We start from the raw sequence: 121,896 nt of genomic DNA on the forward strand, positions 1-121,896 counted from the left end.
GGCAGCCGCGGGCGGGACGCCCTAATGCAGCCCCAGCCGGCCTGCCAGGCCACAGTGAAGGTCGCGCAGCGAGGACAGCAAAGGCGCGGTCCTCCAGCCCAACCGTGTTTCGGCGGGCAGTGGGCAGGGATGCCCAGAGTTCCCTCACCTGGAGCACAGCGGAACCGACAACAGCGGATGCAAGAACCGACCGCAGAGAAACCCACGGCGACCGGAAGTGAGAGGCGGGGACCGGAACCGGCTAACGAACCGGAAGTTAGGGTTTGAAACGGAAGCGCGCCAGAGACGGGACAATCTCTTCCTTTGTTTCTCTTCGGGTAGTGATACTACATAGTCGCCGCCAAGAACTGCCTCACCGCGACGAAGGAAGCAGGCCTTTCGGAGAATATGACCGCTGTACACACGCCTGCGACGCCTGGCTGGCTGCGGGCCCTCGCCAGTTCTGCGCATGCGTTCCGCTGGCGGGCTCTTGAGTTAGGCGGGAGTCGCGGGAGTCGCGGGAGTATGACGTCTGTGGTATTATTTCGACGAAGTCGAAGCTGGTTCGGAGGCAGTGCGCTGGCTTACTCAGGTGAACGGAGATCCTCGTGGGAGACGGGCCGGGGACTCGTGTGGCTTTGTCATGTTCCGAATGAGGCCTGAAAGGTGATGTTTGAGGACTGAGGACTTGAGAACTCGACCTGTCACCAGGGGCCACCAACACTAGTAATTTCAGGAGTTTAGAATTCTACCCGTTCTACCCAATCCCGGAAGAAACAGGATCGTCAGGAAAGGGGCAAGCCCAAGTCTCAGAGAACCATGCAAGCAGATCTCATTATAAGAGCTGCCATCGAGATTACTGTGGTCTTGTATCGAATTATGTCTACCTGCCCATTGCCACCTCCATTACGTTTTCCCTCATAATGCTAAGAAAGCCAATTACAAACCCTAACAAAAGAATTACAGACTTTAATGAAAATTTGGAGCAACCGCTGTCTGGTACAGCGAATTCCCAACGTGCGTCCTTTTAAGTAGGAAAATAATAATAATTGCTCACTAGATTGTTGTCTGTGGCGGCAAATGTATTAGGCTTGGAAGAGGTGAAAATAATATTGGCCCCTAAGTATGCACTAGTCGGGGCTTCCCTTGTGGCTCAGCTGATAAAAGAATCTGCCCGCAATGTGGCAGACCTGGGTTGGGAAGATTGCCTGGAGAAGGGAAAGGTTACTCACGCCAGTATTCTGGCCTGGAGAATCCCATGGACTATACAGTCGCAAAGAGTCGGACAGGACTGAGCGACTTTCACTCACATGCACTAGTCGAATTACTTGTATTTTTCTTTCTTCTTCATAGCGTTTAACTGATCCGTGTTTCCCTTTTGGCTGTTGGAAAGGGAACAAAGAGCCAGGTTTCGTGTCTTAACAGTTTTTAGTGAAGATACACAAACTCTGTTTTCCTCCCCTTTTTTGGTAATTCTTATAGCATTAGGAATGATATCTGTTAATTTTTTTTAAATGAAGCATATTTGCAATAAGAAGTATTCCCTCTAATTTTCAAAAAATAGGAAAGGGAAAACTCAAAAGAACTTGTACAAAAGTCACTTATTAGCAGTCTAGCTAAAGAGATGGTCAAAAGACAAAAGGACTAGGCAATGAATTACAGTTTCTTTCACTCCAATATATTTTGCTTTATTCACGTTCTAAACAGCTCCTTAGGCTATAGTTTTTGCAGTAGTCATGTGTGGTTGTGAGAGTTGAACTGTGAAGAAAGCTGAGCGCGGAAGAATTGATGCTTTTGAACTGTGGTATTGGAGAAGACTCTTGAGAGTCCCTTGGACTACAAGGAGATCAGTCTTGGGTGTTCTTTGGAAGGAATGATACTAAAGCTGAAACTCCAGTACTTTGGCCACCTCATGCGAAGAGTTGACTCATTGGAATAGACTCTGATGCTGGGAGGGATTGAAGGCAGGAGGAAAAGGGGACGACAGAGGATGGCATCACCGACTGGATAGACTGAGTTTGAGTGAATTCCGGGAGTTGGTGATGGACAGGGAGGCCTGGCATGCTGTGATTCATGGGGTTGCAAAGAGTCGGACACGACTAAGTGACTGAAATGAACTGAACTGAAACAGCTTCTTGGCAACTTTATATTTTTGCCATTGCAGTTAGAGAAGATTGTTTCTGTTAACATCAGTTAAAAACATTTTTAACTTTTACTATTTCTAAGCAACAAAATTCGCATGAAGGTTCTTTTTAATCACAGAATAGCCATTGTACAAAGGGTCTGATAAGTCTCTTATTACTAAATGTAAATAATTTAATAATTACAAATTATCTAACCAAGTGTTGAACAATAGTATTTCTCAGAGAATAATGGTTGTGGAGTATTTTACAAGTGGTTCCTGTAACAGATGATTTTTAATTATGCCCATACCTCAGTCCCTCCAAGTCTGTTTATATTTAGCTAAACATTCATTAAATCAAAAATATTGTTGAGAAAACACTTGAGGTCAATTGAAAGATATCATTTGAGTAAAAGAACTGGACTCATTAACTAGGAAAGAATATAATAAAATGGATCTTAAAAAGGACTCAAGCAACTCACAATTGCCAATAAGAAGAGAAAAATTAAATGTCAGCCTGCTCTTGCTCACTAGAGTCGCTCTTCTAATACGTGGAGGATGATATACTTGTGCCTCATTCATCCTTCCCTGCAGCCACTGAAGGTGCCTGGGAATTACCCCGTAGGGTTTGATAGATTATCAGGTCTAAGAGACTAAACAGAAATGTGTAACAGTTTCACAGAATCTGATATCACAGTGAAGATTTTACAGTGAAGATAAACTGATATCACAGTGACCATGCTGGGATTGGAGGACAAAAGTACATTCCTGACCCCCAGCTGGAAAGCGGTCACCCTGTTTGCATCTCCATCTTTCTCTTTACTTCCCCTTCTCAGGCCATTTTCTTCCTCTCTTTCCAATTGAAAAACATCCTCTAATTTAAAAAATATATATATATATATAGTACACTGTAGCACTTCGTTTCTCTCTTTGAATGTTTGTACACTTATTTTTTCCCTGACTTCAGTCAGTGTGCTGAAAACGGTTAGAATCTGCCTCATAGAACCGACTCTGCAGGCCCTCAACTCACCCTGGCAAGGGTACTACTTTGTATCTCTACTCATCTTGCTTTCCCAAATGACTACTTAAAATCTCAATCTCTTCCAACCTCAGATCTTCTGATTTATATCCTTACTTTTGGTAGATGACATTGTCTTGTATTTTGCTAAGGAAATAAGCAGTCTCAAAGAGGAATTGCCTGAACTTCAGACCTCTAAATCTACAAACTAAATTATAGCTGCACTTGTCCTCACTTCCTATGCTTGTTTCAATGTGGCATTTTCCTTTTACCTGAAACCAACTCATATTTGTGCTGTGGCTCCTTCTATTTCAGGAAGCTTTCATAGAAAATCAGTTAGCCCTCTCTCTTGCTGTTGTATTTTTAACCTCTTTTCTCTCTGCAGGCTTATTTCTACTAATGATAAACATGCCATGATATCTTGCCATAACTACTGTCCTCTCTTTTCACAGTTGGGCATTTCAAAGCATTGTTTGCATTTGTCTAAACTTGACATTATAATTGTGTATTTCTTTCAGTTTGTTTAGTGACAGTTTTTACTATCCTGTAAACTTTCTGAGGAAATGGATGTCTGCTCTATTCATTACTATATTCTCAGAGCCTCGCATGATGGTGGCTAAAGAAGGTACTCAAATAAAATACTTGGAAATGAATAACTAATAAATGAAAAGAATGTCAAGTAATGATATATATAATATATATTAATACATATATAGTATACATATTATACATATAATAGTACAGATTGGTGATTATAATTTGTAAATGACTTTGGATGCACAGGAAAGTTCTGAAATACACACCAAATGTTAACCATTCATGGCACCATAGGATGCACTCACTGTTTGTTAAGTGAATGAAAGAAATCACATGATGGCATCATAGAGCAAGTGAGTTTCACCTTATTTGTATTTTTCTGTATTTGAATGTTTTATAATAATTTTACATTCTTTTTCTCTCTTATTAAAAACAGTACAGGGACTTCCCTGGCAGTCCAGTCATTAAAGCTATGCACTTCTACTGCACGCGCACAGGTTCAATCCCTATTTTAGGGGAACTAAGATCCTACATGCCTTGTAGCATGTCCCAAAACAAAACAACAGCAAAAATAATACAGACATGTCTTTACCACTATTTTTATGCCTATCTTTGAAAATCTTTTCTGTGCTTTAGGTAAGGGTATACAGTGTATACATGACACTTTAAAATAATTATAGATTTATAGGAGGTTTCAAAAAGAGATCATGTGTACCCTTTACCCAGTTTTTTTCTAATGATCACATCTTAGGTAATTAAAGTATAATATCAAAACCAGGACATTGACATTGCTACAATATGTGTGCATGTAATTCTATGCCATTTTATCATATAGATTCACATAGCCACTACTGCAATCGATACAGAACTCTTCCATCACCACAAAGATACCCCATGTGCTGCATCTTCATACTCACAGAAACCACCATTTCTTTCACCATTTCTAGCCATCGATCACTAATGTTTTTCTAATTTTCTAATCATTAACTGATGATTTTCTCATTTCCAGATGTTATGTAAATAGAGTTATGCAAGTATATGCCTTTTGAGATTGGCCTCTTTCACTCAGAATAAGGCCTGTAAGATCTTCTCAAGCAGTTGTGTTTATCTGTAGTCCATTTCCTTTTATGATTGAGGATTTCCTGGTATGGATTTAACACAGTTTGTCTAATCATTCACCTATTGGACACTGTGGTCCTTTCCACCGTTTGGCTTTTACAAATAAAATAGACCACTTGTATGTAATACAATTATTGATATTTTGAAGCTTCAGTCTGCCACTTCATTGTTTTCTGATTTGGGTGGTTTTTCTACATTGTCTGTCTTTCTGTTGGTTACTCGAGCATGATTTAAGAACTCCATTTTGATTTGTCTGTATTATTTTAAAGTGTATCTCTTTATATAAATTTTATAGTGATTGCTCTAAGTATTACATATACATAACTTATCAGTCTATCCAGTTCAGTTCAGTCACTCAGTTGTGTCCGACTCTTTGCGACCCCATGGACTGCAGCACGCCAGGCTTCCGTGTCCATCACCAACTCCCAGACCTTGCTCAAACTCATGTCCATTAACTCAGTGATGCTATCCAACTATCTGATCCTCTTTCATCCCCTTTTCCTCCTGCCTTCAATCTTTCCAAGCATCAGGACCTTTTCCAAGGGAGTCAGTCCTTTGCATCATGTGGCCAAAGTATTGGAGTTTCAGCTTCAGCGTCAGTCCTTCCAATGAATATTCAGGACTGATCTCCTTTGGAATGGACTGATTGGATTTCCTTGCAGTCCAAGGGACTCTCAAGAGTCTTCTCCAACACCACAGTTCAAAAGCATCAATTCTTTAGCACTCAGCTTTCTTTATGGTCCAACTCTCACATCCACACATGACTACTGTAAAAACCATAGCTTTGACTAGATGGACCCTTGTTGGCAAAGTAGTGTCTCTGCTTTTTAATATGCTGTCTAGGTTGGTCGTAACTTTTCTTTCAAGAAGGAAGTGTCTTAATTTCATGGTTGCAGTCACAATCTGCAGTGACTTTGGAGCCCAAAAAAATAAAGTCTCTCACTGTTTCCATTATTTCCCCGTCTATTTGCCATGAAGTGATGGGACTGGATGCCATGATCTCCATTTTTTTAATGTTAAGCTTAAAACCAGCTTTTTCACTTTTATATACATAACATCTTTATAAGTTTATAAGTATGCTGCTGCTGCTGCTGCTGCTAAGACGCTTCAGTCGTGTCTGACTCTGTGCGACCCCAGAGACAGCAGCCCATCAGGCTTCCCCGTCCCTGGGATTCTCCAGGCAAAAACACTGAAGTGGGTTGCCATTTCCTCCTCCAATGAATGAAAGTGAAAAGTGAAAGTGAAGTCGTGTCCGATTCTTCGCGACCCCCTGGACTGCAGCCTACCAGGCTCCTCTGTCCATGGGAGTTTCCAGGCAAGAGTATTGTAGTGGGGTGCCATTGAAGTTATGTATTAGTTTATATATATAACTTATATACATTGACTTATCTCTCCTCTTTCACTTTATAAGAGGCTTTTTAGTTCCTCTCCACTTTCTGTCTTAAGGGTGGTGTCATCTGCATATCTGAGGTTATTGATATTTCTCCTGGCAGTCTTGGTCTTGTGCTTCATCCAGACTAGCACTTTGCATGATATACTCTGGATTTAAGTTAAATAAACAGGGTGACAATATACAGCCTTGACTTACTCCTTTCCCAGTTTGGAAACAGTTGTTATTCTATGTCCCGTTCTAAATGTTGCTTCTTGACCTGCCTTACAAATTTCTTAGGAGGCAGGTAGAGTGGTCTAATATTCCCATCTCTTGAAGAAATTTCCATAGTTTGTTGTGATCTACACAGTCAAAGGCTTTGGCGTAGTCAATGAAGCAGAAGTAGATGTTTTTCTGGAACTCTCTTGCTTTTTCTATGATCCAGTAGATGTTGACAATTTGATATCTGTTTCCTCTGGCTCTTCTAAATTCAGCTTGAACATCTGGAAGTTCACGGTTCACATACTGTTGAAGCCTGGCTTGGAGAATTTTGAGCGTTACTTTGCTAGCATGTGAGATGAGTAGAATTGTGTGGTAGTTTGAACATTCTTTGGCTTTGCCTTTCTTTGGGGTTTAAATGAAAACTGATGTTTTCCAGTCCTGTGGCCACTGCTGAGTTTTCCAAATTTGCTGTCATATTGAGTGCAGCACTTTCACAGCACCTCTTTTAGGATTTGAAATATCTCAACTGGAATTCCTTCCCTTCCTCTACCTTTGTTCAAAGCAATGCTTTCTAAGGCCCACTTGACTTTGCATTCCAGGATGTCTGGCTCTAGGTGAGTGATCACACCATCGTGGTTATCTGGGTCATAAAGATCTTTTTTGTATAGTTCTTCTGTGTATATCCATGCCACCTCTTCTTAATATCAGTCATTTGGTGATAGTATTTTACTAGTTCCAGTGAAGTATAAAATCTTAACCTTTACTCTTTCTAGTTCATATGTGTTTTAATTATTTCCTCTATTTACATTGAGAGCCATATCAAACAATGTTATAATTTCTGTTTCAGTCATCAAACATAACTCAGAAATTTCAAGCAGAAGGAAAGTCTGTTGTCATTACCCATGTTTTTATTCTTTCCATTGTTCTTCCTTCCTGGTGTTCCAAGATTCCTTTTTGTTTAAAGAACTTGTTCTAAGTTGTTCTCTTAGGATAAGTCTTCTGGGAACAGATTCTTTTAGGCTTCCTTCATTTGAGAATGTTTTGACTTATCCTTTATTACTAAAGCGTATTTTCACTGGTTATAGAATCTGGATTGACAGTTCTCTTCCTTGGGCACTTGAAAAATGTGCTATTTTCCTCTGCCCGCCATAGTTTCAGAGGAGAAATCTGTCATTTGAATTGTTTTTCCTGCTGTTTATAAGCTGTTGTTTCTTGATGACTATGCTGTGTCTTGGTGGAGACCAATTTAGGTTTATTCTGTTTGAAATTCACTCAGCCTTTTTATTCTATAGGTCTATGTTTTTTTTCAAGTTTGGAAAATTTTCAGACCTTATTTCCTCAAATACTTTCCCTGGTTGTGGTAGGAGTCCAGGTTCCTCCTTATGCTCCTTTGACACCCCAGGTAGGCAGGAAAGGGTACCTCATTACTCTTGTACAGGAATGAGGGTGAGGGTTCTTTACCAGCCTCTACCGATACCACTTGAGTTGGGAGGCAGAAGGGTGCTTCATCGTTACTCCACGCAGCCGCCGCTGGAAGAAAGTCAAAGTTCTGGCTTCCTGCTCAGTCTTCTCTTACACCATCCTGGAAGAGGCTTGGAGTACCTCTTTATAACCTGGCATGGGTGAAGGCCTAGACTTCCTACTGGGCTATTGCTGACTCTCAAGAGTCTCTCAAGAGGTGATAGAACCACCACTTTCCCTGTGATGTTTGGCTGGAGTGTGTTGATTTGCCAGCAGTCTCCAAAAACACTGCTTTGTTGAGTGATTCACCTGAGGACTCACAGACTCAATTTGTTGTATTCACAGTTGAGATTTACAGCAGCAGGTTACAAGGCAAAATCAGCAAAGGGAAAACCTTCATGGAATGAAGTTCAGAAGAAATCAGGCACAACATTCTAAGAGTTCTGTCTCAGTGGAATGGCCCAGGCTGTGCACAGTTTTTCAATCATGAATTGTTTCAACACGATGATGTGTTTTTTCCCCTGGAAACTCTAAAAACTCAGTACCCAAGGTTTTTTGAAGGGCTGGTCATGTAGGTACTCACTTCCTAATACTAATTCCAGACTCCCAGAAGGAACACAAGGGAGCATAATAAACCACATGGTTTTCATGAACAATGTAGGCACAATGAGACATTCTTCTCATTTAGGGAAGGTTTAATATCAGTGTAGGGAACTATCGGTGCAGTTCCCAAATGTCAGCCAAGGGCCAACCTTGCAAATAGGTCTTTCTGCAGACAACAGGCTCAGGCTTTCAGTGTTTACTCTTCTGCACAGGTGGTTATTAACTAAATGTTTTCTCCCTTGCTGGGCTGTGGCTTTCCTGGTTCTTTGTCTACAGAATACAGGCTTCTTTGTCTGAGCCCACTGGCATTTCTGGGTTGACTGTATCTCTAGCACCCCATCTGAGAAATATAAAGTAGAAAGAAAACTCATAGAACTCACTGCCTTGTCTTTCCAGGTAACTAGCCAATCTGCCTTCTCTCTACCTTTCAGTTTTCTTATATTTGTTTTATAATGTCCAGGGTTTTTAGCTGTACTTGGTAGAAGGAATGGGGAGAAATGTAACTACTCTGTCTCATCTTGAAGCAGTAAGTCTCCATTACGTCTATAATTAAGAAAAAGTGATTTAAATTTTTTTTCACTTTGAAAACAAGTTATATATGTATACAAACAAAACACATGTATGTATCAGTTCAATTCAGTTGCTCAGTCATGTCCGACTCTTTGCGACCCCATGAATCGCAGCACGCCAGGCCTCCCTGTCCATCACCATCTCCCGGAGTTCACTGAAACTCAAGTCCATCGAGTCGGTGGTGCCATCCAGCCATCTCATACTCTGTCATCCCCTTTTCCTCCTCCCCCCAATCCCTCCCAGCATCAGAGTCTTTTCCAATGAGTCAACTCTTCTCATGAGGTGGCCAAAGTACTGGAGTTTCAGCGTTAGCATTATTCCTTCCAAAGAAGTCCCAGGGTTGATCTCCTTCAGAATGGACTGGTTGGATCTCCTTGCAGTCCAAGGGACTCTCAAGAGTCTTCTCCAACACCACAGTTCAAAAGCATCAATTCTTCGGCACTCAGCTTTCTTCACAGTCCAACTCTCACATCCATACATGACCACAGGAAAAACCATAGCCTTGACTAGACGGACCATTGTTGGCAAAGTAATGCCTCTGCTTTTCAATATGCTATCTAGGTTGGTCATAACTTTCCTTCCAAGAAGTAAGCGTCTTTTAATTTCATGGCTGCAGTCACCATCTGCAGTGATTTTGGAGCCCAAAAAGATAAAGTCTGACACTGTTTCCACTGTTTCCCCATCTATTTCCCATGAAGTGATGGGACCAGATGCCATGATCTTTGTTTTCTGAATGTTGAGCTTTAAGCCAACTTTTTCACTCTCCACTTTCACATTCATCAGGAGGCTTTTTGGTTTCTCTTCACTTTCTGCCATAAGGGTGGTATAATCTGCATATCTGAGGCTACTGATATTTCCCCGAATATCAATCTTGATTCCAGCTTCTGCTTCTTCCAGCCCAGCGTTTCTCATGATGTACTCTGCATAGAAGTTAAATAAGCAGGGTGACAATATACAGCCTTGACATACTCCTTTTCCTATTGGGAACCAGTCTGTTGTTCCATGTCCAGTTCTAACTGTTGCTTCCTGACCTGCATACAGGTTTCTCAAGAAGCAGGTCAGGTGGTCTGGTATTCCCATCTCTTTCAGAATTTTCCACAGTTTATTGTGATCCACACAGTCAAAGGCTTTGGCACAGTCAATAAAGCAGAAATAGATGTTTTTCTGGAACTCTCTTGCTTTTTCCATGATCCAGCAGATGTTGGCAATTTGATCTCTGGTTCCTCTGCCTTTTCTAAAACCAGCTTGAACATTAGGGAGTTCACGGTTCACGTATTGCTGAAGCCTGGCTTGGAGAATTTTGAGCATTACTTTACTAGCGTGTGAGATGAGTACAATTGTGCAGTAGTTTGAGCATTCTTTTGCATTGCCTTTCTTTGGGATTGGAATGAAAACTGACCTTTTCCAGTCCTGAGGCCACTGCTGAGTTTCCCAAATTTGCTGGCATATTGAGTGCAGCACTTTCACAGCATCATCTTTCAGGATTTGAAAGAGCTCCACTGGAATTCCATCACCTCCACTAGCTTTGTTCATAGTGATGCTTTCTAAGGCCCACTTGACTTCACATTCCAGGATGTCTGGCTCTAGGTGAGTGATCACACCATTGTGATTATCTTGGTCCTGAAGATCTTTTTTGTATAGTTCTTCTGTGTATTCTTGCCATGTCTTCTTAATATCTTCTGCTTCTGTTAGGTCCAGACCATTTCTGTCCTTTATCAAGCCCATCTTTGCATGAAATGTTCCCTTAGTATCTCTAATTTTCTTGAAGAGATCTCTAGTCTTTCCCATCCTGTTCTTTTCCTCTATTTCTTTGTACTGATCACTGAAGAAGGCTTTCTTATCTCTTCTTGCTATTCTTTGGAAGTCTGCATTCAGATGCTTATATCTTTCCTTTTCTCCTTTGCTTTTCACCTCTCTTCTTTTCACAGCTATTTGTAAGGCCTCCCCACACAGCCATTTTGCTTTTTTGCATTTCTTTTCCATGGGGATGGTCTGGATCCCTGTCTCCTGTACAATGTCACAAACCTCTGTCCATAGTTCATCAGACACTCTATCTATCAGATCTAGTCCCTTAAATCTGTATCTCACTTCCACTGTATAATCATAAGGGATTTGATTTAGTTCATACCTGAATGGTCTAGCTGTTTTCCCTACTTTCTTCAATTTAAGTCTGAATTTGGCAATAAGGAGCTCATGATCCGAGCCACAGTCAGCTCCCAGTCTTGTTTTTGCTGACGGTATAGAGCTTCTCCATCTTTGGCTGCAAAGAATATAATCAATCTGATTTTGGTGTTGACCATCTGGTGATGTCCATGTGTAGAGTCTTCTCTTGTGTTGTTGAAAGATGGTGTTTGCTATGACCCGTGAGTTCTCTTGGCAAAATTCTATTAACCTTTGCCCTGCTTCATTCCGTATTCCAAGGCCAAATTTCCCTGTTACTCCTGGTGTTTCTTGACTTCCTACTTTTGCATTCCAGTCCCCTATAATGAAAAGGACATCTTTTTTGGGTGTTAGTTCTGAAAGGTCTTGTAGGTCTTTATAGAACCATTCAACTTCAGCTTCTTCAGCATTACTGGTTGGGGCATAGACTTGGATTACTGTGTTATTGAATGGTTTGCCTTGGAAACAAACAGAGATCATTCTGTTGTTTTTGAGATTGCATCCAAGTACTGCATTTCAGACTCTTTTGTTGACCATGATGGCTACTCCATTTCTTCTAAGGTATTCCTGCCCGCAGTAGTAGATGTAATGGTCATCTGAGTTAAATTCACCCATTCCAGTCCATTTTAGTTCACTGATTCCTAGAATGTCAACGTTCACTCTTGCCATCTCCTGTTTGACCGCTTTCAATTTGCCTTGATTTATGGACCTAACATTCCAGGTTCCTATGCAATATTGCTCTTTACAGCATTGGACCTTGCTTCTATCACCAGTCACATCCACAGCTGGGTGTTGTTTTTGCTTTGGCTCCATCCCTTCATTCTTTCTGGAGTTATTTCTCCACTGATCTCCAGTAGCATATTGGGCACCTACTGACCTGGAGAGTTCCTCTTTCAGTATCCTATCATTTTGCCTTTTCATACTGTTCATGGGGTTCTCAAGGCAAGAATACTGAAGTGGTTTGCCATTCCTTTCTCCAGTGGACCACATTCTGTCAGACCTCTCCACCATGACCTGCCCACATTGGGTGGCCCTACAGGGCATGGCTTAGTTTCATTGAGTTAGACAAGGTTGTGGTCCTAGTGTGATTAGATTGACTAGTTTTCTGTGATTATGGTTTCAGTGTGTCTGCCCTCTGATGCCCTCTTGCAACACCTACCATCTAACTTGGGTTTCTCTTACCGTGGACGTGGGGTATCTCTTCACGGTGCTCCAGCAAAGCGCAGCCACTGCTCCTTACCTTGGATGAGGGGTATCTCCTCACCACAACCTCTCCTGACCTTGAACATGGAGACATGTATGTATATATATCTCCACATTCATGTACATATGTATACATGTATGTATACATATATATATTAAAAATAGGTTTAATTTTTAAGTTGAATTAAGAACACTTAACATGAGATGTATCCTCTTAGAAAAATTCTAGGTTCACAGTACAGTATCCTTGCAGGCAGTTACCCATGCAGAGTGTTAACTGTAAAACCTTTGCTTCTGGTTTACAACCAAAGTAATATGTATAGGAGACCATATCGTCTCAGTCACAGGAGGAATAATTATAAATGTCCCTAACGAACAAATTCTAGACTAATGAACTATTTCTGAGATGGAAAATTTTGTAAGATATACTGCTGTTGCTGCTGCTACTGCTGCTAAGTCGCTTCAGTCATGTCTGACTCTGTGCGACCCCATATAGCAGCCCACTAGACCCCCATGTCCCTGGGATTCTCCTGGCAAGAACACTGGAGTGGGTTGCCATTTCCTTCTCCAATACATGAAAGTGAAGTCGCTCAATCGTGTCCAACTCTTAGCGACCCCATGGACTGCAGCCCACCAGGCTCCTCCCTCCATGGGATTTTCCAGGCAAGAGTGCTGGAGTGGGTTGCCAACTGCTACCTAATAAACATTCAATTTGAAGTCTTAAACAAGAACATCAAATTGTTATTCTGTTGCACTATTTCAAATTATGAGGGCAGTTTGATTTGTTTTTTTATATCCACAGTGACTCATAAGTAGATAAATTAATATTTCTCAAACTTGCAATAGATGTTAATGAAATGTCTAGGCTGTTACAATCTAAACATTTATAAGCAAGCTTTGATTACCAGTAAGTTGTAATGAATAGGTTACCATTGTTTTAATCATTACACTTCTAATTGTCAGGAAACATTTCTTTAACAATATATTTGTGCCCAAAGAGCATTAGTCAGGGGGATTCTGGAAGCAGGCTTTAAATTATCCTCCTGACTTTGAGGTAATCAATTTCTACTACTTCAATCCCTGTTTATAAAAATGAGCTAACTGAATAACCAAAATATGCTTTTAAATTCTGTATTTTAAATCTTTAGGTTTTAATTCAGTAGTTCTCAAACAGCCACCCATGGACCTAACATGTGTCATGATTTCCATCAATCTTTCACTTTCAAAATTAGAATTATAAGGATCACCTACTGCATTATCATAAAGCTAAATGGAAAAATCATGTTCTTTTTTATTAATAGCTTTTGTTACTTCTCTCATGTCTATGTTTATCTTTCCTGAAATTTCCAGAACTTTATTATTCATATTGAAGTAAATGTCATAGAGTATTTACATTTAGTATTTAAAATTTCATTGATGACATGAAGTTGGTACTTTTTTCCTTAATGCTGTATAAATATTACCTCAAGTGATTTGTTTTGAAATATTATTTATTGTTTTACCTAATAGAAGCCTAATCAGGCTAGCGTGTGCTAAAAAAGTGGGGACTGGTGTGGGGAAGAAGCAAAATATTGCAAGGGCATAGTACCTGACAGAGGGTATTAATTGAATGTTGCTGAACCAAGTACCAAGGCAAGTTTAAGATCTTTTGCAATAAATTCATGGACCTTTATCCTTAGAGTGCTACTATTTATATAATTTTCGGTCTCTAATATCACTTAGCTTCAAATTCCAAAATTCTGGGTTCAGATCTTAATGGCATAACTTAGGTCATATGTCTATCTCTGGATCAGTCAACTCCTTCACGGGCATCAGTTTCTGCCTAAGGCTGCCCCTGGCTACTGGGGAGGGTTCTTAAGGAAGATAGCCTCCCTGTAGGTCAAACAGCCACTCCTGAAGTATCTTCTACACTGATTGGTAAGGGTATCAATTCTCTTTCCGACAGGTCTCAGTATTATTCTTTTTCTCTTCTTCACATTCTGGTTAATTCAGTATTCATTTATCTACTCTATTCTTCATTGATAGTTACATTTTATCAGTAAGCAAATCATTCATTTTCATCCTCTCTATCAGCTCTTTGGATACACACTAATTTTATTTTATTTTATTTGAATGAGTATTTACATTTTTTTAACACCATAAAGTTCACCATTTTAAATTATACAATTAAGTGGATTTTGGTATATTCACAACCATCACCACTATCTAATCTGAAAATTTTCCATCACCCTGAGAAGTTCTGGGGTTGGGTTGTTCTGTTTCCCCCTACCTCTAGCCCTTGGCAGCCACTAATTTGGTTTCTGTCTCAATGGGTTTGCCTATGATGGACATTTAGTATAAATGGAATTATGCACTGTATGGGCATTTATGTCCGGCTTCTTTCACTTAACAGTGTTTTAAAGGTTTATCCGTATACTCATGTGTATTAGTATTTTGTTCCTTTTTATGATTCCATTGTGTGGCTAGGCCACTTTTTGTTTATTTATTCATCAATTGATGGACATTTCTGTTGTTTCCATGTGTTGACCATTTAGATAATGCTGCTATAGACATTTGTGTACAAGTCGTTGTGTGGACATACTTATTTTCAATTCATTTGGGTAGATGCCCAGAAGTGGAATTTTCTGGGTCATATGGTAACTCTATGTTTAACTTTTTGAGGACCTGCCAAACAGGATTTACACAAATTTTAAATTCTACCACCTGCAAATATATTTTATGCTATCACTGTTACTAACATAGAAAGAAATATTAAACAGTTCCAAGTTAGTTCACAGCTCTCAAATATGGATATATTTTAAATTAACATAAATCTCTCGATTATTTTTTTTCTTAAAATTGCCCCTCAGAATTTGATTTCATGTGAATAGCTCCAGTTTTGAAGTGAGTCACATTACTATTCTCTTTTTGATGTAGTGAATCTATAACTCTTCTTTCTCTTCATTACTTTCCCATAATAATATTCCTAATTAGCAATAATGGTGATAACAGCTATTATTTATTCATGTAAGCACCTTAGGTATATTATTTCATTTAATTCTCATAACCTTATGGTTGTCAGATTGGGTTTGGTTTGGTTTGTTTGTTTGTTTGTCCCAAAACAACAAAGAGCAGAATGTATATTCTGTAGTTTGCTCATTGTTTGAGAAAATCACTGGCAGCAGTCTGTTTAAAACCACAATTCATTACTTGATGTTCTGCATTTAACCACAGTTTAACTCAGTTTTTGCCTCCTCAACAAGGCTGGAGAATGAAACCTTAGGACTCCAATAAACAGTCTCAGATGTATTATTAGCATTGCTTTTCAGTCATATTGATTTTTATTTCTAATCAATGGTCAGCACATCTGACATCTGGTACTATTCCTTCCAGATGTCTTCTGTATCCACTAACTTGAACATGATGCTTTCATGACCATGAGAAATGAATCTTCAAATATTGCTTAGAACTGCTCTTTGGTTTTGTTTGTGTGCTTTAATAAGCTGCTCCAATGATCCTTCCATTTCTCAGTTATATCCCATTTCCGAGTCTGTTCTCTGAAGTGCTCACTCTTTGATCATTCTGCTGTTTCCCTTAATATTAAGTTACTCATCACTGACACATGCCCATATCAATATGTCTAAGAAATGCCTTTCCCAGGTTAAGTATTATCATTACCCCTGTGGTGCAGATAAGGAAACCAAGACATAATAATGACACACCAAGGGATTAGTGGAAGATTTGCACACAAGCAGTTTGACTCCAGAGCAGCATTATCCAATAGAAACATACATATTTTGAGCCATATATGTATAATTTTTAATTTTCCAGTAATCACATAGAACCAGTAAAAATAGGAAATATCCATTTTAATAGTATTTTTATTCAAACCAGGGTATCCAAAATATTATCATTTCAAATGTAATTAATATCAAAAATTAATGAGATATTTCTTTTCTTCCTACGAAATCTTCATACCATACATGCTTTCCTTCATACCAAGTCTTTGAAATTCATTGTATCTTTTATACTCAGGGCACATCTCAGTTCACATTAACCATATTCAAGTGCACAGTAGCCACATGTAGCTCGTGGCTACTGAACTGGACAGCAAAGCTTTGGAGTATGCCTTTTTAACCTTTTATTCTGCCTCCCCCAGTATTCTTCTATGCTGTTATATATCTTCATTATGAATTTTTAAACTTTCTTTGTATTTTCTTGTATTTTATCATATTGGAATTGAAATAATCCATAACTTGGGCATGGAAATTTTTTTAATCACACCATTCAGAAGGAAAATTTTAAGTACCCCTTCCAAACACTTAGAATGCTATTATTGCATTTATAATTCATTTATGGGGGAAAATGTAGTTTTTGGTATGTTTTAGTCTTTAAAACATCATAAAAAATTAATTAGTATCTATGGGTTCAAATTTAGTATCTGTGGCTTCCCTGCTGGCTCAGTGGTAAAGAATCCACCTGCAGTGCAGGAGCCACAGGAGATGTAGTTTCCATCCTTGGGTCAGGAAGATTCCCTGGAGGAGGAAATGGCAACCCACTCCAGTAATCTTGCCTGTAAAATCCCATGGACAGAGCAGTTTGGCAAGCCATAGTCCATGGGGTCACAAAGGGTTGGACACGACTGAAGCAACTGAGCATGCATGGGTTCAAACTGGAGTTTAACTCACTCAACATCTGTTGGACACCTGCAGTGACACAAACTACCAGTTGGCAGAAGGAAGACAAGATTCCTTTGAAGGAGGGAATGCATATGGGAGAGATAGAACCTGAGTGTAAGCACATCTGTTGCCTGCTTCTCCCAAGTCTCCTGCAGAGGGAAATTCCAATCTTAATTGTCAGTGTGCATGGTAAGTCTTTGAAGTACGTAGCAGGCAGACATTTTCCCTTCACTTTAAAGGTATATTGTGTCTTTAATCAGAAGGTAAAAGAAAACCCAAATCCCCAAGAATCTATATAGCATAATTGACATAAGAAAATTAAGAATGTAGCTGTTTCCTAGATTACCTCTTCTAAGTCATACAGAAGAGGAAATTATTTTAACACAGCTTGTTTTTAGCCAGAATTTGTTTTGATAAGTGTATTAGTCTTTCACTAGAGTAAATTCAGCCACTGGTATAGAAAACCAGACTTTGAATTTCAAATGTCTTTCAACTGAGTTTTACATATGCAATTACAACTACAGTTCATGTTATCAGGGACTTTAAAGTAAACATGTACAATGGAAATGTCTTCATGCTGTCTAGAGACAGGAAAAAATGGCATTCACTTTTACATAAATTTATACACACTAATTTTAAAATTATAGTTCTGTTGAACTTTCATTTGAGCAATTGTGTAATCATATAACTATAACAGAAAAACTAAAGAAAACACTGAAGAATACTTCAGAGGACAAAATTATTGTGTTTTCCAGTATCAATAGAAGAGACTTGTTAAACAGCAACATCAAAAAATAGCATACTTTATGTAGAAATTGAAAAACAAAAGGAAGCAATTTACTAATAAAACTCCTATTCATATAATATATATTTCTAAAACATTCTGAGAATTATATCATACTTCCACATGAGCACTTCTATATCTCTTAACTAATAGCAATGAAACTAAAAGAGAAAATAGTCAAATTATTAATATACTAGATAGAGAGCAAATCACTGTAAACACAAAAACCAGTGGCCGATGATAAACGCATGGAAATATCCAGCTCTTTACTTGAGGCTAAAAGAGATATTCTGAGGAGAGATATAAGCATTAGGAACAAGTTTGACATTACAAGAGAGACTTGATCTTTGAAAAAATGCACCAGAACATACTCAGTTGCAAGTAGCTGCAATCAAAACAGCCTTAAAATATACATTGGCTAGTGTATAATTCAAGGTGGCAATAAAAGATGGTTTGGATCAAAGCACCTATCCTTAGGAAAGCATACCATACTTCCATGGGAAGCTAAAGAATGAAAAGAAAGAAAAAATGAACTTAATAAACAGGAAAGGTTAGAGAAGATGAGAGAATGGGCTGCTGATATAGAAAAAGAAAACATGGACAGGCTATCGGGACTGAATATAATGAATGCTTCAGACAATGAGATTTCATAGTATATTGACAATTTTTTTTATTGAGGTGAAGTTCGAATAACAAAATTCATTTTAAATATAATTCAGTGTCTTTTACTAATTCACAGCATGGCCCAGCCCATCCTTTACTGCAGCAATAAATATCTCTTAGACAAGTTCTGGATTTTGGTTTTTGTCGACACAACTTGAAAACAGAAGTGATGATCCACCTTCTAATGAGTCTATTTTTGAAGGTCAGAATCATAGAAAAAAATGCATCTTTGCTTTCTCCTAAAGTAATTTGGGTATTTTCTCTTTTAGTATCATTCATATTAAGCAGTCATTCTAAGACTCAAATGGAAGATAGACTTATAATAATAATTATACTAATTCTTAAGGTATTGTTTTATAACTGTAGACTATTTAAATATGAGAATGAAGTGTTTACTTTCTAAATTTTACAAACTAAAATTTGTAATTTATAAGTTAAAAGTTGACTGATTCCATTTCATTCCTTTTGTAGGTAGGGTAATTACAGTATTTTTGTTGTTGGCAAGTTCATGAAAACAATCCAGAAACATATAATTTTGCCTTCTAAAATATTGCTATTAATAAAGAAGATTGAAAGCCTCCAAATTCTATCTGAATGAGACTAAGCTTGTAAAAGTACTGATCTTTCTTTTAGGGGTACCAAAATTCCAATGATCAGTCCTTTGTTTTTAGTTGCATGAAGTTGTATTTTTAATTATTAAAAAATCTATGACTGCAGTTACTGTTGTATCTCACAGCGATTGATGGGGATCCGTGCTCCGGCATGAGAAGCATTGTTGCAGTTAATTTTGTTCTTCAGCAAGCCACTAGGCACCCTTACCTCAGGTAGGCTTTTATGAATTCACTTAACTCAGGTCCTTGATTATATATTCCGGAGAAGCACAGTCCTTTCCTTCAGAGACACTGTAGTTTGTAATCACCTGCCTGTTTCTACCCAGAGGTAGCCATCATGCTGAATTTTGTGTTAAGAACCCGTGCTTTTCTTTAGAACTCACCGTATTTGTGTGTACTTCTGATACAGAGGTAAGCAGTAAAGGACAGGGAAGGGATCTAAGCACTAAACGTTCTCAACATCCTTTAAATATTGAGATTCCTAGGATTCTGCCCTTGGTCCTCTTTCTATCTCATGTTTCTGGGTGACTTTAGTGGATGATTTCACCCATCTTCATGACTTTCAACTTCCACTTTAGTAGTGATGATTCACAAATTTATGTCTTTCCTAAACTCCAGACCCACACATATAGCTACTGATTAGACATTTCCACTTGTTGGTTCCATAAGGCTTCAGACTCTAAAGCATAACCACCAAGCAAACTCCTTCTCACAGTATACTTTTCCTGTATTTTATTCAGTTGTTCATGGCCAATATTCAGAAATCACCCAACACTATTCCTTTCTTCTGATTCCTTTCCTGATTATAATCAGTCACCCGAAATCCTGGCAATGCTACCTCATTTACATCTCTCAAAGATGCACTCTAAAAATTTATTAAGCATATATTGAAAGTATTAAAGATACGTGGGTTGAATTGTGTCCTCTTAAATTTGTATGTTGGTTTTCACATCTGTTATCTAAATGTCACCTTATTAGGAAATAGGGTCATTATAGACGAGGCCGTACTGGAGTAGGGTGGTGGCCTAGTGCAATATGACTTGTGACCTTATAAAAAGGGGAAATTTGGACATGAACAGGCATGCAGGGAGAGGGCCATGTGGAGATTAATGCCAAGATTGGGGTGACGGAGCAGAAGCCAAGGAACACCAAAGATTGCCAACAAACAAGCAGAAGCTAGGAGAGGCATGGAGCAGATTCTACCCGTGGTCCCCAGAAGAAATCAAGCCAGCCAACACCTTCATCTTGGACTTCAGGCCTCCAGAACCGTGAGACAGTACATTTCTCTTGTTTAAACCATTCATGTTGTGATACTTTGTTTCAGCAACCCTAGAAAATGAATGCAGTATGTGCACCTCTGACCAGAATTTTCACACCTGGTAGTTGATCATATGCAAATTACTGCACAAGTGAACAAAGGAAAACAATAATGTTTATAATTGGGTAACAAGGGAAACTGGAGAAGGAACTGGCAACCCACTCCAATATTCTTGCCTGGAGAGTTCCATGGACAGAGGAGCCTGGTAGGCTACAGTGCATGGGGTCACAGAGTCGGACACGACTGAGCGACTTCACTTTCTTTCTATAGTTTTGCTTGGAGAAGGAAATGGCAACCCACTCCCATGTTCTTGCCTGGAGAATCCCATGGACGGAGGGGCCTGTTGGGCTGTGGTCTATGGGGTTCAAAGAGTCGGACACGACTAAGCAACTAACACACACACACACAAGGGAAACAACCCAAGTGTCTTATAATGGAAACAACGTTCACTAATTATAGCATATTCAAACAGTGGAATACCATGTAGCTCCTAAAATTACTGATGTGCATATAAAGCCTAAGAGAGAAAGACATTCATAATATAGTTAAGGTGCTTGAATGTTGAGGGGCTCCAAAACCATATATGTAATTTTACAAGGTCATTTTTTGTCATTTATATGTTGTGTGTTATAAATAGGGAAAAGTCTGAAGGTATATCAACATGTTTACAGGAGTGGAATTTCAGGTAATTTACGTCTTTCTCTTTTTGCTTATTCATATTTTCTTGAGATGTGGTTAAGAAAGTATTTTTATTTGTTAATATGTGTTTATTTGGCTGTACTGGGTCTTTGGCCCTCAGGGTCTTTGTGGCCACATGTGGTATCTTTAGTTGTGCCACATGAACCCTAATGCAGCTTTTGTGAGCTAGTTCCCTGAACAGAGAGCAAACCCAAGTCTCCTGCAATGGCAGCGCAGAGTCTTAGCCACTGGACCACCAGGGAGGTTCCAAGAATTAACCTTTAGTTTCCTATTTCCCGACTACCCTCTCATAAAGAGGTTGCTCTCTTTGCCTGCGTAGATTCACAGTCCTTCTCTACCTTGGGAGGGAGGAAGAAAGAAAAGAGAGGAGGAGATAAAGAAGGAAAGGGAAGTTAAACAGATCTATTAAAGAACTAAGTTAGAAAGATTAGGAAATTTAGAAAGCAAAATATCACTGCAAACTGTAGGAAAAAAGTTTTGGGTAGGTAGAGGTGTAAATGAGAGGATCCAAAGTACTATGGGGTGTGAAGAGAACGTAGAACAGAGAAGAAGGCAGAAGAAGAATGTTCCTGAGGGTTAGAAATGGATCCTCTGTGAAGGTTTTTGAGCAATGCAACTTAAAGCTCAGAATTTTATTTGCATTCTTTTTAGCTGTTTGCATTCAGTTCAGTTCAGTCGCTCAGTCGTGTCCGACTCTTTGTAACCCCATGAATCGCAGCACGCCAGGCCTCCATGTCTATCACCAACTCCCGGAGTTTACTCAGACTCACGTCCATCGAGTCAGCGATGCCATCCAGCCATCTCATCCTCTGCCATCCCCTTCTCCTCCTGCCCCCAATCCCTCCCAGCATCAGAGTCTTTTCCAATGAGTCAACTCTTCGCATGAGGTGGCCAAAGTATTGGAGTTTCAGCTTTAGCATCATTCCTTCCAAAGTAATCCCAGGGCTGATCTCCTTCAGAATGAACTGGATCTCCTTGCAGTCCAAGGGACCCTCAAGAGTCTTCTCCAACACCACAGTTCAAAAGCATCAATTCTTCGGCGCTCAGCCTTCTTCATAGTCCAACTCTCACATCCATACATGACCACAGGAAAAACCATAGCCTTGACTAGACGGATCTTAGTCAACAAAGTAATAATGTCTCTGCTTTTCAATATGCTATCTAGGTTGGTCATAACTTTTCTTCCAAGAAGTAAGCGTCTTTTAATTTCAAGGCTGCAGTCACCATCTGCAGTGATTTTGGAGCCCAAAAAGATAAAGTCTGACACTGTTTCCACTGTTTCCCCATCTATTTCCAATGAAGTGATGGGACCACATGCCATGATCTTCGTTTTGTGAATGTTGAGCTTTAAGCCAACTTTTTCACTCTCCTCTTTCACTTTCATCAAGAGGCTTTTTAGTTCCTCTTCACTTTCTGCCATAAGGGTGGTGTCATCTGCGTATCTGAGATGATTGATATTTCTCCCGGCAATCTTGATTCCAGCTTGTGCTTCTTCCAGCCCAGCGTTTCTCATGATGTACTCTGCATAGAAGTTAAATAAGCAGGGTGACAATATACAGCCTTGACGTACTCCTTTTCCTATTTGAAACCAGTCTGTTGTTCCATGTCCAGTTCTAACTGTTGCTTCCTGACCTGCATACAGATTTCTCAAGAGGTAGGTCAGGTGGTCTGGTATTCCCATCTCTTTCAGAATTTTCCACAGTTTATTGTGATCCACACAGTCAAAGGCTTTGGCATAGTCAATAAGCAGAAATAGATGTTTTTTTGGAACTCTCTTGCTTTTTCCATGATCCAGCGGATGTTGGCAATTTGATCTCTGGTTCCTCTGCCTTTTCTAAAACCAGCTTGAACATCTGGAAGTTCACGGTTCACATATTGCTGAAGCCTGGCTTGGAGAATTTTGAGCATTACTTTACTAGCATGTAAGATGACTGCAGTTGTGCGGTAGTTTGAGCATTCTTTTGCATTGCCTTTCTTTGGGATTGGAATGCAAACTGACCTTCTCCAGTCCTGAGACCACTGCTGAGTTTTCCAAATTTGCTGGCATATTGAGTGCAGCACTTTCACAGCATCATCTTTCAGGATTTGAAAGAGCTCCACTGGAATTCCATCACCTCCACTAGCTTTGTTCATAGTGATGCTTTCTAAGGCCCACTTGACTTCACATTCCAGGATGTCTGGCTCTAGATGAGTGATCACACCTTCATGATTATCTGGGTCGTGAAGATCTTTTTTGTATAGTTCTTCCTTCTTTAAATGAAATATATAGAGAAAAGCCTCCGTGACTCTCAGATTTATGAAGTTTATGTTGTTATTTTTCTATATAATAAACATACAGACTCCATCTTACAGAGCGAAGTATGTAAGAAATGTGACTTTGTTTTTCTATGCTGCTGCTGCTGCTGCTGCTAAGTCACTTCAGTCGTGTCCGACTCTGTGCGACCCCATAGACGGCAGCCCACCAGGCTCCCCCGTCCCTGAGATTCTCCAGGCAAGAACACTGGAGTAGGTTGCCATTGCCTTCTCCAATGCATGAAAGTGAAAAGGGAAAGTGAAGTTGTTCAGTCATGTCCAACTCTTCACGACCCCATTGACTGCAGCCTACCAGGCTCCTCTGTCCATGGGATTTTCCAGGCAAGAGTACTGGAGTGGGGTGCCATTGACTTCTCCGTTGTTTTTCTATACCTGGAACTTAATTTTAGTTTTTGTTATTATTCTACCTGGTGACAAAAGCTTAAATAATGTGAGTTTTTCTGAGATTTAAGTGGAGGCAAGGGTCGAGGGCACAGTCTTAAGTAACGTTGAGTCACATGTGAGGCACGTCCGGGCCTCACCCCTTGGAATAATGGTGTCTTTGAAATGTGCCTCATCCCACCTGGTCTTTGGTCATTATCCAAGACCCTGTCTTTACTGGTCTAGTGAGTCTCTTCGCTGGGCACATGCTGTTTTTAAGTCAAGGGGGACTCTCACTGGGTTCTTGAACCACACTGGGCCATGTCTACTTTACTCTCTTACACACTGGGCTGAGGGTAAACTCTGAGATCTTGTCACCTCCCTAGCTCAGTATGGGACTTGGGTAGCAAAACCACAGATCCACTTAAACCATGCTATGAGAGTCTGTAATTCCCAAGTCCTTCTGGGGTTTTGCTGTTGAATTCTAACAGTCTAGCCATCTCATCCCCCAACACAGATATGAGTTTGACTTCTTTCCTCAAGGACACTTGCTAATATTTAACTCTTTGGAATTACCTCAAATTCTCTTTCTCCCCTTGGTCCTGGAAAGTCTTGCCACAATTTTGTTCCATCCAGATTCTTCTTAGGCCTCTGAGTATCCCTTTACCATCTCTTTCTTGAACTGTTATTCCATCTTTTGCCTACGAAATATTCAGCTTCCCAGTGTTCCATCTTTGGCCCACTATCTTTCTCAGTTTTACCAGGTTACCTCTTTCACTCCCAAAGATTTGACTACCTTCTCTAAGCTAATGACTCCCAAATCTTCAGTTCCAGCCCAAAATCAATGTCCAGTTGCTATATATCTCCTCTTGATCTCTCACAAGCTAATAACAACTTAAAGAAAGAAAATGAAGTCACTCAGTCGTGTCCAACTCTACGACCCCATGGACTGTAGCCTACCACGATCCACCGTCCATGGGATTTTCCAGGCAAGAGTATTGGAGTGAGTTGCCATTTCCTTCTCCAGAGAATCTTCCCAACCCAGGGATCGAACCTGGGTCTCCCACATTTTAGGCAGACGCTTTACCATCTGAGCCACCAGGGAAATGGTAATAACAACTTAACTAGTCCCAAACTCTGTATATATCTTCTGGAAGCCTTTCTCCTGCATTTTTGTTTCTCTGTCCGTCTCTCATTCATTTGGTAGACATGATTATAAACTGCTTAAGTTATCAAGGAAAAGTGCTTAATGCTCTGAGAATGTTTATTGGATGGGATGGGAGTGAAGGTATAACAAAAGATCCTCTCATTGATCTATTTTTGCCACCAGCATCTGGTATCTGCACAGATCAGGAAGCTAACTATGTCTCTTCCTGGCCCCAGATTTTCAGGAAAAACATGCAGAATGCATTCAGTGAGGGTGCCCACCTTGAAAGAGGAGAGTGTTTTGTTACTGTTTAGAATTGTTGCCAATTTAGTCATTATTGCTTTCAAATACCCCATGGAAAGTACACTCCCTTTTTGCCTGCCCCTGGGGCAAAACACTCCAGTTGCCCTCTCCTTACTATACCATTGAACATTTGGAGGTCTCCAACTTCCTCGCTTTATTCCCATCTATAATACCTTTCAGGTAAGAATCTAAAGCTGAGTTAGGGGCTACCTTGGTGGTCCAGTGGTTAAGACTGTGCACTCCCAGTGCTGGGGACACAGGTTCCATCCCTGATGGAGAGTCCCTGCTTGGTGCAGCTAAATAAAAAATAAAGCTGAATCACTGTGCCACTTCTCACCTCTGTGTCTTTTGTCATGCTCTCCCTTCTGCCTGAAATTCCCTCACTCCGTGCTCACTTCATCTGGTTTCCCGCTATCCACTAAGCTTCAGATTAATATCATTCCCCCAGTAGGTGCCTCTGTTCCTCCAATACTGAGTTGTGTGCCCTCCTTGAATTTCCATAGCATCTTCAAAATACTACTGAATTCCTGCATTGTCCAGTTTGTCCGCTAATCTGTTTTTGACTTTATCTGCCCCAACTGGTCTTCCCCCGTGGCTCAGAGGTAAAGAATCCACCTTCATTGCAAGAGACACCATAGACATGGGTATCTCTGGGTTGAGTAGATTCCCTGGAAGAGGAAATGGTAACCACCTTCAGGATTCTTGCCAGAGGAGCCTGGAAAGCTATAGTTTATGAAGTTGCAAAGAGTTGGACATGACTGAGCACACACGCTACCCCAATGACTCTGCCCAAATTATTCATTTGATCTCCAGAATCTAGGGAACTACTTGTCACATAGAATGCCTTCAACAAAGGTTTGCTGAAAGAGTGAAAAACAATGAAATCATTATTTTATTCATTTTTTTTCCAGTTCTTTTGAGATATAGTTGACCCACAGTACTGTGTAAGTTTAAGGTGTACAGCAAGATGATTTGGCTTAAATAATCATGAAATGATGACCACAACAAGTTCAGTGAGCATCCATCATCTCACATAGATGCAAAAGAAATGAAGAAAAATTCCTTGTGATGAACACTCTTAGAATTTCTCTTAGTAACTTTAATGTGACGAGCGGTGCTCATCAAATTAATCACCTTGTGCATTATATCCCTAGTACTTAGCTTATAACAGGAAGTTTGTATCTTTTGACCACTTTCATCCAGTTTCCTTTTTCTCCCTGCCTCAAACTTGATCTCTTTTTCTGTGAGTTTATGTTTAAAGTATACTTGATCTACCACTCTATGTTAGTTTCTGATGTACAACATAGTAATTCAACATTTCTGTACCTTACAAAATGATAACCCTGATAAGTCTAGTTATCACCTGTCACCATACAAAGATAATACATGATTATTGACTATATTCCCCATGCTGTACATTTCATCCCAATGACTCATTTATTTTATAACTGGAAATTTGTGTCTCTTAATTTCACTCACCTATTTCACTAAGCCCCCTTTACACGCGTCTCCTCTGGCTACTACCTGTATGTTCTCTGTATCTATGACTCTGTTTCTGTTTTGTTATGTTTGTTCATTCGTTTTGTAGATTCCACATGGAAGTGAAATACTATATTTGTATTTTTCTGTCTTATTTTGCTCAGGATAATACCCTATGAGAGTCATCCATGTTTTTCCGAATGGCATAGTTTTGTTCTCTTTTATAGCTAAGTAATATGTATATACATATATATATATACATATATATATATATATATATATAAAATAGATAACGGAGATGTGATATATATCCATTCATCTATTGGTGGATACTTAGTTTACTTTCATATCTTGGCTGTTGTGAATAATGGTGCAATGAACACAGGGAGGCATATATTTTAAAATTAGCATTTTTGTTTTCTTTGGATAAATACCCAGCAGTGGAATTGCTGGATTGTATGGTGGTTCCATTTTTAATTTTTTGAGGAGACTCCAAGTGTTTTCTATATTGGCTGAGTCAACTTGCATCCCACCACCAGTGTACGAGGATTCCCTTTTCTCCTCATCCTAGCCAACACTTGTTTGTTGTCTTTTTGATAATAGCCATTCTGACAGATATGAGGTGATATTTCATCATTGTTTTGATTTGCATTTTTCTGATGATAAGTGATGTTGAGCATTTGATGGTCACCTGTGTGTCTTCTTTGGAAAAAATGCCCATTCAGGTCCTCTGCCCATTTTTTAATTGAGCTGTTTGGGTTTTTTAGTATGTTGTATGAGTTATTTATACATTAATCCCTTATCAGATATATCATTTGCAAATATCTACTCCCATAGAGTAGGCTGGCTTTTCAGTTTTTTCTTTTTTTTTTGCTTGTTTATTTTTTTAATATTTATTTTTATTTATTTGTTTGGCTGCAATGGGTCTTAATTGTGGCATGCAGGACCTTCAGTCTTCATTGCAGCCTGTGAGATTTTTCAGTTGCAGCATGCAACTTTAGTTGTGACATGTGGGATCTAGTTCCCTAACCAGGAGTTGAACCAGGGTCTCCTGCATTTAGAGTGTGAATCTTAGCCAGTGGATGCTCAGGGAAGTCCCTCACTTTTCTTTTTGTGGATAGCTTCCCTCACAGTGTAAAATCTTTTTAATTTGCTGCAGTCTCTTATGTTTATTTTTGTTTTTTTTCACCCTTGTCTGAGGAGACATATCTAAAAAAAATATAGCTGAGGCTGCTGTCAAAGAATGTATTGCCTATATTTTCTTTTAGTTTTATGGCTTCAGGTTTTACATCTAAGTCTTCAATCCATTTTCAGTTTGTTTTTTAATTTTTTATATATTTATGCTTTTATGTAATTACCTTTTTAATATTGATTAAGTATTAAAAGACATTTAATACTTCTAAATGCTAACTGTATGAGCTTATAATAAAGGGTATTCAGTATTATTCTTGGGACATAAGTTTTCAATCCTACAGACTACTTATTTTCATGTAGAAAAAATATTTGGAGCAGTCCCTCAGTATCTCCTTCTACTTTCTTTCCTGATGCCCTTTAGAAACCCTTCTGGGAACTTACCACACGTCTATTGAAAGCCAGGGTTGGTCTCCACCCAGGCTACCTTGATTCTGCAACGTTCACAAAGCAGAAGATGTGTTTTAGTTTTAAAGATCTGTCCTTCAGATCTCTGCAGAGCTTTTGTTTTGGCAAGACAGTTACACTCAGTGACTGAGAGTTTGGGATTCAGTGATAATTCCATTTATTTAATTCCACTAATAAATAGTGATAGAATTCAGAGCTACAGTAATGTGGAATTTTAAAAACATACTTGAAATCCTTGACAGCTGAAGCAGGAACATTTAAAATACATATGACAGGGAACCAAACTGTGAGATGTTCTCTCTGTTATCTTCACCAAAGAGATGTGCTCCGGAGATGATTCCTTATTCTAGCAGAAAAAATACAATCTGCTCCTCTCTTCCCATTGCTGCCATTTATAAACTGTCAGGTCCTACAGAGTTTTTTCTTCTGTCTCTCTCATAAGTGTCTGTTTCATTTTAACTATAGCAGCCTAGTGAATGTTCCGTAACTTCATACCATATAATTTGCAGCGATTCTTTAAATAGTGTTCTAGAGTTGAAATGTCAAAAAGGCCCAGTACTCTGGTAAATATATCACAACCAACTCTCTGGAGAAAGAAGCTTTCTTTATAGCACTTACCAGTTTTCATGGTTTAAATACTCCTATCAAGGCAGATTTCAGACCATTAACTTGGTGTCACTGAATGATGAATTAGGGAGAGGTGCACACAATCAGCTTTTATGTGCCTGAGCATGGTGCTGCAGGTTAGCTCCAGCTCGCTGCTGGCTGGAAGACTGATTTTGCTCGAGCACCATTTAAATCAAGCTGCTCTCAGATTTAGGAATCTACCTGAGCCTCTGCTGCTTACCATGGAAACAGCAAGTATGATCTGACCACAAATATTATGCTAGGACACTTGATTGAAGACTGGATTAGCCATTTAAATGATCTCCCTGCTTCTGTTGCAGGAAGAGGGACCCCTTCCAGGGCCCGAAACTGGGCTCTTGTCTAACACGCGGAAATGAGTTGTGAGGAGACACATGTGCTGACAAAGCAAGAGATTTTATTGGGAAAGGGCACCCGGCTGGAGAGCAGTAGGGTAAGGGAACCCAGGAGAACTGCTCTGCTGCTTGGCTCACACTCTCAGGTTTTATGGTGATGAGATTAGTCTCCGGGTGGTCTTTGGCCAATCATTCTAATTCAGAGTCTTTCCCAGTGGCGCACGCATCGCTCAGCCAAGATGGATGCTAGTGAGAGGGATTCCGGGAAGTGAACGGACATGCAGTGTCTCCTTTAGACCTTTCCGGAACTCTTATGGTTGGTGGTGGCTTATTAGTTCCGTATTCCTTATCAGGATCTCCTGTCATAAAACAGCTCATGCAAATGGTTACTATGGTGCCTGGCCAGGGTGGGCGGTTTCAATCAGTTGTGCTTCCCCCAACATTTCCACTCTGGCTATAATTCTTCTCCATGCAGCACCCAGAATCTTCTTTTAAAAATCTGCTTTGGGGACTTCCCAGATGGTCCAGTGGCTAGGGCTTCTCATTCCCAATGCAAGGGGCTCCGGTTCAATCCCTGATCAGGGAACTAGATCCTGCATGACCTGCCACAGCCAAATAAATATATATTTTTTAAAATCCTTAATTTGATTGTGTCACCTGCAGGGAGGCAATGTTATGCCACACTAGGCACTTTGTCAGCAGTGTCTCATGGAGCAATGCAGTGTCCATACTCAGGACCTACGATCTCTCTTTAAAATCCTCAGTGGTTTCCTGTAACACTTAAGAACTTGTGTCATATTTGTATTTGTATAATAGATGACACAGTATGACCTCAGGGGGGTTGTATGATCAGACCCAAGCTTCCTCTCCATCCAACCCTATCGTGTGCTACTCTCCCTTTGATTCCTTTTGTTCCAGGTATACACTGGACTCCTTCAGTTCCTGTGAGCTCTTTCCAGGATCCTACCTGGAACTCTTCTCTTCTCTCCCTTGTACTTCCCTTGGTAATGCCTTTTTCTGTCTTAGAAAAGCTTCCTTAAACCCCTAATCAAAATTAAGTCCCTTCAGTTAGTCCCTTTCATGGCATCATATTCTTTGCCTTCAAGGTACCATAGTGGGTACTGTCAATATGAGTTTTTGGTGGCAGTTTTTATGTCTGGAAAAGTTTAGCAATGATTAGTTTGGTTTTAAAATTTAATACTCTGCCAAATATTATAATATCAAGAATCTATTCATTCTTAAGTCTGTTGGCTTAAGAAAAATGCACAACCTAAAAGCTGAGAGTTACGTTTTATTTGGAGACCTACCTGAGAACTACAGGCTGGGTTGACAGCCTCTCAGGTAATTCTGAGGAATAATTCAGAAGACATAAGGGAGGAGCCAAGGTATATAGGAATTTTGACTGGAAAAAATGAAATAGTTGTCAAACATCAAAAAATTGCTGCTAATCTTAAAAAAACTTCCAGACATTCAAAAAGTTAGTGATATATGGGAAGATGCAAGAGTCTGAGCTCAGTGAAATCATTCCTTAGCTACTTAGATATGCATCTTAACTATCTTGGGCTGGTATCCTGTTTATCTCCATTCTGAATTCCCCTCAGGGCGTATCAGAGGCAACTACAGTGACTGATGGCTTGACAGTGACAGCATTTGTAGTTTACTGGAATGGCAGACAATATTTTTTATCCACAAGTCTCTGAATCCAAAATAAAAATTACGTTGTTCTCTTTATAAGTAGATAACACATTTCACTTTTAAGGAGACCTTCATTAATGCATGAAGCTATTTACAAACTTAATTTTAGTTTCTTAAACATTTAAAATTGCACTTATAAATCTAATGTAATTGTCTTTAAGTCATTTAATTGTCTAACAAAAATAATTTAAGTAACTGTAATATATTAAACACATAAATATGGTGAATATTAGATTCTCTTAAATATGTCAATACTATCTTTAACTTCAGTAAAATATTCTTATTAATTGGACTTAAAATCACAAATCAAGTGATTGTTCAATTTATAGTATAAATTGAAATCACAAGGCAATTCTGTTTGATTCTCCAAAACAAGCACTCCAAACAACAACCTGCTGCTGCTGCTGCTGCTGCTAAGTCGCTTCAGTCGTGTCCGACTCTGTGCGACCCCAGAGACAGCAACAAGCATACCTCTATTATTCCTCTACTTAAAGATCCCCTGGAGAAGGAAATGGCGACCCACTCCAATATTCTTGCCTGGAAAATCCCGTGGACAGGGGAGCCTGGCAGGCTACCAGTCCATGGGGTCGCAAGAGTAGGACATGACTTAGTGACTAACCCACCACCACAGATATATCAATATTATAAGTTTGAATTAGTTATCATCATTTACTCCATTATCTGTAATCTCAATTGTACATCTTCTGGGAGTTAAAATGGACAGATGAAGCAGACAGTGATATTAAACCAAACAACTTGGGGTTATCTTTCAGGCAGATGGCAATGAGGATACACATTGACATGTGATTTGGCTGAAGCTTAGTATTTTGTGTTCTCTCAACACACTAAGGCCTGTTTGTTCATTATAACAGGAATTCCATAGCCAGAAAGGGTCCCATATTTACTGCCCTGCTGCTGCTGCTGCTGCTAAATCACTTCAGTCATCTCCGACTCTGTGTGACCCCATAGAAAGCAGCCCACTAATTTTAGTCAAATTCACATCTATAATCCATCACCTAGGTTGTTTAACTTTATAACTGGATTTATTTAATCTCTTAAATTATCTTCTAAGTTAAATTATCTCTAAGTTAGCTTATTCTTCCAATACGTGAATTTTCACGTATCTCTTATAGTTTCTATAGCCCTGTTTAATGACAGAGATGGATCTGAAGCTACAAACTCAGTTCTGCAAAAACTGTTACTTTTAAAACATATAACTCATCTTAATTAATAATTTGCACCTCCATTCAACCAGAAATTAAAAACAATATTAGAATTGGTACTCACTCTCATTTTCTTCCTGGGGTCCCAGGATACTTAGTGCCATGACATTAGGGGAGAGGGAGTATGGTTCTTGATTGCCATTCATTCAAGCTGATGTCTGCTGTGAAGTCCCTTGTCCCCTCAGTTTCCTAGTGACAGCCTACACTGGCCTCTTCTGTCATCTTCTGACTCTCATCTGTAGGACCCTCCAGGTACAGGTCTGCCTCCTGCTTCCATTTATCTCTTAGGCCGGGGGCAATCCATACTGCTGAGCTTTGGACAACTCTATATGTTTTATAATACAAAATATATATATTTGGTTTTTGTTCCTGGTTCCTGGCACAGAATCCCTAAAACCCTGGGAACTTACGATAGGAATGTCTTTATAAAAAACCCAAAACATTATTTATTTGTACTTCTGGCTGCCCTTGGTCTTGGTTGCTGCTCTCCGGCTTTCTCTAATTGCGTCTGGGGGAAGGAGGGGGTGCTATTCTTTATTGCAGTGTGAGAACTTCTCATTGTGGTGGCTTCTCTTGTGGAGAATGAACTGTAAAGCATGGGCTTCAGTAATTGTGGAACACCAGCTTCTTGTCTCACAGCATATGGGATCCTCCCAGGTTCGAACTGTGTCCCCAGCATTGGCAGGCAGACTCCCAATCACTGGACCACCAGGGGAGTCTAATAATGTCTTTTGTTATTCATAACAAACCCCTTTCATTTAAACCTGAATTTATGCTAATGAGGTGATTCTTCAGTTCTCAGATAGCTTCAGGGTGGGGGCTGGTCACTAGAGGTACCAACCAGAATTGCTTGTCTCCCACATTGCAGTCAGACTCTTTACTGACTGAGCTGTGAGGGAAGCCCAACAACATGATTAGAAGGTTGGAACTTCCAGCCACACCTCCACCTTGGGGAGGGGAAAGGGGCTGTAGATTGAGTTCAGTCACCAATGGCCAGTGATTTTACCAATCATGGCTATGTAATAAAGCTTTAATAAAATCTTCAGAACAGTGAAGTTTCGGGCTCTTCCACATTGGTGAACAAAAATATCAATCTGTTAGGAGGATGGTGTACCCACAGAGGATATGGAAACTATCTACGCGCCCTACCCACTTGCCTTGTGTATCTCTTTAATTTGCCTATTTCAGAGTTGTAGCTTCATAATAAAACTGTAATGCTAGATATAGCACTTTCCTGAGTTCCATGAGTTGTTCTAGTGAATTATTGAACCTAAGGGAGGGGGAATTGTGGGAACTCCCAAATGTGTAGTCAGCTAGGCAGATGCGAGCAGCTTGGGGATCCTGCTTATGACTGACATGCAAAGTAGAGGCATTTTTGTGGGACTGAGCCACAGACTCTCTTAACTTGTGTGCTGGCACTACTTCCATGTAATAGGATCAAAATTGGTTGAATTGTTGAACACCCTTGTTGGTATCAGAGAATTAGAGAATTGGTTGTTGCTGGAAAATGATAGACTTCCTATCAGCAAAACAATACCAAGCTTTTTTGGAATTTTACTCCTCTGTGCCCTTGGATCACTTTACACTTTCTTTACCAGAGAGAAGCACTGGTGACTCTGTGGGGCTTCAAAGGTCAAGTGCCTAGACCTATCACAAATCCATTTTTACTACGAGGCTGGTCGGCTTGCTGGGCTACATGTGAGAAGCGAGCTCCATTCTCTGCTTTCATGCACCACAGGCCTACCTTGGATGTCTGTCATTCACTGGAGCGTGGCCTGGCAGTGAAAGAGGATAGAGGCTCTCAGAGATCCAGCAGCACCTAAGCTCTAATTACCTCCCTTCTGATGCTCCTCTTCTCCAACCTGGAAATGTGCTAGTCTCTGGGCCAGGAAGATTTGCTCTGACTCATCGGGTACTTTCCAAAAGTTCTCTTCATGCCAGAGTTACATTCTGTACCTCCTGAAGTCTGGGATTTTAAAGTCAAGAGCTGGGGCAAGATTCCTATTAGTTATTTATTGGGTTCTGCTGTGTTGTACTTTTCTGAGTCATTACATACAGAATACTAAGATGAGTGAATGAGTAAGGGCCAGAGGGGGACAGCAAATGCTGGAAGCAGAAACCACATTAATTCATGTTACGAGAATATTAACCCAGTATACCCTTTGGTTGGAGAAGGAAATGGCAACCCACTCCAGTATTCTTGCCTGGAGAATCCCATGGACAAAGGAGCCTGGTGGGATACAGTCCATGGGATTGCAAAGAGTCGGACATGACTGAGTGACTAACACACACACACTTTGGTAGTTTGCTTGGCAATTGCAGATGTTTATGGAATGTTATTATTTAATGTCCTTCTTCCACTAAATTGTAAATACCAGGGAAGCAGAGAGTATATCTCTCTTGCTCATATTGTATGAAAAGCACCTAGATTGTACTTAGCACCCAGTAAAAACTTGATAAATATCTGTTGAAGGTATAAATGGATTTAAACTTCTTAAGTTGACATTCAATATTTTTAACCAAATAATGATGACTCCCTGCTCTGATAAACTAATTTTACTCTGGTATTGACCAAGTTTCCACATCACCTGAATTAGTATAGTTACTGGCCTCTGTCCCTTATTCAAGACTGGATCATCTTGTTGAATATATTCTTTGCTAAGTGTCTTTTCTCCTCTCTAATAATTTATCATCTCTACTTTCAGACTGTGTCTTAAAACTGACCTCCGAACAGCCTTCCATGATTGACTTTACTTGTGTGTTCACTCATTTTCATTCATTCATCTATTAAAAATATATACAGAACAATTGTTATGTATTGGATACTCTAGGCATTGAGGAAATAACTGTAATTAAGACAGAAGTCTCTGCTCAAATAAATGAGTACATAAATAAGGTATTTTCAAACAGTGACAAATGCTATTAAAACACAAACATAGGGCAGTGTGATAGAAAGCCTGTTGGGGAACAACATTAAGTAAGGGTTCAGAAAAGGAATCTGAGTTGAGACCTGCATAATAAGAAGATGTGAGGGTGGAGCATTTATGACAGCATTTCCAGCTTGAAGACAAATAGGTACAAAGGACGGTACAGGCACAAGGTTAGGGTATCCTGGGAAAAGCAGAAGTGAGGTCATCTCCAGAGCTATGGGAGCAAAAAAGAGAGTGGTAGGAGTGAAGGCAGAGAGGTGAACAGAGCCAGATCAAGCAGGGACTTGTAGGCTAAGAACAAGAGTATGCATTTTATTCTAAATGTAAGCAGGGACTTTGAAGGATTTGAAACTGGGTGTGTCTTTCTGATTTATGTTTCAAAAAACTCATTTAGCTGCTGGGTTACAGATAAACTACAAAAGAGAAAGCAGAAAGACCAGGTGGAAGGTAATTGCGGTAACTTGAGAGATGATGATAACTCAGTGTGAACTAGGATGGTAGTGAAAATGGAGAGAAATGGTCAGATTGGGGACTTATTGATTTATTAATTGGCTCACTGATGGATTTGTTGGGGGTGGGAATAGAGGCAATGATGGATGAAAAAAAAGAGCAGAATCAAATTTGATTTCTACACATTTTAGTTTGAGCAACTGGGTGTTGGTGGTACCGTATACAATACTAAGGTGTGGAAACAGGGAAGGAAAGGTTAAAGTGGTAGTTTAAGTTTAAGGGGTATTCTGTTTAGTTCACGTCCAGAAGTTTATCGACATCTAGTTGCAGATATGAAATATGTAGTTGAATATGTGATCCAGGAGTCCAGTGAAAAACCAGAGTATAGAGTGGTCAAGAGAGTAGATTTTGGATCCAGTTTGCTGCTGCTGCTGCTAAGTTGCTTCAGTTGTGTCTGACTCTGTGTGACCCCACAGACGACAGCCCACCAGGCTCCACTGTCCCTAGGATTCTCCAGGCAAGAACACTGGAGTGGGTTGCCTTTTCCTTCTCCAATGCATGACAGTGAAAAGTGAAAGTACAGTCGCTCAGTAATTAAGTTGGACTCAGTTTACCCAGTTTCAAATCCTGGCTCCACTTCACTATGAGGGCTTGAACAATTTACTTAACTTCTTTGTGCTTCAGTTTGTTCATCTGTGAATTAGGGATAAAAACAGTGCTCAGCCTGTAAGCTTGTTATAAGAATTAAATGAGTTAATACATACAAAGCACTCTCTACGTGGCCTGGCACATGGTAAGTATTCAATGAGTGTTAGTTACCATTATCAGTGTGTGGCTAGGATTTGGGTGTAGGTGAGGACTGGAGCATAAATTTTGGGAGTCATCAGTGAAATTTCTAAATCATGATACTATTAGATGGTTTTCTCTCAGGAGATAGTGGGTTTAGAGAAGGCCTGAGGACCCTGAGCCAAACCTTGGGTGGCTGCAACATTTAGAGGGAAGGCAGGGAAAACAAAGTAGCTACCAAAGAAGAGAGAGAAGGAGCCAGCCAGGAAGCAGGAAGAAAGCCATGAGCCATCACAGCCATGGCAGCAATGAGCCATCACAGAAACTGTACTGTGTTGAAACTACCTGGAATCTCAGGATGTGATTATATTTGGAAATAAGGTTTTTGCACATATAATTCCTTAAATTCAGATGACATCATTACTGGGTTATGGTGTACCCTGGGTCTAAAGACTGATATTCTGTATGGATGCCCTGTGATGATGGATGAATCATCTATAAACCAGGGGACACCAAGGATTTCTGGGAACTGCCAGAAGCTAGAAAGAAGCAGCCTGTGAGTCTTCCCTAGAGCCTTCAGAGGGAGCATAGCCCTCTTAGTACCTTGATATTAGACTCGTAGCCTCCTAAACTTAGAAATAAATTTTTGTAGTTTCAGTTCAGTTCAGTCGGTCAGTCGAGTCCAACTCTTTGCGTCCCCATGAACCGCAGCACGCCAGGCCTCCCTGTCCATCACCAACTTCCGGAGTCCACCCAAACCCATGTCCACTGAGTTGGTGATGCCATCCAACCATCTCGTCCTCTGTCATCCCCTTCTCCTCCTGCCCTCAGTCTTTCCCAGCAGCAAGGTCTTTTCCAATGAGTCAGCTCCTCACATAAGGTGGCCAAAGTATTGGAGTTTCAGCTTCAACATCAGTCCTTCCAATGAACACCCAGGACTGATCTCCTTTAGGATGGGCTGGTTGGATCTCCTTGCAGTCCAAGGGACTCTCAAGAGTTTTCTCCAACACCACAGCTCAAAAGCATCAATTCTTCAGGACTCAGCTTTCTTTATAGTCCAACTCTCACATCCATACATGACCACAGGGAAAACCATAGCCTTGACTAGACAGACCTTTGTTGACAAAGTAATATCTCTTTTTAATAAGCTGTCTAGGTTGGTCATAACTTTCCTTCCAATTTCATGGCTTCTTTTAATTTCATGGCTGCAATCACCATCTACAGTGATTTTGGAGCCCCCCAAAATAAAGTCAGCCACTGTTTTCAGTGTTCCGCATCTATTTCCCATGAAGTGATGGGACCAGATGCCAGGATCTTCGTTTTCTGAATGTTGAGCTTTAAGCCAGCTTTTTCACTCTCCTTTTTCACTTTCAGCAAGAGACTCTAGTTCTTCTTCACTTTCTGCCAAAAGGGTGGTGTCATCTGCATATCTGAGGTTATTGATGTTTCTCCCGGCAATCTTGATTCCAGCTTCTGTTTCTTCTAGTCCAGCGTTTCTCATGATGTACTCTGCATAGAAGTTAAATAAGCAGAGTGACTATATACAGCCTTGACGTACTCCTTTTCCTATTTGAAACCAGTCTGTTGTTCCATGTCCAGTTCTAACTGTTGCTTCCTGACCTGCATATAGGTTTCTCAAGAGGCAGGTCAGGTGGTCTGGTATTCCCATCTCTTGAAGAATTATCCACAGATTATTGTGATCCACACAGTCAAAGGCTTTGGCATAGTCAATAAAGCAGAAATAGATGTTTTTTCTGGAACTCTCTTGCTTTTTTGATGATCCAGTGGATGTTGGCAATTTGATCTCTGGTTCCTCTGCCTTTTCTAAAACCAGCTTGAACATCTGGAAGTTCACAGTTCCATATTGCTGAAGCCTGGCTTGGAGAATTTTGAGCATTACTTTACTAGCGTGTGAGATGAGTGCAATTGTGCGGTAGTTTGAGCATTTTTTGGCATTGCCTTTGGGACTGGAATGAAAACTGACCTTTTCCAGTCCTGTGGCCACTGCTGAGTTTTCCAAATTTGCTGGCATATTGAGTGCAGCACTTTCACAGCATCATCATTTAGGATTTGAAGTAGCTCAACTTGAATTCCATCACTTCCACTAGCTTTGTTCGTAGTGATGCTTTCTAAGGCCCACTTGACTTCACATTCCAGGTTGTTTAAGCCACCCAATTTGTGGTAATTTGTTACAGCAGGCCTAGGAATTCAATACAGAAAACAAGAAATGGAAGTGTTGTATGAAGGAGGTTTAATGGACCCATGGTATGCTGGCTGAGAAGGAGACTAGGGTGAGGACTGGCAAGACTTTGATGACCTTTCTGGGAACAGTTTCAGCTGAATATTCGGGATAGAATTCTTATTAGAGTGAATCAGGGCCGGGGGGAGGGAGAATGGGGAGGAAGGAAGTTGAGGCAGTGGCTATAGACAACTTTTCACAACATGTTCAGAGTGTGGAGGATGGTTGTGGGGTAGAAAGTGAGGGAAAGATTTTTTTTTTAATGATTACCATCCTAAATATGTTTATATGCTAGTGGCAGTCATCTAGTAGGGAGAAAAGTTGATGGTACAAAGGAGAAGGGGAATTACTGCAGATTCAGGTCTTTGAGAAAGCCAGAGAGGCTGAAATTCAGATCACCCAGTGGAGGATCTGGTCTTTGATAGAAGAAGGGAACTTTCTCCTACTGTACAAGAAGGAAGCCCCAGAATATCATTCTAAATACTGTTAGATTCCTGGTGGATGGATGAAGAATTTGACAGACTGCTTCTATTTTCTCAGCTACTCACTCACCTAAAAGTGAGTGGAGGAGAGAGGATGGGTGGTATTGGAGGCTGGAGTAGAAAGTAGAGTAAACCACTCTTGGGAATGGAGAACAAACTCATCAGGACAATGCAATGGGTTTGTGGAGCAGTGCTGAGGCCTAAGCTCTGAGATCTGTGATCAGTTGTGTGGTCTATCCAGCCATATCAGCCTTGCAGTTTCAGGGCAGATAGAGGGGAAAGAAGTTAAGGACATTTACAAGCAAGACATTTAAATGGTAGACTATAGAATCTGTGGGCTTCCCAGGTGGCTCAGTGGTAAAGAATCTGCCTGGCAAGCAGGAGACATGGGTTTGGTCAATGAGTCAGGAAGATTCACTAGAAAATGAAATGGCAACCCATTCTAGTATTCTTGGCTGGGAAATCCCATGGACAGAGAAGCCTGGAAGGCTATAGTCCATGGGATTGCAAAGGAGTTGTACATGACTTAGAGACTACGCAACAACAACAATAGAATCTATGGTGGGTAAAGAGAGATGTAAAGACCTAAGAGGGATATGTAAAGAATTGGTAGGTTCAGTGAATTGGAAGCTTGGTACTGAGAAGAACATGAGTGTGGGCACTATAAAAAACAGAATCAGTATATTTGTAGGAGAGACCAGAGAGAAAGATGCTCAAAATAAAAATTTTAGAAGTTGATGTTAAAAGACAGTTTGAGAGGTAACTATGGACATAGGTGGGTTGGAGGAAAAGATCGTTTAAGTGAGAGGGTTGAACTAGGAGATTGGGGAGAGAAGAATGGGAAACAATTGGTGAATCTGTACAGGATTTCCTTTGGGGTGATGAAAACGTTCTGGAACTAGGGAGAGATTAGTTGTACAACGTGGTGAATGTACTACATGTCACTGAATTTTTTACTTTAAAATAATTGATTTTATTATATATAAATTTCACCTTAATAATAATAAACAAAGAATAAAAAACACATGGATTTTCTACGTGGTTGCTGAAGTCACCAAGAATGAGGACACAAGCAGAGATAGAGAACTCAGTGAGCCAGGTAGAAGGTTATTAGTGACCTGGGGAGGGTGACTAAGCATGAAGTCATACCACGCCTAGTGTTGCAACAGTGTGTCATCCTGTAAATTTGTTTCTGGCTTGCTCCATGTTCACCCAACCAGATTTTAAAAGACTTAACTGGAGAGGGTGGGATGATTTGGGAGAATGGCATTCTAACATGTATACTATCATGTAAGAATTAAATCACCAGTCTATGTCTGACGCAGGGTGCAGCATGCTTGGGGCTGCTGCATGGGGATGACCCAGAGAGATGTTGTGGGGAGGGAGGTGGGAGAGGGGTTCATGTTTGGGAATGCATGTAAGAATTAAAGATTTTAAAATTTTAAAAATAAAAAACTAAAAAAAAAATAAAAGACTTAACTGTATACAGTATGCTAAACAGAAGGGAATGAAGGTGAGAGGGTAAAAGAAAAATAAACATTGACTCATACCATGAAAACATTTATAATTAAGCAAAGGAGAAGGTACACACAAAGCAGCTTTAAAACAAGGCAGTATAAGTAGTCCATCCATCGACCATCAGTAAGAGGTTTGAAGGCAGGAATTACCTGTTTCATTTATATCATACTTAACATCTTCAGAAACTATGTGTTCTGATTCACTTAGCATCTAACATTTATCTAGCATCTAACAAATGCTAAGAATGTGCTTTATAAATATTGACTGACATTTAGTCTCTTTAGTATCCTCGAATAGTGAAGTTATAAGCATGGTAAGCCAAAGTAAAAACAGCAATAATAACAATAGGTAATGTTGCTTTTCTTGTGCCCAGAATTGTTGAAAGCAATATCTATATCTATATCTATATCTATATCTATATCTATATAGAGAGAGAGTGTGTGTGTGTAAAACGCAATCTGTGAGTAAGGTGTTATTCATGGGAAATTAGGCACAGGAAGGTTGAGAAACCTGCTCAAACCCACACAGCTAGGAAGTAGCAGGACCAGAGTGTGAACCCAGACAGAGTAACTCTTGGCTCCACTCTTTTAGCTACCATCTCTCTCTTCTATTTAAGAAAAGGAAATTTCCATGCTATGCTCTGAAGTCTGTGCCCCAAGGCAAACTTTCTCATTTTGTGCAGTCTTGTACAGACATCAAAGAGTGCTCACAGGAAATGTTTCTGAAGAATTACTCTCCTTCTTGTTTGTAGAGGTAGTTCAGGGAAAAATAATGATAATGTATTCATTACCAAAGGGAGACCAGTGGAGTTTGAGTTCTAGACTCTGAGAGGTGGCTCTTTGTACAAACTCATTACCTGTCTGGAATGGTCAGTCTGACAGAGGGCAGGGTACAGGAGTCAGGGACGCAACACACCAACCCAGATGTGTCTGCATTTAATCTGAGCTCTGCTCTTGACTAGTTAATTGTGTGACTTCCGGTAAGTTACTTAACCTCTCTCTACCTCAGTTTCCTCATTTTAAAGACGGAGACAATTATTCTACCTACTTCCTAGGGTTTTTTGCGAGATTAAATGTGATGATTCACGTAAACCACCTCGTACAGAACCTAGAGCAGAGTGAAGGCCCAATACAAACTACTCTCCTGCGCACACTCTTCAGTGCTGCTCCGTTTCTTGTTAAAGTCTGAACTCCTTAGCATGGCCTGGAAGGTCTTTCCTTAACTCCTGAACCGACTCCAGCTTACCTCATCACTATCCACTTTCCCTCTGTAAATCTGTGTGTGAGTCGCTCAGTCACATCCAATTTTTTGCGACCCCATGGACTGTAGCTGCTCATGCTCCTCTGGAGTGGGTTGCCATTCCTTTCTCCAGAGGACTGTAAAGCTGAGATCCTATCATAATTGTATGCTTGTCATTCTTGCATGTGCTTCATACTCTGGGGCTACCTAGCAATATCCCTAATGTAGTCAAAACACAATCCAATTCTGTCACCCACTAGCCCTTTGCATTTTTATTCAGAACAGGTAATTTTGCCCTGCCCTCCAATGTAAACATGGGCAGATTCCAGGACTTCTTAATTAGTGTGGAGTGCTACTCATTTTATAAGTCACAAATAACAGTCTTGATTTGTAGTAAGAATGTTTCTAGGTAAGGAATTAGTTGAACGCCTTCATCTCTGTTCAAAAAGGGAGTGTTCTCTCCATGTGTGAAGGCCTGTGGTCACCTTCTGTTCCCTCCTCACTCACTTCCTCCCTGTGCAATAGCAGCTGCATCAGACTCCACCTGGGTGGAAGCCACCTGAAGCAGGACAGGTCAGGGAGAGGCTGTTCTTACTTCTCAATATGTCTTCAGTTTCTCTGGATCTGGCAGATGGCTAAACTTGAATCTTTCTTTTCTAGTGCCTCATGCACATCCTTTTTTTAAATTATAATATATTCTTTGCTTTTTAGATAGCAGCTTATTGAAAAGGATATTTACAGGGGTCCTCAACCTCAGGGATCTAATGACTGATGATCTGAGGTGAAGCTGATGTAAAAATAATAGAAATAGAGTGCACAATAAATGTAATGCTCTTGAATTGTTCCAAAACCATTCCTCTACCCCAAGTCCATGGAAAAATTGTCTTCCACAAATTTTTCTGTCTTCCACAACCAAAAAGGTAGGTGACCACTGGATATATAGCAGAAAGTGATATAATTGATAGAAGAGGACCCACAATATCCAATTACTCTAATTGCTCTGAAAACTACTTCATACAATGACTAGAATAGGGCCCTTCTTGCAGAGTGCACAAGCTCCTTCCACACTGTTTGCTAGTTGTTTTGTGGAATCTGAACAATCAGCACCCTATTTCAAGTAGTGGAAGCTAGCTGGCTTTTTTGTTTTGTTTTTTAATTGAAGTATAGTTGATATATAATGTGTTAATTTCAGGTGAACTATGCCAAGTCGCTCAGTCATGTCCAAATCTTTGCAACCCCATGGACTGTAGCCCACCAGGCTCCTCTGTCCATGGGAGTCTCCAGGCAAGAATACTAGAGTGGGTTGCCATTTCCTACTCCAGAGGATCTTCCCAACCCAGGGAATGAACCCAGGTCTCCCACATTGCAGGCAGATTCTTTACCAACTGACCCACCAGGGAAGCCAAATAATACAGCAAAGTGATTCAATTATACAAATATATATATATATATATATATATATATATATATATATATATATTCAGATTCTTTTCACTCAGCAGTGGCCAAAGGACTGGAAAAGGTCAGTTTTCATTCTGATCCCAAAGAAAGGCAATGCCAAAGAATGTTCAAACTACTGCACAGTTGCACTTGTCTCATACGCTAGCAAAGCAATGCTCAAAATTCTCCAAGCCAGGCTTCAACAGTACATGAACTATGAACTGCCAGATGTTCAAGCTAGATATAGAAAAACCAGAGGAACCAGAGATCAGATTGCTAATATCTGTTGGATCATAGAAAAAACAAGAGAATTCCAGAAATACATATGCTTCTGCCTTATTGATTATGTCAAACCTTTGACTGTGTGGATCACAATAAACTGTGGAAAATTCTTCAAGAGATGGGAGCACCAGACCCCCGGACCTGCCTCCTGAGAAAGCTGTGTGCAGGTCAGGAGGCAGCAGTTAGAACCGGACATGGAACAGCAGACTGGCTCCAAATAGGAAAAAGAGTACGTCAAGGCTGTATCTTGTCACCGTGCTTATTCAACTTACATGCAGAGTACATCATGCGAAATGCAGAGCTGAATGAAGCACAAGCTGGAATCAATATTGCCAGGAGAAATATCAATACCCTCAGATATGCAGATGACACCACTCTTATGGCAGAAAGTGAAGAGGAACTGAAGAGCTCTTGATGAAAGTGAAAGAGGAGAGTGAAAAAGCTGGCTTAAAACTCAACATTCAGAAAACTCAACATTCAGAAAGATCATGGCATCCGGTTCCATTACTTCATGGCAAATAGATGGGGAAACAATGGAAACAGTGACAGACTTTATTTTCTTGGGCTCCAAAATGACTGCAGATGGTGACTTCGGCCCTGAAATTAAAACGTGCTTGCTCCTTGGAGGAAAAGCTATGACCAACCTAGACAGCAAAAGCAGAGATATAACTTTGCTGAGAAAGGTCCATCTAGTCAAAGCTATGGTTTTTCCAGGAGTCATGTATGGATGTGAGAGTTGGACTATAAAGAAAACTGAGTGTGGAAGAACTGATGCTTTTGAACTGTGGTGTTGGAGAAGATTCTTGAGAGTCCCTTGGACTGCAAGGAGATCGAATCAATCCATTCTAAAGGAGATCAGTCCTGTATATTCATTGGGAGGACTGATGTTGAAGCTGAAACTCCAATAATTTGGCCACCTGCTGTGAAGAACTGACTTCTTGGAAAAGACCCTGATGTTGGGAAAGATTGAAGACAAGGGGAGAAGGGGATGACAGAGGATGAGATGGTTGGATGACATCACTGACTCGATGGACATGAATTTGAGCAAGCTCTGAAAGTTGGTGATGGACAGGGAGGCCTGGCATGCTGCAGTCCATGGGGTTGCAGAGTCAGACACGACTGAGCGACTGAACTGAATTGAGTGTGGATATGTTCTAGTTTATCCCTCTCCTCCCCTTCCCCTTTGGTAACCATAAGTTTTCTATGTCTGTGGGTCTATTTCCATAAAAAGCTAGCTGACTTTTTATTACTGGTCAACTATGGTAAAAACCTGGTGGACCTCCATGTGTTGTTTGAGAATTTTTAATTCTAGTATGAATGACCTGGGTGGGTACATCTCTGTTCTAGGTGATCACATGTGACCCTATGAATAGGATTTTTACCTCCAGCTTCTTACTATTGGGTCCTTCTTTCCTTGTGTTTAGTTCTATGGTATAGGACCCTGGACAAGTAGAAACAGCCCTGTTTCCCATGTGGCATGCATCAGATCCCTGGGAAATACACACTGGCAAACTCTAGCAATGCTCATGCATCCCAAAGCAGCCACTTCTCTGTAGCCATGGGTAGCTTTCACTTTCACAGGGGGGCACCAGGCACCAGCCATATGCAGGGAATACATTTTAACCTCTGTGAATGGTCCCTTGAAAGATCACATCATCCCTAGACTAGAGCAGGAAGTATTATCTCCCCCTCCCCCGCCAGAAGACTGCTTTCCTCAGAAGTACTGACAGCAACAGCTCCCTCCAAAGAAACCTTTCCAAAATTCTATCCCCGCTCACCCTTTTACACCATCTGATAACCTTATCTAGCTAAAGGAGCCCAGAAATCTTGGAACTAGTTTGCTCACATTCCTTTTATAAATTATGGCCACTGGGGAGCTTGCCTCATACTTATACAGGTCTTTGAATCAGATTTTTTGGCACTTCATTTGACACTAAGATTCCATCTTATCATCTGAAATGTGTGTGTCACGTGTGTGCTCTCCTCCCCTCTATTTGCTTGCTCCTGACTCACCTAGCTGACCCTTGTCTATTTTCAACACTTAGGATGTCTCTCCCTTCCTCCCACCACATAACCCCACAAAATGGGTTGATCTCTTCTGTTTGTATTTCCATGGTAACCTTTGCCCACCTTTATCATAACCAGTCCAGTTCATTCTGTATTAAAACCATTTCTATGTTTGTCCATAACCTCATGAGACTGGGAGTTCTGGAAGACAAGCGATTCATGAAATTTACTGTTATATCCTCAAAGGCTAACAAAATACAATTTAAATTCCCATTAGCAATAACATAAAACTCCTCAAATATCTTAGGAATTTATGTAATAAAAAAGATATGCAAGACTTCTGTGTCAAAAACTAAAAATCTCAGTGGAGTCTTGGAAAACTCAACAAGCCAAAATTCCAAATCTGATTCCATACTCGATAAGAAAATGTGAAAAACCAGGATCCTCTTGAAGAAAACAAAACAAAAGAGAGAAAACCAGGAGGGGAGACTTACTCTACCATATATTAAGACTTCTTATTTAGTCAGAGTAACTGAAATTGTTGTTATTGATACAAGTAAAGACAAACACATCAGTGCTTTGGAATAGAAAGTTCAGGAACAGATCTCCTCAGGCACATTGATTTATGTCAGCGAAGGCACCACAGAGCAGTAGGAAAAACAGGCTGAAAACAACCATTAAACATAAAAATATGAAATTTAAATTATGAAATTATGTTCATCAAAAAAACACTAGAGAATGAAAAGGGAAGCTGTAGAAACAAAAGATTTTTGCAGTGTATATAATTTAAAAGGGGTTTGCATTCTGAATATATTGGATTGGCCAAAAAGGTCATTCAGGTTTTTGGGAAATAGGTGTTATGAAAAAAACTGGATGACCTTTTTTGGCCAGCCCCAAACTAAGGATTACAAAACAAAAAGCAAAAGGTAAATAAGACAGGAGAAAATTGGGTAACAGACTAGAGCGATTCACAAAGAGGAAGTACAAAAGGCCACCAAACATGAAAACGTACTTGACCTTGTCAGCAATTAGGGAAATGCCAAGTTAAAAACTCCACTAGAATGGCTAAAATTAAAAGGACTGACAATCTTAATTGCAGGCCAGAATATAGAGCAGTAAGAACTCTGATGGATTGCTAACGGGAGTGTAAATTGGTGTTAACATCTTGGAAGACATTTTGGAGTTATCTGAGAAAGTTGAATACAGGCAAACCCTTAGGCCAGCAGTTCTCTTCAAGAGAAATACGTGCACATATACCCCAGAAGACAAGTGCAGAAGTGGTGATATTAGCATTCATAGTAGCCTCAAACTGGAATTTGGTTTGAACCAAAATTGGAAACAAAACTGGAATTTGTTCATGAACCCAAAGGTTCATAAATAGAAGATTGAATAAATAATATTCATAAGATTGAAATCTAGACTGCAGTGAAAATGAACTGCAGTTTCACACAAGAATATAATTGAATCTCAAACACAATATTAAGCAGAAAAAGCTCATCTCAAAAGGATAGTTACCATATGATTTCATTTATATAAAATTATATAAAATTCAACAACAGGCAAAAGAAAATACAGTATTCAGGGATTCATACTTAGGTGGTCAAACAAACAAAAAAAAACAAGTCACTATATTAAATCAGAAAAATGGTTACCACTGTGGTTAGTGAGACAGTTGTGAATAGGTAAGAGTATGTGGGAGACTTCTGAGAGTATTATCAAACTTTTATTTCTGGATAGTAGTTAAATCAGAGGTCCCTAACCTCTAGGATATAATGCCTAATTATCTGAGGTAGAGCTAATATAATAATAATAGAAATAAATGCAATGTGCTTGAATCATTGCAAAAGCATCTCCCCACCCTGCCTGCCCTGATCCATGGAAAAATTGTCTTCCCCAAAACTTGTCCCTGGTGCCAAAAAGGGTGGGGACTGCTGAGTTAAATGGTTGTGTTTTATAATAACTTGTTCAGTTGAACAGTTGTGTTTCTTTGTGCTTATCATCATAATTTTTTTTGTAATTACTTCCTCATCTTCATAACAGCATATTTTACTGACTAGCAAATTGAAAGGATTGAAGGCCTTGGGACTCTTTTAACTGCAGATAACAGAAAATGCAACCCAAACTGGCTTAAGCAAAAAAGGTAATTTTATTGGCTAATATAATTAAAGATAGAGTATGGACATGCTGGCTTCAGATGAGGCTTAGGTTGGGGCTCATACATGGTGACCAGGTCCTGGTTTCTTTTTATATCCCAGGTTCTTTTACTTCCTTTGGCAAATTTTCAAATTGGCTCTTCCCTTTTGGATCTAGGATGGCCTCCTGTAGTCCATGAAATTACAGGAAATAATTAATATATATGACAATCAACAGCCATTTGTTGGGATGGCCAAAAAGTTTGTTTGAGTTTTTCTGTAAGATGGTATGGAATAGCTCAAACGAACTTTTTTTTTTTGGCCAATCCAGTATTTAGTTAGATATCATCATGCTTGAAAAGCAACACAGTTTTATTTTACTAACCATCTCAGATTTACTTAGAATCAAGACAAAGAAAGTGACTGGGCAGGACAGAGGGACACCAGTGGAGCTTAAATCTGAAGACAACAACAAAACATTTTTTTCCTTTGCTGATGTGAGAGATTCAGAATAGTCACAGGCACTCAGACTAATTAAAAACAAAGCTGGCTTGTAAGACATAACAATAACATCATGGGTGAAACTTGATTGGATCTTGGTTAGAAAAAAAGTTGTCTGTAAAAGATATTTTAAGGAGAATTGGGGAAAATGGAGTATTGGCTGGACGGTAAAAAGATTTAGGGAATTACACTTTGTTTTCTTCAGTGTAGTAATAGCATTTGGTAATACTGGAAAAAGCTCTTATTTTTAGAAGAGGCAGGCTAGAGCATTTAGGGGTGCAACATGTTGATGTCTGCAACTTACTCTCAAATAGCTCAACAAAAGACACACACAGATAAAGCAAACATTCAAAACTTTAACAAATGTTGAATGTTGAATGAATCAAGATGGTGAGTATATGAGCGATGATTCTAATATTCTTTTAATTCCTGTATATATTTGAAGCTCTTCAAAATAAAAAGTTGGTGAAATAAAAAATGTTTGGGGGGGAAAGCTAAAAAAATGCTGACCAAACAAAAAGCTGACATATTTCTATGCTTTTTCTTCCTGAAGCCTAGGCATTACTTGCACAAGAGGCAGAAAAAGATAAATTTATTTTGGTATTCAAGCAATATACAAGATCTATTGCTTTTCCAATTATCCACGAAAATATTTATTTAACACCAACTAGGTGTATGCATCTCATTGTTAATAGGGAGTTATAATTTTATCTCTGTCTGACTTTATTACAGATTAACTGTTGCCAACCAAATACCAAAGATGGGAGGAAGGAAACTAATAGAAATGGCAACCCACTCCAGTACTCTTGCCTAGAAAATCCCATGGACGGAGAAGCTTGATGCAGGCTACTGTCCATGGGGTCGCAAAGAGTCGGGCACAACTGAGCAACTTCACTTTACTTTGAAACATAAACATTAGCCTACATCGTTTATTTATTTTGTGTTATAATCCTGTGAAGTAAATACTGTTTACAGATGGTAGATGGAGTCATTTGTATACTTGGAACAGACAGGATCCTGCATCTAACAAGTGGGGGACATCTGAACCTAAGAGTAAATCTCTAATCATACATTGCTAGTTGGAATATAAAATGGAACAGTCACTTTGGAAAACAGTCTGGCAGTTTCTCAAAAAATTAAATATTGAGTTACCATGTACATGCACGCTAAGTCACTTCAGTTGTATCCCATAGATCCTATGAACTGTAGCCTTCCAGGCCCCTCTGTCCATGGGATTTTCTAGGCAAGAATACTGGAGTGGGTTGCCATGCTCTCCTCCAGGGGATCTTCCCGACTCAGGGATCAAACCTGCATCTCCTGTGGCTCCTGCATTGCAAGTGGATTCTTTACTGCTGAGCCACTGGAAAAGCCTTTGAGTTACTGTATAACCCAGCAATTTAATTCTAAGTTTATACCCAAGAGAAATGAAAATATTTTCACACAAAAGCTCATAGTACATAAATGTTCATAGAGTAAAAAAGTGAAAACAACCCAAATATCCATCAGCTGATGAATGGATAGACAAAATGTAATATATTCTTACAATAGAATTCTATTTGGCAATTTAAAGAAATGAAGTACTAATACATGCTACAACATTTATGAAACTTGGAAACACTATGCTCAGTGAAATAAGCCAGACATGAAAGATTGCATCTTATATTACTTCATTTATATGAAACATCTAGAATAGGCAAATGTGTAGAGACAGAAGTGGTTGCCTAAGGCTAGAGGAAGGGAAAGTGCTAATGGATACAGGAATTTTTATCTTTAAAAGGGAGATGATGATAAAAATGTTCTAAAATTGATGGTAGTGATGGTTGTACAATTCTGTAAATATACTAAAACCCACTGAATTTTATAATTTAAAATAGGTATAATGTATGGTATGTGAATTATATCTCAATTATATTTCAAAAAGAGTGACTCTACTAAACCATGTTGCCTAAGAAAACTATAGATTTTTCTCTTAGAACTGGCTTTCAAAATCAAACCACGGAGGTAGCCAGGGTGAATGACATTTTATATCTCATTAAGGTTCTTCTGTTCTAGAGAGTTAACTCTTTTTTGAATTGGACAAAGAAAACCTTCAAAGTGCCCAGAAAATACTAGGAATGAATGAATAGATGAGTGAATAAATAAATTCATAAAAATTCTCCTTTCCCTATATTTCCAATGTTGGCTATCCAGTTTCTTTGGATTTTGGCCCCATTATGGGGCCCTCCCAGCATTAGAGTCTTTTCCAATGAGTTAACTCTTCTCATGAGGTGGCCAAAGTACTGGAGTTTCAGCATTAGCATCATTCCTTCCAAAGAAATCCCAGGACTGATCTCCTTTAGAATGGACTGGTTGGATCTCCTTGCAGTCCAAGGGACTCTCAAGAGTCTTCTCCAACACCACAGTTCAAAAGCATCAGTGCTTCGGCTCTCAACTTTCTTTATAGTCCAACTCTCACATCCATACATGACTATTGGAAAAACCATAACTTTAACTAGACGGACCTTTGTTGGCAAAGTAATGTCTCTGCTTTTCAATATGCTGTCTAGGTTTGACAAAACTTTTCTTCCAAGGAGTAAGCGTCTTTTAATTTCAAGGCTGCAGTCACCATCTGCGGTGATTTTGAAGCCCCCCCAAATAGTCTGCCACTGTTTTCACTGTTTCACCATCTATTTGCCATGAAATGATGGGACCGGATGCCATGATCTTAGTTTTGTGAATGTTGAGCTTTAAGCCAACTTTTTTACTCTCCTCTTTCACTTTCATCAAGAGGTTTTTAGTTCCTCTTTACTTTCTGCCATAAGGGTGGTGTCATCTGCATATCTGAGGTTATTGATATTTCTCCAAATATCAATCTAACTGTTGCTTCCTGACTTGCATACAGATTTCTCAAGACTCAGGTCAGGTGGTCTGATATTCCCATCTCTTGAAGAATTTTCCACAGTTTATTGTGATCCACACAGTCAAAGGCTTTGGCACAGTCAATAAAACAGAAATAGATGTTTTTCTGGAACTCTGTTGCTTTTTCCATGATCCAGCAGAAGTTGGCAATTTGATCTCTGGTTCCTCTGCCTTTTCTAAAACCAGCTTGAACATCTGGAAGTTCACGGTTCACATATTGCTGAAGCCTTGCTTGGAGAATTTTGAGCATTACTTTACTAGTGTGTGAGATGAGTGCAATTGTGTGGTAGTTTGAGCACTCTTTGGCATTTCCTTTCTTTGGGATTGGAATGAAAACTGACCTTTTCCAGTCCTGCCGCCACTGCTGAGTTTTCCAAATTTGCTGGCATATTGAGTGCAGCACTTTCACAGCATCATCTTTTAGGATCATTAGCAAGAGTTAATTCTATAAGGAACTCAGAAACTAGCCTTTTGGAATGGCTGGAACTGTAACAAACATACACTCTTGCAAACTCTGAGCTGACTTCTTCCTCAATGTTGAATACGGCTAGTGGACAGTAAGATAACCTTAGGGCTTCCCTGATGGCTCAGTAGATAAAGAATCTTCTTGAAATGCAGGAGTCTGCCTGCAAGGCAGGAGACCCAGATTTGATCTCTGGGTGGGGAACATCCCCTGGAGAAGGAAATGACAACACACTTGAGGATTCTTGCTTGGGAAATCCCTTGGACAGAGGAGCCTGGTGGGTTACAATCCATGCAGTCCCAAAAGAGTCAGACAGGACTGAGTGAGTAAACTGCTACCAAGATAACCTTTAGAATCCTGAACTGCCTGCCATTCCACAAATGTAAACACTCCACTTATCTCCTTCTAGCACATTAAGTTAATTCCTTTTATGACCAAGATATGGCAGTTGGGTATATCCTTAAGCTTGGTTCCAGGTACTCACCATGTTTTTCTCCTTACCTTTCCCAGTTTGTGTGCTTTTGGGTGTTTCTAGAAAGTACTTGCTCTCTTTTATTTGAGATTGTAAAAACAGGAAAAAAAGTCACATGAGATTGCCTCATTTATTTGAGCAGTCCTCTCTAGTACCCCACCCCCCCACCCCCTGCTCTTTATCCCACTGCTTTTCTCTTTAGTGTGATTTGGTTACCTGTTTCTGGCTCTTTAGAGCTTTTTCAAAACTGGATTAGCAGCAGTGTAATAGCAGTAACCCTTTAATTACTGGAGTAATTTTCTTTGCTTGTTTTGAACCCCAGCATTTATAGGCAGCTGCTATAAAAACCAAGTGTGACTTTTTTCCTGCTTTTACAAGTTCAGGGAACTTACAGTAAAGGTTATAGGACTTTGAACCCAATTTTTCCCTTAAAAAAAGGAAAGGTCAGAGCTGAGGTAGACTTTGCTTCCATTTAAACAAACACAGAAACCAGTATCAGTGCTAAAGGAATACTTTCAAGATTCTGTCATTCACCTGGGAAGAATAAATAAATCCTGTTTATGTAGTTTTGATTTCATGGTAATCTTGTTTTTGGCCTTACATTTTCTTGACTGAGTCAGTAGTAAAATTGTGAAAACAGGAGGAAATCAAAGGAAAGACCTTGCTGTCTTGGGCAGTTTCCTATTCCAGTCATTAGTCATGTGTCCTCTGTAATTCTGTGTGTGTGTGTAATTTCTCATTTACCAGGCTATATTGAGAGACTCATAAAACTGCCTCTTTGCCATGTAGCAGGCTTAATGATTATTCTTAAGTAGTCTAAGGCACAAGGATGAAAGGTGGCCAATCCCCAGAAATTTTAAAAACTTAAATTTCTTAAGGGATATTTCTTTAGGGAAATTACTCTGAATTTGATTGTTTGATGCCTCCAGAAATTACATTTTCTAAATGTAGAGCTTGTGTTTACAGTTTTAGCTAGATAGAGAGGTGGTCTTCCCAAGTGGCACTAGTGGTAAAGAACTCACCTGCCAATGCAGGAGACATGAGAGATGAGACTTCAATCCTTGGGTCAGGAAGATCCCCTGGAGGAGGGCATGGCAACCCACTCCAGTATTTTTGCCTGGAGAATTCCATGGACAGAGGAGGCTGGTAGGCTACAGTCCACAGGGTCGCAAAAGAGTCAGAGGGGACTGAAGTGACTTAGCATGCAAAGATGTCTCAGAATTGGGGGTTTACCTTTAAGCTTACCAATGCCAAAGGCTTGAATTTCCAAGGAGGGCCTCCAACACAGATCTAGGTGGAAGGACCTTAATTTCTTTTGTAACAGGCAGAAGTTGAGACTTAACAATTTCAAGATGATTCAATCTAGTGGCAACATTTTATCCACTACTGAGTGTGTGATCTTCTGTGCCTATAGGCACTGCCAACCTCAAAGTGATTGTCTAGGAACTAACCAAAGAGGAAGGAACGATGTAGGGCTTTTTTTTTTTTTTTTTTTTTGGAAGGGGCTGAGGGCGAGGGAATTTGTTGAGAGTCATTGAGGCTAGGAAGTAGATAAAGCCCAGAAGACCAGAAACATTCTTGATTCATTCTTGGTACAAACAATGTGTTTCAGGCTTTTTTCTGTGGGTAAATTGAGAACAGTTCCTGCCCCACAAGGTATGTTAACATTTGTCAGTTCTAGTGATTTTGACAGAACAAATGGATTTCCTAATCTTGGGAAGTGTGATGGTACGTTAATTTGTTTTTAACCTTAGACTAAAAGACAGGACATACACGTACCATTTAATTACATACAACAGTAAAATTCTTTGAACAAGTTCTTTAAACCAGAGTTGGAATTCTTAAAGATACTCAATGCATGGTTCCAATTCACTTATTCATATATCCACTCACTTATTCAATAGAAGTTTTATTGGGCGCCTGTTCTGCGCTAGGCAGTGCTGAGCCATCACAGATACGGTCTCTGACGCCAAGGAGTTGACAGTCTAGACCAGTCAGTAGGGAGTTAAAAAAAAAAATCTGGCCTCTTTGCTACTGCGGTTGCATCGGGTTAAGGATCTGCCTCTCCAATTCTCCCACGTGGTCCTGGCAGGTAAGTGTGGGTGTGAGCGCGTGTGGCTCCTGGTGTTTTGGGAGTGTGAGAGCGCACGTGTGTCAGAATGGTGCGTGTCACAGTGCGCGTGCAGATGTCGGCATGGCACGCGTCTCCATAGCGGCGGGAGCCTGGCTGTGTAGGCTGCGGGAGGCGTGTGTCTCCCACCCGTGTTCCGGAGGCGGCGCGGGTACCACCCGGCGGCGCGATTGTGAGTGAGCGCGAGGGCGCGCACACGCGCGCCCGTACGGGGGAGGGGCGCGCCGCGCTGGCAGCGCCACGCGCAGGCGCAGAGCACTGAAGCCTGGCTGCTGCCGCCGCAGAGCGCCGGGGGCGGGAGGAGTGAACGAAGAAGGCCATGGCTGCCGCTGGCTGCTAAGGAGCTCGGCCCGCGAGCGCCTGCCGCCGCGGACGATGGTGACCACACGGGTCGGGCTGCTGCCGCCTCCGCTGCCGCCGCCTCCCAAGACGCAGCATCCAAGGCCCGGCGCGGAGAAGCCGCCGCTGTGAGCCGCGCCGTCCCGGCCCCTGCTGCCGCCGCCCGAGAAGAGCGGGAGGGCAGGCGAGCGAGAGAGCCGGGGAGTTGCGGAGCCCTTCTGTCCGCCGGCGGCGCCTCCCCGTGGGGAGGGAGGCCGCAGCCTGAGGTGAACGAGCCGTCCGCCCGGGTCGGCCCCTTCTTCTCCCGGCGCCCTCGCCCGCATCCTGCATCCTCTCTTCTCCCCCTCCCCCGTCCCTCTTCACTCCCTTCCTCCATCCCGTCGTCCGCTCCGTCCTCTTCTCCCCTTTCGCCCCTTTCCCCGTTCGCCTCGTTCCTCTTCTCCCATCCTCGTCCCCACTTCACCCGCAGCACCCCCTCCTTCCCAGCCGCCAGCCCCTCCCTCGGCCCTCCTGGCCCCCGCTTCGGCTCTTCTCCGGCTCTGTCCTCCCCTCCCGGGTCCCCGCTCAGAGCCCCCTTTCCCAGCTCCCGGGCCTTGCCCGGCCCCTCTCCAACCCCACCCTCCCGGAGAGAGCCCTCGTCTCCCCAGCATTCCTAAGATGCCCTTGCTCTGAGCGCTGCCCCGTCGCCTCCCAGGACCCCATTTAGGGCCTTTTCCGAGCCCCTTCTGAGCTGCCGTTTTCCAGCTGCTCCTTTCTAGCTCCTTTCCAGCTCCTTTCCTCCAGTTCCCACTTTCCAACTTTCAGTCTTTTGCGTCTTTGTCCACTTGGCTCAAGAGGTTCCCTCCCTTGCTTATTTCACCCTCCTCTTCTTTGCTTTACGCAGCCCCAAACTCAGCTTCCCCCCTTTCATTCGGTTTGAGGTGGTTTTGGGGTGCAGAAAGGCCTGCCAAGTCATTCTTCAAATAGGGACCCATTTGCACTATATCATGTCTGTCAGCCCCCCCTTTTTTTTTTACTGTATGAGCGGTCCTCATCCTTTCCTTTTTGTTCCCATCGCTGCTACTCTCGTTTGACAGGCCTTCTGCATCCCTCTCCACTTTTGCTTTTCACAACCAAGGATCCCAAGACCCTTGCCCGCCCTTTGGGAATAGATCCCCTTTCTGTTCGGGGATGAAGAACTTCGCCTGCGTCTTCCTTCAGAATCTTTTTGGTGCGTGGCGCGGCGGAGCCAGCATCCTTGGCCAGAGGGGAGGGGAGCTCCCTGGCACGGGCCTCTTTCCTGGCAGAGTTTTTGTGGACGTAATCCCCTAGCCCCGCGGCGGCATTGGCCTCGCTGCTGCTGCTGCGCTGCTTGCTTTGCAGCGAGCTGGGCTGGGGTTACTATAGTTCAAACGCGGCTGAGATCAGCAGGCGTGGGGGGCGGGGGAGGCGGTTCGGGGAGAGAGGAAGGGGGCTCTGCTGTGAGAAGGCATCAAACATTAATGGATGGCTTTGCATCCCAGTCTGCAGTAAACAGGAAACTAGTTTGAAAGGAAAGGAGAGGGACTTTTAAAATACGGACTGTGCAGTTCTGGTGAATCTTGAATCCTGCCCAAAGGATGAGCTGTCGGTGCTGCAGTCGTGACCCAGGCTGAGCGCCCAATGGCAGAGATAGCAGTTTTCTGTTTCCTCTGTCTGGCTGCTTAAGTTGAAAGATGGCCCTTGTATTCAGAGTGGATTCCCAGAGTGGATGTTTGCCGATTTGGAGATGACCAGAAACCTCAGAATCGCTAGTAGTTATTTGTACATACACAAAGTTCGCTAGCAATGAGTGGGAGTGGGAAGGATCAGCTATATTTAAAACGTGTGCCAATGCTTATGTAAGAAGTGCGTTCTTCTCCGCGGTATCTGAGTTTTTGGCTGAGTTTACTTAAGATTTTAGGCTTTAGCTCTGCCCTCAACGTTTTCAGGGCTTACCATCCTAACATCCGGACAGCCAGAAAATGTCTTTCATATTAAGATTGGCTTTAGCTGATGGTAGAATTTTTTTTCCCCCCAAATTGGATTGAACAGAGAAAGGAGACTCATGATGAATGATAGTTTTTTGTTTTTCTCCTTATGCCGAGGAGGAAAGGTGTAAAAACTTTTGGAGTTATCTAATATTGTACTGAATAATTTTAAATCAGGTTATAAGGCGTTCTTATTTTTGTTTTTTCTAGGAGATGTGAATTCTCTTCCCTTTTTGGGTAAGAACATTTTCATTTCTTATTTTTTAGCATAATTCTTCAGCTGATGAGAAGAGCTCTGACGTTAAAAACTTATATTTTTCATATTGTTGATGATTTGTTTGATTTCTTCATATTCAAAACTAAAATCTAGTATTTTCTGAAAAATGTAGAGTGAGGTCCCCAGTGTATCCTAAACCACAAAAGTGAATGATGAATTGTGCAGCTTTATGCTGGTACAGGACATTCTTGTGTTCCTAGGTAGCAATTTGCTGCTTCCAAGCCTAGCAATGTCATTTAATGAAATCCTGTGGTCCTGTTTTTGGTTAGCTTTTGTTAAGCCTTTCTTTTTCTGTTACTGGAAAGGGATGGATTTTTTTTTATAAAGCTGTTTCACTGTAAATCATCTTTGAGTCACATTTAGTTTTCATTGCTTTCAGAGACAATTTGTTGGAATGTTACTTTCTCAGTTCTGTCCACATTTCAAGGAGGAAATTTAAAAATCTTGCACAGAAGGCAAAATGTACATAACTGAACAAGGCAGGGAGTATCTTATATATTTGGCTTTAGAGTGTTAAGCCTTTGAATTTTCTTTGCCTTCAGCTCTTCTGTTTATTTTTGAGGATTAGTTGATATTGTTTGGTTTTGGGGAGAATTTTGAGCTTATTCTGACTTAGAATATGCTCCCTAGCTCTGTTTAACAAATCTTAGAAAAAGATAAATTAGGATTGAACCAAACATCTTAGAGGTATAGCAGTCTCTTCACCCCAGGAGAGAAGGCTCCATTTTTATTTATTTCATGTTTTTAATTTAGTCTTTTAGCAGATGTGAGTGATTTGGCACACGTGAGTAATTTCAGGTTTCAGCAAATAAAATATATTTCAACATTTTGTTTAGCTGTTAGTTTAGTGTGTGGAGCTCGAGTGTAGTGTATGGTATTTATTTGTAATGGTCACACCCTATCATGTGGCATTTCTGTGAAGAATGATCCACAATGGTTCCCACCCACCCCCCCCCCCCCCGCCTTTTTCTTTCCATAGCTCTTGTTGGTAGCATTTTAGATTCAGCTTTCTGTATATTAAATTTGTTTCCTCCACGTCCCTATACATGGCCAGCTTGCCAAAGACTTACTGAAATGTCACTCACATACAGAAATAATTGAAACATTTAGTAAGCAATATATTTGTTGTTAAAGGGGATATTTCATTCCATCCAGGCAGTAGAGTTTAGGTGTCTGTCTTGGATGTTCTTCTGTTATCAGTAGGTTTAGGGACCCGATTTTCTTTTTATTTTTGTTCCGTTTGTGTTCTGTTCTTGTCCCATTTGTGTTCTGTTCTTGTCTGTTTGTGAAATAGTGGTAATTTAAGGGGAAGCATATACCATTCTGCTAATGGCCTTCTTTTGCAATAGAGATATGGTCCTTTGGAAGAATTAGGGAGTTTTTTTCCATTAGCATTTCGGATCTTGATTTCTGACGTAGGATTGGTTATTTTGTGTAGTGTTTTTTCTTTAGCTCTTCAAGAGCTACAATAAATAGTGAAACTGGGCACATTTAAAAACAAGAAAACATTAAAAACATACGAAGGCTCTAAGTCAGATGAATATGGACCGCAAATATTAACTCAGTAATTGTCCCCTTTTTTGTTACTTACAAAAGCAATATTGATTCATATTGGAATATAGAATATGGAAAGATAGTTACTCTTCCATTACTGAATAAAGTCTGTCAGTGATATTTTTGTCTTGGTACAGACCATGGTAATTTTCACACGTGACTGGTGGTTTGTGAGAAAAAAAAAAAAATCTATCATTTGTGTACTTTGAAATGAACTCCCAAGAGTGCACTGAGTTACCAGGTTGACCACCACAGTAAATAGTTACTTCCTGTGTATTTCCTGAAGTTATCTAGATAGCCTAGGCACATTATATTACACTTTTCCTAGTAATATATGAGTATACTGAAACATTTGTCAAACAGAAAAAGATAGAGGGGAATAAAAATCACCCCAGGGCCACTGTTGAAAGGATGTTAATGTGAATATTTCCTAGAATTTTTTTTTTCTTAATAATATCACAAGCTTTGAGAAATGTAGGTTCCTAAATGGTATAATTTGTAATAAATGTTGATTCAAGATTTTATTTTTCAGTGCTTTGTTTCCCCTCCCTTAGGACACAGCTATTTGGTTATGATTCTCCGACAATACTCTGTTTAAAAATTTTTTTTTCTTGAAGTAGAGTTGATTTATAATGTGTTAGTTTCAGGTGTACGGCACTGTGAATCAGTTATATGTAAATTCTTTTTTTTTTTTTAGATTTTTTTTTCCCCATATAGGCTGTTAGAGAATATTGAGAATCTAGAGTTCTCTGCGCTGTGCAGTAAGTCCATATTAGTTACCTGTTTTATAAGTGGCAGTGTGTCAGTCCCAATCTCCCAGTTTATCCCTCCCCTCCGTTTCTTATGTATGAAAATTCTTAAAGTAGTCTTGTTCATTTAAAGTAATCAGAATTACAGTATTTATTTATAAAAAAAGTTAATTTTGCATTATTGGTAGGACATACATAACATTTGAGTAGTGGGAATGATATATAATAAATCAGTTTAGTGATGGAAAAACTTGTGTTAATGGTGTGCCAAACTGAGCAGCACTTCCCCCCCAACTATCTGAGCTGGGAAGCTATGAAAATTAGAGGGTGAAATGGAAATACTGACAAATATTTAACCATAGCATAGCAATCTGTCACTATAATTTTCTTTGGAAATAAATGTTTTCATTTGTCCTGTAATGTCTGAAATTACTGCCAAAGCTAGAAGTGTATTTTGCTTTCTCAGCAAAGTTCTTAAAAGGATATTGTCAGAGCCAACAATCTAGAATTATCCTTACTCCTAAAATTATCCTTTACCACTTTACTTCTGTCTTTTTTTCTGTAATTCCTTGGATTAATTTGCAGCTCTATCATATAAAGCAGTATTACACTAAGTTGTCCTTTATATAGTAGATTGTCTGGCAGATGCTTCATTTCCTTCCTTCCTTTTTTTTTTTTTTAAAGCCCCCCATTCACCACTGCTAATCAACAGCTAAGCAAAGACAGAGGCTGCAGACTCACAGTGCCTGACTTCTTCCATGTGCCAGTATGTCTGTGTGTCACAGGGAAGAATTTGATGAGCTTTTTCCTACCTTGAAAGTAGATGGTGGGAATTTCAGACTAAGAGGGGTTTTTTTTTTTTCCTTCAAGAGTTATTTATTTATTTATTGGGCTCTGTTGGATCTTTGTTGCTATGTGCATGATTTCTCTAGTTGCAGTGCATAGGTTCTCATTGTGACAGCTTCTGTTGTTGCAGAGCTCAGGCTTAGTTGCCCCATGGCATGTGGGATCTTCCTGGACCAGGGATCGAACTGGTGTCCCCTGCATTGCAAGGTGGACTCTTAACCACTGGACCACCAAGGAAGCCCTAAAAGTTAATGATATGATAAAAGTTAATTTTAATGATACAAGGAAACAGTATTGCAAATCATGTTGCCTTTACCTGTATCTTGAGTTCTCTGCATTGTATCTGTATCATGTAAATTGAGTACTTCAGTTCTGATTTTAAGTAGTAAAAAACATGAGAGGCTGTGAGATGCTGTATACTCAATGTGCAGTCATTATATTTTTATTAAATAACTTAGGCTTTTTCATGTAATAACTTTAAAATTGGCTCTTTTTAAAAAAGGCTGCATAACTCTCAAGGAATTTTATAGGAATGAATTTTCCTTCTCAAGATAATTGGACAAAGGCTACCGTATCCTTATAGGCTGTTTTGTTAAGTGCCTAGATTTGGAATTAGAAGCTTTTTAAAAAACAAATTTTGAGGCCCGAACATTTCCTCAGAGCCTTAAAGTTGAGCAGACCCAAGAGAGTCCATGTGAAAACATGGAAAGCTTTTTCCGTAAATATCTGGAAGTAGTAGATGCGTCTAAGGAGCTTTTTACATTATAACAGTTTTTGTAGTGTGTGCTCCATTAGATAAAAGGATATCTAAAACCTATTTGAGGTGACTTACTCCTTTATATTGTATCTCCTGAATTTTAGGTCTGCTCCAAGAAAAACCATGGCTGCAAAGGAGAAACTGGAGGCAGTGTTAAATGTGGCCCTGCGGGTGCCAAGCATCATGCTGTTGGATGTCCTGTACAGATGGGATGTCAGCTCCTTCTTCCAGCAGATCCAAAGAAGTAGCCTCAATAACAACCCTCTTTTCCAGTACAAGTATTTGGCTCTCAATATGCATTATGTAGGTACGTGTCTACATCCTGTTTCCTAAGCTTTTAGTGAGTATTCTGATTTATGTCTTTGTGTACTCTTTAATTTGGGTAAAATCATGTCCTTTTACATTGAAGTGACAGTGATACAGTTGTTGATGAATGTCTGTGCATCATGTTTATAGTCTTATTTGTCTCACAATTGCATGTGAATTATTAGAGGTAGAGGAAAATAGAGTTGGATTTATTTTGCTGAGAAATAAACTTTGAACCCTGGAAAGCAGAAGAAAACATTTGTTTTTATTTATTTTTTGCTTCTGGTTTATTAGATGTAATTGATATGTACAAAAGAAAACATGTATTAGAGTTTAATACAGTAGACTTAAACAATGGGAAATAACCTTTCCAGACATTTGCTGTGCTGTGCTTATTCATGTCCGACTCATTTAGTGACCCCATGGACTGTAGCCTGCCACGCTTCTCTGTCCATGGAATTTTCCAGGCAGAAATACTGGGCTGGGTTGCCATTTCCTACTCCAGGGGATCTTCCTGACCCAGGGATCAAACCTGTGTCTCTTGCGTCTCCTGCACTGGCAGTGGATTCTTTACCACTGCGGCACCTGGGAAGCTCTTTCCAGACATTTGGCCTGTTAAACTTGTCATTAATTTGGGTTTTGGTAGTAAGTCAGAATGTAAGGTTTTTTTAGATTATTTACTTATTTTTGGTCACGCTTGGTCTTTGCTGCTGCATTCAGACTTTCTCTAGTTGCACTGAGCAGTGGCTTCTCTGCTTGGGGCCACAGGCTCTAGGTGCAGGGGCTTCAGTCATTGTGGCTTGTAGGCCTTAGAGCTTGGGCTCAGTAGTCGTGGCTCATGAGCTTAATTGCTCCTAAGTATGTGGAATCTTCCTAGACCAGGGATCGAACCTGTGTCTCCTGCTTTGGCAGGCAGATTCTTATCTATTGTAGTACCAGGGAAGTCCAGAAAGTGAGCAACATTCTTTATTCTTCCAAAACATTAATATCATTTGAAGGTATAGTATTCGTTTCAGTTAAATGAAATGTGGAAGATTATATCATAATGTTTATTTAAAAATGCTTGAAATATATAATATAATTTTTTTTGAATCAGTGGTAGAAATAATGTGAAGAGATTTAAGAAATTAAAGTCAAAATATACAGGCAGGGGACTTCCCTGGAGGTCCAGTTGTTAAAATATTGTAGTTTCACTGCAGAGGGCATGGGTTTGATCCCTGGTCTGGGAAGATCCCATATGCTGTGGAGTACAGCCAGAAATTAAAAAATTAGGAAGCAGATAAAGTCCATCTAGAATAAAAGTCATGATTCTTAATTTTTAGGTTAATTTTTGTTTTATATGTAGTAATAGCGATAGTATAATTTCATTTAACATCAGTAACTCAAGATGTGGCTTAAATGATGTGCTGCAGTGGTTTTATTAACGTTTTTGTTATTAGAATTGCTTATCAACAAATATATCTTTTTAAAAAAATTTTGAAGTTTGTCTTTTATGAAATTGTTAAGGGTTGCCCTGTCTCTGAGATTTATTTATTTATTTATTTTTTGAGATTTATTTTTTATCTATAAAAGAACTTTCTAGGTTTCAAAGCTTAGCCCTGAGAACCCCTTATAGCTCTGAGAGATTACCAAGTAAGCCATTGTGGGAAGGAGTATGGTACAGTAGAAAAGACTGCACTAGAGACAGAACATCTGAGTACAGTAGACTTCTCTCTCTCAGTTGGCACTACCTTGGAAAGCCTCTGAAATGAGAAGGTTCTTTCATGCTGCAAAATACTAATTCTCAGCCCTTTGTTAAAGGTTTGTATGTTAGTCAGTTTATGGAAAATAATTCCAGTCTGTTGTGGAAGAACAATTGGGTACTTGGTTTAGATATTTCGCTTAATCCAGCAAAAGTAGTTTGTTCTGTGGTCTTAAAAATGTATTTACCACATATATTATTTCTGAATATATTGAAGTATGTATTATAAAAACAGCTACCTAATAACAGGGCAACCCACTCCAGTACTCTTGCCTAGAAAATACCATGGACGGAGGAGCCTGGTGCGCGGCAGTCCATGGGGTCGCTAAGAGTTGGACGTGACTGAGCGACTCCACTTTCACTTTTTACTTTCATGCATTGGAGAAGGAAATGGCAACCCACTCCAGTGTTCTTGCCTGGAGAATCCCAGGGATGGGGGAGCCTGGTGGGCTGCCGTCTATGGGGTCGCACAGAGTCAGATACGACTGAAGCGACTTAGCAGCAGCAGCAGCAATAACAAAAACATTCATTTTAGAAGTAGTATGGGTTCTGGTACAGTTGCAGTTTGTACTCTTTGGCTTTGGGAACTCAGTTGAGCCTTCTTAAATACACTTATTATATGCTATGGTAGAGTAAGCTCAGTGATTGCACAAGTAGATATTTTCAGCTTGAACAGATTTTTGGTTACAGTAACCTCTCTGTCAGAGCATTATGTAGTGTTCATGTAATGTTCCAATTTACAGAATTTCACCCTTAAATGGATTTTAGAAATTGTAATTTATGTTCAAAAACCAAAAAGCATAAAAAGTATACAGTGAAAAGTGCCTTCCTCTTGTCTCTGTTCCTCATCTACTGAGTTCTCACTTTGAGTCTCAACAAGTAGCTGTTTTTATTTTCTTGTGCATAATTCTGGAGATATTTTATGTATGTATAAGTAAATATAAAGATATATTGATATATAAATGATAAAAATATAAATATCTTTCCTCTTTTTTAGTACAGATGATAACATAGTACATTACTCTTTTGAACCTTTTGTTTATTTTAACTTAATGATGTATCATAGAGCCATGTTATTTTTAGATATTCACTGTTTTTTCATGCTGACACATTCTGATCTGCCAGATCTTAAGATTCTGATGAACTGTTGAGGCCTCACTTTCTTCCCCAGCCCTCCAGTTCTGTTTCATGGGGGCATAGTACTCTTGTATGTCTACCATACAAGACATGAATTTATTTATGTCTTGAATTTATTGCATGAATTACTTCAGTGGAGGACATTTTAGATAGCTTCTGCCTTCTACTGTTTCATTCAGTGTTGTACTAAATAATTTTGTATAGCTGTCATTTCAACAGGTACAAAGATAGCCATGGATGAGTTATTAGAAGTGATTCTGATGGGTTAAAGAATATATATCCATTGGGACTATTGATTGATACTGCTCTCTACAGACTATTTTGTTCCTACATAAGCAGTTGTTGACGCTTCCTGAAATCCTGCATTTCCTCATCAAAACAGTGTTATCCAGCTTTAATATTTGGCTGCTCAGTGGGTTTCTCTGATGGTTCGGCAGGTAAAGAGTCCGCCTGCAATGCAGGAGACACAGGAGACGTGGGTTTCAACCCTGGGTTGGGAAGAGATCCCCTGGATGAGGAAAATGGCAACCCACTCCAGTATTCTTGCCTGAAAAGTCCCATGGACAAAGGAGCCTGGTGGGCTACAGTCCAAAGGGTTGCAGAGTCGGACATGACTGAACTAGTAAACATGACATGGCATGTAGGTGAAAAATGGTTATTTTTAAATGTAGTTTTAGTTTGTGTTTCTCTTATGAATGAGATTGAATTTATTCATGTGTTTAAAAAATTTATAATTTCCTCCTTTGAGAGTTGTCAGTACTTGTCCCTTGCTCACTTTTCTATGGGACTGTTAGCTTTTTCTTACTAGTTGGTGGGGTTTGATATATGTTAGGGAAATAAGCCCTGTGTGATGAGTTGGAATTTCTTCCAATTTCAGTTCTCTTGATTTTGCTAAAGATATTTTTGACACTCAAAATTTGTTTTTAATGTGATTGAATTTATCACTTTTTCTTTCATGTATCCTTAGGACTTTTAATCAATTGAAAAAGCCTTCTCTGTTCTTAAGTTTATAAAGATGTATATCATGTTTTATTGCATTCTTTTTGTTGTTGCATTTTTGCATTTAAATCTTTGCTGCATTTAGAATTTGCATTTACAGGGTGTCTTATTCCATTTCTGAACTTTATTTCTATTCATTTCTTATTATTGAGGATTTAGATTTTATTTTACTGTCTGATAGAGTTAGTCTCTTTTTCTTTATTTCCCTCTCTGAGTTTTTTTTGGTTGTTGTTGTTAGTTTTCTACGTGAACTTCCCAGTTATTTAATCTTCCAAACACAGCCCTGTTGACCTGTTTGCTGAGATTGCTCATTATTAAAAGTTAAGTTAGCATAAAGAGAGAGCTTAAGGGTGCTAACTCTTTAGGAATGTTTTAAAATTTTCTTTATATAGCCCTTAGACTTTATTTTTCAGTTCATTCCTAATTTTTTTTTTTTTTTACTGTTGTGAGTTTTTTTCCCCTTTATATCCTCTAATTGTTATTAAGAGCTTAAAAATCAAGGTGGAGAGTGTTAATAATTGTGTTAATGGAGTATAATTGTACCTTTGAAATCAGAAGCTTTCCAGTGCGGGTCCTGTCTGAGGACAGCAGAGAGTAACTATCCAGATGTTAATTATAGAACTGTTTGCAGGGTGTAGGATATATAAAGGAGAAAAGAGATAATATTGAAAAGGGGAATAGGGCCATTTGTGAAAAGCCTGAATGCAAATGTTAGATATTGTGCTTAACTTGATAGATGGTGGTGGGTCAGTAAGGGATTTAGAGCAGGTGAGCTGCATCTTGGTTAGTCAGTGTTGAATAGGCTAGGATAGTGGATTGGGGAGGGGAGAAACTGGAAGATAGAAGACCATTTAGGACTTTTGGCGGCAGGTCATGAGATCCAGAGCTAGCATGGGCTTGTAGCAGTTGCAAAGAAAAGAGTGCATATGAGAATAGTTCTGTTGTAGCTAGGATCACTAAAATCATTAGTGACCTAAAAGGTAAAACTCAAACTTCATTTATATCCCTGTTTTGTACACCTTTCCATGTTTGTGAAACTGTTAACCACAATCTCCTTCTGAAAAATCTTTCTAAATTCTTCTAGATTATTAATCATTCATTCTGTGTCTTTTGCTGTATCTTTGGATTCCTTCTTTAGCGTTGATATTCCTAGGATTTGTGTTTAATTTTCATATTTTGTTGTTGGGGTGGTTTCACATAGTTTTGGCTACAAATCTCTATCTCCGCTTTTCACTGCTTTTGACCACTTCAGTCTCCATTATGGGTCCTCCTCTTTGATGGCATGGTATCCAGTTCATACCTCCACCATGGTACTTACTGTACTACATTCTAAGGGTCCATAAGCCTAGCTGTCTTCCCAACTAGATAGTTAGCTCCCTTAAGGTAGGAATTATCTGAGTATTATCAGTACCTAACTAGTGCCTGGTGATGAATAAATGATTTCTAACTATCATTAGCTATCTCAACCTAAATATTTTATAAGCACCTCAACTTATCACTTATCTCATCACCTTTACTTAACCTCAGGCCTCTACCCCCTTATGTATTTCCTGTCTTCGTAGCAAAGCCACCCTTTCAGTTACCCATGCTGGAGACATCAGAACCATCTTCACTTCCCAGTAGATTACCATTAAGACCTATTTAAGTATCAGTTCAGTTCAGTTCAGTCGCTCAGTCGTGTCTGACTCTTTGCGACCCCATAAATGGCCCTGCCAACTTCACATCCAAAGCAACTATTTTATTCCATGTCCTCATTTTTTTTTCTCTCCACTACTAAAATAACCCTTTAAATAGCAGAAATTCTTGTATTTCGTTAGGAAGGTTCACCAATGTTATTTTAAGCAGATCATTATTTCTAAATGCTGGTAGTCTTGCTTTTTAAAATTACTGTTGAGTTAGCTTTATCATAGGGAGGGCAGAGGATGAGATGGTTGGATGGCGTCACTGACTCAGTGGACACGAGTTTGAGCAAACTCCTAGAGATAGTGAAGGACAGGGAAGCCTGGCATGGTGCAGTTCATGAGATTGCAGAGTCAGACACGACTTAGCAAATGAACAACAAAGCTTCCTCATTACCAATTTAGTTTGGTTTGGTTCAGTTAATCCTATAGTCTGAATAATGATGCATATTTGCATCAGCAGTTTTGTATTTTTCAACTAATTAGATGATGTTTACAGTTGACCCTTGAACTCTGTAGATTTAGAAGGCTGACTGTAAAGTTACACTCAGGTTTTATACCATGAGGAGGGCTTCGTGCTCCTGATCCCTGCATTGTTTGAGGATCAGCTGTTTATTGTAGTTCAGATGATTTTAGTCATACAGCTCTTAATACATCAGCATAAGTATTCATAATCTCTCAAAAATCTTCTTGTGCAATGTATTTTATCACACTTATTTTTTCACTGGAATGTGAAAATGGGCATATAGGTGAACTGTAGGGTTTTTGTTACCATTTTGTTTTTCTTTTTCTTTTTCTTACCTCACCTATGTGGTATTTAAAGGATCTGAGAACATAAGCCCAGGCTAAACTTAATTATTGTTCTTCAGTCACCCAGTCATGTCCGACTCTTTGCAACCCCATGGACTGCAGCACACCAGGCCTCCCTATCCCTCACCATCTCCTGGAGTTTACCCAAGTTCATGTTCATTGCATCGTGATGCCGTCCAGCCATCTCATCCTAAGTTAGTTAGAGTTAGTCACTCAGTCATGTCCGACTCTTTGTGACCCCATGGGGTGTAGCCTGCAAGATTCCTCTATCCATGGTATTCTATAGGCAAGAATACTGGAGTGGGTAGTCATGCCCTTCTCCAGGGAAATCTTCCCGACCCAGAAACCAAACCCAGGTCTCCTGCACTGCAGGTGGTTTCTTTACTGTCTGAGCCACCAGCTCTGTCAGCAGCATCTCCCAGTACCCTCCTAATCCTCTTTCTACTTACACCACAATCTGGTCTGGTCTACAGTTTCCTGTCTCCTGAAAATTTCCTTTCTACTTCTGTGGCTTTCAGACCTGCTGTTGCTGTTCTCTTAGAATGTTTCTCCTTTCTCTTAGCCTGGTAAAGATCCATTTACCCTTTGAGTTCCAGGTCAAACAATCACCTAACCATAGCTCTTTTAATTTTTGTTTATGAAACTACCAAGGATGTATCACACTTTGTCCTTGTTTGTTTTTTCATGAGACTGATTTCTTTATTTTTTCTTCTTGGATTTTCCATGGCCACCAGTGCATCTGGATCATACTTTACACATACTAATGTTGATTGACTGAATGACTGAATAATTGAAAGAATGAAATGAATATGTTCAGTCTAGGGAATTTGGCAGCTGATTTTATGAGATACACAGGAGAAGGGAAAGATAAGGATATCTGGAAAGGAAAATGATAGTTTATTAAACATCAGATAATCTAAGGAAACGTTTCATGCAATAAGTAGACTGATTAGAAAATCCTTCAGCCACAAACAGTGAAAATGCTTGCTAAATATAATAAACATCCTTTTAAATACTTCTTAAGTCCTATGAGAAAGAGATTAACAAAATTAATTGGAGGAAATTATTTTACAAAATGAAAAGCAAATAGAAATATATATCTCTGGCTTCCCGTGGATGATTCTTAAAGTTAGGATGTGTGGAAAATATGTAGTGCCTAGCACAGCTCCTGTTTCTTAAACTTAGGCATGATCGATTCAGCATGAGGGACACATTAGGTGCTAAGAAGGGATGTCTGTGCCCTAATGAAGACTCATTCATGAGAGGACAGTAAGCCAGGGCCAGATTTTTGCAAGATGTTTAACATAACACTGAGAGGTTAAAGTGTTAGTTGCTCAGTTGTGTCTAACTGTTTGTGATGCTATGGACTTAGCTCGTCAGGCTCCTCTGTCCTTGGAATTCTCCAGGTAAGAATACTGGAGTGGGTAGCTTATTCCCTTTTCCAGGGGACCTTCCCAACCCAGGGATCGAACCTGGTCTCCTGCATTGCAGGCAGATTCTTTAAAACTTATGAAAGTTTTAGAGCGGGAGTTGTCTAAATGAAAGTGATGGTTTTGAGAATATTACCCTGGTAACAAAGCACAGGATGGATGAGGAGAGGAAGAGACTGAAAGATAAATAGCAGTCAGCATATATTATTGTATTACAAAAAGGGTTAGGTAGGGGCATAGGGACTGGAAAGGAGGGGTAACAGATGAGAGACTCAGTGGGACTGGGTAATCACAGGTGACCCAGGTTTGAGTCAGAGTGAATGGAGGGGGAGGTGAGCCAGCCTGTTGAGGGAGGAGGACCGGAGCTCAGTTTATACTCCTGTATGGGAGTATTTAAGTGGACTCTATCTCAGACATCATGAGCTATAATTGTCTACTTAGAATAGGAAATGATTTTTATGCTTATGTAGTAGGTTCTCAAAACTACTGTTATATCATCTAGAATGGTATATTTGAAGCAGGAAAATAGACTCTCTGAGTTAGATACTTACATAAAGAGTAAAAGTTATTCAGAAACTAGATTTCCTATGTTCCCTTGAGAAGGGTGAAAAGAAAATAGAGGGGAGAATTTATTTAGAGGGTAAATGGAAGTCCATGACACAGAGCCAAAGAGTAATAGATTTGAGGGTAGTTGTTGCTTCAGGTGCTGGGGCAAGGATTTAAATAGGAGTCTTAGATTTGACTTAAATTTGAGTCTTAGATTTGACTCCTATTTAGTAGGTAATTGTTAACTTCCAAGTTTCTTTAGAGAAAGCAAACAAGTGTTTGTAGAGGATCTAAGATTGTAAAGGGTAAAGAGGGAATAATAGAAATTAGAGGCTTTGGTACAGATAGTTTATAACATTTGTCACTGGAATGAAAGAAAGGTAATAGGAAAAGGAGAAATGGGTGTGGTGATGAGTTTTTCTTTACGACTGGGGAGAAGAGTCCTGCACGTTCTTTGAGGGATGAGGATGGTGTCAGAGGAATGATTGAAGGCATAGAACATAGAGAGTCTTTTGGAGTTGGAGAAATAAGACCTGAGTCACACCGCAGATGCGGTGGTAGAGGGACAGTAAGACCCCCTGTTCCTCCTCTGGGGCTAAACACTGAGGCAGCTGGTGGAGAAGAAACAAGGAGACAAGGAAAGGGAGTTGATGAGGAGAATCCTGTTGTACTTTTGTGTGATATATTCAATTTTAAAGTAGAGAAACCTTACAAAGGAAGTGAAAAATGCTTTATATTTTCCATAGAAAAATCCAAGTGGTTTTACTATGCTAAGCTTGCTTTGGTAGTGAAGTAAAAAACATCAAAGTTGTTGAAACCTAATTGGAAAGCAATTTACTTCAAGCTCCTTTTATTAGTGTAATTAACTAGAAGACTAAATTAGAATCGAATTTTATTTATATCTCTCTTCACTTCTACTACAGGTTATATCTTGAGTGTTGTGCTACTAACCTTGCCCAGGCAGCATCTGGTTCAGCTTTATCTATATTTTTTGACGGCCCTGCTCCTCTATGCTGGACATCAAATCTCCAGGTAAGAAGGTGACCCATTTTTGAAATCTATGACTAAATTTAAAGTTTTCCTTTACCAGTAACATACTTTTCATGAACACTGTTAGGAAGGTGAGGCTTTGATGAAGTGAAAGTGAAAGTGAAGTTGCTCAGTCGTGTCCGACTCTTTGCGACCCCGTGGACTGTAGCCCGCCAGGCTCCTCTGTCCATGGGATTCTCCAGGCAAGAATACTGGAGTGGGTTGCCATTTCCTTCTCCAGGGGATCTTCCCGACCCAGGGATCAAACCCAGGTCTCCTGCATTGCAGGCAGACGCTTTATCCTCTGAGCCACCAGGGAAGCCACCGGTATCCCAAACATTTTTTTTTAACTGATACTTGTTTTCTAAATAAATATCATACAGGATTAGTAGCTGGGGTTGTGTCTCAGATTTTATTTCTGCTTTTACAAATGGTCTTACTGTGAAATGGACCATAAGGGTCCATTTTACAAAAATACCCATGAGCTTTTCTATATAACCTGAGAAAAGAAATTTCCAAAGACAGGCTGCAGGAACTATAGCAATTATGGATTTCATTGCTTTCATTATTTTAGGAAGTTACTTTATGATGCCTGAGAATCAGTGTAAGGTGCGACCTTGTATATAATCGATGATTGATTTAAATTATTTCATGAGGTTAATTTTATAGGTCAGAACGTCTATTTGTCTTGGTCTGCTCGTCCTAAATTTGAAGACTAGTCTGCCGAAAGAATATGAGCTTCCAATCTTGAAACAATAATAATAAATTACAAGTATACCATAAATGTAATGGGGTATACTAAATTTTGTGGGTATAATATTTCTTTTGTTTTGATTAAAATGTATAACTGTAACAAAGTGTTCTCCCAGTTATAAGAAGAGTGGCAATTACTTTACATATATAACAGGATGTAATTTTCTAGAGGTTTGAAACACAGATTTTGGTGTAGGCTTGAAATTTAATCTTAGAAATAGCATTTTTATATTACTGAAACTGATTGGTTGACTTTTTAAAAACCTTTTTCCCCCCATGATTATAAAATTACACTCATTGCTGTAGGCAGTTAATACAGAAAATTTAAAGGCAGTAGCAATCACCTGAAATTATATCACCATGTGACAAACCTGTTAGAATTCTGTTATTTTCTTCCAGTTTTTTAATAACCTCCAGTTTTCACCACTTCAGCGGATACAAAAGAGTGAAAATTACTAACAGTCACCAACTCTTGGTCCCTTTTGTTGAAGCAAGACCTCCATCTTCCTTATTTCATCTAGTTATGTCTTGAAGGCCCCAGAAACTCAGTCTTCTCACCTCCTTCTCCTGTTCCTATCTGGTTGATTCCCTGGTCAGAATGGTACTTGGAGGTGGGGAGGTCTGCTGCTATCCTTGCCCAGGCAATATCCTTGAATGTCAGAATTTCAAAATACAGAGCTGCAAGAGTGGTGCTGCACTTCTGTAATTGTCTCTGTTTCAGATCCAGCTCTTCACTCTAAAGTGGAGACCCTGACTTTTCTGGTTTTGTATCACGCAAATATTGTCCCTATGCACTTAGCCTCCTTCACAGGAACAACGTAAGCCTTTTCCCTTAGCATCTTTCTCCATTGAACCTAGGCTAGGAGTCCAAGAGCCAGTATTAACTCACACAAGAGGATCGGTCCTTCCCATTCCCTGGACCATTCCACTAGCCCCAGACCGTGACAGAATTTATTCCTATGGTCTTACCTAGACACTTCTGAATCTCAGCTCAAGCTTAAGGTGAAGACACTTCCCTATCTTCATTTATACATTTTTAAAGAAAAATGATATGTATGGGGTATAATGCAGTAGTTAAGAGTGTAGGCTCCTGAGTCACCACTTTAGTGTGTAAATAAGTTCCTGGGCACCTAAGAATGCCATTTGGAAAAGTGGATGAGAATTGGATAGATTCAGATCCTCTGTTTCTTATTTACTGTTCTGTAACCTTAGTGTCATTTATCAGAAAGATTCATCTCAGTTTCTTCACCTGTAAAATGCTAATAGTATTTTAAGGAGCTGTTATAAGGATTTATTATGATTAAACATGTTAAACTCAGCACAGTTTCTGACATGTTGTAAGGGCTCAGTGGATTTTAACTTACTGTATTATGTCTCATTTTTATTATGCAGCAATGTTTTGTAAGCATTTTCCTGTGTTGTTAATCTTTAAAAAATGTTTTTTTCATGGAAGAGTATTTCATGCTGTAGCTGTGTTAACGATAGCTTTTTAGAGTTGATAGGATTTTGATGATCAGTCAAAGAAATCTCAAAGTTGAAGGCAGAGCTATTAAAATTAATTTTATTTGTTACTATAATTTGGGTGGAAAAGCAATGAACCTGCTCTTTCCCTTTATGGTTTTTTGGTTTCTGTGTGGTTCAGTGATGGCTGAAACCATGTAGCTGTAATTTCATCTGCAGGATCATCATCCAGGCTTTTCTAGAGAGGTCAAAATTCTGTCACGTAGGGTTAAAGGGGGCCCTGCAGTGTCAGAGATTAAGAAGAGCCTTTCTCTAACCATTCTTCTTCAGCAGTTTTGACTTACTACTTTTAGTTTATGGGAATATTTTTACCAGTATTTAAAGTTTATTTTCATTATCAGAACGTTTGTATCTATTTTAAACAGTAAAAGGAATTGTAACAAAATTTTACAGTGTACAAAAACATTTCTTATTTTTTTATGTTGTTTTGATCCTTACTGTAATCCTTTGAGATTTACAGGTGAAAGAACTGAGATGTGCAAACAGCTAGGAGGGGATGATCCCAGACTTTAACTTGAATCCAAGTTTTTGATTTTTAGTTCAATTTTCAGGAGAGGGCATGGTTAATGGAAAGAAAATTAGTTTTAGCTTTAGTAGGGTATGAAATAGTTTCCCTACTTAGGAAATATGTTACCATGGTTAGTTATTTCTTTGAAACTATCAAGTAAGACAGTGCCTATCTGATGGAGTTGGTTTTGATATTAAACTAACAAATTTCAAGTTGTGGCATATTTTAGTGTTTTTCTTTCTAGTGTAATTTATACTATATTGTACTATCTCAAAAAGGTTAGCAAAGATATGTTAATTCTTGAATCATTAATAAAATGTCAACGTTTAATAAATATTGAGTCTTGGCCAATCTCATAGAGTCTTAAGGCTGAATTTTTTAGTTTTAAAAAGCTTAATAGTTCATATTTCATGTGGCAGCTTCATAAAAAAGTATCTTTAAAGAAAATGACTTTATTAAGATATAATTCATATACCTATTTAAAGTATACAGCTCAGTGGTTTTGAATACATTCAGAGAACTGTGTAAAGCATCACCACAGTTGGTTTTAGAACATTTTCATAACTCCAGAAAGAAGCTCTGTACCCATCAGCAGTCACTCCCAATTTCCTACCACCCCCTCCCCGCAGCCGTAGGCACATCAGTTTTCTGTCTTTACGGGTTGGCCCATTCTGGACATTTCATGTACATTGAATTGTACAGTATGTGGTCCTTTATACCTAACTTCTTTCACTTAGCATGTTTTCAAGGCTCATCCATGCTGTAGCCTGTGTCAGGACTTCATTTTTCTGTAGTAATCATATTTTGTGGTATGGAAATTTTGTTTATCCATTCATCCATTGATGGACATTTGAGTTGTTTCTGCCTTGTTGCCTGTTAGAATACCACTGTGAACATTCATGGGAGGAGTTATAGGGAGGAGTGCTGCTTATACATTGGATTGGGATTGCTGGATCATATAATGTTTAAACTTTTGAGGAACTACTAGACTGCTGTCTAAGGTGGCTGCACTATTATATTTCTACCAGCAGGGTATGAGGGTTCCAGTTTCTCCACATCCTTGCTGATACTTGTTGATCTCTGTCATTTTCAGTGTAGCCATCATAGTAAGTGTGGAGTGGGATTTCATTGTGGTTTTGATTTGCATTTCACTGATGGCTAATGATGTTGAGCATATTTCATATGTTCATTAACCCTTTGTGAATTTTCCTTGGAGAGATGTTTATTCAGGTTCTTTACCCATTATTTGATTGGTTGTCTTTTTTAAAAAAAATTGAGTTGTAGGAATTCTTTATGTATTCTAGGTAGAAGTCCCTTATCACTTACATGATTTATAGATATTTTTCATATCACTCTAGTCTAGTTATATCAAAGCAGAGTATAGTATGGTCCTGAGAAGGGAAGTCAATACTTGGATATTTTAAATAATTCATTTGATACTTCAAAAATTGGCTGTAGAAAAAGACATTTGCAAATATTAATTCCTTAAACAGAAAATTTCGTACCCTTGAAAAGCTAGGTCTCTCTTTTCTTTAATTCATATGCAGGCATACCTTGTTTTGTTAGGCTTCCCTTTGTTGTGATTTGCAGATACTGCGTTTTTCACAGATTGAAGGTTTGTGGCAACCTTGTATCAACCAAATCCATCCTGTCATGTTTCTAACAGGGCTTGCTCACTCCCTGTCCTAGTCAGGTTTTGGAAATTCTTGCAATATTTCAAACTTTTTTCATTGTTACTGTATTTGTTATGGTGATCTACGATCAGTGATTTTTGATGTTACTATTGTCATTGTTTTTGGGGGCATCACAAACTGCACCTATATAACATGGCAAACTTAACAAAGGCTGTGTGTGTACTAACTGCTCCACTGACTGGCTGTCCCACATCTCTCTCCTGCTCCTTGGGTCTCCCTATTTCCTGCAACACACTAATATTGAAATTAGACCAATTAATAACCATGCAGGAAGTGTTCAAGTGAAGAATCATGTCTCTTGTTTTAAATAAAAAGCTAGAAATGATTTACAGAGAAGGGAATGGCACCCCACTCCAGTACTCTTGCCTGGAAAATCCCATGGACGGAGGAGCCTGGTAGGCTGCAGTCCATGGGGTCGCTAAGTCGAACACGACTGAGCAACTTCACTTTCACTTTTCACTTTCATGCATTGGAGAAGGAAATGGCAACCCACTCCAGTGTTCTTGCCTGGAGAATCCCAGGGACGGGGGAGCCTGGTGGGCTGCCGTCTATGGGGTTGCACAGAGTTGGACACGACCGAAGCGGCTTAGCAGCAGCAGCAGCAGAAACGATTTAACTTAATGAAGAAGGCATGTTGAAAGCTGAGATTGGCTGAGTGTTAGGCCACTTGTGCCAAACACTTAGCCCAGTTGTGAATATGGTGGAAAAGTTCTTGAAGGAAGTTAAAGTACTACTTCAGTGAACACAAGAATGATAAGAAAGCTGAACAGCTTTATTGCTGATGTGGAGAAAGTTTTAGTGATCTGGATAGAAGATCAAATCAGCTACAGCATTCCCTTAAACCAGGGCCAGAGCAAGGCCCTGATTCTTTTTAATTCCATGAAGGCTGAGAGAGGTGAGGAAGCTGCCTAAGAGAAGTTTGAAGCTAGCAGAGGTTGTTTCATGAGCTTTAAGGAAAGAAGCTGTCTTCATCACATAAAGGTACAAGGTACCGCAGGACGAGCTGATGTAGAAGCTGCAGCAGGTTATCTAGATGGTCTAGCTAAGGTCATTAATGAAGGTGGCTACACTGAAGAATGGATGCTTTTGAACTGTGGTGTTGGAGAAGACTCTTGAGAGTCCTTTGGACAGCAAGGAGATCCAACCAGTCCATCCTAAAGGAAATCAGTCCTGAATATTCATTGGAAGGACTGATGGTGAAGCTGAAACTCCAATACTTTGGCCACCTGATGGAGGAAATGACTCATTTAAAAAGACCCTGATGCTGGGAATGATTGAAGGCGAGAGGAGAAGGGGATGACAGAGTATGAGATGGTTGGATGGCATCATCGACTCAACGGACATGAGCTTAAGTAAGCTCTGGGAGTTGGTGATGGACAGGGAAGCCTGATGTGCTGCAGTCCTTGGGGTCACAAAGAGTCAGACTCAACTAGCAACTGAACTGAACACTAAAGAACAGATTTTCAGTATGGACAAAACAGTGTTCTGTTGGCAGAAAATGGACTTTGTACCTAGAGAAGAGAAGTCAGTGCCAGGCTTCAAAGCTTCAAAGGACAGGCTGACTCTGTTTGGGGCTAATGCAGCTGGTGACTTGTTGAAGCTAGTGCTCTAGCTGTTATGAAAATCCTAAGACCTTAAGAATTATGCTAAGCTCTACTCTACCTGTATGCTGTAAATGAACAACAAAACCTGGATGACACCATAACTGTTTACAACATGGTTTGTTGAATATTTTAACCTCACTGTTGAGACTTACTTCTCAGGAAAAATGATTTCTTTCAAAATATTACTGCTCATTGACAATGCATTTGGTTGTCCAAGAGCTCTGTCAGATGTATAACAAATTTGAATGTTTTCATGCCTGCTAATACAATATCATTTCTGCAACCCTAGATCAAGGAGTAATTTTGATTTTGATTTTCAAGTGTTATCATTTAAGAAATATATCTCATAAGGCTATAGCTGCTGTAGATAGTGAGTCCCCTGACAGATCTGGGCAAAGTAAATTGAAAACCTTTTGGGAAAGATTCACCATTCTAGATACCATTAAGAACATCTGTGATTCATGGGAAGAAGTCAAAATAGCAATACTAGCAAGAGCCCGGAGGGTGATTCTAACCCTCACGGATGAGTTTGAGGGGCTCAAGTCTTCTGTGGAGGGAGTCACTACAAATGGGGTGGGAACAGCAAGAGAGCTAGAGGTGGAGCCTGAAGGAGTGGCTGAGTTGCTGCAGCACCACAACAGAAACTTTCTAGCAGATGAGAAGCTGCTTCCTATGGATGAACAAAGAAAGTGGTTTTTTGAGATAGAATCTACTGTTGGTGAAGATGCTGTGAAAAGTGTTGAAATGACAACAAAGGATTTAGAATATTATAGATTACATAAACTTAACTGATAAAGCTCTGACAGAGTTTGAAAGAATTGACTGTAATTTTGAAAGAAGTTCTATCAGTAAAATGCTTTCAAACAGCATTGAATGCTATGGAGAAATCCTTCAGGAAAGGAAGATTCACTCAGTGTGGCACACTTCTTTGTCACCTTAAGACATTGCCAGTCACCCCAGCCTTGAGCAACCACCAGTGTGATCAGTTAGCAGCTGTCAACATTGAGTCAAAACCCTCGATCAGCAAAAAGATTTCTTTTTTGGCCATGCAGTGTGTCATGTTGAATCCTAGTTCTCTGCCAGGGATCCACCCTGCTCTGGAAGTGAAGAGTCTTAACTACTGGACTGCCAGGGAAGTCGCAGCAAAAAGATTATGCCTTTCTGAAGGCTCATATGATGGTAAGCATTTTTAAAATTAAGGTATGTACATATATTTTAGACATAAGGCTATTGCACTCTTAGACTACAGTGTAGTGTAACATAACTTTTATATGCAGCAAGAAACCCCAAAATTCATGTGATTCACTTTGTTGTGGTATCCACTTTATTGTGGTAGTCTGGAACTGAATGCACAGTATCTATAAGGTATGTCTTTAATTCACACAATGAAGCTGATTCTTCTTAAGTGTTTAGAATATGTCTATAAAATGGTTATAACCTGTATAATACTGATTATATGTGGAATCTAAAAAATTGTACAAGTAAACGTATTTGCAAAGGAAAAATAGTCACAGATGTAGAAAACCAACATGATTACCAAGAGGGGAAGGTGTGTGGGGGATAGAATTGGGAGATTGGGACTCACATATATACACTACCTTGTATAAAATGGATAATTTATGAAAACCTACTGAATAGCACAGGGAATGCTACTGAGTGCTCTGTGGTTACCTAAATGGGAAGGGACTCTAAGAGAGAGTGTATATGTATATATATATATATATGTATGTATGTATGTATAACTGATTCACTTTGCTGTACAGCAGAAACTAACATAACAGTGTAAAATAACTACATTCTAATAAAAATTAATAAAAGACAAAATGGATGTAACTTTCACTTCAGAAAAATTAAACTTTAGAAAATCCCATGGGCTCAGTTAGTATAAAATTTAATATTACTATTCAAATTGAACTTATTAGAATTTGATAAATGTCGGGTTCTTTAATTCTTAAAATTCTAAACTATGCTTTTCATTTTGAGTAGTCTAAGGCAGGGGTCCCCAGCTTCCAGGCTGTGGACCAGTACCTCCTGTCAGATTAGCGGCAGTGTTAAATTAGAAATACAACACACAATAAATGTAATGTGCTTGAATCATCCTGAAATCATCACCCTACCCCTGGTCCATGGAAAAATTGTCTTCCATAAAATCAGTCTCTGGTGTCAAAAAGGTTGCGGACCGCTTTCTGAGGAATATATTTTCCAGTACCAATCCTATTTTAAAATTGAGACTCTCCAGCACTATTGTGGAAAAAGAGAAACTTTACAAACTGATATGATGATTCCTGTGAGGATGTTTTGATGGTTTACCTCCACAGTTAAGTGTGTTTTTCTAAAACTTTTAAAACTTCATTATTTTTAAATTCCTTGTTTCATTGTTAGGTTTATGAACCAGTGCATCAATTTTGTATGTGCATGACTTTAAGAACCTGTTGGATTCAAACAATAAAAGTTTACTTACTCTCTTTCATCCTTGTCTTCAGTGTATCAGTTCAGTTCAATTCAGTTCAGTCACTCAGTCGTGTCTGACTCTTTGCAACCCCATGAATTGCAGCACACCAGGCCTCCCTGTCCATCACCAATTCCCGGAGTTCACTCAGACTCACGTCCATCGAGTCCGTGATGCCATCCCGCCATCTCATCCTCTGTCGTCCCCTTCTCCTTCCAGTGAGTCAGCTCTTCACATGAGGTGGCCAAAGTACTGGAGTTTCAGCTTTAGCATCATTCCTTCCAAAGAAATCCCAGGGCTGATCTCCTTCAGAATGGACTGGTTGGATCTCCTTGCAGTTCAAGGGACTCTCGAGAGTCTTCTCCAGCACCACAGTTCAAAAGCATCAATTCTTCGGTGCTCAGCTTTCTTCACTGATTTCAAATGTAAAACTTTCCCAGAAGTTACTTATATGTCTCATACAGATAACTAGCCCTCCATTTTAGGAAAGCTTGTGTCATTCAAAGCTACAGATGAGGGTTTCTTTGTATTGGACCTGTTAGCATGTTGGGCTGGGTAATTTGTTGTGAGGCAGTCATGTGCATTACAGGATGTTGTCAATACTGTGTCTCTGCTCACAGATTGCAGAGCACCCCTTCCCCACAATTGTAAAACCAGAAAACTGTCCCTAATTGCCAAATGTTACGACCTGGGGAATACAATTTTTCCAGCTGACAACTACTGCTGTTAGATAACAGAACTGAAAAGTGAAGTTTTTCACTATACATTTAACTTTTACTTTTGAAAGGAATACAATTGACCCATTTCAATGTGTGATATGTTTTCTTCTTTTGGACATTATCAGATCCAGGCACTAAATATTTAGCAGGTAGTCAGAAGGTGAAGAAAGAAGCAGGGTTGCCTTGTAGTAGAGAAGATTTAAATACTAAATCCCTGGGGAAATGAACTCTTAAATTGCTATTCACTGCTTAGGGTGTGATAGGTACTCAGATCATAGTGTTTAAACATCTCAGGGTAATTCCTTGGCCATCCAGTGATTAAGTGAGCAGTGCCTTTTGTTTGGACACATTGCGAAAGACAACTTGGAGGGCTCACCGCTTTGTTCTGTGTACAAATAGATTAGGTTTCTTTGGAATTATTATTGTTTGGAAGCTTTAAGTGGCCAGAATGTGCAGATTGTTCTCGGTTGTCCAGTGACCCAGCCAGGTTGCTTAAGAGACTTAGAAAGAAAGGTCTTTTGATATGCTGATGAATTGATAAGCTCATAGGTTTTGTTGTTATTATTTGTTTTTTATAACTCTTACGCTTCTATTTATAGCAGAAACTTTTCCAGTTGTAAGCCATCCTTGGGGCTCTTGGTATACATCTTGCTGCTCCTGCTAAGTCGCTTCAGTCGTGTCCGACTCTGTTACACATTGCTTATTCCCCAAAACAGTTGTAACCACAAGAAAGAAGGCTACCATGGGGAATGTAGAGAAGTGGATTTTCAAAGTGTTCAGTTTATTGGTGCTCTGTGTTAATTGTCAGCATTGCATAAGTTGTATAAGTGAAAAAAGTGATTTAAGAAGGGGAAGATATTACTCAGTTACAAGTAGAAAACAGTAATTCTTGCTTCTGACCAACTTAATACATTCTGTTCTTTAAATCTTTAAATTGGAAAATTCTAATTCTACTTTTGAACTTCTCCTTTGATTCAGTCTTAAAATTTTTAGGTTTAAAATTCTGTTAAAAGTCTGAATTTCATGACTCTTGCCTCAGACTAAATTTTGGCCTAAAGTGACTCATGGAATTTTGGATAATTCCTTCTCTGAATCCTTCTTCTTTAGGCTTACCGTTGTGTTTTTTAATGTTGTAAGTGACCCACTCTGTTGGGACTGAGTAATAACCAAGAGTTTTCATTGCCAGCATGAGATGTCCTGAAGTTGTATATAACTTAGATGTAGAGATCTTTGTTAATGTTTTGTTTTTTGATTTTTGTTTTATTTCTTCTTCCAGTTTTTCTGTAATAATAGTTTGGGAGACAGTGCCCAGATTCTTCTCTCAGAAGAGACAGCTCAGTAGTGGCTGTTTGGTAAGACCAGTTTAGTCGCCACCAAAGTCACAGCCCTGGCTCTGGCAAGGCAAGCTCAGCTGTCCCCAAGAGGGACTACAGGCGTTCTGGTCCTGGCTGTCTTTATTGAAGTGGGGCTTATTGATGAGTCAGCTAAACAGAGAGATTCTGAAGGCTGTCTTTGAGAGAGGGGAGCTGAGCAAAGGAGAGAGGGTCTACGGTGCTTAGGGAAGATGTTAATTTCTGGGGTAGGACGTTTGCACAGGATTGCACAGGTCGGGCAGTCCTTGAGGGAGATTGAAGCATTGAGAGAGCTATTCAAGAGGGTAAAGTTGGGAGAGCTAGTAGGGAGGGAACTGCTTAACATCAGGGTGTTGTCATTGTGGCCTAAAGGTGGTGATTATTCTGAAATGTAGACCTCCCTTGTAGTGCTTCCCTGGTGGCTCAGTGGTAAAGAACTCGCCTGCCAATGCAGGAGACACAGATTCGATCCCTGGATTGGGAAGATCCACTGAAGAAGGAAATGGCAACCCACTACAGTATTGTTGCCTGGGAAATCCCGTGGACAGAGGAGCCTGGTGGGCTCCAGTCCATGGGGTCACAAAAGAGTCAGACACAGTTTAGTGACCAAGCACGAGCTTGAGACATTCCCTAGGGTCCCCTAATCTCAACAGAGCACAGAGTAGTGAAACATGGAAAAAGAGAAAGAACCAAAAAGGAAATCATATAAAGAATTAGAAAGTTGAGAGGAGACTTAAAAAACACCAGAACAACCAAAAGAATATAGAGTAGGTTAAAAGAAAAGGAAACTGTTGCATTAAACCCGTTATAATAATCCTATGAAATAGAATGAGAGACAAAAAGCAAGCTAAATAGAAAGTATAAATCAAGAAGTGAAGATAATAAAAGGTAATTTTTTAATAAACAGGGCTGTGAATATAAAAATTAAATTTTCAAAAACCATGAGAACATTCTGTATTTTTTTCTTCCAGCGTTTGTCACAATTATAATTAAATAATTGTTAGGATAAGTGTTATGTATATCTTCTTTCCTGGCTTGTGTGCTTCATCCTCACAACTGTGTTTTTCTTGTCTACTGCAGCATTTTCAAGACCTACCAGTGTGCTAGCAACACAGGTATACAGCAGATTCCTTTTGAGTTAAAATAAAAAAGTGTAAAAAATGTTAATTTGCCTTAGAAGTTTTGTTATGTGAAATTAGAATTTTGGATAATGGACTAAGGAAAAACAAAGAGGCTTTTAAAAAGAGGATAAACTGAAGTAGGCTTGGAAATAATATAAAAACAATTAGCAAATGTCTCAGCAGTAAAAAATTCTTGATAATGTTGAGTTTGCCGAGTTTTATTATAAAACACCAATAATATGATGACAGAAGCAAACGTGGGAGAAAACACGACAGGGAACCCAGCTCTGCCGTCTCCTTCCCTTGCCCTCACCAGGAGAGAGCTCCTGGGACCGAGGTCCTCTTGGGCGGTCTTCTGGCTTTTCTCCTGCTTGCAGTTGGTGCTCCCGCAGGCTCGCCTTTTTTGTAGAGGTGAAGTTCGTGTAACAGATTTAACCTTTTAAAGTGAATAGGTTAGTGGCAGATAGTGCGATCCTAATGTTGTGCAGCTGTCACCATTATCTAATTTCAACACATTCGTCCCCCTGGAATAAAACCTGCAACTCTTGAGTACTGATTTCCATTCCCCCTCCCCACTTCCCCTCCAGCAGACACCAGTCTGCTTTCTCCTTATGGATTGTCGCTGGTTCTTTTTTTAAACTGGATCTATTTGAGAGAGAGACGCTTTGGCCAAAAAGAAATTACTTGACTTTAAAGGCCTAGGTCCTACTGGGACTCAGAAGTTGTGTGCTGCATGTTAAGTCACTTCAGGCATGTCCGACTCTTTGCGGCCCTATGTACTGTAGCCCACCAGGCTCCTCTGTCCCTGGTATTCTCCAGGCAAGAATACTGCAGTGGGTTGCCATGCCTTCTTCCTGACCGAGGTGGAACCCACGTCTGTTGTATCTCCTTATATGGAGGCACATTCTTTACCACTAGCGCCACCATTGGGACTCAAAGTTAGATCTCTTTTAAATATAAATTTGTTTCTTTTAATAGCATTTCCAAAGACTTCATAAATGTAAATGGTACTTACATTTGTATTTTATTTAAAACGTCAGAATTAACTTCTCATTCTTTACCTTTCTATCCTAAAACTATATTAAAAATATTAATTACGTTAATCTCACGATCAGATATTTATATGTAATTTGCACGTGTAGTGTTTGTGTCTCTTTACATTAAAACAAGGCTTCAACCACTGAGCTTCTGGAGTGGGCAGTTCTTTGTTGTGGGGGCTGTGCTGTGTGCTGTGGGATGCTTTGGAGGCATCTTGACTTAGGTGCCAGGAGCACTCCTCCACCCTGTGAAGCTGTGACAACTAAAAATGTTTCCAGACATTGCAGAATATCCGCTCAGGGGCAGGCCCACACCTGGTTGACAACTGCTGCATTAGAAGCATGCCTCTTGAGGATTTGTTTTTTTCTGTCAGTAGAAAGACTGTTAATACATTATTTGTTAGAAATAATCCTCAAAGAGTGATAGAGGAGAATAGCTAAATCACCCAAGAAGCCTAGTCATTCATTGATTTTTATAATTGTTCCAAAAACTGTTTTAAAATTTTTATTTTAGTTTTTAGTTTTGACTTTTGGCAGTAGTCGCTGGCTGATTATGTAAGGATCATTTCTTGGTTAACTGTCTTATGCTGAAGGAATTCCACTTGATTGCCTAATAGGAAGTAATTTCATGGAAAAAGTAAATACGGCCATATGAGTTTTTCAGAAATACTTGACGTATTTAACCTGTTTTAAAGTACAGGGAGTAAAGTATTCAACAATTGAAGAAAAGGAGAATTTTTTAACACAAATTTTCCTACTTTTATGTCAGAAGAATTTAAGACAACCATGTTCTATTACCACTGAACTTAACTGACAATAAATTCTTCCTTTCTGCCTCTACCCTAAAAGTTCTGTTTTCTCAGAGTGTAAAGTCTCTTTAACCACTAATTAAATCTTGTTATTTCTCAGTGATCAATGTTAAATGAATTATGTTTTATAAGAAATAATTTAATTTGATTTAAAATTTATCTCAAAATAAATTTGTAGCCTACTTAAATATTATAATTCTAATTATAAATTTCCTGTAAACTTGAAAATGACATCTTTTAAGGATTGTCTTGCTACAAGCCAGTTTTCTAACTAGTTTGTGTTTTTACATATAGCTGATTAAGTATAATTGGAGAAAAAACTTTGGGGAAAATAAGATGGGAGGGATAACAGAAGCTAATGAAAAGAGGGGAAATTAATGAAATAGTGTTAGGTGTTATCAGTTAAGTAGTAGGGTTGAGAGGTGGCATCTCAATTGGCTTTTTCCTGGGCGTAAATTATATTAATGAGACCATGGGAAGAAAGAGAATCCAACAAAGTGAAGTTTTGGCTGCTTCTTTGCAAGTAAAATTCAGTTTCAGTGAATTCTGTTTTCATCACATGGGCCAAGGAGATGACGGTCATCCCTCTATAATTTTTTGTACCTAAAATTTTCCTTCATATAGATGTGAAGTGTTATTAACATAATATGTTTTTATAATAATACTGTGCTTAGCTGCTTCTCTGTCCTGTATGTGCTTAGAATGTATCTAATACATTCTTATCATTTTACTTATTAGGGACTATGTTAGAAGTGAACTGGAGTCCGCCTATGAAGGACCAATGTATTTAGAACCACTCTCCATGAATCGATTTACCACAGCCTTAATAGGTAAGTATTATAAAAGAATCAAAAGTGTAGGTAGGAACCAACCAAGTATTAATTACTCTTATAAAATTAGTTCATATTTAATACAAAAAGGTTGGAAACCTTGAAGTTATTCTTGATGACTCTTTGAAAACACAGTTATTGTTAAATGTTACATTTTCTTATTAGTCTTTTTCTCTCTAAATAAGGTGTTTCTTATTTTACATGTTTATAATTATATATAGCCTTTAATTACTTGTGTTTTTTAAGGATAATTTAAGTATTTGGGAAGGTTGGTTTTTAAATAAACCTAATAATTACTTTGTAAGATTAAAATGAAATATGTAATGTCTTAATATTGGTTACTGTTGTTGAAAGCCATTATCTCTAGTCTACAATAAATTACCAGAAACATCAAGAACTTGAGATGTGATTGAAACATTCAGGTAGGAGAATGTTTATAATAGAAGGATTGCATAGGATCCCAGAACAACATAGATACAGCCCAAAGTGAAGTACCAGATCTTACCATTCCAAAATTGCAAAAAGGAAGTGAGAGGAATCTTGTATGTGTTTCTTAAACCACTCCATGTAGAAGGTGTTAAGAGGTTTAATGTTGGAATTTGTAAGAGAATTTCTTTAGATAGCTGTTTTCTCTGAAATACCTTCCCAGCCCCCTTCTCATGTAGAGAATTCAGTGGGGGACCATTTGGGGACTCAGAGTTGTTTTGTGTGTGTGGCTTAGGAGAGATCCTGCAGACTGGTGTCTGACTAGGTGTGCAAAATCTAAAGCTGCACCATCCAAAACAAGCCACAAGTGCCTTATGAGCCCTTGAAATGTGACTGGTCCAAATCAAACTTAGTACAAAAAGGATGCAAAATGTCTTGTTCATTTTTTGGTATAGATTGAATGTCTATATGATAATATTTAGGATTGTTGTTATTGTTCAGTCACTAAGTCGTATCAGACTCTTTTACAACCCCATGGACTGTAGCCCACCAGGCTCCTCTGTCCATGGAATTCTCCAGGCAAGAATACTGGAGTGGGTTGCCATTTCTTCTCCAGGGCATTTTCCCAACCCAGGGATCGAACCTGAGTCTCCTGCATTGCAGGTTGATTCTTTACCACTGAGCCACCAGGGAAGCCCTAATATTTGTGATGCATTAGGTTAAATAAAATATATTGTTAATCAATTTTACTTTTTTTAACTTCATAAAATGATGCTACCAGAATATTAAACATTACATATACGGCTCATATTATAATTCTAATCTGACATAAAGGCCACTGGGCCGGCTGGCTGTTGAGTTTCTGACTGTAAAGTGAAAATGTCTTGTGAGGTTCTCCTGTATCATCTAATCTCTGAAGGCAAAGAATGTTAGTTTCCTGTGGACTAGATGAGGGTCCCGAGAGTCAATGGAGTTTTCTTAGATCCTTCCAAGAGGGCTCTTAAAAAGATGAGAAGACGCCAACAGGCATTGTACTTCCAGATTCCCAGGAGCTGAGGAAAGAACCAAAAGCAGCCAGAGGAGGGTATATAACAAGCATGAAAGGTCATGCAGATAAGAGATCCATGATAATGGGAACAATCAGAAAAACACTTAAATATGCCCAGGAGAAAGAAAATCCATTTTAAATATCTCAACTGCAGACAGCACCAATACCATACCATTGTAAGAAAATAGTCCAGTAAGAGTTTTCTACTTCTCTCCCTCTCCTTGCCTGCCTGCTTCAGCTGTGGGTAAGTAAGTCAGGAAGAATGCCACTGTGCTGGCAGAGAAAGAGAAGCAGCTTGCCATAAGCTCTCTACTCCCTCTCACAGTTGCTGCTTTTCTGTGACCCCCAAAGGAGGCCTCTTGCCCACAGTAGTAGATGTAATGGTCATCTGAATTAAATTCACCCATTCCCATTCTTTTTAGTTCACCGATTCCTAAAATATTGATACTCACTCTTGACATCGCCTGCTTGACCAAGCCTAATTTACCTTGATTCATGGACCAAAATAGTCCAGGTTCCTATTGAGTATTCTTTACAGCATCGGACTTGACTTTCACAACCAGACTCATTCACAACTTAGCATTGTTTCTGCTTTGGCCCAGCCTCTTCGTTCTTTCTGGAGCTATTTCTCTGCTCTTCTGCAGTAGCATATTGGACACTTACCGACCTAAGGGACTCATCTTCCAGTTATATCTTTTTGCCTTTTCATACTGCTCATGGGGTTCTTGAGGCAAGAATACTGAAGTGCTTTGCCATTCCCTTCTCTAGTAGCCCATGTTTTGTCAGAGCTTTCCACCATGACTCTTTTTTCTTGGGTGGCCCTGCGTGGTGGGCTCATAGCTTCATTGAGTTACGTAGGTCTGGTCCCATCATTTCATGGTAAATAGAAGGGGAAAAAGTGGAAGCAGTGGTAGATTTCATTTTCTTGGGTTCCAAAATTACTGTGGTTGGTGACTTCAGCCATGGAATTAAAAGATACTTTCTTGGAAAAAAAGCTGTGACAAACCTAGATAGCCTATTAAAAAGCAGAGACATCACTTTGCTGACAAAGGTCCTTCTAGTCAAAGCTATGGTTTTTCCAGTAGTCATGTATGGATGTGAGAGTTGGACCATAAAGAAGGCTGAGCACCGAAGAATTGATGCTTTTGAACTGTGGTGCTGGAGGAGACTCAAGAGTCGCTTGGACAGCAAAGAGATCAAAGCAATCCTGAAGGAAATCAACCCTGAATATTCACTGGAAGGACTGATGCTGAAGCTGAAGCTCCAATACTTTGGCCACATAATGTGAAGAGCAGATTAATTGGAAAAGACCCTGATGCTGGGAATGATTGAGGACAGGAGGAGAAGGGGGCAACAGAGAATGAGATGGTTGGATGGCATCATCAACACAATGGACATGAGTTTGAGCAAATTCTAGGAGATAGTAAAGCTCAGGGAACCCAGGCGTGCTGCAGTCCATGGGGTCACAATGAGTCGGACACACAGAGCAACTGAACAACAACACTAGGAGCTTCAGCTGGAGTAAAGGAAAACCTTCAACTTTAAATCAGAGCTTTGTTTGAGTCGACTGAGATTAGATTAGATCAGATTGTGCAAACTGTACTGGTTTAGAAAAGTTATGGGACTTGCCTTATAGGGGCAGGAGAACACTTAGCTTCAAAGAATGGCTTTTTAAGAGAGTAGAACACAAAAATAATGTTGCTTTACGGCCATATCCCATGGCTGTATTCAATAGTGGTAACATCCAAATAGTACCACATATTCAATAGTGGTAATATTTTCATCCAAGTATGAAAATATTTGCCTGATTCGAAAACTCAAAGTGTTTTCTTTTATTCTCTGATGGATGTGATTTAGTGTAAATCTGTATATTTCCCTAAATTTTTCCCATCTGTGCTTATGATAGTGTGTTCACCCAGGCAAGATTTAATTCACTGGAAATCCGTAAATTATTAAGTAGCATATTTTTCTTTAGACTTTGATTTTAAAGTAGCTTTTTACTCCTTTTCTTCCGTTTCACTAATAAACTTTTAATGAAAAACTAAGTCATATGAATATGCCATTCTTTCTTAGGGTTATGGACTTCTTGGAGATAGTTCTTAAGGAATCCTGAAATCCAGAGTACATTGTGATTTTGTTTTGTTCAGAATCGCCAGTTGGAATAGGTGCATCAAGTTGAACAGCTTGCTGTGCTTCTGGAGCTTTCGGAAAGATTTCCACCAACAGTATGACTCCTTCCTTCTCTCCCCTAAGTAAGAGAGGTGGTCTTCCCTTCAAGAGTCACAGCATATGAGTCACACTCTGCTGTGAAAGAGGATAATTGAAACCTCTCACTCCAGAGCTGAGAACTGAATGTGCTGGCCTAGACTTACGGGAACTTTCATAGCTTAGAGGAAGTTTGCATCATGCGGAACAAGGAACTTTAAATATCATAGCTATGAGTGCAGTGAAAGTAAGACATGCCAAAATGAAAATTCTTAAATATCCCTAGTGGTAAAGCACTTTCTCTTAAGTATTTTTTCAGAGTTTCAGCTAATTTTTTAATGAAAGATATACACTTACTTTTAAAAGTCAAGAAATAAACACAATTTTAAAAAATTATTGGGAGTGATACCACAATATTGTGATGAAAATCTACTCTTTCTGTACCACTCCTATCCTGTCAGGCATCATTCCCCAGAAGCTTTTCTCCTTTCAGCTCACCATAATTTCTTCCCTGCTGTTTTCTTTTTTGTCCCTTTCTGGAATTCCTTTTAATTGGATAAGCTTTCTTCCACATTGAACCCCTAACTTTCTTACTGTTCTATTTTCCTTTTTCTCTGTCTCTCTCTTTGTTTTTTGTTTTACTTTCTGAGATTTCCCAACTTTTTTTTGTTAGATATTTTTTTAGTATTCTGGGATTTGTTTTCTTTCTATTGTGACAGTCTTTTTAATTTCTTAGATGTATCATTTACTTTGAAGCTTTCTTTTGTTCCTTGCGTTCTTTCTATTTTCTCTTGAGATTCTTTTGTCTTTCTTTTGCTCTCTGCCTTACATGGGACAATAGTAGTTCTTAAGCCTGAATTAGAATGATCTGGTTATTACTTAAATATCCTTCTGTTGTCATTTGTATTGACGTGAATTATTAAGTTGCCAGTTGTAATCTCTTTAAGGCATACCAACTGGTGTTTGTCGCAGTTGGTGTTCAGGTGGGCCTGACGCTTACTGGGGGGACCCCATAAGTGTGCATCTTTGTGGTCTTTTCACTGGACTTGGGTCAGTTTCCCGAGAAGAATCTATCTCCTGTAGGGGGGCCTGATGCCAGGGACGAGAGCTGAATGGCAGTAAATGTGGCAGCAGTGTTTGGAGACCTAGAGAGCTATCATCTTTGTGGATGCACACTTTTAATCTCCTGTTTTCCTTTGGGCACCGCACCTCACCTCTGCCTTGGGTGTGCACAGTGTCCAGGAGCCTGTTTCAGCCTTTCCAAAAAGCGAACTTCAGTCTTCCCATGGTGGAGAAAGACTAATGGCCTAATCGTTGTTTTCTATCCCCTAAAATTTTGTTGACTTATTAAGTGGCCTCTCTTCTCAGTTTTCTTCATTGCTATGAGTTTTTCTCTTTTTTCATACCTTTATAAATGTTTTTCTTGTGATTTGAGTATCAGTTCTTTAAAGACTGAAATTAATAACTCTGTGGGAGAAAATACCACATATGTTACAAACAGCATAGTAGATTGTTAAGAAATTTTCAGCTTTGTGTAAAAATGGTTGCCACTTTTGTATTCTAACAATAATATGAATAGAACACAAATTAAACTAAAAATGTTGATTTGAAATCAACATATTCCAATAAAAAATTTTAAAATGGAATAAAGGATTAAATTGAAGAAAGTAGGGAAAACCACTAGACCATTCAGGTATGACCTAAATCGAATCCCTTATGATTATACAGTGGAAGTGAGAAATAGATTTAAGGGTCTAGATCTGATAGATAGAGTGCCTGATGAACTAAAGACTGAGGTTCGTGACATTGTACAGGAGACAGGAATCCAGACCATCCCCATGGAAAAGAAATGCAAAAAGGCACAATGGCTGTCTGGGGAGGCCTTACAAATAGCTGTGAAAAGAAGAGAGGCGAAAAGCAAAGGAGTAAAGGAAAGATATAAGCATCTGAATGCAGAGTTCCAAAGAATAGCAAGAAGATATAAGAAAGCCTTCCTCAGCGATCAATGCAAAGAAATAGAGGAAAAGAACAGAATGGGAAAGACTAGAGATCTCTTCAAGAAAATTAGAGATACCAGGGAACATTTCATGCAAAGATGGGCTCAATAAAGCACAGAAATGGTATGGACCTAACAGAAACAGAAGATATTAAGAAGAGTTGGCAAGAATACACGGAAGAACTGTACAAAAAAGATCTTCATGACCCAGATAATCATGATTATGTGATCACTAATCTAGAGCCAGACACCCTAGAATGTGAAGTCAAGTGGGCCTTAGAAAGCATCACTACAAACAAAGCTAGTGGAGGTGATGGAATTCCAGTGGAGCTGTTTCGAATCCTGAAAGATGATGCTATGAAAGTGCTGCAGTCAATATGCCGGCAAATTTGGAAAACTCAGCAGTGGCCACAGGACTGGAAAAGGTCAGTTTTCATTCCAATCCCAAAGAAAGGCAATGCCAAAGAATGCTCAAACTTCTGCACAATTGCATTCATCTCACATGCTAGTAAAGTCATGCTCAAAATTCTCCAAGCCAGACTTAAGCAATACGTGAACCGTGAACTCCCTGACATTCAAGCTGGTTTTAGAAAAGGCAGAGGAACCAGAGATCAAATTGCCAACATCTGCTGGATCATGGAAAAAGCAAGAGAGTTCCAGAAAAACATCTATTTCTGCTTTATTGACTATGCCAAAGCCTTTGACTGTGTGGATCACAATAAACTGTAGAAAATTCTGAAAGAGATGGGAATACCAGACCACCTGACCTGCCTCTTGAGAAATCTGTATGCAGGTCAGGAAGCAACAGTTAGAACTGGACATGGAACAACAGACTGGTTCCAAATAGGAAAACGAGTGCGTCAAGGCTGTATATTGTCACCCTGCTTATTTACCTTATATGCAGAGTACATCATGAGAAACGCTGGACTGGAAGAAACACAAGGTGGAATCAAGATTGCCTGGAGAAATATCAATCACCTCAGATATGCAGATAAATGATATATATTTTGTTTTGCTTTTCATTGGCAAGAAGGAAGAGAATTTGACTAATTCTTAATTTGGAAGATAACCTGTTTAAGAATTTATGAGAAATTCTGAGGAGTAATGAGAGACTTGTCCAGTGAATGAAATGGAATAGTGTGTACTGTCATCAGAGAAGATCACTAAAAAAAAAAAATAGAAGTTCGAACGCAGACACAAATACAATGAAGATTTTACAGTATACCAAAATGGCATTTCAAATTAATGAGAAAAGAATTGATTGGTTCCAGTAGCTAGTTTTAAGATAGCTAACTACACATCTGAGAAGACAAACTTAGAGCTTTTCTTTTTATCTTATTGTATAACAATTTCCAAATATGTTAATTTTTTATTAAAGAAAATACATTGGTGGTTACTTGTATAACCTTGAGTAGAGGGAGCCATGTAATTAACCATGGCACCAAAAGTAGAAACTGTTAAAAAGGTGGATAGAGTTGGCTTGTTATAATAAAATCTTCTATAAGAGAAAAAAGTTACTAAAATACTCCAATGACTGATAGGGAAATTATATGATATGATATAATTGTATGATAATTATGTGATATACAATATATCACAATTATATGATAAAGGAAGTTAATATCTTGTTCTAACAACAGAAGTCTACGTATCCTAGTAGAATAGGCAAAGAATGTGAACAAGCATTTTGTCAAAATTTGCAAGTGCTTTTATATACTTACTGGTAATGTTCAGTGCTACGGGTGATGGACAAAAGACAAATTTAAAAAAAAAAAAAGGAACTATTTCTACCCTTCCTTTTCTTAAATTATTTTCACTGTTGGCAGATAGGTGGAAAAAGGGGCACCCTGTACACTGGGTGTTTTGTTTCTGTAGAGCAGTTGACATGTGTGTCAGAAGCTTTAAAAAATGTTTCCTCTGACTCAGTAATCCCGCTTATAGGGATTTAGGCTAGAAAACATTAGGAAATGTTCTCCAAGTAGTTTATACAAGGGTGTCATAAATGTACAAGCTTATTCATAACAAAGCATTTTATAATTATAAAATATTTGAAGGTAGTCAAGTGCTAATATTGTCATATGTGTTCAGTTTTTTTAACTAAAAAAAAAAAGCCCATATATATTTATATATACACACATATATTTATATTTATTAGTATATTTATTAGTTCAGTTCAGTCACTCAGTCGTGTCCAACTCTTTGGGACCCCATGAATTGCAGCACACCAGGCCTCCCTATCCATCACCAAATCCCGGAGTTCACTCAGACTCACGTCCACTGAGTCGGTGATGCCATCCAGCCATCTCATCCTTTCTCGCCCCCTTCTCCTCCGGCCCCCAATCTCCCCAGCATCAGTCTTTTCCAGTGAGTCAACTCTTCGCTTGAGGTGGCCAGAGTACTGGAGTTTCAGCTTTAGCATCATTCCTTCCAAAGAAATCCCAGGACTGATCTCCTTTAGAATGGACTGGTTGGATCTCCTTGCAGTCCAAGGGACTCTCCAAGAGTCTTCTCCAACACCACACTTCAAAAGCATCAATTCTTGGGCACTTAGCTTTCTTCACAGTCCAGTTCTCACATCTATACATGACCACAGGAAAAACCATAGTCTTGACTAGACGGACCTTTGTTGGCAAAGTAATGTCTCTGCTTTTGAATATGCTATCTAGGTTGGTCATAACTTTCCTTCCAAGGAGTAAGCGTCTTAATTTCATGAATGCAATCACCATCTGCAGTGATTATCTGGTTGTGAAGATATTTATTAGTTAGGTATATGCATAATATGTTTTAAATGAAAAAAGCTGATTGTATGTACATTATAATCTTTATACAAAACATTTGTGTATAACCACATGCATAGAATAAACTGAAAAGGTAATAAATAATATGGATAGCTCTTTTGGAGCAGTGCCTAGGTTTCGGATAAAATACTACAGCTTTGCATGCAGTGTTTTATGTAATAAACCCAAGACCTTAACAGTGCTAACCTAGGTGACAGGATTGTAGGAGATGGATTGTTTTTTTTCCTTTTTACTTCTCTGTAGTTCCTAACTTTCTGTAATCATGCACAATCCTCTAATAATTTGTTGTTTAAACTTTTTGAGTTTTAATTTTTCGTTATTGAGCCATATGGGAAGGCTTGCATGGTCCTATAAAAGCAGTTAAAGATTGAAAACCTCAGAATAAGTCTTGTCACAGTATGATTTTAGACAAGTTATTGAATCTCTTGGCTTTTATACTTTCACCTCTAGACTAGAACAGTTAAATATTGAGGGCCTTTGTAAAAGGAGCTAAATACATTTCATAGTAACTGAATTTATTGTAATATTGAATTAGAAATTTTAAAAACTCCATATTATATATGCCATCTGAAATGTGATAAAGACCAGTGGATATCTGTGCTGCTTTTCTCAGATCAGTCCTAGGGAATTGGTGCTCAAAATTCACAGGACATGTGAACATTTAATTATGGTCAAATGAAGTTAAAATTTGATTTAAAATATTATCTAAGAGATCCTAATTAGACTCCTTCAAAAGCTTTGTCATCATCACTAACAACAGTGGTTTTGTTTTGTGGAAACCAAATCTCACATGCCTTCTACCCCTCATTTTAGGTCAGCTGGTGGTGTGTACGTTATGCTCCTGTGTCATGAAAACGAAGCAGATTTGGCTCTTTTCGGCTCACATGCTTCCTCTGCTAGCACGCCTCTGCCTTGTTCCTCTGGAAACAATTGTTATCATCAACAAATTTGCTATGATTTTTACTGGTTTGGAAGTTCTCTATTTTCTTGGGTCTAACCTTCTAGTACCTTATAATCTTGCCAAGTCTGCATACAGAGAGTTGGTTCAGGTAAGACTGTAGATAAAATTCTACATAAATATTAAATATATTAAAGATTTAATTCACTTTTATTTCGCAGTCATGGTTGTGGTAATATTATGTTTGACACTTGGAAAATAGTAACTATTTTCAACATAATTAGGAGCATCTGAGATTCTTAAGTTCTGTTGAGAAGCAGTAAAGTGAAGTAAGTTCATCTGGATGCAGTCAGTCTGAGTTTTCACTCTGATGCTGCTGTTTACTAGCTGTGTAACCCAGGGTTAGTCACTTATGTTCACTTATCTGAAAGATAGAGCTAATAATAACTGTTGTAGCTAACATGTAGGGTAGCCATAGATTTGAATGAGTTCAGTACCAGGGAGATAATGTTTGGTGGTAACTACTATAACAAAGACAAGAGTGATATAGAATTGAATATGTAGAGGTCAGTTCCTGTTTTTTTCCTGATATAGACCTGCTGTGACTAATGTATTTTCCTTACGTTTATTTATTTAGACCGAGACGTTAAGTAGTTCTGGGCCGTGATATGACAGATTTTGTTTAGATGTGGTGCTTGGACTGATTTTGCCAACATAATGTGCTTCTGTCTTTCCAACTTTTTTCAGTCTTTGCTCTCAAACGGATTATTTCTAGTCACAAACAGTTGGTTTCATACTGACTGAAAGAAATAGTTCTATTTGATTTAATCAATAAGTTTCAGTATATAGAATAGCTCTTAAAATTGACATTGGTATGAAGAGAGTATTAAAATGGGTATTCTCTTCTGCCTCTTTACTGTGTACATGACCTTAAGGTACAGGTACCTTAAGCTTTCAGAGGGACCATACTGATAATGCTAAGTGAGTCCTTTCCTTATTGTTGTGGCCCCAAAGGCAGATTTCCCAGGAAAATTCTGTAAGCTCTTGACCTTAGCCTGATTCTACTGATTTCTTCATCTTCCGTAATGATCAACTTGAGCAACTTTTCCTGAAAGTAGATCTTCCAAAGAAGATAAAATCATTTTCACAGTCTCATTAAAGAGGTTCTTCATGGGGAAGTTTTGTTGTATTCAGAATGAAGATGACACATTTATGTATTTTTTATTTGAATTCAATCTTGTGGTGCTACCCTCGTTTGTAAGGAGCAGTCGATACTCAGTAACTATTGCTTGGATGCTCGCTGTTTATTAATACCCTAAGGGCAAAGCCTCCGTTTTACAGTGTCATGTTTACCTTCTTTGTCATAAGGTTCATGTATCACTAAGCGTCATAGTTGGAAATAAAATACAGGTTATGAAATTCATGACCTAGAAAGAATTGGATAGGCAAGAAATAGAAACTGTCAGATTTTTAAGTGGTCATTTCCTTGAATGGAAAGGAGAAAAAGTATTGTGCCTCTCAGTAATCAGTTTGCTGCTAATAAATAATTTTGCAGCAAGCTAGACAGTTTGTTTTCTTTCAGTATCTTCCAATTGAGGAAAAATAGGGGTTACTCTTGATTCAGTTTTAGAAAAAGCATTTGATTTACAGATGAAAAAGTTTAAATTTAGAATAATCTCCAAGTCAGTGTATTTTCATTTAAGGTCTTTATAGTTACTGAAACATTCTGGAATCACATTGAGCCTTCTAGCAAGACTGTTGGCTGCTTAGGTTAGAGTTTGTAATCTACCTGGCAGAACTCTGTTGTGTTACCAGGATCTGGTCCCTGTCTTGGTAACTCCAGAAACTTGGTAACCATCTGTACTCTTAGGCTGAATCAGGTTATGAGAATTCCTTCTAATCAATCTCACATGAGATTGCTTTATAAGCTAGACAGCTAATTTATTAACTTATATTAACTTAGTAAACTTTTTTTAGGTATACCTTTTTTCCTAATGTTAATGCACTTGGCAAAACAAATCATTTGAGAAATGTTGCTTGATAAATACACAGGAGGAGGAAGGGGAATTAATGTGGGGGAAAAGACTTTCTAAACTGTCTTTGCTGCAAAAGAGAGTAAACTTCTCCAGTGATTATTCTGTCTTCCGGTAAACTACTTCTCATCCATGACATTCCTGAGTAAACTCTGGAAGATTCTTGTCTATTTCCCTTCCTCCTACCCCTCGAGCAGTATTGCGTTGTTCACACTATGCTGTGTTATGTGTTCCATCGCTTAATTGTGTCCAGTTCTTTGCGCCCCATGAACTGTAGCCCGCCAGGCTCCTCTGTTCATGGAATCTTCCAAGCAGGAATACTGGGCTGGGTTGCCGTTTCCTATTCCAGGGGATCTCCCCGACCCAGGGATGGAACCCAAGTCTCTGCTGTCTCCTGTATTGGCAGGCAGACTCTTTAGCACTGTGCCACCTGGGAAGCCTATTATTCACACTAGTTCTGATCATTTTGATTTGACATAAGTTTGCCAAACCTTTTCAAACTGCCTGTGATGTAGTTTTCCTCCAAATATGACTTTATTTTGACATTATCCCAGAACTGTTAGGGCAGTTTGCCATTTGATGAGTATGTGTCAACTGCTGATAATAATGTAAAATTAGTAGATTAAAAAAGACATGCTGTTTTCTAATTGTATGCGGACAGCTAACTTTGAAGGAATTTAGCTTAATATGCAAGAAAAGAAAAGCTATTCAGTTTTTAAGTACTGCAGGTTAAACATTTTTGTGTTTAAATGTGTTTATTGAAGTGATAAAAGATGTTTTCCTGTCTTATTTTCTTACTTAGGTAGTGGAGGTGTATGGCCTTCTAGCCTTGGGAATGTCCCTGTGGAATCAGCTGGTAGTCCCTGTATTGTTCATGGTTTTCTGGCTCGTCTTATTTGCTCTTCAGATTTACTCCTACTTCAGTACTCGAGATCAGCCTGCCTCACGAGAGAGGCTTCTTTTCCTTTTCCTGACAAGGTAATTAATCAGAGCGTATGATACTATATATAGCCTTAGGAAGAGAAAACTTTGATTCAGGAATAGTAAGTTTTGCAAATTAACTTTTGTCAGTCTTTTTATAGTGCTTCATGTGTAATTAAAATGTGATTTTCATTCAGCAGATGCCTAGGTCTCGCAGTACGAGGAAGTGATAATACAATAATGGTGGTTTATTTGGCCACACTGTGGACCATAGTACAGCAAATGATTTGTGGGAAAGGGACGTTGCAAATTGTAAAAATAGCTATTACTTTTATTGAGTATTTAATATGTAAATGGACAGAGGAATACCAGACCACATTACCTGCCTCCTGAAAAACCGGTATGGAGGACAAGAAGCAACAGTTAGAACTGGACATGGAACAACAGACTGGTTCCACATTGGGAAAGGAGTATGTCAAGGCTGTATATTGTCACCCTGCTTGTTTAACTTATATGCAGAGTACATCATATGAAACGCTAGGCTGGATAACTCAAAGGCTGGAATCAAGATTGCTGGGAGGAATATCAACAACCTCAGATATGCAGATCATACCACTTTAATAATGGAAAGTGAAGAGGAACTAAAGAACCTCTCGATGAAGGTGAAAGAAGAGAGTGAAAGAGCTGACTTAGAACTCAGCACTGAAAAAACGAAGATCATGGCATTGGGGTCCCATCACTTCATTGCAAATAGATGGGGAAAAAGTGAAAACAGTATCAGATTTCATTTTCTTGGGCTCCAGAATCAATGCAGATCCATGATATTAAAAAGATCCTTGCTCCTTGGAAGAATAGCTATGACAAACCTACAGAGTGTTTTAAAAAGTGGAACCATTCTCCCAAATCATCTGGGATGATTTGGGAGAATGGGAATTCTAACATGTATACTATCATGTAAGAATTGAATCGCCAGTCCATGTCTGACGCAGGGTGCAGCACGCTTGGGGCTGGTGCATGGGGATGACCCAGAGAGATGTTGTGGGGAGGGAGGTGGGAGGGGGGGTTCATGTTTGGGAACGCATGTAAGAATTAAAGATTTTAAAATTTAAAAAATAAAATAAAATAAATAAAAAAAAATAAAAAGTGGAACCATCACTTTGCTGACAAAGGTCCATATGGTCAAAGCTATGGTTTTTCCAGTAGTCATGTATGGATGTGAGAATTGGACCATAAAGAAGGCTGAGCACTGAAAAATTAAAGCTTTTGAACTGTGGTGCTGAAGAAGACTTGAGAGTCCCTTGGACAGTGAGGAGATCAAACCAGTCAATCCTGAATATTCATTGGAAGGACTGATGCTGAAGCTGAAACCCCAATACTTTGGCTACCTGATGCAAAGAGCTGACTCATTGGAAAAGACCCTGATGCTGAGAAAGATTGAAGGCAGGAGCAGAAGGGGACGACAGAGGATGAGATGGTTGGATGGCATCCCCAACTTGATGGACATGAATTTGAGCAAGCTCTGGGAGCTGGTGATGGACAGGGAAGGCAGGTGTGCTGCAATTCATGGTGTCGCAAAGAATCAGACGTGAATTAGCGACTGAACAACACCAGTATGTGCCAGCCACACTATTAAACAGTTACTCACACTCACTTTTATAGCAACCCTCCAAGAAGGGTGCTTTTATTCTCATTACCATTTTAGAGCTGAGGAAACTGTACCAAGAATAACTTGCCCCAGGTGACAGTGCCAGAAGAACGGGTTTTGACATTCAAACCCCATCTGAGTCCAAATCCCATGACTGAGTATACACTTTCACTATACTCCCTTTTTTTTTGGCCACACCACTCAGCTTGTGGGATCTTGGTTCCCCAACCAGGAAGTGAACCTGCACCCTGGGCAGTGAAAGCACAAAATCCTAACTACTGGACCACCAAGGAATTCCCTGCCCTGTTATTTTTGATGTTTTCCTTCATTATTGAGATAGAGTCAAATAATGATAAAATGAGTATCAGTACTTTGCTGTTTAATTGAAAGGAATTCTAACACTTGATTTTTAAGGTAATTTTTTTTTTTAATCTTAAGTCTTTAGAATTTGTTTTCCACCTGTCTTTGTGAGCTTATCTAGACATTTAGACATTTCTGAATTTTCCATTTCAAGTCCTCAGAATCTAGCAGATGAGTCTACATCTTCGTTCCCTGACTCTTTAAAAGGAAACACTTTAAAAGGCAAGAAAGAAACTCCTCCTGGGAAGTGAATATAGGCGAATACAAGTTTTGAATTTTAGTTAATAGAGCCATTTTCTCCCAGCCATCCAAAATGATGGCGTACTGCGTACTAAGTGATATAGTGGAGGAGAAGCTTAAGATAGATTTATTCTCTTTAAGGAGCATGTTACTTGTTAAGATTGAAAACATTACAAAGTTAAATGACAATATTGATGACATGGGGTGATACCTATTTTGACAAATAAAATAACTTATTGGTACTGAGTCAGATTTTGTGCTAAGACTTTTAATTAGAAAATAGCCTATAAACATGGAATAAATTGATATCAAATATGTTTTAATGGCCAGCACGTTATTAAGTTGCACCGTTAACTTGTTTTTAAGTATTATGGAAATTTTATGCAGAGTTTTAAAATTATCCAAAGAGTAACTGAATAAAGGGAAAGAGAGATACATAGTTCTGTGGTTAGAGTAACCTAAATGTGGGCTGGGATTGGTCTTGTTTTAAGCCGGATTATTATCCATTGTGAAGTACGATCAAATGAAGCATAGTATAGTGTAAGAGGCTTAACAAATCAAAAAGCTGTGAAGGCGTTTGGGCTTATGGAGTAAGAAAACAATGTTGAGATTTTAGGTGAGGCTTAAGATATCTTGCCAAATAATTTTCTTCTCTATTCCTTTTCCATGCATAGGATATTTTGCTGCTTCTCAGTATAAGAATGTTTTAATTTGTAATAGAGACGTTCCTGTGTGGTTCTTTAACATGTATCCCTGTAAGCATTGTTCTTTGTCCTTCTTGATGGTCTTGTGTGCCAGTCTGTGTGTGTGTGTGTGTGTTGCCTTGCCAAAGAACAAGTTAACTTACAAAAAGGATCTCAAGTTTACCACAATACCCTGACTAAAACAAACCAACAAAACACAGCAAACAAACTGAAAAGCAAAAAGAAGGGATTTTTTGCAGCCAGGAAATAGGAACTAAAATCAATTAAATGTCTCATTGACGAGAGAAGGGAAGAAAATTTTTATAAATTTCCTGACCTCTTTCACTTCCCCAAAGCTAGGTTGAAACCTTTTGTGTTCTTTATTATACTCTTGAAAAATGGCACCACACTCTTTTAACGTAAGACTGAAAGAATGTGCTCCTCTTGAAAACGTAATTAAATCGTACTGTTTGGATGTAAAAGATTTCTTTAAATATAGACGGACACAAGAAAAAAGAAACTGTATGACCATACAGTAAAATTTTCAGACTTTTCCAATGGGAATGAAGTAAAATTTTTAGTGTTATTTTCAGCCATGATCCTCATATTTTTAAATTACTGGGCAATTTGTTGAAACATGTTATGTAGTGGTTTTTCTGAGAAAAATATCAAACATTGTAGAAATTAGATTTATAAGAATGCCATAAAAGTTTTTATTCTTTAGCTATGAACTATCATGATCAGCTCCTAATGGAAAAACCAAACTTTCTTTCTTTTTTTTTTTTTGCATCATAATGCACACTAGTCTACATGAAATTAGATGTTTTCACATAAAAAGTAACTTTAAAAGCAGTTTGTAAATGTAGCAGAGGCAAGGAGCTATATAGTGAAGGGCAGATACTGATTTGCCTGAGTGAATTCCTCATCAGTGCAAATGTAATTCTTCACTGAAATTTTAAAACTTGAGAATACTGTGTTTTGAATCTTTTTTATTAGTTGCTTTGTAAATGCTAAATCCAAATTAATGGTATATAATGGACATGGAACAACAGACTGGTTCAAAATAGGAAAAGGAGTACGTCAAGGCTGTATATTGTCACCCTGCTTATTTAACATCTATGCAGAATACATCATGAGAAACACTGGACTAGAAGAAACACAAGCTGGAATCAAGATTGCCAGGAGAAATATCAATAACCTCAGATACGCAGATGACACCACCCTTGCGGCAGAAAGTGAAGAGGAACTAAAAAGCCTCTTGATGAAAGTGAAAGAGGAGAGTGAAAAAGTTGGCTTAAAGCTCGACATTCAGAAAACGAAGATCATGGCATCCAATCCCATCACTTCATGGGAAATAGATGGGGAAACAGTGGAAACAGTGTCAGACTTTATTTTGGGGGCTCCAAAATCACTGCAGATGGTGACTGCAGCCATGAAATTAAAAGACACTTACTCCTTGGAAGAAAAGTTATGACCAACCTCAATAGCATATTCAAAAGCAGAGACATTACTTTGCCAACTAAGGTCATCTAGTCAAGGCTATGGTTTTTTCTGTGGTCATGTATGGATGTGAGAGTTGGACTGTGAAGAAGGCCTAGCGCCAAAGAATTGATGCTTTTGAAGTGTGGTGTTGGAGAAGACTCTTGAGAGTCCCTTGGACTGCAAGGAGATCCAACCAGTCCATTCTGAAGGAGATCAGTCCTGGGTGTTCTTTGGAAGGAATGATGCTAAAGCTGAAACTCTAGTACTTTGGCTACCTCATGCGAAGAGTTGACTCATTGGAAAAGACTCTGATGCTGGGAGGGATTGGGGGCCGGAGGAGAGGGGTCGACAGAGGATGAGATGGCTGGATGGCATCACTACTCGATGGACATGAGTCTGAGTGAACTCCGGGAGTTGGTAATGGATAGGGAGGCCTGGCGTGCTGCGATTCATGGGGTCGCAAAGAGTCAGACACGACTGAGCGATTGAACTGAACTGAACTGAATGTTACATATATTTGCAAAATACTTGTTAAATTATTTTCTAATATGTTCAATGAAAGCATTAAATGTATTTCTATACAACATGAAAGTATTTTCAAGGTTTAGTGTAAGTCCAGTTCTCTTTATTAAAAATTGGTGTTAAAGTTATTTTTAAATGGTCTTGGGCTGTCTTCTTGGACATAACTTTTGAAATAACACAGAAAAAGAATGTATTTACCTAAACATAAGTTCAAGTGTAAAGGCCCAGTAGTATAGAAGCCACTATTGGAGTGAGAGGTGTTGAGAGCTGCAGTGTCGACATGGCCCCGTAACAGTGTGATCAAAGAAGGCGTTTTGATGAGTAACCACATTAGCAGTACAGCCTGATCAATTTGAATGGCCAAAACTTTTCAGAAGGAAAAATGGGCAACCATATGAATTTCCTTTGAATATTATCAGTATGTTAATTAAATATTTCTTAAGCTTTGAACAAGGTTTAGGCCCTTGAAGTTTTCCTACCTTTGAAGGAGATGATAGATAAAAATAAAAGACTGATTCTGTTTCAGATTTGGTGCTATATACAAATATTTGCCAAAGAAAAAATGAGGTTAGGATAATAATGAAAATGGATTTAAATTATTGTAACAGACTGGTTAGGTGATCTCATCTCAGATTTTGGGTGTTTTCATTGAGGGTCAGATCAAACTTCATGGTTATTTAAAGGCCTAAGATGTTTTAACTTTAGGTAAACAATTGTTATCTGTCAATATTCACCCCCCCCTCCTTTTTTCTAGTATTGCTGAATGCTGCAGCACTCCTTACTCACTTTTGGGTTTGGTCTTCACGGTTTCTTTTGTGGCCTTGGGTGTTCTGACACTGTGCAAGTTTTACTTGCAAGGCTACCGAGCTTTCATGAATGATCCTGCCATGAATCGGTAAGTTCTTTGCTCCAAACAGCTCTAGAAATTTAAATCTTATCTAATTTAAAGAAATAAGGATGAATTTCTTTGTTGGTGAGTTTTAGAGGAAATGGAATTTTGAGGAGTTTTTTGTGGGGGGAAATGGTTGCTATATTTGGGTTAGTGAAAGTGAAGTCACTCAGTTGTGTCCAACTCTTCGCGACCCCATAGACTGCAGCCTACCAGGCTCCTCCGCCCATGGGATTTTCCAGGCAAGAGTACTGGAGTGGTTTGCCATTGCCTTCTCCATTTTTTGGGTTAACGAGCTATTAAAAAAACCCTAAATTTCTGTGTATAAATGATTGTATTTTTATTGTGTGTACATAACATGTATATTAGATACGTTCCTTTCTTAGATTTATTAAAGAGATTTTTGATAGCTTTTTCCCATTTTGAATTTGTGTCACTCTGCTAAAATCAGATTTCTATATTGGATACTCCCTTAAAAATTTTTTTTTTAATGTTTGAACATAATTTTTATACCAACTGAAGTTTCAAAAGACACATTAATGAGGATGCAGAATAGTTACTCCAGTTGTTACTAAATCACTGAGATCTGGTATTAGGAAACTATCTCTAGAACTTATCATGATTCCTGTTATCTTAATTAATACAGAGGTTTACTGATTTTATTTATTTAAGTTTACATAACCTCTTGAAGTATTTAAATCTTTATGGGGTATTTCAGAAGTAGGTGCTGAGTGCCTTGTAAATTGAGAGGAAATTTTTATTTTGTTGTATATTAGTTTTTTTGATGACAGAAAAGAAAAAATGTATACTCCATAATTTTCCTGCTAGTCCCAGCTAACACCTTTATAATGGAAGGAGTGGGTGGGAGCAAGAAAGAAAATTAATTCTTGTTTAAGTTCACAAAATTCATACCATTCAAAGAGCACTAAAGGGAAAGTGACAACTTTCTCCTCCTACTTCCGATTTCCTCTCCACGAAGGTAACAGTTAAAGGTGGTTATTTTAAAAATTTCTTATAGGGAAAAGTATATATATATGTACATACATATATACATTCTTTTCCACATGCTATACACATTGTTCTATACCTTCGTTTGTCACTCAGTATGGGTCAGATAGGTTTTTTATATGTTTTTATGTCAACACATTCAGATACATCTCATTCTTTAACACATATTATTATGAAAATAATCTCTTTTTTTTGCTATTTAAATAATGCTGCTATCAGTATCTTTGTTCATGTCTCTTTTTTAAAACCCTTCCATAGGAAAATTTTAAACCAGAAAAGTTGAGAAAATAGTAAAGTGAACCGCATGTATGTACCCAGCACCCATCTCCAGTGATGTGGCCAGGGTCATGTGCTGTGTTCCCATCCATTCCACCTGTTTTGTCCCATAACCTAGCTGCACTTGTTGGAAGCAAATTCCAGATACAGTATTATTTTACCTCTGAATCTTTTAGAAAAAAAAACATAACTACAATAGAGCGTTCATTTCTAATAGAAGAATTCCTTGACATCAAATACCGTTGGTGTTTGTATTTCCTTAATTATCTGCCTGAATTTTAAAAAGCGTTTTGTTTGCTCAACTCAGGATCCAAATAAGGCCCATATTGCAGAGGTTGGGTATGCCTCTCAAGTTTCTTTCAATATTTAGGTCCCTGTTATCTCTATATTTTTTTCCTTTTAATTTTATTTGTTGAAGACATCAGGTTGTTGTCCTACTTAATTTTTCAGTCTGGATTTTACTGATTATATCCCCATAACACATAACATGTTCCATTATTCACTTTTTCATATCTGTATATCCTAAAAATCTTTATTTATATATCTTAATTTTTGTACTATATCCATAGGGTAAATTACCAGTAAGACTATTGAATTGAAGGGTATGTAATTTTAAATTTTTTAGCAAATTCTTCTCCAGAAATGTTTTACCTATTTATATCTCAACATTAGTCGGCTCATATATTTTTTTACATTCCTTGTCAGTACTTTGATCTTCAAACTTTGAAATATTTGCCAATTTGTGGATTTGAAAACTGTACCTGTCCTTTGGTCATTTCTCATTTATTTGCCAGATCCTTCAGAATTCAAGTCATTAGGATAAAAAGGTTAGGACTTTGTATATATATTCCATAAGGAAATTGAATTTCAAAAAAAGTATTTGTATTTATGTCTCTGGTTCTTATGGACTTCTTAAAGAGACATTTCCTACCCAAAGATTATACAGACATTCACCTAATGGTTCTGTATTTTATAATCAGGAGATAGTTGATAATACGCATGCTAAGTCGCTTCAGTTGTGTGCGACTGTTTGAGATCCTGTGGACTATAGCTGGCCAGGATCTCTGGAGTGGGTTGTCACTTCCTCCTCCAGGCGATCTTCCTGACCCAGGGATGGAACCTGTGCATTGGCAGGCACCTTTAGCACCGCCTGGGAAGCCCAGTTCATAATACAAGTGGGTATAATTCAGTGGCTAGCTAAGAATGCTAGGGGTATCTGGCTCATTAGCAAAGCCTGGTTAGAGCACTTTGACTTAGACATTGCTTCAGTTCTCCTCACTGTATGCTGAAATTATAGCTATTATGTTTTGCATATGTAGTGACACATTATGATTGTATATTACTACATTGACATTAATATTCTGATCAGGTGTTTCGTCTTAGAATAGAGCAGAAATATGTAACAATATTCTAAGCCTGTGGATTATTTTCTCTCAAATGTGATTCTGATTACTGTTCGTTTTTCTGAAAATGTACGCTTTTCCAGGGGCATGACAGAAGGAGTTACGCTGTTAATCCTGGCGGTGCAGACTGGTCTGATAGAACTGCAGGTTGTTCACCGGGCATTCCTGCTCAGTATTATCCTTTTCATTGTTGTAGCTTCTATTCTTCAGTCTATGTTAGAGATTGCAGATCCTATTGTTTTGGCGCTGGGAGCATCTAGAGACAAGTAAGAACTTCCTGAAAGACATTTTTGTTGTATTCTTTACATGAGTTCATTGCCTGAAGATATATTGTTTAGATACAGAAGATAATATGAGTAATTGGTATTAACTTATTAAAAAATTTACAGTTTTTGTTTTTATATGTGTTTGACTTTTCTGTTGTTTTTCCTTCAACATTGATATAGTTAAAAGTCACATTAAAGGCCAAGTAATTTACAAATCAGCTTTTCCTCTTCAGAGAAATGTAATACTTTTTTATATTTATCCAGTTTTGAAATAAAGAATATAGGGCATAAAATTTAGTCCAGTAACTGTAACAAATAATTTACAGTTTTATTCTGTGTACTAAAGTACTAAAGGAGAGGAAACATCGAGGAACTACAGACAAAGAAGAGAAAAATAAAGGTTGCCAAGCATTAATGAAATTTTTACAGTCTTACCTGATGGCTTGTTTGCAACTAACTGAGGTTATAATGGGGATTCTTGACACCTTATGGGACCAACTGGATTCAAATTCATTCATCTCATATTATAAAAATTTTCTGAATGAATAAAAGCCAATTATGATTTGGCTCTTTAAGATACCATTTTGGCTTATGGTGATTTATATAAGGACATGCTATAAGGACTTGTTTAAATTCAGTGCCACTATTTTTTTTCCAGCATCCTTCTGTACATTATGATTATTGAAATACCTGATTTAGTTGCTTCTTTGATGGTACATTTATGAGTAAGGGAGCAGGCAGCCTTGGGGAAGATAGAATTTTGACAGAAGAGTTTAAAAACACTCCAGGTTTACCTTTCTATCCCCGTATCCCATATTGTCAAACATTTTGAAAACTTTCTCAAGTGGTAAAATGGCTGAAAGAGTCAATTTAATTTAAATAAACTCTTGGATATGTTTCAGATAATTTTAATCATTATAGTTATTTGAGATTTGGTTTTGAGGTTTAGAATTCCTCAATAGAAGCTTTTACGATGTTGAATTCAATGGTGAACTCAGTTAAATAGTCATTTAAATTGTTTTGACCAAAGTTCAATTACTCTTGTCATCTCTGGCAGTATCCTTTAGTATTATTAACTATACTAGTTAGAAGACTAATACAATACTATAGAAAGTTTGGGAAAGAGGAAAAAAGATCATAATTTCAGTGCCATAAGGATCAGTAAATCCAGGTTTGGGTCTTTCAGGGTGCTGAACTAGCGTCGTTACTGGCTTCTTCCTCTGAGATCAAATGCAGAGGAAATTTAGAGGGAAAGGAGCAAGACTGAGAAGCCCTATGTGTGGGTGTGGAGTGGTAATTTTGGATGCGTGTCACTGTTACTCTTGTATATAGCAGCATTACTAGCCTGAGGCAAGTGAGGCTCCTGGCTGTGAGAGGATGAAATGGGAGTGAACCATTGGGTTCTGTTCTTCTTTCCCACGAGTTAAATGGCAGTACTTTTCTTTTTTTAAAAAAAAGAAACAAATGAAATGGAGAAATTGTGAGAAAAATATAACTTACCAGAGCTGACTCAAGAATTGAAAAGCTTGGCTAGTTCTGTGACTTACAGAAATGGAAACAAAAGCTAAACATCCTGACCCAGGTGGCTTTACAGGTGAGGCAAGTGCTGCCAGACATCCAAGGAGCAGATATCCATGCTTTACACAGAGACTTCCAAATCATAGAAAGAACCTTCCCCCCAGCCCTTCCCCTTCTTTGAAGCCAGTATAAATCCATATTGAAATCAAAACAGACAACTTGAGAAAGATAAAGTTTATTTCACTCGTAACAGGAGATACTGTGAAGTTTTTATAATAACTGACTCAGGTACAGACAACTTGACCGATGGAATGGAGCCCCCAAGCAAGTCCATATATGTATGGACCTTTGGTGCATGACGGGGCATGTCAGGTGATGGGGGCAGGTGGTCATGTAATGTAGCTGGAAAAAAATGATTTCTATTTGGAAAAGGATGGAATTGGGTTCCTGTCTCATAGCCGTAAACAAAAGAATCAGCTCCAAAATTGTAGAGGCTTAAATGTCAAAATAAAAAATCTGCATAGAGTAGTATATTTTAGACCTTCAAGGAGGAAAGAAATTTGTTAAACTGATGGAGCTGGTTGTGAAAATCCGACTAAGATTATGAAAGAAAAGTGATAAATCTAATTATTAAAATTAAGCCTAAAGGTAACTTATATTAGACATGATAGTTACAAACTGGGTGAAGATATTTATAGTATTCACACTTGCCCAAGAATTAGTATCTAGAATATATAAACAACTCAGATCATTGAGTGAAGTGGCTAAAATACACCATCAGGCTTTTAGTGCAAGAGCAAACAATGACTGTGAAGAGAGGTTCACTGTCTTTAGTGGTCAGAGAAATGTGAATCAAGACCTCTCCGAGTTACTGTTTTGAACCTATGGAAGTGGCAGTGAAGAAATAATAGGAAACAAGAAAGGGGAAGGGACTTCCCGGTGGTCCAGTGTTTAAGACCCTGCGCCACCAAAGCACGAAGCCTGGGCTCAACCCCTGGCCAGGGAACTAGATCCCATATGCTGCAACTAAGACACAGAGCAGCCACATAAATAAGTAAACTTTGTTAAAAAATTAGAAAGAGAAGAGAGAGAGAGAAGAATGTCAGCTGATACCTAAGGTAGAAGAAAACATAGGTCCCAGGATGTTAGGTTTCTGGTGGGAATGTAAATTAGTGTAATCATTTTGGAAAACTAGCATTTTCTCCTATGTACATACTCAAGACATTTTGCACATGTTCAGGAGGGACATGTAGAAGAATGTTCATAGCACAATTTCACAATAGCAAAAACCTGGGAGCAAATCATACACTAATCAGACAGGAAAGGGGGTGAATCAATGTGATAATGGCCACAGTGGAATGTTAAAAGCATTAGTGACACATTAAACATTATGAATGGTTCATAGCAGTATATAAGTAAATCAAGAAAGATGACAACGTAGAATGTCATTTTTATGTTAGAAACAGAATTTTAAAATACAGTTTAGGAATACATGTGGATGAAACAGTACTATAGAACAGGAAGTAATCAAGTGAGTGAAGAGCACAGGATTCATGAAATGGTTTCATTGGGTGAAGGGAGGCAGGTCCTGGAATAGGCCAGCTGTCTCATGCTTAGAGTAGATTATGGTCCAGGCCTTCTCTATTTTACGGAGAGATGGGTTCATGAATGCTTGTTACAGTTTCAGTTCAGTTCGGTCGCTCAGTTGTGTCCGACTTTTTGCGACCTCATGGACTGCAGCGTGCCAGGCTTACCTGTCCATCACCAACTCCCAGAGCTTGCTAAAACTCATGTCCATTGAGTCAGTAATGCCACCTAACCATCTCGTCCTCTGTTGTCCCCTTCTCCTGCCCTCAATCTTTCCCAGCATCAGGGTCTTTTCCAGTGAGTCAGTTCTTCACATCAGGCGGCCAAAGCATTGGAGTTTCAGCTTCAGCATCAGTCTTTGAGGTGTAAATACTTAGGGTGTAAATGCCTTTTAAAGTTTAGGCATTTAAAATTGCTGATTAGATTATTATTAGTAACTAATGAAGAGAGGGACTTGCACAGACCAATAGAGATAGTGCATTCTGAATTGAAGATTATGCTTAATTCAGTTAACTGCACTGGGGATTGAAAAAGGGAAATGAAGAATGTCCTAATTCTCCAAGTTAGAAGAACTATTAAAAGGTAATACTGAAACACTGCTTGTCTCTGTTACAAAGGAGGTAATTATTAGGGGGACATCCTCACGTGTCTTTGGCATTGGTTGGACTAGAGGTAATTTCCAATGTTTAACTTAAAAAGGTGCTTCAGATAGTTTTAGCTATAGATATAATTGTTACTTTTATCTGTAAATTTGATTACAGTTGTTAGCATGGAATTTTACAACTATAGTCTATTCAAATTATATAGCAAATTTTTAAATGATCAACATTTAAATGAAATGGATTGAGGTGAATTAAAGAAACTTTTTTTCACTGTGTAGTACTTAACCTGTTAATGGAACAAATTTCCAGTATCACTTTATGCTATACTTTTTAATTTTAAATTAGATTTTTGTTTAGTTTGAACTGAAATAAGGATATATATGTATATAATATTTGTATGTATATAAACAGAAATCAGACATAGGTTAAAACTATTGGCATAGTTTTGTATTTACTTTTCTATGTACATGTATAATATGTAAATATATACCTACATTATGTAAGTGGATCATAGCTAGCTTGATTTTGAAAAATATACTTAAAGTTTTCAGGCAAATTGTCCCATTATAGCTCTTGTTACAATAATTCTTTTCTCTCTGCTTCTTTTAAAAAAAAAAAAGTTTGGAATCTCAAAGCAGAGCTACAGTGGCAGTTTAAGTTTGTCCCTTAACGTCTCATAAGAAAAATGTTTGACAGGAAAAACTGTAAAACACTTTCCCAAGTACCTCGCTTTAATTTTAACCACAATGATAATGTACGTTCTTCTAATTAGAATTGCTGATTGTGGACAGTCCCACACACTACAGCACCTTGTATGCTCTCTTTTCCTCCCCCGCCCCGTGTTATAATAAAGGTAGGGAGGAGGATTTATGCTCTTTTTCTGTTTCCCTTGCAATACTTCGAATGGATTTGAGAACATATCACAGATGCTGATATTTAATTAAAACAGCATAATTTTGTTGTAGCCATGAACTTTAAACTATTTTGGTTGGAATTCACGTTTTCTTATAATGTTTTTAAATAATCTGGTTTGTTTTATAGGAAATCATTAAATGATTTAAGTCTCAGTGTTCAGTTTACATAGATTATAATTGAGTTTTGTTTTTAAGAGAGGGGACAGCTGTTTGGGGTTCACGCTGATTTCTAGATTTGTGATCCTTATGTTATAAAATTACTCCAACTTTAGCTTTTATTTGCCCAGTAAGTGGAATTGGAATTACCTAGCATCTTTTTAAATCCCTTGTTGGAGTAATAAGTCATTCTATCATCAAATGGCTTATAAATTGAATATATTGGGTTGGCCACAAAGTTTGTGTTTGGATTTTTCCATAATGGCATGGAAAAACTGGGCTGAACTTTTTGGCCAACCCAATATAAAGTAAGCAATAAATCTTTCCTTTTTTTTTTTTTTTTTGCATAAGTAGAGTTTTTCAAAGTTCTGCTTAAGGCAGTTGTGGGAGGGTTGTGTCGTTTTTCTTTTAGAAATTGATATACAATCTGTATTAAATTTGGAATATATTTAAGGAATTATCTATTAGAATATTACAGCGTATGAAGATGTAAACAAAACAAAAGATTATGTTCCTTTTTTTGTGGTAACCAGGGGGCTCCTGCTGTATTTTCCACTATTGATAGTAAGGAGGGTGCAAATGGAACCAAAAGCTGAAATCTAAGGAATCTCTTGATATGTTGTGTGTATTAAAGTATAACATTGTATGTGTAACTATTCTTGTGTATAATAATTATGGTTAGCTTTTGTCCTGCTTACATCATAGGGCTTTGCCCTTGAGTGGATAGATGGGTAGGGAAGACAAGGTAGTAGTAGATGGAAAGTAATTTGAAAAATTTCAAGCAGAAATAATTTTCAGGTTTTATTTGGCACTTACTTCAAACATGCCATTGTACTCAGGAGCTGGAGTTATCATATTTTTCAAGCATTTTAAATTTGGACAGTAAGACTTTTTTTTTTTTAATGTTTGTACATATATAAAAATGTTTACTTAAATAATATAAAGTGAAAATATAAATAAAAGTATTTAGATGTATATGATATATAATAAATAAAATATGTATTATATATAATTATATATTGAAAGAAACAGTGCTTCAGTTCAGTGTATGATTGTTTGGTACAGGCATTAAGAATTCTTAGAGTGTATGTAATTCCTGGGGAAAAAATTATATTACCTGTATAAATACATTTGTTTAGCTTGAACTGGTTGAAGGGTTTAGAAAACAAGATGGGATGGAGACATTTCTGGTGGGATGTATAAGACTGCTTGTGTTTTTCTGGGAAGACAGTTAGCCATCATTGCTTATAGCAAAGGACAGATGTTGATGAGTTTGAGCCAAAAAATTGGGAGTGGAGGCCCTCAGATGTGAGGCTAGGAAGTTCAGAGAAGGTATGGACAGTGTTCTGCTAGTTGAGCTTTAGGGCGGTTAATCTATTCAGGAATAGGGGCCGGAGGGAGGACGGTCAGCTAGTAGATCTTAGATTTCCATGGTTCCGAGCTTTCCCTTATGCTCAGCACACGTGAGGGGTAATACGCCTGCTCATCAAGGGCCATTCCTTTCAGTGACACCGCACTTATGGCCACACAGATGGCCACAGAGATTTTCATCAAGGGTGTTGTGGGTGAGGAGAGGATGTCATGACTTAAGAAAGCAAATTACTGTCAAACCTGTTAAGGTTTAATGCTGTGAAAGCCTGAAATTGCTTTGAAATTGCTAGGAGTGGGAATGAGACTGAAAGCAAACTATTAAGGGAAAAAAAATAGAATTGGTAGTACTTGGCAGTTGACTGAGTGCCCCAGGTTAAGAGAAAAGAAATCAGTCATGTCCTCTGAAGTACAACGCCTTGGACATGACTAGCCCTGAAATCTAGCCCTGTGACTGGCTTGGAGAAGGGTGTGTGGTAAAATGTTGTGAAATTGAGCATGGCACAAGACCTGTGGGTTGTCCTGCTAGATGACAGATGCATTAAAAGAATACTTTTCTTTCTTTAGGAGTTTATGGAAACACTTCCGTGCTGTGAGCCTTTGTTTATTTTTACTGGTATTCCCTGCTTATATGGCTTACATGATTTGCCAGTTTTTCCACATGGATTTTTGGCTTCTTATCATTATTTCTAGCAGCATTCTCACCTCTCTTCAGGTAAGTCCAGGATTAATGAACTTTGTATAATAAATAACTTTATTTTTCCTTCCAGAAAACGAATTACAAACTTTTTCAAGATTAACAATTATAAGTGGCCTTTTTAGGTGATTCCTTCCCATGCTCTTTACTAGAGGTTATTGAAGTACTAGGGCAATCTATGTCACTGTATTTTTTTAATTGAGATAATTAAACTTTGCAATATCTCTTTTTCAAAATGGTATGGCATAGAACTGTCATGAAAACCTTAAATAGATAAGTTAACTATAAAGTATTAAAAGATTTTAGTGCTGGTTTGGAACACATTTTAAAGTAAATGCCTATTAGAAAATATCCATAATTTCATAATGTATATAAATGTATGATATCTGTGTATGTATTAAACAGATATGACATACACAAACATGATACACAGACATGTACTTTACACACACATATACACACAAACTATTACCGCGGAATGGATAAGCTTACTGTAACTTGCAAGTGGAGCTTGGTTGCCTAATCCGTAACAAATAAGAATGCAGCACTGGTGATAGAGATTTATTCATTGTTCCTTGTAGAAGTAAAGTTTCTTTGAAAGTTGAGGAACAGGCGTGAATAACAGAATTAGGAAAGTTCAGATAGAATTTTGAGGGCTTGAGGAGCAGGGGAAGGGATAAGCCAGAGAAGACTGATTACTAATCAGAATCATCATTAGGAAAGTTAACTCAGGGTCCTTTTCAGTATCAAAGATCTGCATTACTGAGATCATCCACATGTTAATTACACCACTGTCTGCTCTGCACATTAAATCTAGCATCCTAAAGGTATTAGTAATATGTTATTGTTTAAAGTCTGTGAAAAACTTTTTGAAGTGATTATATCCATACCTTTTTTTGTTTTTCAGGTTCTGGGAACACTTTTTATTTATGTCTTATTTATGGTCGAGGAATTCAGAAAAGAGCCAGTAGAAAACATGGATGATGTCATCTACTATGTGAATGGCACCTACCGCCTGCTGGAGTTTCTCGTGGCCCTATGCGTGGTGGCCTATGGCGTCTCAGAGACCATCTTTGGAGAATGGACAGTGATGGGCTCCATGATCATCTTCATCCATTCCTACTATAATGTGTGGCTTCGGGCCCAGCTGGGGTGGAAGAGCTTCCTGCTCCGTAGGGATGCTGTGAATAAGATTAAATCATTACCCGTTGCTACGAAAGAGCAGCTGGAGAAGCACAACGATATTTGTGCCATCTGTTATCAGGTAACTCTTGCAGTAAGGAGTCATTTGGGGGCCTGCGGGACTTTAACTTCATTATCCAAATTCAAGTTAAATTTCCTGGGTGAAAAATAGTGGGCCTCAGAAATTGTTAAAGACCTGATAAAACATTTCCAGTTTATTTCTAAAGTTAAGTTTTAAATTTAGTCCCTCAAGTTCTAATTTACTGTTATTTTCAACATTATTGCTCACCCATAAATAAAGGAAAAGCAGGTCAGGTGTATTTTATATTTACTCCTGAATATATATATTAGATATAAAGTATATACACACTCACACATATATATGTACTATCAAATATATACTATCAATCAGGAGTCAGCACCTTCTGAAAAGTGGTGTGCCAAGATTCTGACTCTTTCCCTTCTGGTATTTCCAGGGTGGGGAATAAATGTTCATTCATACAGTTAGTGTAGGTGGAGAGAGTCGTGCTTCTCTCTAGTTGAGGGGTGTCTGAGGTGAGTGCAGGCTCTGTGTGGAAGTGGGGGCAGGAGATACAGTAGAGGCAGCCAGTCAGTGTACATTACAGGTGGCCTCCCTGACATCTTTGGCACAAGAGCCCTCCATAGAGGATGACTGCCTTCTATCAAGAACTGAAAGATAGTATTTAAATCCGCTTGGAGATAACAGCAGTAATAAACAACAGCCTTGGACTTGAGTCAGCAGTCACCTGTGCAGGAGGGTGATAGCAGCTTCTCAAGTTAAACCGTACTGTAGGAAATATGGGCAGAAATCCTGGGTGACAACACAAGCTGTTCCTTTACAGTCACTCTTAAAAAAGAGTGTAGGCTGATGGAAGAAAACCATAGATAGGATCAGGGGCTTCCCTCATGGCTCAGATGGTAAATAATCCACCCGCAATGCAAGGGACCTAGGCGTGATCCCTGGGTTAGGAAGATCCCCTGGAGGAGGGAACGGCAACCCACTCCAGTATTCTTGCCTGGAGAATCCCATGGACAGAGGAGCCTGCTGGGCTACAGTAAATGGGGTTGCAAAGAGTCGGACATGATTGAGTGACTAACAGTGTTGGTGAGTGTACAGGGGAGGGACTTGCTCCAAGCTGCTTTATAATGTAGATGTTATGTGCTTGTGTGTTAAGACTGTCAGGAAGAGGAATTTTTCCCAATAGTAAAATTCAGCTGTCACTTTTTGATTGCTACTAGAGCATACTTCCCACTTCAGTACTCTTGCCTGGAAAATCGCATGGGTGGAGGAGCCTGGTAGGCTGCAGTCCATGGGGTCGCTAAGAGTCTGACACGACTGAGCAACTTCACTTTCACTTTCATGCATTGGAGAAAGAAATGGCAACCCACTCCAGTATTCTTGCCTGGAAAATCCCAGGGATGGGGCAGCCTGGTGGGCTGCCGTCTATGGGGTCACACAGAGTCGGACACGACTGAAGTGACTTAGCAGTAGCAGAGCATACTTGGGGTACTAGCAGAAGAATATTTTCCAGGTTGGTTTTGCATTTGAGGGGATGGAGGAGCAGTGTAGATTCCCCCCAGGTTAAGTGGCCATTGTCTTCGTTCTGGCTCCTTTGTGTTCAATAGCCTCGTAGGACGCAGGACAAAGCACGGCAGAGGCAGATTCGAGGCACACCAGCTTCAGCTGCCGATGTCTAAGTATACCATCTCTGGGACTTGAGAGTCCTCTTTTTGTGTTTCCCGTTGTCACATCACTTTTTTTGAGGTGCCTGGACTGCCTGCTGACACCACACAGAAAACGAAACTCGAATTGCTTACCTTCCCAGCTGGCTGCTCTTCCTTGGATGGCTTTCTGCTTTAAAGTCCACTCCCAGGTGTTACCGGTTCTTGGCAAGGAATTTCTGCAATAGCCACAACTCCATGTTTTGGGACTTTAGACACAATTAATAGTTGATTCACAAATGTGTATTGTTACAATATAAATTTCATATCCTCAGCTTTCCCTTCGCAAATATATCTTACACAGGGACTATTAGTGCAAAGTATACCACTGCTTATTCCAGTGGTTATTGAGCTTAAATGTGCATTAAAGTCCCACGGGTGGCCTGCTGTACCTGTGGATTTGTGAATGCCATCTTCAGATAGCCAGATCAGAAGGTCTGGGATGGCCCCAGAATGTGCATGGTTAGCAAGCACTCCGGTGGTTCTGATGCATGCCGAGAAACACTGGCTTGTATTGTGGAAACTGGGATGTACATTGTCCCTGACGAAGTTGCCACTTCCTTGCCAATACCCTGGTGTTATCTGACTGATTTTGTCTCCTTGCCAATAATCTCATGGAATAATCTGTTGAGCTGTGTAGAAGCGAAAAATGGAGAAAGTCCCATCTTCATCAGATCTCCTGAGGTTCCGATTATACTCATGGAGACCCAGTAATCAAACCGCTACAGGTTTATACCTTTGTGTTCACACTAAGACAGAACCCAGTTACATGGGTCTTTTCTTCCTCATGTTTGGTTTTTACTTCCTTTTAGAAATTGCTTAGCCAGTGGTTCTTGTTTTGTTTGTATAAAGGGGTTCTGATGGCAAGAGGATTATTGCAAACAAACACAGTGAGTTTTATTGTAAGATCTGTGTTACAGATTTTCTATGGAGACTTTGTAGGAAAGGAAAGTTGGAACTAGAACACATGCATAGCGGCAAAGGTTTTAGACAACAGACCTTCCTGAGCTATCTCTTTCCCCCCTTTTTAGGACATGAAATCTGCCGTGATCACACCTTGCAGTCACTTCTTCCACGCAGGCTGTCTCAAAAAGTGGCTGTATGTCCAGGAGACCTGCCCTCTGTGCCACTGCCACCTCAAGAACTCCTCGCAGCTGCCTGGGTTAGGCGCTGACCCGGTTCCACAGCCTCCCGCTGGAGCCGAGCAGCACGCGCTCCAGGGAGGTACTGAAGCCCCAGGCCAGGAGCGGCCTCGGGGGTCTGGGGCACAAGAAGGTTCTAGGGATAAGGACGAGGGCATTGCCAGAAGATCAGATAGCCAGGAAGGGACTTGTGATCCCAAGGAAAATCCTCCTGGTGCAGAAGATGAAGCTCTTCCTGTTGAGGTCGGCCTAGAAGAGAAGCAGCAGGAGTAGCACTTCACTCTCCGGAGATGAAGTTAACTCACGGTGGAATCTGCCCAGATTTGAGGAGCAGATGTATGAGGTGATTCGGCAGGAAACTTGACATTCCAAGGATCTAATCCAGGAAGTGCTCTCAGTGGAGACCCCCTGCTTTCATCTCCTTGACACTGGGGGAGAAAGTTTTGCAGTGTATGCTAATCAAAATGTATATATCCTATGCTGGTGTTCAGTAGAGGTTTGCCAAGAAAATTCAACCTCAGGAACTTCAGAAACAGCCCCTGATTTGTAAGGGATAAATAAAATCAGATTGGAGCATCTGAAAGGGGCTAAAGGAAGGAGGATGGCAAGCATGAGGACGGCACAGGAGGCAGCAGGCAGAGGTGGAACTGATCCTTCACTTTCTACGGAACAGGACCGTTCTTGTTACAGAGTATGAGTGTGACCAGCCCTTTTTCTCCGCCCCCTTTCCCCTCAGTTAATTGGAACTCCGTCAGGTGATTATCTGTACAGCACTGAAATGAAATCAAAGATGTAAAAGCATTGATTGTATTCAAAGATTGAAGCAGGCTCATACTTCGTATGTGCTTTGGGGGAGGGGGTGGGTGGGCACGTGGGCCTTGCGGGTGCATTCATGTAATCCGAGACTCTTGAACTTTATGATGGAGTCTTCAATATTTTGATGTATATGAAACTTTTGTTAATACACTGTATACTGTGTTGGCTGTGTGAAGTAAACTAAAACTCTAATGAACACTTTGGAGTCCACGTTAGTGTAGGAGACCAAAGTGGGAAGGGCTTTAGGGCACTGAGAAAGGCCCTGAGTGTACTTTCCAATCCTGTGTAATGTTTAATTCTTGGCAACTGAATCAAAGCAGTGTTAAATTATGGCAATATTTGCACTTGGGGAATGAGTACATAACGTATGATCACACTGCAAATGCCACTTTTAAAGCTGTTAATAGACTTTGCACCTTTTCTTTGACAAGGATGTGTCATATTTAAATTTTTACATTCATCATGGTTACAGGTAGAACTAGGGAGGGGGGAATGTAATTTTTTATGGAAATTTTGATATGAAAAGAAACTAGTCATTTATTTATACAATAGGCTTGGCTCAAAAAGTGTTTTTCAACTTGGTATTCCTAATGTGGGATGTGACTTTATTTTATTTTTAGTAGCAGATTTGGATGTAGACTGACATAGCTGAATGTCTTAATAAATTTAAATTTGAAGATAACAGTGTTTTTTTCCTGTAGTGATTTTTATTGTAAAGTGTCTTGCCGAAATTCTTTTCTTAGGAGGTTTTGCTTATCCAGCTGGGCTTCTGATATCTTGATCCCTGTCAGAAAATGCCCGGCAGATCCTTTTTGACTGAAAAGGATCAATTCTTTCCAATCTTCTACACTGCTGGCTGAATGAGTTAACAAGCAGGAATCGAGACAGACGGGAGAAACATCAACAACCTCAGATATGCGGATGATACCAATCTCATGGCAGGAAGTGAAGAGGAACTAAAGAGCCTCTTGATGAGAGTGAAGGAGGAGAGTGAAAGAGCTGGCTTAAGACTAAATATTAAAAAAACTAAGATCCTGGCGTCCCCCTCCATCTTGCATGGCAGATAGAAGGGGAAAAGGTGGAAGTGGTGATAGATTTCCTCTTCTTGGGCACCAAAGTCACTGCGGATGGTTACTGCAGCCATGAAATCAGAAGTCAACTGCTTCTTGGCAGGAAAGCGATGACAAACCTAGACTGTTGAAATGCAGAGACGTTACTTTGCTGACAAGGTCTGTATAGTCAAGGCTACAGTCTTCCCAGTGGTCATGTATGGTGGTGAGAACTGGACTGTAAAGAAGGCAAAATGCTAAAGAATTGATACCTTCAAACTGTGGTGCTGAAGAAGCCTCCTGAAGTCCCTTGGACAGCAAGGAGATCAGACAAATCAGTCTTCAGTTCAGTTGCTCAGTTGTGTCTGACTCTGCGACTCCATGGACTGCAGCACGCCAGGCTTCCCTGTCCATCACCAACTCCCGGAGCTTGCTCAAACTCATGTCCGTCGAGTCGGTGATGCCATCCAACCATCTCATCCTCTGTCGCCCGCTTCTCCTCCCGCCTTCAATCTCTCCCAGTATCAGGGTCTTTTCCAATGAGTCAGTTCTTCGCATCAGGTGGCCAAAGTATTGGAGCTTAGCATCAGTCCTTCCAATGAATATTCAGGACTGATTTCCTTTAGGATTGATTGGTTTGATCTCCTTGCAGTCCAAAGCCTCTCAAGAGTCTTCTCTAATGCCAAAGTTCAAAAGCATCCATTTTTCCATGTTCAGCTTTCTTTATAGTCCAACTCTCACGTGACTACTGAAAAACCATAGCTTTGACTAGACAGACCTTTGTTGTCTTTGCATTTTAAAATGCTGTCTAGGTTGGTCATAGCTTTTCTTCCAAGGAGCCAAGTGTCTTAATTTCATGGCTGCAGTCACCATCTGCAGTGATTTTGGAGCCCCCCAAAAATAAAATCTCCCAAATCAGTCTTAAGGGAGATCAACCTTGAATATTCACTGGGAGGACTGATGATGAAGCTCTAGTATTTTGGTCATCTGATTCGAACAGATGACTCATTGGAAAAGTCCCTGATGCTGGGAAAGATTGAGGGCAGGAGAAGAGGGCGTCAGAGGATGAGGTGGCTGGATGGGCATCACCGATGCGATGAACATGAACTTGGGCAAACTCCGGGAGATGGTGAGGGACAGGGAGGCCTGGCATGTTGCAGTCCATGGGGTTGCAAAGAGACAAGTCTGGGCAACTGAACACCACCACCACCAGTGATAGCAAATCCAGCTCTGCATCAAAAGTATCTAGGGTGAGCTGTTTTTTTTAAATCAGTGGAGCTTTTAAAAACATTATGAACCCTACTCCCCAGGTGGCACTAGTGGTAAAGAAGCTGCCTGTCAGTGTAGGAGATGCCAGAGACAAGGGTTTGATCCCTGCGTTGGGAATATTCCCTGGAAGAGGACATGGCAACCCACTCCAGTATTCTTGCCTGGGGAAATCCCATGGACAGAGGAGTCTGGTGGGCTACAGTCCATAGGGTCAGACACGGCTGAAGTGACTTAGCATGCATCTACAGACTCCAGGCTTACTCAGTCAACAACTTGGGGGGGTACCCAAGAACATGCATATCATAGCTTCCTTCGTGATTCTATCCAACTAGCCTAACACCAGCATGGTTTTACATTTAGAAAGGAAGTGGCTAGACCAGAAGGAATTTCTCTCCAGGTGTAGCTGGAAGTTTCTCACTCGTCCTGGCGATCCTGGTGAGGCAGAAAACAAAGCAGATGGCTCCCTCTGGTGGTGTAGTTAGGCTGTTGACCGTAGAGGCAATCTTGAATTTAAACCGATTTCAGCCCTTGTGTAAAAGGTATGTATTCAGATGTTAAGCTTCCTGTTGCCTTGTTTGAAGGAATAAGATTGCATATGAAACTAAGATTATTTATGTCATAGTGAACTCGGCCATCCTTTGGCATCAAAGGATGCTCTCATGTAGACATAAAGTTCTCAGGTGTTTTCATGAAAGTGGGGACTTATTTGTCATCCGTTTCACAATACCATACACTTTTTAACCTTCTAAGAGCACAGAGACCGCAGTTCTACTTACCAAGTCATATGAGCCACTCAGTTCAGCAGCCTGGTGGACAAATAACACAATAATAACAACAAATAATAACAAATATCAGTTCATATCTTTTGGTTTCAGTTGGGAGAGCAAGATTATGTTGCAGTTAAAAAAACAACAAACCCTCAAGATATCAGTGCTTCAGAACAAAGGTTTAGGACAAACACTGCACAAGCGTCTGGTCGTGCATGGGTGAGGCTGCTGTGTCTGGTGCAGGTGCTCAGGTATCTAGGCTGAAGGAACCATCACTGTCTTGAACCTGCCTGATGGTGACGGCAAAGCAAAAGGCTCTGGAAGGCTGTCCATGCTCTTCCTGGCAGGGGACCCATGTCTTTTCTGCTTACCACCCCATGGCCACAGCTGTGGTCCCAGCCACACGAGACTGTGGAAGTTCAGTCTTCCTCCTGGGCCTGGAAAGAGAAGACATCAGTTGTGCTGATAACTGCCACACCTTGGTTGAAGCAACACTTAATTTCTTATTTACACATTACGTAAGATTTGGGACTACACCTGTGAATGGTTCAGAATATACCCATTGAGAACCTCTCTGACTTAATTGGTTCCTTGTTCTAATATGCTGGGACAGTGGCACTGTGTGATGCCATCCGTATTTCAAATTTCTATTTTCCAGTCATTTTTAAAATGTGTCTTCAGCGCACAGCCAGACATTTGACTTAGGAAGAAGATATATAGTTTAACCACCTAGATTGTACTATACTGAGGAGAAAACCAGAAAATTAGATTCAATTTCCCTTCTATGATCCTTGGTCAGATTAAGTGAGAAAATGGATCTTGTCTGCTTGATTACCATTGTTTTTTACACAATGTATATGTCTTTCCACTCATCTGTCTTCTCTTAATGATGTTATCACCTTATGAACTTTGACATCAAAATTAGTACTACACACAGAAACTCTCAAACTAGGTATCAACACATATTTCCACTTTGTGTTGCATTTTTTTTTTTTTTGGTACAACTGTTGTCCTAATGGTCTAAATCATGCTATTTGCATGGTGTGTCTCTAGAGGCCTGGTTTTCCAATGCTGAACATGAGGGTCCCTGAAATCACTCATTAAGTCTTCTGTGTTTTCTCTTAAGAACTTGCCCTGTTTTCATGAGCCTTTTACGTTGGAAACACTGCTTTCCCAGAAGGTTTTGACATATGTCAAATTGTGAATGGAAATGGTTAATGGAGAAGGAAAAAATTTTC

At 39.3% G+C, this 121,896-nt stretch overlaps 2 protein-coding genes across 4 annotated transcripts in view; one reads left to right on the forward strand and one right to left on the reverse strand.

Moving 5' to 3' along the window:
* The window catches only part of UBLCP1 (ubiquitin like domain containing CTD phosphatase 1), a 20,604-nt gene extending 19,423 nt beyond the window's left edge, over positions 1-1,181 (reverse strand). The window contains exon 1 of the mRNA XM_005683237.3: positions 149-1,181. The gene's annotated coding sequence lies outside the window, so the exon portion shown is untranslated. The remainder of the gene's footprint in view (positions 1-148) is intronic.
* On the forward strand, positions 54,432-118,255 carry RNF145 (ring finger protein 145). Of its 3 annotated transcripts, XM_018050097.1 has the most exons (13): positions 54,432-54,770; positions 56,703-56,729; positions 59,021-59,084; positions 60,780-60,982; positions 70,247-70,355; positions 84,658-84,749; positions 94,036-94,271; positions 96,956-97,131; positions 102,761-102,901; positions 105,666-105,848; positions 112,561-112,708; positions 113,598-113,954; positions 116,647-118,255. In XM_018050097.1, exons 4-13 carry the CDS (start codon positions 60,799-60,801, stop codon positions 117,028-117,030), a joined length of 2,010 nt encoding a protein of 669 aa, XP_017905586.1. In that variant the 5' UTR covers positions 54,432-54,770; positions 56,703-56,729; positions 59,021-59,084; positions 60,780-60,798; the 3' UTR covers positions 117,031-118,255. The 3 variants fall into 3 exon arrangements, with proteins under 3 accessions (XP_017905586.1, XP_017905584.1, XP_017905585.1); XM_018050095.1 differs by lacking the exon at positions 59,021-59,084; XM_018050096.1 differs by lacking the exons at positions 56,703-56,729; positions 59,021-59,084 and having other exon boundaries at positions 54,433-54,770.

This window comes from Capra hircus, chromosome 7, assembly GCF_001704415.2.
Source record: "Capra hircus breed San Clemente chromosome 7, ASM170441v1, whole genome shotgun sequence".
In the NCBI taxonomy this organism is placed as follows: Eukaryota; Metazoa; Chordata; class Mammalia; order Artiodactyla; family Bovidae; genus Capra; species Capra hircus.

Bases quoted from the DNA above. Each gene is read 5' to 3' on its own strand.
- RNF145 (XM_018050097.1), top strand. From the start codon at position 60,799: ATGGCTGCAAAGGAGAAACTGGAGGCAGTGTTAAATGTGGCCCTGCGG. The intron at 70,356-84,657 runs GTAAGAAGGTGA...TTTACTTATTAG, and splicing joins GCTGGACATCAAATCTCCAG to GGACTATGTTAGAAGTGAAC. The intron at 105,849-112,560 runs GTAAGAACTTCC...TTCTTTCTTTAG, and splicing joins CTGGGAGCATCTAGAGACAA to GAGTTTATGGAAACACTTCC.